Genomic DNA, 144,179 nt, shown 5'->3' on the forward strand with positions numbered 1-144,179 from the left:
TTCAAACAGTCTTCATAAAATCTGTTTAGTGAAACATATTTTACAACATTTTTTCATTTTTATCACTTTAATATTATAAATATTTTGAAAAGTTTTAGATTGCTGTAAAACTTTCAAAATATAAACTGTAAGAAACAAAAAAAAAACCCTTTAATACAAGCAATATCTTTTACTAACTGTATATATTATTTTACATTTTGGTTTTCTTATCCTTAACATTTTGCCTCTGGGATATGGGAAAAAGCTCACAAAACTGTAAGAAAGTACTGGAATTCAAATTTATGTATAGGATGAGTTATAAAGAACTAAGTGAAGGCTATATACAGCTGACAACCTGTAGATGAAATTTAGTTGACGTGTCAATTCAGGCAAAGTTTGCATTGCTGAGTTTTATTGACATATCTAACAGCGAGAGAATAGGGGAAGGCAATGAATAAATAGAAAGTTAGTTGCCTAGATGATGCACTGAAATAAATATCTAGGATTCTCAGAAAAATTACTGTTGACCTGGTCTTGACACAGAAAATACAAGCATGAGGATTATTTTCAGTAATATTAATAATAAGACAACCTCAAAAAATTCCACCAAAACTGATCTGGTTATTTACATTTTGGAAATTGTTTTTTCTATGTTTGTTTCCAACTGTGTTTTTTCTTCTCATGTATCTAAAATGATCATCCCATTTCAAATGTGGATGATACTCAAGAAACAATTGACTTCTTCATTTCCCTTGTACCTAAACTTGCATTCTCTTTGAGAATTTACAGTCACAAAGCCTTCCAATCTGCATTACAAAGTTTCAGTAGAAAGGCTGTTAGAAACTTGAAGGTAAACAAACTTTCTAGAATAAAAGAAAGCTGCTTATTTATCCTGTTTTTTTTTAAAGTAGTTTAAATTCTAGCCAAGAAACCGCTGACAAACAGATTATTTTGTAACATAAGAAATGATATTTGCAGTATCTTGGTTTCCAGTCTAAAATTACACTCTCTAATCAGTAAGTGAAATCCATTCTTTTTATATTTTTTGTGATCTGGTAGTGTAATTATATCTGAAGTGTGGAAGAGTCTTTGTTTTCAGCCCAAGAATTAACTTTACCATATCTCAAGCTTTCAAATCAAACTGTGCATATAGAGCTTTACAAGAAGATTGTAAAAAACAACTAGCATATGTCTATGGAGCTATCTTCTTTTCTAAGAGGTTAGATATGTATATCACAGAAACAGAGAACTTGATTCTATGTAAGTCTAGCTGAAACAGCTTGTAAAGTTTATTTTCAGTGTTTACCTCCTACTCCCTTAAAATAAGAAGATTGCTTTCTAAAAGAAGATTTTCATCAGGGTCCCATATGATTATGTTTCATGTCATCTCTACTGCTGCATGTTTAATAGAGCAATGAGTTGTCAGGCAAAACTGAAATCATGTAAGTCCAGAAACAGAAAAGACATTCCAAATAGTTCCTGGTTCACTTTTATGATTTTTATATGTATAACACCTTTAACAGTATTACTGTCACTGTCCAATGACTATACTAACTATAAAGTAAAAAGATAAAATGACACGACATTAATAAGATGAGAAAAAAAAAAATAAAAACTGATGGGGAAAATTTGTCTGCAATATAACATCAAGGGCAGATATACCACAAGTCAACCTTGACATGAAACCAAAAAACTCTGTTACTGTTACATTCCTTTATGGAAGTTCACTCCTGTAGTGATGATTTGTAGTAAAGTTGCAGTGATCTTCTAAAATGAAAAGTGCACTGATGGTCATTCAAAGTCTGGTTGCAACTTCAGCTAACAGCAAGAAAACACTTTAGCATGATTTTCTGTTTCTCTGAGGACAAACTGTTTTCATCATAGTAAAAGATTTCTATTTTTATTTCTTTTTCACTCTTAGAGCAAAGGTGTTCTGCTGGAGTGTTTCCATTACACTTCTTTCTACTAATTCCCAATGTAACAATTTTAACTACCTACCTTCATGTCAGATATGTGAGTTGCGGATTCTACATAACAACCTGAGTGTGACAGAAAGGGTTTCATACTCATTTCCAGACAGCAATGAGGCAGACTTCTAGGATGAGGGTGTTAGGAAGACTATTCACTTGGCTCCAAACAAGAAAAATGCATCAGATTGCTTCTTCTCAGTTTTTTTTCAAGTTGCATCAGACCTTATCCATATAGAGTTCATGTTCATGAAGCAGCTTCAAAAGCTGTGAAGTGTGCCCTGATGCAGAGCATGACCTTGGTTTATTTATAAGCTCGGAGAGAGTAATGTTATTAAAGTTTGAGCCCATGACTGAAACATTCTCCTGGATGTTGCAGTCAGTAAAAACTAACAGAGTTTTGGATAGTAACTGTGCAAATAAAAGATTTAAAAAAAAAAAAAAAAAATCATATCACCACCACAATTCTGTTCTGCAGCAGAATCAGTCTCAGTCATTTCAGATGCAAATTTCCAACTTGAGTGCTTGGGAACAACTTGGTCTCCAGAAGGAGTTACTATCTCCTGTTGTAACTGAATGTATTTACCACCTAAGGGTTCAATTACAGCTATCATCTTGAAACTGGAGTGATCCCTGAAGAAACTTAAAATGATAGATACTGTAGAACATTAGATCATAAAGGGACTTTGTTGGTCATTGAGACCATTCCCTTGCTAGTGCTAAAGCAGACAATCACATCATACAATGCATTGATCAAGCTCTATTTTGAAAGAAGTTACTTTTATGGGTTTAGTTGTTTCCTCTTTCCTCTCCCCCTCCTGCTATGATTCATCCTTCTCCTTCCCTATGCTGCAAAACCAAAATTGTCCACAGGGAAATGATTTGTATTTTGATCTTGAATATTTCAAACATAGAATTTGTAACAAAATATTACTCAGTATAATCTTAGTTTCCTTAAATAATTGCTAAAAAAAAAAAAAAAAAAGAGAAAATATAAAAAGAGGAAAACATTCTGTTTTCTGTGTCTTATGTTATACTCCTCTAACATACTAGCATATATTTCATGTCACTTTCCATCTCTTTCCCAGACCTTTGTTTTTCTTTATTCATTTTCCCTAAGACTCCCATTTTTTGAGAACATTTGTCTTTCAACCATTACTAACTAGTACTGTAAAGTACACTGACATTGAATAAAATTAAAAAATGAAGGAATAAAGTGATATACAGAGCATCTGATCCACCTCATCATGTAGACCATAGAAGTATCAAATTGCTCTGTCTGTGGTATTATCCACTGTGTAAAATTATTGCTAACACCTGGATGGTTAGTAAACTTAGGTTAGGTGTTGAAGCTTTTACCTGCATGTCCAACAGTCATTCCTATTGTAAGCATATCTCATTTGACCTGTGTGCCTTTTTGGTTTCAGGCAGGTATTTTTCAGGTATGGAAAAATACCATACTACTAAAAATATTGGGCATTTTTAGCTTTTAAATTTTCTTTTAACCACATGATCATTATAAAGGATGAATAGCTTCAGTTTTCTTAATATCCAAAACAATATTATAAATCTCTGTGAAAACCTAGTTTTACTGAAACATAATTTTTCTCTAGAAATTTTTAGCCAGCTTTAAGGCCAAATTGGGAAATTCTCAAGTGCCTAGTGGATGTTTAAGTAAATTGTCTTGACATGCTATTGTTGTAGTTGGCAAATGCGCACATATTTAAATCTGCAACATCAGTCATGGGTTTAGACCTCAGTAGTTACACCTTCAATATACATTTGGCATCAATTTTCACAATTTTTCTTTGTGGCAAAAACACTCAAATTTCCTCAGGAAATTCAGCTGAAAAATTTCAGAATACATCCATTTATACTATGTGCAAACTATTTTGGAAAGTTATCCCAAGAACGTTTAATATGCAAAGCATATTGCAATATAAAGACATGCGACTTTTTCATAAGTATTTAAAACTCAAAATATTTGTATTATCTGATTAATTAGAAGCCCATGATAATTTCTTTTTGAAGAATAACAAACTATTAAAACCCAAATAATTGTCATGCCTGGCTGAATTATAAGCCTGTCTCATTATATGAAATTAAATCTGCAGAATAATCTCCCAAAAATATCAGTTGTTTTCATGGATTAATTCAGGTAACTTTAGCAGGTTCATTCCACTGTTTTAGAGATGGTTAATTTCAAGTGTGCTTCAGATTAAATTGTTGTGGCACATATGGGGAATTGCAAAGTTCAGCTGGTTTTACGAACATTAGTTTTGTAAATGCCAAACTCATTGTGTTTGTTGTTATGGTTCTCTTCATGTACTATTATCTTCTAAATGTCTAAATATAGAATGTAAAAACAGGCTATATTATACTAATCTTCTCAAGAGTGCTAACTGTGAAAAGAAAACCTTGCTCTACAGTGTAACCTATTCTATTTATAAAACATGTCTTCTGCAGCCAGCATCCATTGAATAGTTCTAGCCATGTTTTTATGTGTAGATTTTATAGAATTTTAATAAAACTAAAGAAACAAAAGTAATTTCTTATATCTTTATTTCAGTGTATGACAAATGTTATCATATATGTGTACAGCTCAGACGAATGAGTTATTTTAAATCCTGCTACACACACATTTCTGTTGATACTTCATGGATGCTCTATATGGAGACTTTAGCACCTTTCCCACTGTGGGGGATAGCACCTCCAAAAAAAAAAAAGGCAAGTAGCATAACCATGAACCTCAATATCATCTAAATATGCAAGACATGTCATCTGAAATTAGACTTCTTTCAAATAACCTATCAGTACTGCAAAATAAAAATAAAACCAAGAAAGTTTCAGCCATATGCTGTAGTGTAACAGTTTATGCAACAGTCCAAGAAATGGTGAGATATAGATTAAAAGGTATATAAATTAAAATAATGGTACGAGCTACCATAGAAATAATTTGTCAAAAAAAACAGGAGGATTCTCATCCTTTTTGTATGTCATAGTCTAGATATGAGACCAAATGTAGGTTGCGGGTACAGAAATTAGTTTAGTAGATCATAATGATGTTGTCATGCTTGTTCTTAACACTAGTGAATCTAAGCCACTCAGTTTATTACCCCGCTTAGTTATGAAGGTCATCTAAGTGATTCTTTTCCCTATGTTTTGATTTATTTATCTAAGTGCCGTAGGATAAAACATGAGTATGGTGCTGAGTTACACACTCCATCTTTTCCTCTGGGGGTCTACAGCATGTTAGGGACTTCAACCTAGCAGAGAAAAAAAAATAAATAATATATATATATAAAAATTAATTGTAACTGAAAGAAGAATCTCAGAGAGACACATTCCTTTTTGTCAGCAAAGTAAATTTGAAATGGATTGGATTATCAATGCTAATTGACCCTAGAAACAAATGGAGTAAAAAAAAAAAAAAAAAGAAAAAGTTGTGAGTGAGGTTGAACTCTGTGAGATCTGAGTATAAAGTATGTATGAAGAAAGAAATCTCAATGAAATCAAGTAAGTTGTCTAATTAAAAAGTGGAACTTTAATATGTACATGTAATTCTTGTTAAAACAATCTTTATTAAATAAAGCCATATCATGCTATTTTTAATTGGTTTACACAGAGTTTATAAATTGTGAAGAAAGTGTCAAAGGATTTCCTCTTAGATCACATTGAAGGCTAAGACTAACTGTGAGACCATCCACTCCCCAGTCCACATGGTGCATAAAGGTTGATCTCCATACTACCCAAGGTTAGACTCCACTAAACTGGGCAGGCTACCTCCATACTGTTTAAAATTTGCCAGGTTCTCTTCCAAACTCCTCATGGTGTCCCTCTGAGCTTAAAAACTATTTTTACTGTACATTTGTTTCCCATAATGTCATGAGTAATTAATAGCAAGCTACTATCTGAGGGAATGGGAGACACAATTTTTTAGAATAAACACAACACGTCCATGGACAAGCATGAAAGATTATGGAGAGTTAAAAGAGTCTCATGTTTGTGATTAAGCCATAGAGCCTACCAAGAATGAACCCTAGAGAGAACTTCCAGCAAAACAAAGACTTGTCTAGATGGGAGATAGCTGATCTCCTCTGAAAGGAAGCTTGAAAGTATTAATAATTGGATACATGTGTGTGTAGATTAGGAGCAGAGAAGAAACTGTACTGAGCTTGATTGTTGAATTATTTGATAATGAAGAAGGAGCCATAATCCCCCACACAGCTGAGAAGTAGAGTTTCATTTTTTCATGAAGGGAAGAGAATTCTCTTGACATACCACTGTCTGTGTGCATCTACACTGGTGATTTAGAGCTTTGGAATGGCTCTTGTTTAGGTGTAGATTTGCTGTGCTTCTACGCCTGGATTTGTCTGCTGTGCACTGCAGAACACTGCTGTGCAATTTTTAAGGTTTTCCTCATGGTTAAGCCAAGACTGACACTGCATGTTAGCGCACCACCTAGAGATCATCACTTGCAATGTACAAAAATGGTCTTCCAGCAGTTTGATCTCTGCTTGTGTGCAGGAGTTTAGCAATGATAGCTAAACAGTCTGTGATATCTGTACAGAAATCTACTTTGCATTTCCTATTAGGTACAGCTGCACAGTGTGTACCTGCTATCAACAGTTGGTGCAAATGTCATTACTTCTAAAGTAGTATGAGTATATGGTCTTATAACTATAATGGAGAGTAAAATTTTCATACCTTCTTCTTCGTATAGCACTAGTCAATAATATAGGTGCATCCCATGTGGGTAGATTTGAAGTTTGAACTATGTTCCAAAGCCTTTTAGAATACAATGAGGCAAAATATAGACAGTTTGTTCTCACCCTTAGATCTACTGGAATGAACCTTTTTTTGTTGTTGTAGAAAATACCTGCTAAAAAAAATCGAACTATGCATGATATCATTTGATATTTCCCCATATGTAAGGAAAATTTCACCAAAACTTACATATTTTGATGTAATTACTACTAGCAAAAGTTTTAGCAAAATGGACCACAAGGGTATTGTTCACAGAAAGATACCCATTCATAAATGCTTAATAAAACCCATGTTTTCATAATCTGGCAGACAACTCACTGTTTGCTGCACTAGTTTTCCCATGCCCTGAATCAAAGGCAGTATTGGGAAGCCAAATTCTATCAAGGACTTGACAAATTTAGGAATCTGGCTTTAGAACACACAGACTGAATTACCCAGGCTCACACTAGGGCTGTCAGGGCTTCAAGCCATATTGCCATACTCTTGTCTGACCAGTAATTTTATCCTTTTCTCTATTTTTCTTTCTTTAGCGCACAGATGGTGTTAGTGCCTGACTGTGTCCTAAAATAGTTTCTAACTTTGCAAGCAATTCTACAGTCTCATCACACTGAAATGTATTTCATTTTAGCCCTTTGCTCTCTATTTCAGCACATATTCAATGCACACCTAATGGTGAGCCTACAACTCATTCTTTTTTGCATTTCTATTCATTTTGTTGTGCTTGGGTACATATAGTCTGAAAACTACTAAATGAATACAGCCCTACAAATTGAGAGGAGAAAAAATGTCAGCTAGACATTATGTTCCTGTGCAGAATAAAAAGGAAACCTATAATAAACTTGCTATAGAAGCAGAGACACTTATGATCAGTCATGAACCCCTAAACTATATTGCACTACATAAAAACATAAGATAGCGACAAAAGAGAAGCACTTTAGCCATCTTGATATTCAATGAATGCACTAACTGCTTTTGTGGAATTGCAGTGTTCTTCAACGTGTTACCTTTATCACACTGAGACCTGCATAAAAATGAAATGTCATACTCCAATACACTTCTAGTCAGTCATAGGGTTTATTTTCTTGTCCCCAGATAGAGTTCACAAATTTAATAACTGTCCTTTATCCTTGTCACAATTCTTTTTCAGCTATCTATTTAGCTTTCTTCCTTTCCTGACTTGCAGTAAATGTTTCATCTTCCTATAGCAATCATAATAGGAAGAAAAAGGGTGATGTTAACTGCCATTTAGAAATGTATGGAGGGTGATCAGATGACTTTGATGGTCAGAGAAAGAAAATGTTCATTGTTATTCTATCACATACAGTTTAACCTATTGTGACATTTGGTGCCTAAATGATTTGATAGTTCATAGTGAAGAGTTTATTAAGACTCTTTTTAAGTGTGCTTAACATTTTGTGTAGAAAAAAAAAATATAATTTATCTTTAATCAAAAATAACAGGGTTATTTGGAAGAAACTGCTGATAACTTCAAAAATTTTTTCATCTGGTGAAAATGCATAAAGATGAATTTTTGCCTTTTTGGTTTGGTTTCTGTGACTATGATTAAGAATTACTCTGAAGGTCTCCAGATAATCTTTAAATGACAACTATAATATAATTATGCAGATATCTACTTCTTCCAGAATGTTCACAAATAAGAACGAACTGAACTCATATGTTCACTGAATCGAAAGTACTAAAAGAAAAAGAAAAATTGCTAGAACCATCTACTACTATGTCAGATATGTGCTTTTGTGGAGATACATGCAACCAATAAGAGCAAAACCCTGATACCTTGAAGTGCTGATCAAGGTTTGTATGTGAAACAGTAGCTAGCTCCTCTACAGCTGTGAAGTCCCACCTCAGATTATCACTAGGCAACATGATCTTTTACATGTAATATTAACATGGGTTCAATCCAAAGCCATTTTAAACTAATGTAGATCTTGCTACTGATTTTCATGGGCCTTGAAAAGAGAGACATCTTGTTTCTTTACGGACTTTTCCAGAAGTGTGCTTGGCAGAAACACAAAAGCATGAGAGATGTTGAAGTACTATATGGCAAAAAAAAAAAAAAAAAAAATCCACAATGTAAAGACAAAAAAAAAAGGTAGATGTGAGCAGGTGGAACTCTGAGGAGATGAGTGGAAGGGAATATGGGAATGAATCAAGGGAGATGGTACTGTCTTAAGCTCAAGGAAAACTGTTGATAACTGAACTGAACTACCAGCTAGAGGGAGGTATGAACCCATTTTCATGACCAGTTTCAGAAATTATATGGGACAATTATTTTGAGGAAAGGAAAACAGAAACCTGAAGCAGCTTGTTGCAGGAGAAAGGTGGATTTCTAGTTAAGATGTTCCATACAGTTTTCAGAAGACTTGTCTTTGATTCAGACTTCTGTTAGAAGTTTCCTATGTGACCTTAGGTAAATTGTTTAATTTCTCTATGCTTCTTTGCTCTTCATGTAAAATGTTTTCTTTCTCACAGCATCATTTTTTGTCACCAGGGAACTGGCAGAATTCATCCTAACTGTGCAGACTCCCAGCCGCACATAAATGTCAACACATCTGTTTAAAATAATAGCATTTACCTGAGGAGGAAAATAATTTCCACAGCTAGCAAAAGGCTATCAGTCTCCCTAATAATTACCTCAGGTTGTACATTGTTGACATTTACTACAAGAAACAAAACAGCAAGAAAATGCAAATATTGTGAAAGGTACAGATCTAAAATAAATAGGATATCTTGGATCACAATATTTACTGGAAAAAAAAAAAAGATTCATTTATTGAAATGTTGTTTGTGTAAAAGATAAATACAATTATCTCATTAGGTTAGCAATCTGATGTTCTTATTAATCAAAGACAAAGTAGCATGAAAATTACTGAGTACATTTATTTTCTTCTGGTTTATATTTTGATGTAAAACCTGTGAGACATCAATTGAAATGCTCCACTAGACCTCAGTGACTTCTTGATCCAGACTGTGTGGCATGATAATAAAAAGATAACTGTTATAGTCTGTAGTCAGTGTTATAAATTTGTTTTTCTACATGAGTAGAAGTTGTTTGAGATAGAAAAAACATTTACCTCTTAAAGCTTTGCAGGCAGATGTACATAAATTTTGATTTTTGCATGTGTTACATCATATTCCTCTACTATTGTCACTGGGAAACAGCCAGTGCATTGTTTGTTACACACTCAGGAGGGAGCCTTCTTGTTTGTGGTTTGTGTGTCCATAACCTCAGTGGACCCTGGAACCCACAGTGTCCTTGTACTGCCACATGCTCAATGCAGATGGCATCTTCAGAGAATACATTGGTGGGAACACACAAGCCCATATTTAGCATGTGCAAAAAACATTTTTTCAGGAGTTTATAAGATAGCCAAAGGCAGGTGTCTTTCACCCAGATAACAAAACAGCTCTCTGACCTCATGTTGATTCTCTCTTCTATTTCTCGAGCACCCCAATTCTGAGTCTTTCTTTAAAGTATGAAAACTCTAGGTTTCTTCATCTAAATGATATGACTTTTTTCATTAAGATGATTTTTTTTTTTTCATTTCCAAAGAATAGTTGGTCTGGTTTAGCTGACAATTAGAAGTTACGTTCAATGTTCAACCAAAAATATCACTTTCAATTCAATCAACAGCATAAGAATTGGGAGGATAACCACACTGTAAATCTAACTTGCAAATGTAAATTCAACTTGCAAATGTAAATTCAAATGTAAATTTTTAAGAACATTTGAAAAAGCTTCAATAGGGATTGTCCCTAATACAACCTAATTCTTTCACAATAAGTTTCCAAAAGTTTCAAAAGAGGTGAGTGAATGCTGTCCCCCATTTATGCAGATCAAGCTCAATCGCCTTTAAAGTGATGCATGATAGAATTGCAAATCAATATGTGATGTTTCAACAAAATGAATGCCTGAAGTCTCCTATTGATTCTACTTTAACATATGAACTTTCTTTGTATAACCAATATATATTTTATTCAAACAAACATTTTACAAGCAAAAGAATAAACTTAAAACTCACATATCCTGAATTATACCTGTGCCAATAACTGTTTCAAACAAATATCTTCATGAAGGCTTCTTATTTAGATAACTGTCACCGGTGAAGAGTAAACAAACATTCTAACAAACACTAAAAAATAATGTAGCTCCAAATTGATTTTTCAGTTACTCAGCTGTTGCACCCATGGATTTTGATTATCTCAGTCTAGAAAGCTTTCATCTATAGGGAATACTTTTTCTTCTGAGAAAAAAAAAAAAATCAGCATCTTCTTGAGTCCTTACTAAAATTGTCAGTTTGAAAGAATTAGTGGAGATAAAGGATTAGGAGAATAAGGGTCAGGACTTAAATGCAATATTGTGAGGAAATACGTTTTTCTTACTTTCAGCTCTTTTTCTCAAAGTGTTAGAATAAAACATTTAGGAAGTAACACCTTTTTAGTATATTGTTGAAAAAATGAGAATTCAACTTATTTACTTCAATATATGAGTTTGTACCTTACTTTGAGCATATGGCGTATTTCCTATTCACAGTAGAGATTCTTGTGATAATAGATTCTCATAATTTATTTGCCAAACACACCTAAAGTTTATTTTCACATATGGAAGTACAAAGCTAGACGTATGTTTTTAATCAGATAAAGTAACGCTAGCCACATTTATGTACATATTTGGGTGAAATACATTCAGGTGAAAATGTGGGCTGAGCAACATCTAATTGTAAAACTTTTACTAGCATGGTCAGTAATTTCAACTTTTAACACAACGGCTATTAGAAAGATTATTTCAGTTGGAAGAATGAAAAAATATGCTGTCTTGTATCAGTACAGATAAAGAAATCAGTTTTCAAACATTTTCATTTATTTTCTATGTGAGCGTGGACAAGTTAGCTAATGGATGCTTTTCTTTCAGAGATATCAAAATGGGAAACTGAAATGGACAATAAAACATCTTTTCACTGGAAGTCAAATGAAAATAATTCTTATTTGGTAAACAGCTGGTTTTGAGTAACTGACATTTATCAGTGGAATGTTATTCAATCAAAACATCCCCAAAGCATATTACAATTTAGGTCAGATGTCAAATATATATACTTAAAGCTATGTATCTGTCATTACATATAATTTTCTGCTCCCAGGATATGTGTATGTGGCAGAGTGTATAACTACATAGAGGCTCCTGAGCTAGCTTCCTAAAAGTAATGATAGTATCAGCATCAGTGCAGCTGTCCCATCAGTTGAACATATATACCCTGCTTTTCATCAGACTTTATTCAGCAGACTGTGGTATCATGCAGTCTTGCAGTCTGCTCTGCAGGGCAGCTAGACCACTACTAGCAATCAGACAAGAGGTGACCTCCAGTAATCGGGGACTTATTCATGGCTTCCTTATCTCGTCTTATGAACCAAGGCATGCCCTGAGGCCCAAATCTGACAGTTAGTTCTCTGGTTTCTCTACGAGACTATCACTTCTTGGATGAGTACAACACCCAAATTGTGTATTTTTCATCTAAAGTGAAATACAATTCTGAACACTTCAACATTTCTACAGAGCTGTGAAAATTGAAAGATACAGTTGAAACAGTCATTATTGTATCTCAGAATGATCACAGTAGCTAAAGATAGAAAAGACTTATATTAGCTGTTTCACTTTCCTGCATTATAATATCTTCTTAGACAAAAATATATCAGTCCCAACTCAGGAGCATACACTTTCCATTTGCTAGGTACCATTCAGAGACCTAAAATAAATAAAGTTAAAAAAAAAAAGCTACCAAAAGGAAAGTTCTCTAGTTGATGGTTCAGACAGGAGTGAATGCAAGGTGTACAGTCTTGCCACAGATTTGAACTTGCAAAGATTTCTCCTCAGTTGAAAGGCAAGAGCACCCTCTTTTAGTAGTCAGCCTAATTGTTACATTTCCCCATAATCACATAATTTTTTTTTTTCTCAGCCCTGAAAGCCTTTTAGAAAAGTACATGATAGTATCCAGTCACAAATTACTGGATAGTCTCTTTGAAAGAATTACATTCCTGCAGCATAAAAGAATCTCCGTAATATAGCTCAAAAAAGAATATATTCAGTCCATTTACAGATACCATTGAAGAAGAGCATAACCAGATTTAAACAGCATAACACACAGAGAGCAGAAAGAAGATGCAAACATAAAAATGTAGCAGATTATATGGAGGATGCTGCAGAGATATGCTGATGTAATGCATTATATCATGAACATAAAACAACTAGCTAATACAATAAAACTGAAAGAATAATGTTTCATTTATAATGCTTTGAGTGTGGTAGTTAAGATAGAGGCAGTCATGATAGCACATATTCAAATACACATCAGATATCATAATGGCTGAAAATCTACCTGCTACATACAAACAGAAAACTAAGCTTTCCATTCCATCTGATACAGGCAAAGCCTGTTGATGATTACACTTTAAAGTCCAGTTTTAAACTGCTGTGCCTCACACCAGGACAGAGAAACTGATTGTGAACAGTTGGGTTGACATGTTCACACTCTTTTCAAATAAATAGAAGATGTAAATACATTTGCTGTGTGTTACATGGGCAAAAGCGCAGATGTAGCATCTCTGTACCTTGTACAGTAGAGAGTGTCAGTGACAGAGTTCTTTAATCAAGGTTTAAGCTTTGTCCTCAGAAGCTATCAAATTTAAAAGGAAGACTAAGTTGACACAAAACAATAATAAAAGCAATAACTGTTGTGGATTTATTTCCTGCAACATTTCATTTTATTTTTATATTTCTAGGATTTAGCTTTAAAGCTCTTCAGTTCTCTCTTATTGAAGGATAAAGAGAAGAAAAAAACAACAGTAAAGAAATAGCCTGAAATTAAGCACACAATGTTATGAATAACTACACAAAACCACCCTGGTGGTTGCTGGCTGTCATGCAAGTTACCTCCCAGTAGGTCATTCCAGAGCTTTATATGCTGGGCCAAAGAATACTGATTGATTATTCAAATGTCTGGTATTTCTGGACAAGAAGACTATACCACTGGTCATTCTCAGTGTACATTATGTGCTCTTAATACCTTGATTAGATAATCAAGTTTTTATTATCATCTGAATCTCCAAACATACAAATTTTAAGTATCCCATCAGAGGATGTTTTTCTTGAACTTAGTGGCAATATCTACAACTGAAAATAGCTTATTTACTTGAGACCTGTCCAACAGTCCTTACTGGAAAATCAGTAGGAATATCTAATTACATTTACAGGATGTTTAAAATAAGGTCTACAGTAGTATTTATAACAATTATGCCATGCATTATGAAGTAGTTATTCACAGTTTCATAGATTTTAAAGACAGAAAACACCATTAAATCTGTCTCAGTACATTACATTTTATGCCATTTTCTGCACTGAACTGAATGACAAAAGTTTGACTAAATCAATATCTTTTTGAATAAAATGTATCCTTTAGGAAAGCAACCAGGTTTAACCAGGATCTTAGCAAAAGAGGAAGAAGCTGACTCCTCCCTTGGCAGCTTGTTCCAGTGGTTAGTTGTTCTCTCTTTTTAAAGAGTCAGGTCTGCCTAATATGCTTTTAATTTCACTGGTTTCATTTTCAGTAGTTGGTTCTTGTTTTGCATTTCTCTGCAAGTTTTAATATCTGTTTACTAAACAGTAACTCACATACTCATATGATTCTAGTTCTACACTGTAATTAAGTCACTTTGCAATCTTCTTCTTGACAAAAATAAGCAGATTGATTCTTTAAGTCACAGATACAAGATATGCCTCCACTTTTTATTTCAAAAACTTTTGCACTCCTTTCCACACTTTTTTTTTTTTTTTGTAGTATTTTTCAAGCATTGTGTACATCAAAACTTTTCAGACTATTACAGTGTATCGTATGCCAAGGTAAAAATATTGGTCTGCTTCCACTCATTCAATGCTCTCCCATTTTTCAATTTCTTTGGCATATCAAAATTCATGTCAAAATTTCAGAACAACATTGAACTTTGGTCTTCTTGAAGGAGAATATAATATCAAGGATTGATGAAGTTGTGATCTGAAACAAATGAAGTTTGAAGGTTATGAGAATTCTAAAAATCCATGTAACATACTATGTAAACAGAAATGTGTGCCATGTCAGCTGTAGCAAAATTGTCCTTAAACCGTTCAGAAAACTTTTTGCCTGTAACCACAAGACAAGTATCAGTGAAGCAGCACACTACACAGTGATATACAGAGACAAAAACTTGTGACTGAAGAGCTGACAACAAAATCCATCTTTTAAGACAACTGCCATGGGATACATAGATATCAGTAGCAAAGTCTCCCATTGGTTCCCTGCAATTTTGATCAGGCCTTTTATACACACACAGAACAAAAAGACCTCTGTTTTATGATCTTGACTACAATTCTCAGTGTCTTCAGTAGCTGGGTGAAACTCATTAGTCTATCTCAGTGGATTAAATGAGCACTGCTACAAAAAAGAGAAAGATCACTTGGGGCTGTTTCCAGCATCACAAGAAAGGATCAACTTCACATAGTCATTCTTCTGATTTAAGCTTTTTAATGAAGAGATGCTGCTTCTTTAATGATATTGTCCTGCTTGAAAAATTAATATTTTCCTCTCAAAGTGAATTCTATTAAACCAGTAGCCTCCTTGGAGGTTAAATGTGAGGCACACACAGAAAGCAGCTCCATGTGCTAATCAATACAATGTATATGGGTAATGAGATGCTCTTCTACAAAAAAAAAAAAAAGAGAAAAATACCTTTTGAATTATCTGTATGGGGAGAAGAACTGCAGTGCACCACTTTTGCTAATGTCAGCAAATACACCTGCTCAGCTCAGAAGAGGTTATGCCATTTTGCATAAACCAATATCAACAGTGCACTTTCATGTATAATTATTGGTGAACACTCATACAGCAACATGTTTTCTTGCATCTTGTCATCTACATTTTGTTCACATTTAGACTTGTCTGGAAATGATTCACATTCAATGACTTCAAAATGCTTTGTCAATGTTATTCATAAATCTCATCAACAAACCCTGTTAAATGGGCTGTTCTAGCTTCTCTGCTTTCAATATAAAAAAGACCATACATAGCATCTAATTACACTGTGGTCAACTATGGCAACTGAGCAAGTAGCTTCAGACCAGATCTGATTAAACATAAGTGTTCATTAATATTATTTGAAAACTTTCTTGCAAGATCATCACAGAGGATCAGGGTAAAACCAAGGAGAATGAATTGACTTTAAAAACTCTACCTTTCTAGGATCTAGAGCAGAGCTGACTGATGCACACATCACAAATAATGGGACTAAACTGAGAATCCAGCTAATTTCAATTTAACATAAGACCTAGTCAGAAAGGAGGGAACATTAATGCTTTTTCAATTGGGGACCTAAACTAGGCATAAAATCACTACTGAAATATGCCATAATCAGTGCATTTTTATACACTTAGCATTGCTGATTATTTACACCCATTTTCTTTCTCTGTTTTCAGCCTAAGCAGAACCACCTATTAGTATGTTCACATGCCGACTTTCATTGAACTCTTTATTTTAGCTGATGAGAGACAGCAAATGAGAAAACAGTGAAGAAACTGTTTGAGAGGCTGATGCCCACGTATCCCTGACAATTATTTGAATCTTCATAATATGTTCTGTTATAAAGTATTTGGATAAACTGATGACCTAGAGTTAGACCTTTTCTGAGTAGGAGTAATTCATTGACCTCTTTCAGCTTCTAAAGGTCAGAAACATGCTTCATCACATCCCTCCTTACCTTTTTCTTCTTTAAGCTAAACAATTCCCATTCTTTCATCTTTCTTCATATACATTTTCTTCAGTTCTAGTGCCCCATGATAGGACAATGAAACAGTATCTGATTGTTGAATAGAGTGGAAAGTTTACTTGATGTGGCTTGTAGATTAAAATCCTGCTTATGTATATTTCAATAGAATCTTTGCCTTGACAAAGTGCCTTGACACTTGCATGGTACTCTTGACTCATATTTAGGCTGTAAATTTCAATAACCCCCAGAATCTCTTCTGGAGAACTTAGAAAGTTATTAAGATTAATAGGAAATTTCTACAGAAGATACATTGTCCACAGTATGTACCTCTATGGCATTATGCTAATCTCAGTAACATCTAGGTGCTAACTTGATTTAGTTTGATTTGATTTATTTTGATATGTTTTAATTTGGCCTTCACTTTTCCTCACAAATTAATATTTGCACGTCTACTTATAATAATTTAGCAATTTCCAAGAAACATATATCTGTCTTTAATTACACAAGAACCAATTTTACTTGAGAATATTATTTCTAAATTACTACATTGCTAGTATGAAGAAAAGAAGAAAAAGGAGGAAGAAGAGAAGGAAGAGAATGAGGAGGTGTTATTGTTTCTGATATTTGCAACTTTATTTTTGCTTCTTTTCTGTGTTTACAGATTGCTAAGTAGTGACTTTTTGTTTGACCATTAGCTCAGTGTGGTAACATGTATAAATTATGCATAGCCATCCCATGAATGTAGTAGCCACAGGTGAAGACTGCTGACAATTACTGAGGTTATAACAACCTCTTTCGTGTCTGACTCAATTTTACTCAAGTTGAAAAAGCTTTTCTTTTTTTCAACAGTTCAACAGTGTTATAGCCTTCATCCTTCATTGCACATATGTTTATCCTACCTTTTGAAACTATAAACCTTGTGTAAATGGCATGGTGGTAAACTAAAAGAATACATTCCCACCTCACCCTTTTTCTTTCACAACTTTTATTGTATGTGCAGTTATCTTACTGTGTGGTTTTGGATGCTCCTCTTAAAAAAAAAAAAAAGAAGGCTCGGTCATGAAAATTTAACCAAGTAAATACTTATTCTTCCATTTAGACATGTGTCCCATATATCTAAGAATGTAATTTTAACAGATGCTTCTTTCAAAAGTTGACATTTTCCAAAAATCTAGATGTTTGTAGTTGCACTCCTTGCAGTGTTAATTTATATAGGCAATTCTTTTATGGAGAGAGTTCATGACTCAAAATCTAACCTCCCAAATTCTCACTACCATATTAAGAAAACAAAACAAAACAAATGGTTTAAGAACTCAAGTGGTTAGAGTGGTTTTTTTTGTCTCACTCAATATTTTTGAAGCAGGTGGCTCATCTCACAATCTATTCTTCATGTTTTTTTTACTACATACCTGCTGCCACAGCAACAATTTTTCATGTTGATGTTGCATGAAAATGGATAATAAATTCATATATATGTCAAATTTTGTAGGTGATATTCATCATCAATTTATTTGCTTCTGCTCACGCCAGAGCATGCTTCCTTTCCTGTTTTTGAATAATAAGTAGAAAACTACAAGTTGCATTGCATTTCCGTAAGTATTGATAGACCTGTAACTACAGAAGTCACTGATCGGTTTGAGTAACATAAGTGGTGTATGACATATATTCATAAAAATTTAGATGTAGAATAACATAACATAAAAGCAAGCAGAACTGTTGTATAGAAAGAGAATGTATTAGAGGATTGTATATTTTATAGAGAAAGAAGAAAGAAAAAAGATAAAATCAATATATAGACATTGCTCCTGTTTTCTCAATTCGATTTCCATACAAACCGTAATTCTGAGCTTTACTTACACATTTTGTCAGAAACTAATATAAACACTTTTATCTAAAAGTTACAGAAGTCAAGAAAAGAGTTCAGGTGTCTACTTCAAAAGTACATTTTACATTAAATGTACTTTAACATTATTTTCACACTCACTAGCTAGTCCAATTAATAATAATGGTGCCAGTTAAACTCAGAATGAATTTAACTACAAAGACATACTAAAACTTGAAGACTGAAATATTTATATATCAAGTGGTAAATGTGAATACTCCTAGGGTCTTGAGAACATTCTGCACGACATTCCTATGCACAGGATTATTTTTCAGTCATATTTCTTCCTGTTTCAAATGAAAAGTCTGGGACTGGTCAATTTTCAGGACAGGAAGACAACTAAGATCCTAGACTTTCTGTATTTCAAGACAAGTGCTTCTCCCAGACAATTTCAAATGCCTGTCTTACCAGCAGACTGCTCAGCCTTTTTGCATCTGAGAACAGAGGTTAATCACTTTTGCTTAACCTTAATTCACAGCTGATTTTGTGCCTAGGGTGGCACTGTGGTTTGTGCCCAATAGTGAATGTTACACTGCTTACCACTGCAGTGCATGAGTCTTTTTGTGGTTCTAACAATAAGTATCTCAATGAACTTTGAATGTGACTTGAGTAAGTTAAGAATTATCCCTTTTGGGTTTTTTATCCTTTGTTTTTTGGCATGCAGATTAAAAAAAAAAAGTTTTTTTTTCCAATAAAAATTAGTGTAGTACTGTTAACTGTGAACCATATGTCTAAAGTCAGGCAAAGAGGCGGGGGGGTTTGGTTGTCAGTTTTGTTTCCTTGTGTTTGTTTTGTTTGGGTTTTTTATGTTTTTTGTTGTTTTCTTTTGGTTTTTTATGTAAACACTTTTGGTGACATTTTGGAAAAAAGTTTGTGAGTAGCTTGGGAGAAATCGTGTTCTGAACATGTGCTTTAAAATGTGTGAGCTCTTTCCAAAATTCCACCCTCAGTCCTTAATTACTGTATCTTTTTTTCCAACATTATAATTCTTTCCTGAGGAGAACACTATGTGAGTCCTCTAATATAGAAAAGGCTAGTGGCATGACATTTCTGTCTTTGGCCTTCCTTTAATTATGTTTCATGCTCACCCTCTTGTGTGGAGTCAGTACCAGAAAGCACAGCTTTGATAGCAGTGTTTACATGAATGTTTGATAAGAATCTGTCAGCCTTTAGCACTCCACAAAACTGTATAACACAAAAGACAGCCAGGGAACCCTGGAGCTTTTGCCACCTGAAAGCATAATCTGTGTGTTTTCTGAATTTCAAATGAGCACAGAGATTGTTCTTTTTTAACTCAAAATGTAATTTATGTATTATTTAATATAAGTATATATTAATCAGAAAAGATAGTTGTTACTTTTTTATAAAATGCAGCTTTGAGGAGCAAGGTCAAGATGTCTTTTATTGCATACTTATCTTACTAAATTGTCTTTGATCCCACTAAATGAAAAAAAGCAGACAGATAAAATTGAATAGTTGACGAGACTATTGACTACATCAAGATGAGTAGTGAGCAATTACTTGCAAACATTTTGACAGTTTCTGATTAGACTTTTTCATTTCAACTGTGTTCTCAAATCTTTTGATTTGCTTTCTGGAGAAATTTCTAGAAGCAATGATTTGTTTTCACTTGTGTTAGAAAAGTTAGCAGCTAAGCTGACTTCTGGTCAGAGTTCATGAATACTCCTCCCAGGTCTATCAATAACCACCTGTGTGACGTTGAAATAGTTGAGTGTATTTTTACAGATTTTATTCATGTTGCACTGGCCCAAATCATTTAGATATAATTTAGTTTTGAATTCAGGAGGTGTGTAGCCATATCATTTTGTCATGGACCTGAACATAATATTTACTGCCATTCACAATCCACTGCTGTAGTTATAGATTCTGGTTTGGAAACGATATGCAATGATCCAGTAGAAGAAGGTCACATCTGTTAATTATGGCTTATATCAATTATGTATATGTAAAGGGCTTAGTACTGTACTTAATGCAGGTCCAAAACTGACAAGAACATCACAAAAATAATTATTGTAATGTATATAAGAAGAGGTTTAGAGATAAGGCAAAGTAAACAAGTGCTCAGGTGTCAGATTGCCAAAAATATTAGATTTCTTTTTTGATGCTGCTAGAAACTGGGACTGGCTTTTGCAACATCTTTAATAGCCCAGATAACTAATATCTCAAGCATGTAGTTCTCTTGTAGAGCAGCTGTCATGTTCCCTCACTTACCATGCATGGATCTCTGTCCACTGACAGCAAAGAATAACAAGCTCAGTTTTACAAGATCCTTATTACAGCTCTACACCTTGGTCTGGCCTCTCCTTTTCTCTCCTTGAATGCTGGAGCAAACCCTGTACATTCCCTTTGACTTCTCAGTGTATCCTATTACCTCTATACACACACAGACTGAATATTCATGAGGAATAAGATGTCTTAGGTGTCTTGATGTCAGGCACAATGCCACTTCTTAACAAATACATGATATTGTTATTTTTGAGCAAACATACAATCAATTTATTTATAGGTAATGTTCAAAAGTAGGGAAGAAAAAAGTCTGCAAATGCTTGATTTTGTGTACATTATTTATCCAGTTCTATGCTCTTTATTCATTTTTGTAAATCAACATGTATGTCGTGCTTGCTTATTCTGTAGGAAAATTGGAACTGAGTTCTATGGGACCACGCACAACAAAAGCATTTCATTTGTTGACTTATCCTTCATACATTTGTTCTACAATACAGACATAAACTCAGTATCATCTATAGTGTAACTCCATTTATTCCAACCAGGAGAACAGAAAACTCAGTAGTTGCACTGAGTGAAATCATACTGAGGAAGATTTAGCACATTTAGACACATTGAAGAACTTCGCATTGTTTCACATTAATTGAGAGAACATTCAGACTGTGATGCTATTTAAAATGAGATTCCATTTAAATTGGACTAAGTAAGGATCTGTTTTGCTCTGACAGGTTCGTATGTTTGTCCTTGTGACAATTCATGCTCGTATCCCATAGCTTTCAAGGGCCAAAACAGGGGTATAGGTTAATTTATTGGACTTTTTTTGGACTTTTACTTCAGTTTTTCTGGAAGCAACATGGACTCTGACTTTGCTTAGACTTTGTTGACTGCAAACAGAATTCCTTATGTTGACAGGTATTAAGACAAAGAGTGTGAGACAACATGTCCCTTCTCCCACATACATGGCAAGGAAAGGTCAGCTGAGATTCATACAAGCCAAAAAAGGGGATGGAAGAGACATTACTTAGCATGAAATGGCAAGAAAAGTAACATTTGCAGGAGCATATGTGTCCAGCTCCAGACTGCAGGAAAGTTCCTCCTGCTCTAGTATAACAGGTGCACCACTTCACCTATTTTTAAGCCCATACTCCTTCAGAAGTAAAAGATGACAGATGTCCTTCTGTGTTAATGAATAAAATCTAGGGAATTCTTTTGTCTTTCTTATTAAATAAGGGCAAGCTATTTAAAGTTAGTGGTTTTGCCAAGAAACTGGTGGCTCATCTGTACCATTCCATGTCTATGTGCTGTATGTGAGATTAATGTAAGCATGCAAAAATGATGGAAATCCACTTGTGCCAATTAGAGGAGAAACCTCTGAAATCCAAAAGGGAGAATGAAAAAACATGCTGGTATTAATGAACATTTTAAAACTCCATGCCGTGCTTGAGGTATCATTAATTAGCCTGCCTAGCAAGCAGTCCTTTAGTGTTCCTACTTTGAAACCAATTGGCTTTTTCTTTCAGATCAGGGCTTCGTATGCTCAATTCTGTTCTCAGTTACACTCTATACATTAGGGGTAACTCTGCTGTCTTAAATGAATTATTCTATTCACACCAGTGTAACTGAGATTAAAATTTGACTCTCAGAATTCTATTAAAAAAGGGTTGAAAGATTATGGGGATATATATATACTGTGTGAATCAATTCTGGAGAAAACATGCTTTTGAGACAGTTTTAGTTCCTTATATTATTGGAAACAGTTCTTTGTTGTCTTTAAAATCTATTTTACATTGATCACAGATTTTTAAATTGGCACATGTGCTTGTTAAAATATGCTGCTCTAAAATTAGTTTTCTTTGAGGAATATTTACCTGAATATTGCAATCAATTAAAAACATGCTAATTTACACTCCCCAAGGCTAGATATCTATATTTAATCTTTTCAGTACTTTCTAACGCTACCAGCAATTTTTCTCTGCACATTGGAGTAAATATAGGGAAAACTGGGAGCAGATTTCAAGTAGTCTGTAATGTTTTTTCTTAAACAAACAATGAGAAAATCGCTAATTAATATTTTCTATTTTTGTGCACAAGCTGTGAAATTGCACAACTAGCTGAAACTAATGAATCACAGAAACTCTCCATCTTGAGGGGAGTGAAATACACTAACATTTAGTACTTGTGCATCTCAACTACGTAATTTTCACAAACAATGAATCATCAGAGTCCCAAAATCCAGATATGTATTCATAATATAAGCTGCAGGTGCAAAAATCCAAATGTAAATTTTGCTGATAGAATTTAAAATGGAATCTTGCAGAAAAATGGTGTTTTAAATATGCAAACGTATAACTGTAGAATGCTTATTAATGGAAAACCAGTTTGAATATACATGTAGGACCTTGTTTTCAATAGCTTGTTACTTTGCCAGAATTGTTTTAATAGAAATTTCTCTCATGATCAACTTGATAAAAAATCAGTGGATTTTAGCAATGCCATTTTTACAGTCTAATCCCTACTAGACTGTAGTAAATCCGACCATGCTTATCCAGAGCTGAGAAACACTTCCCTCGCAATTCTCATTTATTTCTGGCAAAGAATGTTATAACTGCATTTATGTTAGAATCATGCGGGGAATGTTCCCAACTATTGGAGCACAATCATCTATGCTGCTAAAAACTCTCTGGTGCAGTTCTGGCTCTGGATCAACTATGACTATCCCAGACAATTAACTTTGCACAGTTGAGAGTTACAACAGGCCAAGAACTGGTCCTATTAGGCAGTTTGGATGATGTCACCCTTGTTGGAGGGGGAAAGAATGCTATAGTATGGATGTGGGATGCTCTGTTCCAGCTGGCCTCAATGCTGAGAATGGTCCTGGGAATGTTTAATTTATGAGCATAGACATAGTCTACAGTGCCAAGAGAAGGAATTGCAAACAACTGTCCTATGCTCTCAGTGCCCAAACTGCGAACCATGGGTAGTACAGAGAGGTAAAAAACCACCAAAGAACCAGTAAGAAAAACCTGAGACAGACCTGAGACAGTTCCTGGGGTTGCTTGAGGAGGAAAATAATGGGACTGTTTAGGTCTGGAATCATGTTTGGGGCAATAGTTAAGACAGTAACCTTTGATATATAGGCAATCAAGGTTTAAATTTATATTCTGCCTGATTCAAGCCAACTAATAGAGCTACTTAACTATGCCAAGAGATTCTCTGCAAGCTGCTTTCAGTTTTTGCTGTTGACAGTGTTCTACTTTGTTCCAAAGACAAAATTGTTAACTGGGACAGGAGAGAGAAGGGCCTGGAGTTAAGACCAGGTGGTGCCAATAGCAGACTGTTGAGCACTCTGCTGTCCCTGTGCTAGGTATTACTGTGACCTAGCAAAAAAATGTGCAGTTTAGTCTTAAATAAGGCTTAATTTCATACAGTTTCAATATTTTCTGTACAATCAATAGTACATCCTTCCTCTCACATAATTTAGGGGACAAAACTAAGTCTGAATGGTTTGTACACAAGATTTGACTAATGTTTTGGTATTACTATTTTTGTATGCTTGTTTGTACTCTGTCAAAGTACAAATACATCATTTGTTTTCTGTTCTCTATGCAAAGTATATTCTTCAGCTCTTTCTGACAATGCAAATATTTTCCTGTGAGTGTGTGCTTTTTTTCATGTTAAAACCATTCTTCTTGACTTCAAGTTCTGTAAAGTAAGCAGGAGATAGAACTGATGTTATAGAAGATGTAGTTCTCAGCAGTTGTGGAAAGCTGTTCCTGGATTTTGGAGGCAAACAGAAAGAGGTAGAGTCAGCAGTGAATGCTACCCTTAAGCATTAACCCACGTGTCTATTCTAACTGCAATCCACAACTTAAAATAAATTTAAAAGAAGATATGAATGTTGTATAAAACAATTCTGATGCTTTCTTCTCCTCTTCATTGTTTCCAGCTTTATTTTATGGCTGTACCAGGTGACTCCAACAAAAAATCGATTATATCCATATTCACTGAATCCTTACTGATGTGAAATTTCTCACATTGATAACAATTACAATGTTAGTCCTACTGTAATAGGAAACATCTGTCCCACAATTCATTTTTGTCTTTCTGCCTCCTGGCTTCCAAGATACAGATTTTGTCAATCTTTTCCTATGCCATGAATAATACTTGACTAATCTTCAAAAGCCAGTAAAATCATTGAGGCTGAGCCTGGCAAGGGCCGAACTCAGGACTCACACAGCAATTGATTGCTTTTGCAGCTCAAGCCATACTTACCAATGTTTTATCTTAAGCCAATGAGTTAATGTATCTTGCAGACAAACTATCCGATGCACTGACAAAATAATTCTGACCTTTCAGTGAAAAAGCCTGAGGAAACACAGACTCATTTGCAAACCTTGTTTAAAATGTAGCAACACTGTAAAATAATGATATAATATTGTTTCTACTTCCAAATACCACAGTGACTCTGATGTAAGGACAGTGATTTTTCCCAGAGACTCACAGAGAAACTGGCAGACTGAGGAATCACACCTTGCAGTAACAGTCTTCAAATTGATGGCTGGAATAAAACCCAGAAAAGTTAAAATATGTTGAGGTTAAACTGCAATGAAAATTTTGGGATAAAGAAACAGGAAATTCAACACAATAAGATACAGTGATAAATTTTATATCAACTTAATATTCATTTGACTTGAAAACTTAAATTTTTCTTTCATTTTCCCTGCTTTTAGTTAGTTGCATTCTGTTGAGGAAAAACTTGAGTGCTATTTAAAAATAAAAATTTGCACAGTTTTAAAACGGTCAAAATAAATTTTAGTAGCAAATGTTCAATGAAATGAAATCTTGCCTTTTACAAATACGTACAAATTTTTGTTTGCTTGCTTTTTGGCCAACTGTGGCTGAATTTAACTTGTCTTCATAAAGAGCTGCAACCCAACCTTAAAGTGCAATTTTCAAAAAAAATTTGTATTTTTTCACTGTAAAGAAAGTATCCTACTTTATTTCATGGTCCTAACTCTCATATTTGAGGTGCTGAATTTTAACAGCACAAAGAGTTAGGAAAGAAAAAAAAAAAAAAAAGGCAACCAAAAAACCCCACTTTGTGGTTCTTTCTACCTTTTTACATATTCAGAGAATATAGGAATCATCTACCAGTTTCAAGCAGAAACATGTGAAATGCTTAGTTGAGCTATTATTTTGTGAGACTTCAGAGATGTAGAAGTTTTAACAGTGTAGGGAGTATAGATATTAACTTAATGATGGATGGAATAGAACTGGCGTTTTCTTTAACTTGTTATTTCATTACTCTTTTTCTACCTTTCCCAGGTATTTCTTATAATTCAAACCCTTTTCTTCAAAACCCCTCATTTTTGTGCCTCTTTGTGTTATCTAAAATGCTAGTAGAAACACCTCCTGATCAGGTAAATGACTTCTAAGTTGCAAGCTAGTAATAATTGCATGTGTAACTATGACAGAATAAGAACTTTTCATGTTTTAATATGTTTAACTCAGATTCACATAAGAATCTTTATGCAAAACCTGGAATAAAACCTCTCCCAGAGCTTATATTTGAACATGGCCTTTAGCAGAGACTTACAAAACATGAATAAGAAAGAGGGCAAAGGTTAGCTTTTTTTGATATACGTGCCAGCTTTTAGAAAGCCTCTCCAAAGTCTTGAAGCCTCTGTCACATAGACTATGACACACTATCACTTCTCTAGTTTTCATATCTGCAAAGAGTGAAAGAGTGAAATTTTCACAATTTCAACATTGTTGATAAGAAACATCAAATGTTCTTGAATAAAAAAATTCATTTATTGATTTATGTTGCTATAAGGGTAGCCTTTCAAAGGAATGGTAAAGCTCAACAGTAAAAAAAGACTCAATTGTTTGTTTGTTTGTTTGTTTTTCATACAGGTTACATCTTATTTTTCACTTATCTTTAACACTGTTTCATATTATCGTGTGGTTGGCTGAAGTAGAATAGCGGTTAGGTTTTAGCCTGGAAGTAGATGTGTGACTAAGCAAGTGAATGAATTCTGTACAGTGTTGCATTCTCTAAGGATTCCTGAGGGGTCTTTTATGCTCCAGACTATTGTACTGTACAAGTATACTGCTGAACTCACTCATTTCTGGTAACACATGACTTTGTGACATTGCATCCTGAGCCCACAAAATGGCTGACGAGAAGAAGAGAGACACAACTGTGCGGGTAAAGTAGGACTGAACACGTGCACTGGGAAAGAGAGAAGGGATTTTTCTCCCTATCCCTGTCTCTTGCAATCCTTCCGTTCTACTATGTTCACAATTCCAGCCAAACTCCAAAGGAATGTGCTGTTTTAAATGACACTGTGTGGGGACCAACCCTTTTATGTGTATCCATACAGACAGGCAGTAAATGTCATTTAATTTAACATAATGTAGCAGAGATGTACTTTTCAAGAATAACTCCTGCTTTGTGTATGAATATATTCACATTCCTTGTTAAAAAAGCTGTCTTATATGTCCTTAGTGTGCCATATTTGACAAGCAGTGCAATATAGAAATAAATCTATTGATTGCTATTAAAATTGTGATTCTTGACCACATAGATTAATATTGAGGTATAGAAAAAAACCTGTAGAATAAGGTTATAAAGTGACCCTCGCTTAAACCTTGAACTGAGTTCTACTGACTTTCACTGGAGGTGAAAAAAGTGCAAATTTGGTGATCAAGTTTTTAAATGAACCTCCCATTACCATTTTTTAAATTAGACTTTTCAGGCAGAAGCAGAAATGTCCCACCAACTCTGTTCAAACTTAAGAGCCTGAGAGGTGAATTCTATTTGACTGATTTAAAATGGACTGTGTCCTTCATAACAAGACTTGTTCATTATGCTCCACTTTTAAAGTCATTTCTGTCTCTGAAGTTCTGTATGAACTATCTTCAAGTCTTCCCAGCTGTCTTACAAGTGTTCCTTTGAGAGTTTTTACTTAACTGTGATGATCTCAAGTTGGTTTTCTATTGTTGAATCCTGGTTTTAGAAAAGGGGGAATTGTTGGATTGAACTAGATGATCTCCAGAGGTCCCTTCCAACTCTAACCATTCTGTGATTCTGTGATTTGGTTAAACACTGAAACCAAACCAGTTTATATTCACTGTGCAGAGAGTAGTTAGGTCACAACAAAGCTAGGTTACTGTGATCCATTATATGTTTTTATATGTGGTTTCATTAGAATAATGTCAGCATTTGCTGAATTACTTCATTTCATTCCCCTTTTATTCAGATTTATAATATACAGTCCATAAAGATCAGTCATTTCCCAGGAGCATTGTGAAAACCTACAGGAAGACAGAATGGCTTAGATATCTGCCATCGCAGTAGCAACTGACAGTATTTATGACCTCAGACTCAGATTATTTGTGTTAGCTGTACAAAATTCTGCTTTTCAGTCACATGGAGACCATTTCAAGTTCAGCTACTGAGCATCATTCATACTCGGGAAACCAAAGGATAACTTGTACTCGCAGTGGCAGGCCACCTTACAGGGGACAACATTCAGCCCTCAGTTACATTAAGAGCTGCAGGAGTGTGTCTGTTAATTGCTTAATGGTACAACAGTCTTATATTTTCCAAGGAGCCATAGGAATCTGTAATTCGTCTGGCTCACCCTGTCTCACATCCCCCAATTGTGGGTGACAGTAGAGACAGAGATCTCCTTAGAACTACAAGACTTAAAAAAAAAAAAAAAACAAAACCACAACCCATATGTCATGTTATCAAAAAATGCAAAATATGCTGAATCTGTAATAGTAGTGCACTAGGCCATATGCTTCATACGGAACAGCTTGCATACATCTAGGCCTCTACACTGACTTTAGGAACTGAAAACAGTGCCTAGTCTACTCCACACTTTTCCACTTGTTAAATCTGTTTTGCTAAAGTCAGGGAAAAAAAAAAAAAAAAGGAGAGAGAAAGAAAATAAATTGGTCTTTATCAAAAGCCTGAAGCTGATGATTGGTTGCTTGTTTTCAGTGCTGCTTTGATCAGTCATACTGTGACTGAGTGAAGTGGAACAGCTACCAAATTTTCCAGGATTGTTGTTCAAATCCAGAAGTTCAGTCCACAATGAGAAACGGAAGCCCAGAGTTCAACACCAGGAGAGTTTGGCATACTGGTGGTGGTGTGCCCTGTGCAGAAACTGACACTCTGCCTAGTTTTACCATCGTCTCACTTTCCTGGCACTTCCTAAAAGGCTAAGCAATGTTAATTCTTTTACTCAGACCTAATTCCCACAACATTTTCTTTCACACAACAAAACCTGCATGAACACTGCATTAAAGGTCTGTTTCAGTCTGCCAAATGCCAGGAAATTCTAGAGTCATTAACCTTCCTTATTGTGCACAGTATTATAGAGGTCTTTGAACAGCAGGATACTTCACATACAGTATCCTGTGTGGTATAAGAGCTAAAATATGCACAATTAAGCAGGTTAATATTCAGCTTTAACCTCTGTGTTTCAAGGATGAAACTTCAACAGAGCAGTTGAAAACTCCTTTTTATATATAAACAATGCAAACATTTGCACATCTTGGACTTTTTGCAAAAACAAACTTTTGAAGAAAATATGTAAATTCAAAACACAACTAAACTTGCTATAGTAAATCCTTATTGAAAAGAGACAAGGAATTTAAACCATAAGTTTTTCACTTCTGTGTGTCCCAGACTCCTCATAAAACCAATTGACAATTTCCAACAGCATGCAAGCCAGATTCCCAAATGTTATGTGATTTTTGCAGAATTGTTTCCCCCAATTAATGGCTGTCAAGTCAAGATATATTTTCTACAGGACATCAGAATGGATGACATTATGGTGTTTTCTGGCTTTAAAGCCTTATGAATCTCCTGTTACTGAAGTGAAATCCTAAACTGCCAACTTATGGCTGCAAACTTGATTTTTATATAGTGTCTTGACCTTACATTGAATGAAGGTTACCTTTTTCCCAGAAACAATAAAGAAAAGCTGGTTTTGTTTGCTTTGGTGTCTTTTGTCTTGAACTCAGGGCTTGATCACACATCCTCTTCCCACTGCAGCTGTGTCAGTGAAAGGTTTCTCCATGCCAGCTGCTGGTCACTATTTCCACTGGGAGATTTTAATCCCCTCCAATCTATCTACTAAGCTGCTTTGTGAATCATCCCTTCTTTGTTGCTGTCAAAATGAATAGTGCTCGTTAGAATAACTGCAATTTTAGACTGAAAGAGCTCAAAGGATACCCATACAAACAGGTCACCTGGCAGATCTTAGGGAAAACTACTGTCTTACGAGTGGTAGAGATGTGCAGATGCAGGCCAGTTGGCTAGGGAGGGAAATCCCTCCAGCAGACATGCTCAGTCTCTTCAGCAGGACATATGATCAGCCTCTTCCCCTGTAAAATCCATATGGTGCTTTCACACTGCCATAATAGTCTGAAAGTAAGTATTCAAAGTGGAGCTAATCTAACCTGCCAGAGAGTAAGCACACAGCTCAAGAGGATCTCTGTGTCCCCAGATGATGTCTGCTGTGCACTAACAGCCAGCCCCAAATATGGTTTGCATATAGGTTTGAAACAAATACATTAAACACAGTAAAATTCTATACAGTCATGAGAATCCTGTCAGGAGATTTAACAAAATATCTCTTCTGTTTGTATAATGGTGGTCTAATAATGTCTTGCATACCTAGATGTGTATTTAGCTAGCATGTATTGTCTCTACAGCTTTTATTCTCCCTGGAAATGGGCAGACATATAGAAAAGTGGATTTTTGTAGTAGACATCAAGTATTAGATTTATTTTCACCTCTTAAATAAGATAGAGCAGGTACTTTTCTTTCAGTTCCTTGTGTTTATGCATGTAGTATGCCTTTGAAGAAATAAATTAATTACTTAAATTAATAAACAAATTAATTAAAACTACAAATAGTGAGGTAGCTAGATATTTTGATTTTCAAATAAGAAAAAAATCTCATATTTCCTTGTAACTGCAGATAGAATTTGAACAAGTTTGTCAAACTTATCTAAAAAGACACTGAATCTATCATCATTACAAATGTAAGTCTACAATTTCTTCCAATAATTATTATTATTACTAATCTACAGTTCTATATGGGTATCAAAACGTGTGTATTCTAAAAGATCTTATAGTGGTGTGACTCAGTGCCTCCTGAAAGTAGCAAATACAGTACAGATTTTACATACATGCCTAAATTTTCTAATGAGTTGTGTGTCACTCATAAGACATAGAAGTGGTTTATCCAGGTTGTTTTATTTTATATTTGACAAAATAACAAAAAGGTTTCATACCATTTTCTTAAAATGTTAATATTTACAGATACCTGTGCTGTTTTACCACTCAAAAACAGTAGTGTATTAGTTTTGGCAAGAATATTTCATGCATCATTCAATAAATTCAAGAATTCCATGTATTATACTGCTTAATATAGATATATATAATATCTATCTTATATAGATATGAACATCCATTTCCTTTTTGTTTTTTAATTATTCGAAGTTGTTCTGAGGAAGCAGATGAAGCAAATTCTGTTTTCTTTTAGTGATATTGGAAACAGCATCTCAGCTTTGTTCTTGGAAAGTGGCACCCTTCAGTATGGCACCCAGGTATTTCTGTATTTTCCCAAGTTCTCTGAGCACTGACTTGATTTATTTATATTGCTAGCTACACGTTTGTTATTCTTATTTATTTTTTGCACAAAATTTCTCTTAACATTCTATGAAGTTTTGCTTTACAAGAGTTATACCTCTGGAAGGCAGCTGAAATCAAATTCAAGTGTTAGCAAAGGAAAAAGAAAAATATGAGATGAGAAAGTCAGTGGCCCTAGCTAAATGTGCACGCGCTATGGTTCAAGGACATAAACTAAAACATGCACTGCAATAATGCTGAATACAGCTATTCCTGTTATGTCCAGGGGAAAAACTCAGCCAGACATCATCTGTGTTTTCTGAACTGAACATGTGAGTTACAATGAATTTTAGGAGGTGTTCTGTTCTTGCTGCAGATGCTGAGTCATTTATAGCACTGTTTTAAATATGCCTAGCTGCAGTGGTTACAATCCCCAGTTCTCCATTCGACTTCTCTGCCATAAATTTACACTCCCACAGCAGGGATGTCTGAGCAGGCTGTGAAAGGCATGGCTGCTGATGAACCATCACAGTTTACAGACTGTTAGACTAACATAAACCATCACTAACTTTAATATACTTTACTTTAATATGCCTGGCAGGATAAAGGAAGGCAGACTGCAGGAATGGAAACTGTTTCAGCTGTCCCAGATTAATTCATTCTATATATGAGTCAAAGTCTCTAATGTCTATAAACTGTACAGATGGAAGCTGTTGAAATACAACCTCTTCCTCTTCACCTCAGATGGAGTTATGGAAAGATACAGAGTAATAAGTTAACATTTCTGAAAATATATGTGTAAGGGAAGTCTTAACAAACTTTTACTTCATTTTGAGAGGAAAGATCATAGTGTTGTGTAAAAGTAAGTAACAGTTTTTATTTTCAATGCATCCAATTATGAAAGTATAGCAATTGTTTGGAAATGTCTCTCATGCCCAAGTTAATCATATTTGGTTTCTTAGGTTATTTTTCTCTTTGTGGTTAGCCAGAAGATTTTTTATTTTCTATCATATTTCATCCTATGACAGCCATCTGCTTTGTGACCACAAGATACAATTAGTTCTGATTAGCACTATAATTCCTTGACCACAAAGTGTGTTTAAGACCAGTCAAGGGCTGTTTCCTTGTATAATGTTCAGAAAGTGACAGTGTAATTCTGTGAGACTTTTAAAACAGGGATTCAGGCCTCCAGAACCTAGAAAGTCTAGAAGCCACTTTTCTTGTAGACTCCTTTTCTCATGTGATACTGGACAGGTTGCAGATGATTCTGTAGAAGGTGTGGAAATCTTGTTGTTTCTGGAAACAAATTTGAGCATCAGTCTACACCTGACATAGATGTGAAATTCTTAAAAGTAACCAAGGCAACCCTCTTTACTCTTGTTTATATTTCTCTCTGTATGTGCTTATATTTCTATATGTGACATGCACTGAAATAGAAAGAAAGAGCAAAAGAAGCTGTGTGAGGGAAGAAAGAGTTTACTGAGAATTGGGGTGGAGATTTTTAAAGAAATCTTCTTTGCATTGTGCCTATTTAGGACTGGCTTTCGTGCTTTTTTGCTGGTGGTGGTGCTGTTTGGGTTTTTTTTTAATTATTCATAAAAGGTTTTCAACAGAGGAGTAAGACATACTGAACATATTCTCATTGTCTTATGTCTGAGCTTTACCAGATGTGTTCCAGATATAGAGGAATTAGTAACCACTGCACTAATTCCTTCCCCATTCATGAAAAGAGAGCAACAAGCATTTTTATTTCAAATAAGATCTATATAGGGCTAAAATTGAATGCATCATGTGGTTGAAAGAGTCTAAATAAAGCAATTATTTGCTCATAATCTTTGTCAGGAAAGTGAATTGTAAAACTGTTCATTTTTATTAACAGCAGTGATGCAACTGAAGTGATGAGCTAATTGATAAAACTACACAGAGTTCAGTGTGGGAATGGCAGGTGACTGCTTTCATTTTTACCATGTGAAACCTGAAACAACCTATTACTTCTGTAGCTCACTCGGCGGGAAGTTCAAGGGCTAAAACTTCACAGAGTTCCTCCACATTCCTTACATGTTTTGTATACTAAGGGTATGAAGTAGGGAGAATGGGTGCAGCAGGAAGTAGCTTCCATTAAACACATCAAAATTGAGCCCCACTGCATTTACTAAGAGACACAAAGAGACTAGACCCTAAATCAGTTCTTTACTTTTAGCCTGGTATAGCATAATTCAGAGAAACAGCTTGCAGAGAAAAATTTCTTTAAAGAGACTATGTAAGCAGATACTGTACATCTGTGAAATGTCTTAATCTAGTACAAAACTGGCAGAGGTAGGATGCCTTGATGTTTCATTTGAATGGACATTGCATAGAAAACTGCTGCCAGGACACACACAGTTCCAAGAGCAGCGAAGGGGCAATAATACAGATTCTTTCAGAAAAAGTAGTGCATATACAGATTGCTTGCACCCAGGGGTCATATGACCTAACTCAAGATGCCTGCCACTGTAGTGAGATACAACTGTTTTCAATTTAAAAGAACACGTTTGAAATAGAAAATAGGGAAGCAAAAATGCAGGCAAAATTTGTCTTCTCTGAGACAAAAAGGTAATATTTATATTAGCTCTTTGTCAAAGAGAAATGAAAATTATGTTCATTTATTTACTCAAACTCATCATTAGTTTTTAAGTCAGTAAACTAAATTAAATACGGTATTATTTGTGAAGTGGGAAATATCTGTCCAAAAAGGGGACTGAAAGCTATTTGACTATATCAAGCAATGTAATGAAAATACAATGTTGAAGGTTAAGAAAAAAAAACAAATATTTTTTTAATTAAAACCCAGAAAAATAAATCCTCCATTGTTGTGTAAAATAGATATATACAGAAAGCTAATCCAAATCTCAATGAAGCACTTTGGAAAATTTCTCTCTCAAATTCACTCATAAAGGACTGTGAGCAAATCAATGCATTTACAAATTATGCATCATTCATTAAAATAGATGGTAAGAAGCAAAGGCGGTATACTTTTGTAACATTCATGTTTGTTCTTAATTATGATAATAAAAATATTCAGCTGGAATAGTGTGCAGAATAGTGGAGAGGTACATTTTTAGAAGACATCAAGGATTTTCTTCTCAGAAGTATGTATTTTTTAAATATCTGTCATTTTGCACAGTCCAGTTAATCCTCAAAACAAAGAATGTCCTTATGGACCTTGAAGTTATGGTATGTTTATAGGTATAATTTATCAGTACTTAACTCATCCAAGACTGGTAGCAGACTCTGTCAGACATAAAAGACTCTTCCCAACCTTTTCTTGAGATTGTTGGGACCATTTGAACAAGTAATCCCAGAAGGCTTCAAATCCTTCTCCAGTCCACTAATGCATAAAATTTTACCAAATGAAGCCACAGATAAAAAGTGGTTTCTCAACTTTTTTGTGATATACAAGAAATAGACATTGGGAACACAGACATTGCAAACCACTTTTACAGTTTGACTTAGCATAGAAAGCAATAAATAGAACTCCTCATAGGCTGATGAAGCATAGTTTAAATAAAACCCAGAAAGCCACATCATCATAGGTAAAATTTATTTGGGGGGAAAATTTTTGGTATCCTAGAGAAGGGAAAAGAAGTGGATGAAAACCAAAAGAGAAGAGACATGACTGGAGTAGTACATAGGCAATTCTACTTGAAACCACCTTTTTTATACAAGAAGAAGAAGAATTCTGATTTTTTTAGGGGAGGACATGTTGGAGAAAAGGGGTTTGAAGTTTTGAGAGGGGTGAGTGTTTAAGGTAAATATCTTATGCAGTTGATTTTGAGTAAAGTTAAAATAACTAAGCATTCCTTGATAACAGCAACATCTATGTGAATTAATACAGAGGACTGAGCTTCAGATTTATCTAAAGTAAACAAAGAAAAATCTCAATTACTGGCTGTATGCTGGGTGTTCTCTTGTAGAAAGAAGTCTGCATGAAAGATGACACTGAAACTTACAGTCTTCATGACAGGAAGGGTCACATCCTCTAAAATAAATAAGAAGGAATAACATGAAGAGGACTTTCAGTAGGTTAATGTAGATTTGTTGGTTGAATAGCCACAAAGAGTGCTAGATAGACTTTTTTGTATGAACAGAAGGAAATACGTGTGAAGTAGGGATAGATCCATGAGTCAGTAGTACAGAGATAGTTGTCAAATTTGTGTCTTCAGGGTAACTCAGAGATAAAATATTACAGGTAACAGAGATGAGGACAAAAAATTGAAGTCACACTGAAAGATCAAGAAATGAAACTGATCAAGGATAAGGTACACTGATAGAGCTTCTAGAAAGATAGAAGGGGAAATTAGAAGGAATGTAATGCCGCATTGAGATATTATTTCAAAACGCATAGATGTCTTATGATGTATGAAGTTGCTGATAGCAGGTCAAGAAATACTGGAATTGGGTACTGCTGTCTAGGAAGAGAATTTCAGAGACACTGATAAGATCAGAGAGAGAAAAAATATGGAAGAGGGAGAAAAATAAGTGGAAATATGGCAGCATCAGAAAAAAAATAAGTAGGTGGAAACTGTACATCATCAACAGGGTAGGATTCCTCTGTAGGCATTGATATTGCTTTCATTTAATGGAAATTCACTATTGATGTGTTAAGATATAAGACTGAAACATTTTGCAAGTACTATATTGCTCTCCTTTTGTTAAGAAAACATACTAGTGAGTTAATCTGATTTAGCTTTAAAACAGTTTAGAAGCAAGGATTTTAATTCTGTAAGATTCCATCTATGCTTACTTTTATGGCTCTATATTGTTAAGGTGTAGCTTACAGTATGGATATTATAGATTGGGTAGTATTCCTGAAGATCATTTCAAAAGCTTACAGTGTTCTCATTTTTCCCTGAAATAGTTACATATGTCTGTAAAGCAACTTATGAAAGCAAAAGCAGAAAGAGCATATAGGAAAATACCACTGTACACTAGCTTTGATCTGGTATATATGAGCACTTCTGAAAATCTCAAAAATAAGGCTAATCTGATGAGATTTCTCAAAATAAATACAAATTAGAAGAAAGTGAGTTAGGAAGATAGGAAATTCACATAAGTAGATATTTTTATGTCTATTGTAACTGAATTTTATTTTTAAGATGTGAAGGTAGTCCATGCTTTTTATAACATACATAACTTTAGAGAAAGTATCATCTTTTATTGTAAAGCAGTTATGATCTATTGCAGAGTAAACAGAGTAGGTTTGGGTTTTATTTTTCAGTTCTGTCACCAGCTTATTATACAACTAGTAAAAAGTGTTTGTAATCTGAATAGCCTAGTTAGCCTTCTCTGAGAATGAAAACGTTACTACGCTCCTGTGTAAAGCAATTTCATAATTACTAACAAAGAGTATTATGTAACATGTAGGTATCCTTATTTGAAGCATCAGATATGTATTTGCCAACCCTGGTTGTTGCATCAGAGATTCTCACTGAAAATTCTATTTCTTTGAGTGATGCTCTAAATTCTCATATTGAAATATGCCACAGGAGTAAAATTATTTATTATTTCAAAGGAATATTTTTACAGCATATGTTACTCTTGATTGATATCGGTGGATTCTATCATGCTTATATAACTTATTTGCATGAAATGACATGTAATTGCATCATCCAGAATACCACTTATATAGTACTACCTCCCTAGTCATGTTTTTTTAGGTGTGCTAGGTATTTTTTTTAGAAAAGCAAGAGTCCAGTTTCCGTTGATGCTGTTTGTCTGCTCATTTCTAGCCATGTGCATTTCACATGTATAAGTGGATACTATTTTCCTCCCTTTGCAACAATACCTTCATACGTAAATATCTCCTCCTTTAGCTTTTATAAGGACATTTAACCCTTTGTACTTTCTGAGTAAGCATTGCTCAGTGGCAATAAGGATGACCTAATTTAAGCTCTCAATGTTCATTTATAAAATATTTGGCACAAACACTAGGTGTTTATGGAGCTGCTGGCAGAGGTTATCATACCATGTAATGATGAAATTAAAACATATTGCTGTCTATCAGTCTAATCAGAAAAAAAAAATAAAAATAAAAATAAAAAACCAACTGATCTATTACATTCTTATATCTTTTTTCCTACAAGTAAGCTAAGAGTTAAAGATGTTGCTTTTCATCTATTTATGACCCAAGATTCCCAATTCTGACTTGAATTAATGATTCATATACAAATCCATTTACACTTTTTTCTACTACAGTAAGTAGTAGCTTAAGTTTGAATCACAAGCTTGAATGTTTCAATTGTAATTCAAAACTAATGGGTATGAAATGTGCTTGCAATGGTGAATTTCAGAAGAAGTATCTCTAGGAATACTTCAGATGCAAAACAGAGAAATTAATTTTATCATACTAACTTTGCTACCTTAGGTATTAAAATAAAATCACAGTCTGGGTCAGAGTCTCTACAATAGGAAGATTACACTTAAATGTTTGCTTAAAACTTGTATTACAATGGATATTATAATTTAAATGTTTATATTGTCATAGTGGTGTTTCTGTGTTGTATAAAAAGAAAATTGCAGGGCAAGTTTTCTTTTAGAGGGTGTTCACTCAGCTAATCCACAATTTTTATTTGGTTTGGTTTCGTTTTCAAAGAAAAAGAAAAAAAATACTTTCATTTCTTCCTGAACACTCTGAAAATGGTTCTAAGCTGAAAGAACACCAGGGAGATAGTAAAATGCTGAAACCATCAAAAGATCGATTTACCTTTTTACAAATGCTAGATTTTTCTTTTCTGTTTTTTTCTTATAGGTTGTAACATTTTAAAATTACACATGAAACCAAATCTATCTCTTCATATTCAACATCTTCATTTGATTGGATGAGTTATGAGAAACTGAACCTCAGTCAACAAATTCAAAACTAGACACCAATAAGCTCACCTTCTGAGCCATGGCTTACTTCTAAGCTCAGAATGTGGAAAAGTTAGGCATTAGTTTAGTTAGGCATCAGAGAGAGCATAAGCAGATGATCTCAACAAACGATGTGTTTCAAACCACATACTGCACAACTTAGGTAATTTTCCCCAATCTCTAGTAAGATGCCTCTCTGAAACTAGAGCTCAGAGTCTCTGAAATTCTTCCTAAGTTTACCCTTACCAGGATCCTGAAATCTTTCTCAGGCGGCTGAAATTAATTTTGATCCTGTGTCTTTGGTTGAGGCTTTTCTAGTTCTCCTTTAAAAACTTCAGAATTTGCCATTCTGCTTGACTCATAGTAATTTTAAGGGAGAGTTTTTTAAATCTCTTTGGTTTACTTGTTTCTTGTGGGTCCAAATTTTGTTGCAAATTTCATATGCCATTCACACTTCCAAGTGTCAAAACTGAAGTTAACATCTGGCTAAATAATTCCAAAAGTGGTACTCAGAATCAGTCCTGACATTCTTCTCAAGGACAATATAATGACCATAACACACCAAAACATATCTAATAGACATAGTTTAAATTGCTACATGAATGTGTTAACAAAAAAATAGAAATAAATGTCACTACATGCATTAAATCAGAAGTATTCTAGCTGTACCCATGCTGTCTTATGTTGTCCATTGCCACTAAACCTTTTGAAGCCACAATTCTTCATTGACCATGGCATCCAATCTTTCACATACAAATGAAGGTATCAAGAGAAGAACTTAAATATATAGTTTTGGTTAGATTTTGCAACATTTTCTTGTCTACAAATTCAGGTAATCTGTATGGGTTTATCATGGGGAAGTTACTACCAGAAGAATTCTCAAAACCAACAAAAAGTATTAAAAAAATCAATACAGTGTCACTTCTCCACCCAAGTATCACAGTATGTTTGGGATTGGAAGGGACCTCAAAAGATCATCTAGTCCAATGCCCCTGCTGGAGCAGGAACGCCTAGGTGAGGTCGCACAGGAATGTGTCCAGGCGGGCTTTGAATGTCTCCAGGGAAGGAGACTCCACAACCTCCCTGGGTAGCCTGTTCCAGTGCTCTGTTACCCTCACTGAGAAGTTCTTTCTCAAATTTAAGTGGAACCTCTTGTGTTCCAGCTTGATTCCATTGCCCCTTGTCCTATCATTGTTTGCCACTGAGAAGAGCCTGACTCCATCCTCGTGACACTCACCCTTTATATATTTATAAACATTAATAAGGTCACCCCTCAGTCTCCTCCAAACTAAAGAGCCCCAGCTCCCTCAGCCTTTCTTCATAAGGGAGGTGCTCCACTCCCTTAATCATCTTTGTTGCCCTACGCTGGACCCTCTCCAGCAGTTCCCTGTCCTTCTTGAACTGAGGGGCCCAGAACTGGACACAGTGTTCCAGATGGGGTCTCACCAGTGCGGAGTAGAGGGGAAGGAGGACCTCTCTCAATCTACTGACCACCCCCCTTGTAATACACCCAAGGATGCCATTAGCCTTCCTGGCCACAAGGGCACAGTGCTGGCTCATGGTCATCCTGTTGTCCACCAGGACCCCCAGGTCCCTTTCCCCTACACTGCTCTCTAATAGGTCATTCCCCAACCTATACTGGAACCTGGGGTTGTTCCTGCCCAGATGCAGGACTCTACACTTAACCTTGTTATATTTCATTAAATTTTCCCTGCCCAACTCTCCAGCCTGTCCAGGTCTTGCTAGATGGCAGTACAGCCTCTGGTGTGTCAGCCACTCCTACCAGCTTGGTGTCATCAGCAAACTTGCTGATAGTACACTCAATTCCCTTGTCTAAATCGTTAATGAATATATTGAATAATATTGGCCCCAGTACTGACCCCTGAGGCACTCCACTAGATACTGGCCTCCAACTGGACTCCGCACCATTGACCACCACTCTCTGGCTTCTCTCTTTAAGCCACTTTGCAACCCACCTCACTACTCTACTTTCTAGACCACACCTCCTCAATTTAGCTGTGGGGATGCTGTGAGAGACTGTGTCAAAGGCTTTACTGAAGTCAAGGTAGACCACATCCACCGCTCTGCCATCATCCATCCACCTTGTTACATTCTCATAAAAGGCTATGAGGTTGGTCAAGCATGACTTACCCTTGGTAAAGCCATGCTGACTGCCCCTAATGACCCTCTTATCCCTGATATGCCTTGAGATGACACCAAGGATAAGCTGTTCCATTACTTTCCCAGGGACAGAGGTGAGGCTGACCGGTCTATAATTACCCTGGTCCTCCTTCTTGCCCTTTTTGAAGAGTGGAGTGACATTTGCTTTCCTCCAGTCCTCGGGCACCTCTCCCGTTTCCCAAGACTTGGCAAAAATGATGGAGAGCAGTCTAGCAATGACTTCAGCCAGCTCCCTCAGCACCCGCGGATGCGTCCCATCTGGACCCATGGATTTATGGATGTCCAGACTATTTAATTGTTCCCTAACCCAGTCCTCATCGACTAAAGCAAACTCCTCCATTAACCTGGCTTCATCCGGGGTCTCAGGGGTACAGGGTTCCCCAGGACAGCCTCCAGCGAAGTAGACAGAGACAAAGAAGGCATTCAGCAATTCTGCCTTCTCTGTGTCTTCTGCCACCAGGGCACCCACCTCATTCATCAGTGGGCCTACATTGCCTCTGGTATTAGTTTTATCTGCTATGTATTTGAAAAAGTTCTTCTTGCTGTCCTTGACCCCTCTTGCCAGCTGTAATTCTAAGGAGGCCTTGGTTACCCTAGCTGCCCTCCTACATCCTCTAACAGCAGCCTTATATTCCTCCCAAGTGGCCAGTCCCTGCTTCCATGACCTGTAAACTCGCCTCTTCTGCTTGAGCATACCCAACAGATCCCTATTCAACCACGCAGGCCTTCCAGCTCCCTTCCTTGACTTCCTACGTGTGGGGATGCTCTGATCCTGAGCATGGAAGAAGCAATCTCTGAATGCGATCCAGCTCTCTTGGGCCCCTTTTCCTTCAAGCAGTCTTGCCCATGGGATTTCCCCCAGCAATTGCTTGAAAAGGCCGAAATTAGCCCTGCCAAAGTCCAGGGTTGCAATTCTACTTGCTATTCTGTTCCTGCCACACGAGATGCTGAACTCCACCATCTCATGGTCACTGCAACCCAGGCAGCCCTCAACCTTTACTGCTTCGACCAGACCCTCTTTGTTAGTGAGGATGAGATCCAGCAGTGCACCTCTCCTAGTCGGCTCCTCCACCATCTGCATGAGGAAGTTATCATCAATGCACTGGAGGAACCTCCTGGACTGTGGCTGGCTGGCTGAATGGTCCTTCCAGCAAACATCAGGGAAGTTAAAATCACCCACAACAACCAGGGCCTGTGACTGTGAGGCCACTCTCAGCTGCACATAGAAGGCCTCATCAACTTCCTCAGTCTGATCTGGTGGCCTGTAATAGACACCTACAGCAGTATCACCCCTGCCAGCCTGTCCCTTGATCCTGACCCATACACTCTCAACTCGTTCCTCGTCTGCTCCTGGGCAGAATTTAGTACATTGCAGTTGCTCTCTCACATAGAGAGCAACTCCACCACCACGCCTGGCTGGCCTGTCTTTCCTGAAAAGGGCGTAGCCATCCATGACCACATTCCAGTCATGTGAACTGTCCCACCACGTTTCTGTAATTGCCACCAGATCATAATCTCCCGACCAAACACAGGATTCTAACTCCTCCTGCTTATTCCCCATGCTGCGCGCATTGGTGTACAGGCATTTCAGGGAGCGAGCAGAGCACACCAATTTCTCCCTAGGGGCACAGGAGGCCACCCGGTCCTCATCTGCTTTAGAATGCTGCCCCACTGGGGCAAGCCCAACTACAACCCCATCCCCCTTCGAGCCTAGTTTAAAGCTCTCCAAATGAGCCCAGCTAATTCCTGCCCCAGCATCCTTTTGCCTCTGCGAGATAAGCCTTTCCCGCATAACACTGTCCGGACTGGAGTCTTATAAAACCAGCCATTATCAAAAAAACCAAAGCCCTGCCTGTAGCACCAGTCTTGGAGCCAACCATTTAGAGATTGAATTTTCCCATTCCACCCCACATCGTCACTTGAAGAGGGAAGGAGTGAAGAGAAGATCACTTGAGCCCCTGAATCTTTCACCATCCTTCCCAAGACCTTGAAGTCATTCTTCATTCCCCTCAGACTACGGGAAGCAGCTTCCTCCCCATCTGCCTGGAAGACCAGCAGCAGGTAGTAGTCTGTCGGGTGCACCAGCCTGGGGAGCTCTCTAGCGATATCCTTGATCCGGGCTCCAGGTAGACTACAGACTTCCCTAAGATGAGGGTCAACCCTGCATATTGGGCCCTCTGTTCCTTTCAGAACGGAATTTCCTATTACAATCACCCTTCTATCTTTCTTATCAGAGGTAGTCTTCAGTTGTGTAGTCAACCGCCTCTTCCTATGTGATCTTGTAGGCAGGCTTGGCACCACCTCCTCACCTACCTCTTCTTCAAGATCCAGGGCCTCAAACCTATTACGGAGGGGCACCTGGGGAGGCAAATCAGGCAGGGAGGGGGGCTGCCTGTGATGCCGAACTGGAATAATCTTCCAACCCTCATCTTCTTTTAGGTCATTTACCTCTGCCCGACAGTGACAAGGGTGGGGCAGTCTCAGGACAGGTGCATTTTGTTCAGTCTTTTTCACTTGCCCCAGTCCCTAAGCCAGGAAGAGTGAGTTCTTACCTTCTTTGATGAGATTGTCTGCCATATAGGTCCATACACTCTCAGAGAGGTAGTAGAAAATTCTGGGATTATCTGTGATGAACTTGAGCTTGAAATTTGTACCTTGCCAGCATTTTCAGGGTCTGGCAGTCCAGGCATTCTTCACATTAAGTTTGGGATTATCCCATGGTCATTCAGGAGGGAGATACCACCTTGCCTAAGTATAGGTTTTCTTCCCGTATACATTTCTATATTGTACTTTTGATCTTCTTTCTTTGTAATTGACTAGAAAGAACTGGTTTCAAAGGGAGAAAGATGTTCCTGTTGAAGCTCTTCATGAAAGGCTGTTCATCTAGAGATAATTATTGAAACATTAAGTATTCTATGAATGTAGTGGAGGAGATTAAATTAACCATATTCAGAGAGTTATATAAGTGAATACCAAATCATACACAGCATTTCTGAAGTAAGAGTACTCAAAATTATTCACATAAATTTATCTTTTTGTTATTAATGCTATCTAATTCAAATTATTGGATTATTTCATTATGATTCATAACACAATCCAGGGGATTTATCTTCTGAACTGAAAAAGGTGAAACACTTGCCTGGGGTAGTATCATTGCAGTCTGAATGACCGAGTCATTTTCATACTGCTACATTTGGTCTCCTAGATTCACAGATGTTAGAATCATAGGAGAAAAAAAATAAACATGTATGCAATTGTATCACAGTTTGAGACTAACACACATGATATGAGTGTTCTCTGTTTTATGGTCCAAATGAGCTCAGTGAGTATGTTCAAGTGCTATAGCATAGCTAACCCTAAACATATTGCTTAGGGACAATGCGAAAGCATTTCACTTTATTTTATCACCAGTTGTAGACAAAGACTTGTCATTTCTGTCTGTCACATATTTTCTTTGCCATTTTTGAAACTGCACTTTAGTTTTGTCTCCATCTGGGGCAGAAGGGGGTATGTTGTAATATTGCAGGAAAAATGGGGATGAAGTTTTGTAGCCTTAGTCTGAGGGATTTCAACCTGATATCTTTCATCTCATCAGATTATAGAGCAGTTTAGGGTTTAGGGCAATCCTCATTCCTTCTGAAGAAGCTCGATCATGTCCAGTTGTGTCCTCACGTCAGTTTGTCTGCAGATAGTGACAGCCTCTTGTTAAATGCATGAAAAGCCATGGTAGGAAGGAATATGTATCACTGTTCTCAAATAAATGAGGCAATTTGAAACATGATATCAACAAACAACTTTACCCTGTAGATGTTTTACAGAATTGAGGTATATGATCATTTTTAGAAATAATATGGGAACACGAAGAGGTAACTCTTGGACATTTTAGAACCCAAGTCAACTTTTTTGTTCTGTCTCTTTTTACCCACTACTATTTCTGTTCACCCTAATGTATCTCTTCTTGATAGCTGCAACTATAATAGAAGGGCTTCAGAACACTTCTCCCAATACGATGGTGTCCTTCTTCTGCTAGAGCTCTAGGACCATAGCTAGCATTTAGTGACAAATGTAGAAGTCAGGTACAATTCAATGCCAACTATGACAATAGAATAATACCAACTATGAGAGTAGAATAATATTAAATATGTTCCAACATTAAATATAAGCAATAAACAACTTCTATGTAAAATTTTCTTCCTTCAAATCACAAAAAGCTCAGTAAAAATAATTTTGTCATTAGTCATATTTTACAAATATAAGAGCTGATAAACAGAAAACCAAAAAGCTTTGTTTGAGATTATGCCCAAATTGACTGTCTTTTCTGGAAAGGAAGAAAACAGATTTCCGAGACTTGTGCTCCTTTGAAGAAGATTTTGCTTATGTGAGAGTCAAATTCTTTAACTTCTGAGTATATAGACACTTAAAAAAGAAATGTGAAAGTAAGACAGAAGAACAACAGTGATAAAGGAATTTTAATCATTCCATCAAAGTGATACAGAAAAAGTGCACATGTTTCAGTTTCACAGTTGAGTGTCTGTCTGCAGCTTTATAATTAAAGACTTTTTAATCAAAGAAAAGTTATCTTGAACAGAAAAAATCTTGATGCAATGTTTACTTTATTAGAAAAAAAATACAGCTACAGAGTTATATTCAAGTATTGTCACAGTTCCTTCTAATATAAATACTTTCCTAGCTTTTGTTGCAAGAGATAGAAGATGAAGTTTTACCAGCCCAACAATTAACTTATAAATATCAATTCCTGAGATAGTGACTAGAAAGTGCCCCTCTGGGCAGTCTGAATCTATTGATGAGATCAATGACTCATGGAGCAGAAATGTTTTGGCTCTATTTCACATTGGACAGGAATGCAATAATTTTCTTTCTTTTTTTTTTTTTGTGTAACCATCAAGATAATGTTGACACAGGTGAAAGTGAAACTTATTGTTCTACTTCACCAAATACTTATGAATAATTATATTGCTATACTGTTCATATTTTTAATTTAAGAATTTATTAACCTATTTTGAATGACACATCCCTTGATAATTAAATTATAAGAATACATACTCATTATTTTGTTTAAATATTGTTTTATTAAATGTTGTGAGAGATACAGAAAACCAAATAATTACTGAAATTTAAATTTTAATAAACCTAGAACCTACTACTGTTTAGCTTTATTTTCACATGCCATATTAAAATCTTTTCTTTATAGCTGATACAGTTTGAGTAGTACAGGAAAAAAAAAAAGAAGACTGAGTTTGAAATATATTTTTACTGATCAGTGTAGTGTACGACAACTTTCTATATAGAATTAATATAATTACTTGTAGGAGGGGTTCGTATGTGTCCTTTTTTAAGGAGATAAAGACTTTTTGACATAAAGACTTGCCTAGGAGAAGAAAAAAATCCACAATGTGAAAAAGAAGACATTTTTTAAAACTCTATGTGCTGATCCAAATATAAATGTTATCTACCAGACCATATTCTGAGACATCTCATAGGCCTAACAAATGTCTTCTCCAGGTGGTAGAAAAGTGGAAAAAGCATGTCATTTATTTTTCATAAGTTTTCCTCCTCTTTGCTAAGTTATGTTTGTCTTGCTTAGTTTCAGGGGCTGGAATACAAAATCGGATTTCTTGTAGAGTTATCTAACAGTAGCTACAGCTCTAGTTAGTAGAAAAACTCTTTCACAGCAGGAGTAAATTACACGGTTTAAAGAGATTGCCTGTCATCGAAGATGAACTTTGCTTATGTGTATTTGTACTTTGCTAAGAAAAGAAAGCGTATACGCAAAAGTGATGAAAATAAATGTTTAAGTAAAAAGAAATAATCCCCTAAACATTCACAATTGCCACTGTTTTCTAAATCAGTGAAAGATTTGCCATAATTCTAAATAATTTTATTTGCCATAAACTCAAGCTGATGACAGCGTCTTTAAATAGATGTCTCCTTGTGAGCCATATCAGTCCTGACAAAGGCTAGTAGACTTGAATATTGGCAGCTTTCTACTAAATGATGAAATAAAGATATGATTTTATCCTTTAATAAATATTAGCGTCATGTCTGTTGTTAGTATACAACAATACAGAAACACATAAATTACAATCATAATATGCTGAAGAACAGCTTATAGCTACTCTATAATTATTTATTTATTTGTTTTGGATTATATTTTTAAGATTTTTACATACAAAATCTATTTCAAGATATATTGCAATACGTCAAAGACTTTACCATTTTATAAAAACTTTTTATTTTAAACCAGTATTTGAAAATCACTGCATTGATGAGCACTAATGTATTTATCCAAAATAATCAGCAAAATAACTATTTATCACCTTGGAAACCACATAGTGGAAACTATAGGAGGGTACAAACTGCTACATCTCAACATTTTTACTTATAATTCATAAAAAATAATAGAGTTATCTAAAATCCATTCTCAAAAGCAAATGATAAATGACTATCATTTACTCTCATCTTTAGTACTTTTAAAGGACCGTAACCCTCCATTTTTCTAATTTCGTTCTCAGAAAAATATTCTTCAAGACAAATCACAGGAAGGAATTTCCCAAAATTTTCAAATAGCAAGAAGCATTTTTCTGCAGAATGACTGGGTTCAAAAGGTTGGAAGGAAAACACAGTTTCTTAGAATTTATCAGTATTTTAGAAACTATGACAAACTTCTTCATCCTTTTATGACATTTTTGGTCTACTTAGCTGTGTTTAGATCTGATTAATAGTGTCATACAACTGCCATGTTATGAAATACATAAATTCTTCTTCTTATGCACTCAAATTTAAAGTGATCAGCTTTGTCAGTCCCGGAAAAGAGGTAAACATCAAACTTTATTATTTCCAGATTTTGTCCTTATATCTCATTCTGTTTTCCAAAAACAAAAAGTAAAAATCACAAAGCTGACTCATAACATACTAGGTAATAATTGCCATGAAGTTTAACAATCATCTGGAAGGAGAACAGCTTCTCTTTCTTTCTTCTATATATATTACAGTTATGCAGCTGCTAACCCTTTTGCAGTCTCCAGTGTTGTTATCTTGTCATAATCTCTAAAAAGCAAATAAACAAAAAATGAGAGCTAAAACATATAAAAATTTAAAAAACAGATTAATGATTTTTTTTCTCAATAACATGAAATAAAGTCTAGTTAGGAAAACAGGATCTAGTTTCTGAAGAGAGAAGTAGTATATTTTTTGCATCTTTTAAATCAGAATGTGACTGAAATTTTTACTCTAACACATCTAGACAGCCAAAATAGATTTCCAGGTTCATAATAAAATATCATACCAGAAGACATACAATCACTAAAATTATAATCAAGAGTAAATGACATATACATGCTATAAATCTCATTGTGACAGATGGATGACAAACTTACTAAAAACTACTAAATTCTAGCATATCTCATATAATACTTTTAAATTACTACAGATTTTTGCATGTGCTTTTATTTTTAATCTTGCATGCTTAGCTGGTAAAAAATGCAGCACCATATTCTTTTAGCAGTGTACTATTTGGTGGCATCATAAATATGAAGAATAGAACGTGACTTCTTTATCTTCTTCCCTGTACAAGTGGGGACAAACAGTGAGCGATAAATCATGTGCACCATTATTTCAATTTTCTGAGGGCATTAATGGCCTATTACACTGGTAGAATTACAGAGAAAAGACAAAAGCATTAGCTATTTCTAATCAAGCCCTAAACAATCAGACTCTGATAGTCTGAATCACTGAATTCTAATTATTGATCTAGTTGCTGCTCTTATGTCAATAGTAGTCTCTATGGAAACGTACTATGCATAGCTTTCTTGTTTCTTTGTTAGAAAGCATGTTTGTTATGGAAATCTATCACCTTCAGCTGTTGAAAAATAAAGATAATTTCTTGAAATCTTTATGACTTTATTAAGAACTGCAGCTATTGGTTGCTTATAAAGTAGTTATTATATATTTTCTGATATTTATACATGCCATGTACAATATAATTCTCACATTTTCTAAGATGATAAATGGCTCACAGTGTAGTTAATTACCTTTTTGGATGTGACTAATTCTGAGTTTTGAGTTGGTAAACTATGAAGAATTCAGAGTAGAAACAAAATAGGCTTAGAGAAACAGCAAAATGCTATAGACTTGATAGTTCAGAAATAAGTCCAGGACAGAAGTTAAAAATTTTATTTCAAGTGAATTAGTATACAGTTCTGAGAAAGTGAGACGCTAGAATGGTCCAGATTGGTTAACTTTATAAAGAAGTTTGGGTTAGAGATTAGATTAGAGATCATAAACATATGAATTAGATTACTTCACTAAAACCATAACACAGGGCTTTCTAAAACTGCAGATTTAAGTATTTCATTCCCTTCAAGAGTTGTTGGCTTCTAGACTGAATGTTTTGACATTATATCCACTTTCCAATGAGTGATCGAGTTAAACCTAACCTGTACCATTCTTCCTAAGGTCCCACCAAAGAGCTCTAACATCTATGTTTGTTGTCGTTTTCCTTGGGTATGGCAGTAAACTACCAGAGAAGACTGGAGGGAAAATACTTAGAAGAGGAGACCAGTATATGTTTTGCCCAAGAAATTTGAGACAGTTACTAGCAGTCTTTAACATTCAGAAATCAAGCAGATACTTGCAGCCACTCAAAATCTTTTCTTCCTTCTTCTGGAAATCACTGACCAATGCAGAAAGTTTTCTTGAACTAAGCAGGAAGGTGCCTACATCCTGGAGACTATAAACTAACTATAAAGTCAAAGATTGATTATTCAGTGTATTCAAGTGGAAAACGTAATAACTTCACTTGTCAAGAGATCTCAGCTGTGACTGCAGAGGCAATGGCAGGTTTAAGCAGAGGCCTTTTTCTGTTTTTCTGCCTATTTGTCCAGATGGTCGCAGGCATTGAGAGTCTGTGTATGACCACTGTGTCCCAAAAGCATGTAGGGTTTTTTTTTGGTATACTGAGACAAGATGTAACTTCAAAATGATATTTTCCTGTAATTATTTTGTCAGGCACTCCCATCCTAGCTGAAAATAAATCATATTTTCAAACTAGCTGAGGGTCATTTAGAATTGTCTAGTGTTTCTTCTCTCGACTCTTTGCAGCCTTCGTTCTTTTATTTCTGCTGATAAAGCCTGTCAGCTCCTTAGTGGTATCTATTGCAGGTTGACTTTACAGACATGACTGGTACAGCAGGAGAAACTTCTTACTGTTCCTCCTGCTTGGAGAAAAGCTTTAATTTCGAGCTCGGTAGTGGACCCTTTCTGTGTACTGGATAGACATCCATGCTAGATGCCAACACAATCTGTCATGTTAGGGACTGTATGGGAGGGAAAGGGTACAGTAAACAAGATATCCAAGTAAAACCAGCTGTTTCTTTAGCTACTGTATCAGGCAGCTAATGTATGATATAGGCTCATAGGGTCTTAAAAGACCAAACAGTCATAGACAACATATGTAAAGGCTCATCCACTACATACATTTGTTTAGGAATTATTCTGATATTCCACTTTTCAGGTGTGAGCAAGTTAGAAATCTGTCTCAGCATATTAAAGATATAATGGTGTTGTTACTGACTTTTGCCATTCAGCTGTTTCAGAAAAAAGTTGCAGGACAACGATTGAAGAAAATAAGCTGCCGTACAAAGGCAGCTCATTTCTGTTTCATCTGTTTAATTGACTTTTGCCCTGAAGCATGTACATTTACTTCACGTCTGTAAATCTTTGACATAAGAATAAATGTTTCAATCATTAATATAGCTACCTCCTTCTTGAAATTCTATCTTGTCCTCACTGATAGCCCCTGCAGAAATAAGGACTCGATTACCAATGCAACTGCTATCAGTCAGGCTTCTACAGAATAAGCTGCAGTCAGACTCCAACAATTTCACAATGAGCACACTGTTGCTCTTCTATAACAGTGGGGGTAATCAGGTTCTATGGGTCCTGTTGGGGTTTGACAATTAACCATTGAGAAGGCTTTTGGGGAACTACAACTTCCAGTTTAATTCATTTCTGCCTGAGATAGTATTTGGGATTCTTAGTTTTTCATAAATTCTTGACTTACCTGAGAAAATAAGTCAGTGCTGAGGCACACATGTGTCTCTGTAGCTTTTCTTTTTTGGAGTACTAGCAGCAGTGCACGTTCTTCATTGATGTGGTGTAAACATTCAGTGCTAGCATAGAGAAATAGCACTGACATGGGTGCAAAGTCAGACTGGACATACAGGCAGCTTGGTAATGGCTGCCTGTTGCTAGGATCAGTGAGTCTGCCTGGGATTTGTGTCCTAATTTTTACTTAGTACTCTGGTGTCTAAGGTAAACCAATTGGGAGTTCACTGTGCAGAATTCTGATGAGAAGCCTTGGACTTTGGCTCTATCTGATCTTAGTTTGATCATTCAGTTTTCACAGAATCACAAAGTAGGTTTAGGGACCTCTGGAGATCATCACTGAGTTAAATCCTCTTGCTCAGAAAAGGGTCAGCTAGAGCAGGTTGCTCAGGATCATGTCCAGTTAGGTTTCAAATATCCCCATCAATGTAAACTCACCAACCTATATCAGCAATCTGCTCCAGAGTCTGATAAACTTCACAGTAAAAAAGCTTTTCATAAGTTTAAATGGAATTTCTTGTGTTTCAATTTGTGCCCACTGCCTTTTGTCCTTTCTCTGGGTTTGGTTCTGTCTTCTTTATTGCCTTACATTGCATGTTTGCACACATGGATAAACCCTTTCCTCCCAAGCCTCTTCTTCTTCAGCCTAAATAGTCACAGCTCTGTCAGTGTCTCCCAGATTGAGGGATGCTCCAAGCCCTTAATCACCTTAGTAGCCCTTTGCTGTGCTTGCTCAAATATGTTAATGTCTGTCCTGTACTGGGAAGCCTAGCACCAAACACAGCGCTCCAGTTTTGGTCTCACAAATGCTGAGCAGAGAAAAATGATCACTTCCTTGCAGCTCCTGGTGATGCTCTTCCTAATTTATCCCTAGATACCACTGGACTTCTTTGTCCAACAGGAACTTCAGCTCCTTTTCTGCAAAGCTGCTTTCCAGATTGTGGGTGCACAATGTGTGCTGGTGCATGGGGTTCTTCCTCCCCAGATGTAGATTTTGCATTTCCCTTTCTTGAACTTCATGAGGTTCCCATTGGTCCATTTGCTGGCATATTAAGGTCTCTCTGAACAGCAGAACACACGTCTGGTCTTTCAACCAGTCCTCTCAGTTTTGCATCACCTGCAAATGTGCTGAGGGCATGCTCTATCCCACCATCCATGTCATTAATGAAGATGTTAAATAGTATTGGGCCCACGATAAAACTTTGAGGTAAGCCACTAGTCACTGGCTTTCAGCTGCAGTTATTTGGTCCTGGCAACTCAGCCATTTTTCAGACCACTTCACTGCTCATTTATCTAAGACATTCTTCATCAGCTTGTCAATGAGGATATTATGGAGACAGTGTTGAAAACTCTGATCAAGTCAAGATAAATATTCAATGCTCTTCCCTCATCCACTGACAAGTTATCACATCACAGGATATTAGGTAGATCAGAAATGATTTCTGGGTTGTAAATCAGTGCTGCCTACTCCAAATTATCTTCTTGTCCTTCAGATGTATGTAAATGGTTTCCAGAAGGATTTGCTCCATTAGTGGCCTGTAGTTCCCTACTTCCATCTTGCTCTTCTTGAAGACCGGAGTAACTTTTGCTTTCTCACAGTCCTCAGGAACCTCTACTGACTGCCAGAACCTTTCAATGATGATCACGAATCACCTCACAATGACATCAGCCAGCTCCCTCGGCACTCATGAGTGCATCCTGTTACGTCCCACAGACTTGTTTAAGTTCAATTTGTTTAAATGTTCCTTTATCCAATCCTCATCTACAAGGAGTAAGTCTTCCTTGCTGCATACTCAGAGATTTGGGATTCCTGAAGGCAATTCTTAGCAGTAAAGACATACATGGAGAAGACTTTTTCTATATCACATCTCACCAGGTCATCTGCCCCATTCAGTAGTGGATTCATTTTTCCATATTCCTGACTCACTCTGTAATCTTTTTTTTTTTAATATGTCTTAGTTTTGTCAAGAGGTACTTGTTCATGCATTCAGATATCCTGTTACCTTTCTTGACTTTCTGCACACTGGGATGGACCATTCTTGAGTTCGGAGGAGAGAACCCTTGAAAAATCAACCAGTTATCATAGACTCCTCTTCTCTGCAAGACTGTCTGCTGTGACATTCTTCAAAGCAGGTCTTGGAACAGGCCAAAGTCTGTCTGCTCTCCTGAAATCTAGGACTGTGATCCTGCTATTTGCCTTGTTCCCTCCTCTCAGCCTCCTGAACTATAGCATCTCATAGTGTACTAGCTCTGTCTTGGATGGAGTTAATTTTCTTCACAGCAGCCCTTATTAGCATTATGTTTTGGATTTGTGACCAAAACTGCTGACAACACATCAATTTATTAGCTATTGCTAAACAATGTTTGTACAGCTTCAAGGCTTTTTGTTTCTTGCTCTGTGCTCCACAGAAAGTAGGTGTGCGTGGGCAAGAGTCTGGGAGGGGACATAACTGGGACAGCTGACCCAAATTGACCAAAGAGATATTTTATACCATATAATGTCATGCTCAGCAATAAAAACTGGAGAGCAATTTTCCAGGATTGCCATTGCTCAGGGACTGGCTGGGCATCAGCTGGCTGGAGGTGAGTGATTGTTTTGCATCATTTGATATTTTTGATTTGGTTACCCCACTCTCCCCCTCTTTTTTTTTTTTTTTTTTTTGCTTTTACTTATTAAACTGTCTCTATCTTAACCCATAAGTTTTCTCTAATTTTACCCTTATGATTATTTTCCCCATCCCACTGGGTGGGAGTGAGCAAGCAGCTGTATGGTGCTTAGCTGCCTACTGTGGTTAACCCGCAACACGTGGTTGCTGCAGTCAAGGCTGTTTCAATCAGTTCCTTCTTGCTTGCAAATATCAGGTCTAGCAGAGTATTTTCACACATTGTCAGGATATCTTTACCAGTGTTCTCTAGAAACCTCCCAGAATGCTTGTGTCGTGTTATGCCATCCCTTCAGCACATGACAGCATGGTTGAATTCCCCTATGAGAACCAGGGCTCATGATCAAGAGGCTTCTTCCAGTTACCTGAAGAATGATTCATCTGCCTCCTTGGGCGGGGGGAGGGGGGTCCCTTCAGCCTTTTTCATTGGTTTCACAGACTCTCACATCCCTTCTCCCTCTACTTTTGCTTACCAAAGCAGTCTTGACTCTAGGTCATCATCTCCCACTGACATCATTTCTAGTTTAAAGTTCTCTTCACAAGTTCAACAAAGATAATTTTGCCTCAGCCAAAGGAATTAGCTGAAGGTTTTGTAGATATGCTTTCAGTTTCATGAATTTTGAGAAATACGGCATTTGCCACAGCATGAATATCAATATACCTGCCAGTGGTGGAAGGCAATACAAAACTTGGCTGATTTTCAGAGTATTTTATACTTGTTATTTCTGGAAATTTGAGACCAAGCAGTGCTAAGAAAAATGTTCTCTTCTTTGATGAATGTGTCGCAACCTCTCATTAATACCTAGAACGTTTCCAATTACAACATGAGAAATTATGACTGCAGGTTTTCCTTGTCTATTTGGAACATTGTCTGGAACTTATGTAACTTGAAACAGTTTATCATTTAATGAGATACATCTTCGAAGTATATTACTATAAGATGAGAAATAAGCATCTATGCAACTCATAGCTGCTTGAAATATAGTGACCCATTGCACTGGAAAGTTCTTCCCAGAAATAAACTAGTTATTGTTTGCAGGAACACTTTTACAGTTATAGTTGTTAGCTTTTCCTTTCTGATGGTAATATTTCTGTAGGTAACCAAAATAAGCTTTTCCTCTTAACATAAGTAAAAGGACAAGACAGAAAATACTCCCTTTTTTCCAGTTACTTTTTAGACACAAGTTTCCATGCTCAGCTGAAATTATAACAAAATCTTAGTCAGATTGCCAGAGACATCTCTACCAAAGTTAATATTTCCCTCAGTGTATAATTTCAGAGAGCCTCAGGCAATGCTGTGTAAGCCCCTGAAGCTTCTTGTTACCAGGCTGTATATTATGCAGGCTTACATTTTCATAGTTCAGTTTACAAGTCAAAGAGACGTTGGTACCTTGCATCTAGTTTTGCACTCCATTAGAATAGGTTTAAGTGTTTCATCTCAGACTTTAAGCTTTCTGCATCCAATACTATTTGCAAGTATTTGGCCCCTAGGTTTCTCCCTGTATCCATTCTCCACTGTCTTTTTCTGCTCTTGTTCCCAGTGACATTTTCTACACCATAGCTCCCAGCTATCCCTCAACCACAAAGGTAGTTGAAGCAGCTTCCAAAAATACCAGCTCCCAGGAGCAGCCCTTTTGTGCTCAGAGTATAAAATGAGTCTCCACTCTGTGTAATAAACGAATTCATGATTCTCAGTTCCCAGCTGACATTAACAGCAGCAAGGAGAAAGAAGCGAGTTAATGTTAATTTCTGCAGGTAATGCGTGAAAGCAGATAGGGAAAGCTTGAAAGGTCAACATCTGCTGTCATGCAGGAAAGTTGCAAAATTTGATTGGCCAGTAAATGTCAACACCATGTTCTAAAATCTACATGCTATCCTTTCAATTTAATCTTAGCTTGCAGCCCAGCTAGAGAGCATGCAGCATGTTTCAAAAACCCTTGAGTTTGAAAAGGGAGTTGTATGATTGCCTTCCCATGGCAATAAGGCACTTGTAAAATACATACTTGTCATTTAATTAGCATACTAAGTAGTACAACTCCTGTGACTTTTTATATCAATTTTCAGGGAATGCTGAAGAATCCATAACGATTATATACCATAAAGAGTTGCAGTTCCAACTGTTGCCATGGTATTATGTATTCCTCTTTTTAAAAGCAGTGACTAGAATGTAAAACAGATAATGAATCTAATTGTCCCCTGCACCTCACAGAGATGCTTTAGATGCAGAACTACATTATTTAGCACACTGCTGGTATTAATTTAGTGGAAAGCAGATGCACTTTCTAAAGCAGAAATATGATTATGAGCTCTAAGAAAATTAGAATTAAAATTATATATCTTCTTTACCTAGATGGCAAATAGCAGTAGCTGTTGGAAAACATATCTTCAGCCTCTCTTTATGTAAAATTTTCTGTAAAGCATGAGGCAATACTGAACCAGAGGAAGCTAGAGACAGAGGGAAAAAAGTGTGTGTGTGTGTGTTCACATCCAGGTAGACTAGATGATATGTATAGCTTCAGCATGTGACTGCAAACTTGTGGTTCTAAATGCACCTTAAATTGGAATGCTAGATGTCATACTGTACTAACTGTCAGGATGCACAATGAGGATGATTCCAAATGTTTAGGTGCAGGAAGTTTCATGTTGTCTGAAGAAATGCTGTGCCTTGTTATATCAAACGTTTTTGGGCTTCGCTCTATATCATCTAGCCCTGATGGGTTTTTTCACTTCCATGGCTTGCCTCAAATGTATATAATATAACTTGCTCGACCTATCTGATGCAGTGGGAAGAAGGAGAGATAGAGGAAAGCTACAATCCCTTCCTAGTGAGCCAGAGACAAATTGCCGTATGAGCCAATGGTGGGGAGTGAGTAGAAAAGAGAGAGGGTTGGCAAATCTCCTGTGTACTCACATGCGAATCTGGTGGTGCTATCTCTATGGTGGTCATGTCTCCATAGGGGAACCTACACATTTTCAAATTTCCCAGCAAGTTCCAATAAGCTGGGGAAGAGAGTGTACTGAAGCAAGAGAGTCACAAAACAACTTCTAGAAATTTCTGAGAGCTCTCAGTAATTTTGTCAAAATAGCTTTTGAAAGAGGCTACTGATGTACCTCATGTGACACCACAAAGCTCCTTATATTTTTTCATATCAGTTTTATGAGGGATCACAAGTAAATAGTTGTGCAAGAATCACTCTAGGTAAGCTAAAACTGTGACAGCATATAGCACGTGTTTAAGGAATGGTGTCCTGGATTTCTATATATATTCACAATGACCTTCAGCCTATGCATGTGGCAAAAAGCAGATGTGCAGCTGAGAATGAAACCATGGAGGTGGTATTATCATTGCAAAGTCCTGTATAGAAAAAAGTGAAAATATTCTCAGAACTGGAAATAAAAATCTCAGAGGTTTAAGGTCATTTTTAAAGGAAACGTGTTAAATAATGGTATTTTTCTTACCAAAAACATATGGCATCTCTTTTCAAATAAATGCTTAAAGAGTGATGAGTCTTCCAATATTAGACAAGATTATCTATCGTGAAAGTAAATCATGAAGGCAAGGTGAGAATTATATGTACATTTTTGTGGACACATTCTTGGAAGAAAAAAAGTCTTCCACACACTCCTGGTACCCCTTTCTGAGGTCATCCTGAGAAAAAATATTTGTCCTGGTTTTGTTAAAAAACAAGTTTCTCTTTTAGTGAATTTTGCCTGTCAGCTAAAGCCTTCATATTAGCTGCATTTTCCTGGAGAACCAGACACATGTTTTGGTAAACCTAGCAATGAAATGCAAACTTATTGATAAGTAGGGATGGACATCTCGCGAGAGGGGCAACGAGAAACCGGTGACCAAGAGACTGACCAAAGGTGTATAACATTCCATTCACGTGAATACTTCATATAAAAGTGGGAGATCACGAGGATCGCGGCCCTTTTTTTTCCCTTTTCCTTCCCTTTTTCCTCATGGCTGTCATTAGGAGAGGACCTTGCTGGTCGTCCCTGCGAACTGAGGCCTAGTGAGAGACTGAATCCAGCTCCGGTTGGCTACAGAGTCTAATCCAGGACTTTGGGTGCTGGCTCTGCAGTTGCTGAGACTTTCAAGATTGGTTTTGTATATTTTGTATTATTTTCTCTATTCTTATTAGTAGCATTAGTAAAACATCTTTAATTTTTCCAACTCTCTTCTCTCTGTCCTTTTTTTCCTCCCGATCGCCTGTCCTGAGTGGGAAGGGGGAAAAGGGAGCGGCAAAAGGGGGAAGTGGGAGGGGAGAGGAGGTTAACAATACATCTGCCAGGGTTAGATTGTCACCCCACAATCCTAACCCTCGACAATATTCCCCACCAGTTATAGCTTTTTTGTATATTTTGTCATCAACACAACATCGTGCCTGAAAGAATCATTCAGTTCCCATAAGATCATTCTTTGCAGAGAGTGTCTACCTATGGCAACACCAGCAATGTTCTTGAATGAGTTACAAAAGTTGTACTGCTCCTGACACTGAACACATTAATAGGTAAACAGAATTTCCCATTGTCTTTTACTTATTCTTTTATTTTAATGGTACTGCATTTGATGTGCCTCTAGTGAAATGCACTGAAAAGAGCAGGACTGAGGCTTTGGCACAAGTTTCTATCTTATACCACCACTTATTTTGCCTCTCATTGATCCAGCGATACATGCCAAGTCAATCATGCATGGTTACTCTGATAGCTCCTCTGATCACTTGTCCTCCTTATCTCAAACACAATCACTGAAGCAAAGAACCTTAATCTGCCTTTAAATATAATTAGATGAGTAATTCATAAACGGATCTGCTCATTATTGATTCTCTTTAAAAATCCCTCTGCCCCAAAGTTATGTGTGGTAGAAATGGTACATCTGCTCACACATACATTTAGATTGTTAATGATTCTTTTGAACATTCGTTATGCTGCTACCGAACAGTTGTGGCTTCTTTAAGAAGGAACAAGGGACTGGACCTGCATCATCTCAATCTTGATTATTTTGGGGGGAAAAACACCTCTGGGAGTCATTTGTATACATAGTGCTGTATTGACACAAACTTACGGCTCACTGTTTCATCACTTCTTTGCCCATTATGTTATTGATCAATCTGTGCCATTATTCACTACTGGAACACTAACTACTTTACATTTTTGTTTCATTTCTCACCAATCATATGTGCTTAATATCAAAAAGCTACAATTACAAAGCTCCTTAGTCAAACAGGGTATGTGACTGAAAAACAACTAGGATGAGAACCTCACATCAGAAAATTCATCTGGGCTAGGAGATGCTGGTAGCAATTTGTATGATAATGTATCAGAAGCAACAAAAAATAACCAACCATATTTATGTATGGGACAAAAAAAATGATAACACAAAGTATTCACAAGCAAAAGGGTTTGCTGAAATGTCAATAAAATAAAAGGGTTTAAGTCAATCTGGCCAGCAGTTACTGTATTGTAAGAGATAAGGGGTCTGCTACTCTAAATTGGAAAGTATGATGAGACAAAACACTCCAGAATTTCTTTTCCTAATTCTCATATAAATTCTTTGTAAGATATTTTGAGCAATAGTGAATAGAAATTGTGTGTTTGTTTTCTTTCTGGTTGTACCATGTTAGTAAATATTGAGCAACAGTGAACAGAATTTGTGTATTTGTTTTCTTTCTGGTTATACCATGTAAGAAAACTGTGCAGTGATTTACATAGAAGAATCAATATAGGCAGAAATGCTGCTGATTTCTAGGATAGATTTCTTTAGCTAATAATTGTCCGTTAACATAGTTTTCGCCACATGTGTGCCACTGAAGCTACTGTTTAACATTGGTAAAAATTGAAAGAATATTGATGAGGTACAATAATCCTTGGCATAAGTTTTACCTAGCCTAGCCCCACTCTGATCTGACAAAACAGTTAAATAAAACCTAGCCAACAGAAAATCCATCTCTCAGATACTGGTATTTCAGACTTGAAAGCCTCTATTCTTGAACAAGGGAAGGAAACAGCGTTGGTAGTCTTGATAAATGACAGGCAGACATCCATTCTTATCTTCCACAGCCTTTCTGCAACATTAACTTACTCAACACTAAAATATTTTTTTTTCCATCTGACAGAAACACCAGGAATCAAGGGAATTGCTAAATATGATTTAGAGTCTTCCTAAGAAATGTACCCAAAAAGTGTGCCCAGAAAACTCCAGCTCCAAATCTTTTGTTTTACAAAGATCCATGGGCATAAGTTCTCCCTCCTACTTTTTTAAAAGAACTGTTGAGGTAAAACACTGAGAGAAGTAAATGCTGGTAAAATGCAGATAAAACACAATTCCGAATATTTTTCATTATGCATGACTGTATGATTACTGCCAGTATGACTTCATGCTCAAATAAGATGAGTTATAGTTGATTAAAGCTTATCTCTAGAAAGTCAAAAGTGATACAGGTTAAAAAGTGAGTAGTACTAAATATTGTAGCTAATTTACTGCTAGTGGACATTAAAGATGCAACCCATTCTGATAGAATATATCTTGACTCAAAACATCTGTTTCTAGTTTAGTACAGTGTTCTGTGTTTTCGTAAATGTCAACTCAGACTTAAAACAAAGTCTTCCTACAGTACCAAAGCTACTGAAGCTGTATACCCAAACTTCTCTCTGCTGTCTGTTGCAGCTTCAGATCAAAGGACATTGGTATGAGATCAGTAGCAGACAAATTATTCTGAGGAAGGAGGCAATAGGGCTTTTGGATCCATCAGCTTTGTATTTTAGTCTTGACAAGTCTGAATTTCACAGATCACATCTAATACAGACCGAAGGGGGGAGAATTTTAATGGCTCGATAAACTGTTTAAATTAAGTAAATTTTAAACAGAAAAATTAGTTGCATAGCAAATGTGTTATTTTGTTAATTCTCTTGAGTATTCTCAGCTAAAATGTGTAGCTTTTACTATTTGATTCTGTTGCCAGTTCTTGCAATAAGTATATAAACACCACTGAAATAAGTCTATAGCTGAAGTGAATTGGTTAAAGCTAGCTACAGCTAAAGCTCCATGCAACTTTAGCTCATTTCATGACCTTATGTAGATTAACACTCACAGAGGAATTAACACTGTGTTACTACTACACATAACTACAGGTAGTCCTTCAAAACTAACAATATGTAGTGAAATATCATGGAACAAAATCATAAAAGCAGTTGAACAGAAATGTCAAGCCAAAATCAGAAGAAACACAAAGAACACTGTTAAGTGACTCAATAATCTAACAAAATCTCAGTCAATATAAGGAAACAAGAACTACTGAAATAAGATGGATTTGCACCTAAGACAGGCAAGTGTCTCAATTTGCTGAAAGTCACTGAGAGCTGTTATTCTAACCCTGGGATTCTCTGACTATGTTGTTTCTTTGTTAAATATTCAATAGCCTAAAAATCCTAAGCAGATACATGGTGAGAAGGGATGATGGTAATTTAACCAAACTCTTGAAGAACACAAATCACAGAATTTCTTATAATTATTCAAGAGCACATCTATGGTTTGTAATTGACCTGAATTAAAATATTTATTTGCAGACTCCAAACCCCAGAAAATTCCCCACATTCTGAGTTGCCTTTTCTTCCCGTGAATTATGCCTCAAAAAACAAAATTTATTTCTAGTTTAAAACTACCAGGTTTCAGTTTCCCAGTAGTGGAGCTTTTAGCTTTGTCTACTAAATTACAGATATTTGCACTACATGGGCATTAATATTTTTAACTCTGACTTGTGCACTACTGGACTCGTGTACATGTACTGTTATATCTCAGTACTGTATTTCAACAGTATTTATTGGAAGGGAAAGAATCCCACATTTCAGTTATATATCTGAAGCTGTCTGCTGGTATCTTTTTAACCTAAACTCCAAGTATCAGGAATTGAGGAAGATTGCAATATCCAACTTCTGTATCTGTTATGAGACTGATTCCCATTGCGAGAGTCTTGTGGCTTCATAACACTTGTAAGGATTCCTAAAAGTGCAGGCACAACATTTTCAAGTGGAATTCGATGATGGACTTTGCTTCATGTGAGAAAAGAAAGAACATTGTAGCTATTTTCTCTTGCAAATGAATTGGAGAGAAGCCTGATCAGAGAGAAAGCTTCTGATCAGAGAGAGAAGCTTCTATGTGTTTGTTTACTGTTCTACCAGCATGTTTTCAACTTCCAGTAAACTATTGCAGTCCATGTTTAACAACAGTTTCAGTGGCCAAACCATCTTCTGAATTACATGGAAACCTGACTGAATACAGTAATGTCTTCAAGGGAAGGGAAGAATAAAGCAAGAAATTAATTAAATTTGTCAGTATGTTCCCACATAATTTTAAATTAGAATCTGTCTGAAGCACTTTCTATATAAAATTTCTTTCTGTGCATGGTAGTTTTTAGCATGTGTCCATGTGAAACATCAGTATGCTTCAAACCATTGTATTAATATAAATAACTCATATCTGCATAGCACCTTTCAGCCATGAATGCAGAATTGCAACTTCTGGTGGATGAATGAGTTATGAAACTGCCAGTTTACTATATAGGGTTATAAATGAAAGCATGCATTATGTCTCTGTAAAAATAATAAGTACATAAACAATTCTTACTTAATTTTTATGAATTGCCATAGATATCACTTGTGATGGGATAATAGAATTTGAGTTATGGTTTATTTTTTCTGTTTCCATAAGCAAATAGTTATTTCTCCATTTTGCTTAGTAGATATTGGCCAATGTTTTTATTAGGAAAGTATCCAAGTTCCTATTTTGCAATGTCCTCTATAGATGTTGATTAATGTAGTCAAAGAAAAAGCATCTTAGAAAGTCTCATCATATAAGGAGCTCTTCTGTACTTTGTTAACTAAATGAAATGACAGACATCCTCATTACTGCCTTTTTTTGCTGTACAGAATGTAACTACAGGAATTAGCATAAATAAATACTTTCCTTCCAATATGTTGCTTAATAAACACAATATTAAACTATTTGTTGAATAGGGAAATTGTGTGGATACAGGTGTGTTTTAAACTGAAAACCAAGAGCAAAAACTTACCCTCTCCATGACTTTAATTTTTTTTCTAATCATCCTCACTATGTAGAAGGGATTTTGTTTATTTGTTTGTCTTTGCTTTTATTAAGCTTAAAAATAAGACATTATTAGAATTTCAAAATAAAGCACGTTTTCTCTTCAATTGTGCTATAGCAGTTACAACCTAGATATTGTACTAGAGCAAATTTAAAAGTGAAACTGACTTTAAAAAAAATGGGACTGATTTATTCAATTTTTGTTGCCTGAGATAAGAGAGGACCTTCATAAGGAGGAACAAGGAAATTGCATTTTCAGACTTCTGTTATTTTGAATAGATGAAATAGCTATTAGTCACAAAATAAGAAAGAAATGTTCTTGTTTACAATGAAAAATTGATTTAACAGTGTCTCTTGCAGAAACACACTTGGCACTGTTCTTGAAATTAGCTATTAAGACAAAAGGATAACCCTGTTTCTAACTACATATCAGAAAATAGAGCAAAGCTTGGAGCATTAACAACTGATATAATAAAAATTATTTTTGTTAATATTTATTAAATGCTTAAAAGTTCATTGAAGCATTCAATGATGAACAAAATAAATACAACTCCTTTCTTAAAAACATGAAATGTTTCTATGTACCAGATTTCAGAAGAATTTTCTCCTAGTATAGACTTGAGTCTAGTTCTATGGTATACAGTATCATCTGTGAAGCTACACTGAATTCAGCCTGGTGTTTATAGCTGAAGTTGAACAAACCTCTCTCAACCCTGCATCTTGTAGAAAATAAAAAACCATACATTTTACATGTTGATGTTAGTCAAAGTGGTGGGGTTTTTTTGGGTAGGAGACCTACAAATATTTGAAACTGCTTTTATTTTGAGTTTCTGGGGTGGGGCAGGGGGCAGGGTGGGTGGGTGGGAGCTTTTATTGGTGAACAATCTACTTTACACAAAGAATGTTATTTAATTGAAATAATGGGAAGGAAAAATGAATAAATAAATGAATTTAAAAGTGGCAGAAAATTATAAAATGCAAAGCCTTACCCATTAATAAAGCACCTGAGGCTATCAGTGATTAGAAGCAATCAAGACTCTAGAAAGTAACAAACAAGGCAGTGTAATCATCTGCTTGATACACTTGGCAAAGCAGATTGGTGAAAGGTCCCTCACCTCCGCATAGTGTCTTTCCCTGGAGCAGAAGGAGGAATACAGCTATCTCAACAATAGCATCCTTGTTTTCTTGTTGTCTTGACTTCCAAAACCAATAAACGGAAGTCTTCAAAATGTCTTTGTAAGTCAAGAGACAAACACTGGACACCTTATACTTTGACATGCAAAAAACAGTTCATTCTTTTCCATTGGAAAAAGCAATTTCCTTCTTTTCCATTTAGTTTTTTCCATGAGAATAACCACAGTGAAATTTTGTATCTGTGCCCAGTCATTATCAGTATAAAGGTGGCAGCTCCAGATCAGCACAATAACTTTAATTTTTTTTAATACTGTTTTAAGAGAAAATATGAGAACACTCTGATTTTCTTTAACATGATTTCCATAATGGAAAAATATTTTTTCCTTTTAGTTCTTTTTTTTTCTTTTTAGCCAAAGAAAAGTTCCAATAATAATTATGCAAAGTTTTAAGTTTGTCTCATATTCTTCTGACTCTTTTTCTAAGGCAATAAGATGGTCTACCTGTAATTATTTGACTAAGTATATTTTTAAATAGATTTGTGATATTGCAGAAGGATTTTTGAAATAGAGGTTATATTTTTTATCATTTTTATAAATAGAATATATAATTATAAGACTTGCGTTATATATTCACACAATACAAAGAAACAAATGGAAATAGGTATAAATCTGTGGAGACACAATGAATTCCAAATTATGTAGCTTTTTATATACTATTGGATCCTTGAGAAGAGATCTTTTCTAAAGTATACTCTTTTTACACATTAACACTAAAATAATTGATCATATTGGTTTTAAAATGCATTTTCATTTAACATATTTGGAAACAGTACCTTGAAGAAAATTGCACTGTGTTCTGTGTTCTGAAGAGAGCTTTGAAAGCCACATTCTGGCTGCTAAACTGCTGCCTTAGACATATCTTCCTTTGTGTTACATGAAAGTGACGGGTATGAATTCCTGGCTCTACTAAATAGCTGCAATTTCATCTAATGTTGATGTATACTGACTGTGCTCACTGTCTCTTGAAATCAGACTACTTAACAAGTTATTTATCATTCTTTCATAGAACTCCAAAAACTTTTAAAGCACAACAGTGCAGAATATTTCCTGCTCACAGCAAAGTAAATACTTTTCAAGACATAATTAATAATAATTATTCTGATAGGCTATCAAGTTAGGGAAAATTCTGGAAAATCTTTTATAAGTACTGTAATAATCATGCAAGAGTAAAAACTGTTGAAGCATACTTTTACAAAACCATACAACCAAACTAAAAGAAAGAATTTACAAAGGCATCATTTGGCCTAATAATGAAAGGAACACTCATTAAGTTTTATTGTGTTGTTGATATCAACAGTACTTATAATGTTGCATTTCATTTCAAAAGTTTGGATGCATAAGAAACAAGCAAAATATCCTGGGGAATAGTACACCTTCTATTATATTCATACCTGAAATGGACAGGGATTCTCTTGTTTAACAAAATGGACCAGCTAGTTTGCACAATAAAAGTGCTGCAATACCCATCCTCATCAAAGTAAGGAAGGATATAAGCACCTGAACTAAACTTTCCACCTGTTAAAAGTGAGACTATTTAAACTGCAAATAATTGAGAAAGCACTAACTTTTTCACTTGGTCTCCATTAGAATATATCCAACAGTTTTTTATTGACACAGATGAAATCATAACACAGTGTGAATAGAGAAAGCACCCATTAAATAAAAATAATTTACTTGGACGTTCAAGATGTCTTTGATAAAATCCTTCACAGGAAATTATTAAGGAAACAGAAGCCACAGAATGAATGATAAAAATTCTGTTTTATATTAGAAAATGGCTAAGACATAGGAAAACAAATGGTAGATATAAGTGTCCATTTTCAACAAGGAAGGAGGTTAATAATGAGATGTCCCTGGATTCTTACTAACAGTGGTGGCACTTGACACATTTATTACACACTTATTAATGTCCTGAAGAAAAGGATAAATAGAAAAATGGACTAAAGTCTCTTACTGAAAACTATGTAGGTCAAGAATGAAAAGGTAGCAAAGAATTACATCCATAAACAACCCAGAGAATTAGCTAGTGTAACAGCAAAGGCAATTCCTAAGGCATAAGCAAAGGTGGATATTGTATCTGGCCAGTTTAATTCTTCTGTATTGATACCTCCCAAATCCACATTGCTTACTAAGGAAAATAACAGTTCAATGACAGACAATTTATTTCATTTGATTCAATGCACATAGGAAAGAAAACCAAAGCAAATAAAATGTTAATTTGTCTTGAAGAACAACATAGGACTGAGAATGCATTGTTACATTTTTGTGGATTGTTGGTGTGGCATTAGGAAAGATCTAGAGAATATATAAAAGAACATGGACTAATATAAGATATGGGGTAAGATTTTAATTAGAGCCATACTTCTATGATGCAAATGATACTGAAATTATCTGTAAAATCTTCATAAATAATGGAAAAGTTGAGTGATCATAGTAATCCATATTATTAGGACAAATTTCACCCAATAAAGCTAAAAGGCAACAAATTTTAAAGTCATACTAAGAAATTCTTTGTTTCTTTATACAGTATCTATATGGTCTGTTGACACATCTTACTTGTTATCAGGGCTAGGCCATAAAAGCAATTAGAAACTCATTCAGTCACAGCTAGGAAGATTTTCACAAAATGCTAGAAAAACCTTTTAACACAATAACGAACCCATAGAACGTGTTGCTGAGCAAGACTGTGAAATCTCCATCACCAGGGATCTCACAAATGGATTGTACAAATATCTGCCAACAATAACATGCCGTTCTTTTCTGCCAGTGTAAGATTAAATGACATTCTGCATTTTCCTCCAGCTGTATCATCCCATGCATTTTGTCTGCTATTCTGGCACAATAAACAAAATGAAACAAGAAAAACAAAAACTCTTAGAGTCAACAACCATGGACTATTTTAGTCTAGCAAAGCCTAGGCACACAGACAGCACTCTTGAAATAATCACAGGATCTCTTTTATGAAAACTTAACAAATAGGATTACAATCCAGGGGAAGAGGGGTGTGGGGCAGGGTGGGTGAATAACTATTTAACAGGAAAAACTGGGGAAATGAGGAAAGCTCTTTCAGGAGACATGTCACTTCATATGTTTATTGAGGAATTATTGCAAGGAAATTTAGTGAGACATTTTTCATTATCTCAGCAAGTTTCATATTATTATATCAAATAAAAAGCCAGAAATTGGTTTTATAAAGTGGAAAATTTCCAGTGAAATTAAACAAGAATTTGTTCTGCATAGAGTATGCAGTATCTGTCCCTGCAATGCAGAGGTATTTTTATTTTATATCATTGGGCAAAGTGTTCTTTTTAATGCTGCCAAACGTTGAAGACTCCACAAGTTCAGTCAATAATGTTCCATTTTTAACTCATTTTGTATTTGCTGTTCACAAGTACTCAAGAAAGTCCGTATTTTAATTAAGGTCAAAATAATACCATGCCTGTCACTGAAGACACTGTAGCAGACATTTTTTGATACATTGAGTATGGGTGCAGTAAACAGCTGAATAGATTACCACAAACCACATTACCACAAATGTTTATTTTCATTCTGGAATAGTTCATTACAGAAATATTTGATTATGAAATGAACAAAACCTTACTTGGTTTTAATATATCTGTTTTGCAGTAAACCTGTATTTTCTTGGTCAGTGCTTAATTTCTTTTTTTCCCCTGTGGTAAACACATTCCATAGGATGATCAGGAGCAAAGCCTAAAATTTTTAATCTAGAGTGCCTAAAACAAAGGTGTATAAGTCTGTACTTCAGCAACTGAATGAATGATTTAATTTGCAAAAGGAAAAAAGACCTAAGGTCTCCACTGATTTCCTTGTTGGTAGTGGGCTTCTTATTGCCATTATTTTGTGCATGGATTCTGACATCACCTCTGACTCTCCAAGCATTTCAATATTTTTTATTACTACTACTCTTACATAGTACTATTTCCCATAATGGTACCTTAACAGTTTATTCTTTTCTTAGTCATCGTTCCTGAATTCTGGCACTGTTGTGGGATAATGCTATTTTCAACTTAGTTTGGTATAAGTTACTGTCTTTACCCTGGAAACTGGGAAAACAGTATCAGCATTGGAATGGCCTGCCCAGGGAGGTGGTGGACTCACTGTCCCTGGAGGTTTTAAACTGAGATTGGACATGGCACTTAGTGCCATGATCTAGTAAATGGACTGAAGTTGGACCAAGGGTTGGACTTGATGATCTCTGAGGACTTTTCCAACCCAGTCGATTCTGTGATTCTGTGATCTGATAGAACTGCACCAAGGATGGAAATCTAGGCCTGAGTTGGGAAAGCAAAGAAAGCATACTCCACATTTAGTACTCCGTTTTACTCAATATTCCCTCATTCCTTGTTCCAAATAATACTAAACTAGAAGAATTTTATCTGGTGTAGATTTAAACTCTACATTTAAAAATTGCTAGGACTGGAGCAATCAAAAGAATTTCCAGGTTTTCAAATATTAATTATAGACAGTTTTAGCTGGGAAAATTTAGATTCTTGATTCAGTGAGTGGACCTATTCAGACCACAGTTCTGCATGACCAGATTAAATTACACCTTCATGGATTTGTTGTGAGGCCTGGACCCTAAATGCTGCAGTATATTTGTTGGACTATTACTCATCTTCCACTAAAATCAGTAGGAGAAGCAGGATGTGGCCTCCATGTACACAGAAAGTGCTCAGCTTCAGTCATCTGTCATACATGTTATTAACCAAGAATAGAACAGGAAGCATAATGCAGGAAGATGTTATCTGAATGAGGATATCAAAATTGTCTTGGAGATTTTTCAGCCACATTAGTGCATACTGAGGGCAGAATTTGGCCTTAAAGTTTATCTTCTTGCTTTCTGACTGACAAATCATATAATTGCAGGGAAAAATGCTTTATCATACAGACAGTTGTCTATTATCATTTGACTCTGCTTAAAAATAACGGATCAAATTCTTCTCCAGAGCACTTCTACTGAGTCAGTGGACTTATGCCAAGGATGAATTTGACCCAACGTTATTTTCAAACTGAGACTAGAGAGCAAGTGAACCAGTAAAAGACAATTAAGTCAGTGATGCACTTGAATATGCAAGCAATCTGAAGGCCAACATAATGCAGTTCTTATTCACTAGGCAGGCAAATAAATCAACTTTAATGTCAATAAAGTCAGTAATGACAGATTTTATCACTAAGTTATAAGTAAGCAATAATGATTGGGAAAAAGGCAAATACCTCACAGCAACTGAAGTGATTTTTTATTTTGTCCTAGTTGAAGCCAAGGGTAACTGAAAAGACTGGCCTTTACTCCCTCTATTATTAACTGCAAATCATTCTTGTCATGTTAGAAAGCAGATCATTTTTTTTCCCAAGTATTACTCACTGTTATGGTGTACCTCACATTATGACCTCCTTCAGAGGTGCTGCAGTCCATTTCCAATTAACCTCTGCATATTAGTGAGGTACAGTTTTATTTTAAGGGAATCAGGACCAAAATTAAATTTCTATTTCTTCTGTAAATGTAGTTACTGATTTAATTTTTCTATAAGTCATGATCACTGAAATCAGAGAACAAATAAAAAGCCAACCTGAGGATGATTTAACATTATACAAGGAGCAGTCCTACATTAAATACTGTTAGGCAGCTGCAGCATTCCACTTGCCGTGGTTGCCTTTCAGTGAGGAGTAAAATAAATGTTAGAGGTGATACGTGGCTTATTTAAAATACTTCTAAACTGTTTTGATTGACGGGCATAATGAAAATTCCAGCTATTATTTTTCTTGATGTGCAAAAGGAGGAATTCAGGATATAAAAATTTTTAAAGCAGTACTATATTAGGTAGATGATCTACTGATAATTTAAACTCAGCCACTTTAAAAGTAAAACAAATTTTTCAACAGTTTACAAAGTGTCATTCATATTTAGCTTGTACAATCATTTTTCTGTCTCTGCATGTTCCCCAAAAACAGTACACATTTTTTGTTCTGTATGTAGTTGTTCTCCCTATGGGATATGTTTAACAATGGTCGATTGCTATGTTTCAGTAGTTTTGGCTGACATTCAACAAATGTCTGAGCAGCTAATAGTGCACTTAGTTCTGTTAGTCCACCCATCTGTCCCTCACATCTGCCTGTCCTCATAAAGGCTGTCATTAAGCAACACAGCATTTCTCTAGCATCCTCCCTGTATTCACTCTCTTCATAAATGCCTGGAAGGTAAATAATGTGTGCTCACAATTATTTCAAATATTTTCATAAGCTAAAGATAAATAAACACTTCTTTAAAAATAAGCAACAAAAAAGCCATTTATTTCACTACTTTGTCAATGGAACTTTAATCCATCAAATGTACATGATTGTTAGTCAATACTCATTTGAAATAGTTTGAAAACACAAGGAGAGAGCTTTCTGTTGTCCATAAAAATAACACAATTAGTCACCATGAACATAACCTCCAAAAACAGTGTTTCAAGAAAAATAATGTTAATTAAGCTTGCCCTTTGGTATCTGTTTGGGACCACACATTATGGCTGTCTGTTACAGTCCTAAGGTGGGGACTGACTGCCTCTACAAATTCTTCTAGCACCTGAGTAGTTTTTTCCACATAGAGAGATTGAGGGACATGGCTCATGAAAGCAAAGATGCTACTCTACTAGTGTGTATCGTTGTTCATACTGCATTTGAAATTGATTGCAGTAACAAAAGAAACACTAAATATTTGATAGAAAATGTTTTCTGCATTACCATAACAAGGAGGAATTAAAAAAATAATGGAAGGAAGAACCACGATGTCAAATTTAGCCAGGGGATATTTATTAAGAAGTTTTAATTCCATAAAATTAACAACGAAAGAAGGTGTTGTAACACTTTTACATAACATTATAAGGCACTTTCTACTGTTCCTTGTCTGTGACCCCATCTTCTGGAGAAAATATTATATTGAGGATAAGCCCAAAATCTTTAGATGAACATATGGAATACCTATCTTACAATGATAAGTACCTAATACCTGAAAAGCTAGTTGGGAACTATTAATACAGTTGTTTTCCATTTCCTTTGAACTGGTTTGCTATAAAACCTATTCTAAGAATATTATTTCCTGTCCTAAGGAGTATTTTCAAAGCATTAAATCAATTATCAGGTGCTCAGGATTCTAAGTTTTATAGTCAACATAATTTCAAATTGTTTAGGTGCCAGAAGGGCAACCATACATTTTGGAAATAAAGCCATGCATATCAGAAGGAAGCTGGTTTTACAGCAAAGTCAACAGATGTTTGCTAATGTCAGGGAAACAATATATTAATAGCATCTAACTATGCTTTTCCTCCATGATTGTTCTAAGACAAGGTACTCTTCACAAAGTACTTGTTCAAAGACCATCCTGAGTCAGGCAATCTCTGTTCTACAACAGTAACATACCATACAGAAGCATTCTGGAAGAACCCTTTTTTCCATGTGCACAAAATTTATACCAAAGACATATAGTAAAACATATGTTGTGCTATAAAACAAGATGCCATATGGCTGTTTGCGGAACTATCACAAACATTTGCTATTGATATTATGTTTGAACAGCCATTCAATACTCTCTCACAATTTGTGCAAATGTCCCTAACTCTTACTGACTTGCCACAAGAAATTTCTTCTGCCTTACTTTGTGTGTGTGCCTACATGTGTTCCCACATGCACAGATTAATGGGAGAACTTACAGGACATAGGAGAACAGTGTTTATCTGTGACTTGGTTGAGTTTTAGCTAAGCAAAGCTCATAAAAAAAGTACTATGCTGCTTATTGCATAAGCGTATGCAGATGTGTTTGCACTTCCGCACAAACACAAGCATGCAGTCACTCACCAAAACAAAACAAAACACATGAACAAAACCAAAAAAACAAACCCACAAAATAAAAAAAAAATAAAAAAAAAAAAAAATTGGGCAACTGATGATAAAGGTAATCCTAGATGTAGGCTAGCTGTATCTACCAATAGTGACAATGGCATCAGAAAGGGCATTTTTGACTTAGGGTAAGTCCAAAACTGTTGTAGGTTAATATTACTCCAGTTGAAATTGCTTTATGTAGGTTGCCACTGTTCCAGCAGGTAACTAAAGGGAACTCTGATACCAATCAGACATAGCACAGCTGGTTCCCCAGTTAAAAGCCTCCTATTCACCACTGCTGTAATTTCCTTTCTACATCCCACTTCAGCTGATATATCTATAACTAACTTCTAAGATAAAGACAGCACTTATTATATTGTACATCATCATAAGATGTAAAATGAAGTGCTTTCCACCAAGCTAACAACACTAACCTTTACAATTATCTTTTTAATTCACCACTTGTGGAGAAAATAGACATACTAAAACAAATTAATCACTCCATTATCTAACATTAAGTGGGGAACAGTATAAGATAAACAGAATGTTTGGTGTTGCTATCAGTTGTTATTTGTCTTGGATAAAGTAATTATCTACAAAGTATTAATACTAGGTGCTAAACAAACACAAAGAGCTGCATATGTGGTCATTTCCTGATCATGTTCACCAGAGATTCTTACTTGAAGGTCTTATTTGGAAAAAAGGTATGATATCATTGTGATAAGTATGTCATGAAAACATCAACCTACCATGCTAGCCAAACTCATTACTGCCGGTCAGGAGACAAACAAGAATGTAGCATGCAGAAAACCTAAGAACACAAGTGTGTATTTTCCGAACAGGATCTAGAAATTGTGGGAAAGATTGAAGATAATGTACTTGATGGCAATTCATACTGCTATATAAAGCCTTACACTTCATTATCTTTGTGATGTATTTCAAAGTTTAAATTTTAGGCAATGAAATTCAGAAGAAACTAGCCATAGAAGTCTCTGCACCTAGGAAATATCAGGGACTTCTGTGGCACATCACATTCTGTAGGAATTCAGATGTCATAAAGCATTTGCATCCCAGTGGCATATATTACTAAGGATCTATTAATGATATTTTTTTTTCCAACAGCACTCTGTTAGAGATTTTATAGAAAGAAAAAAAAAAATTACGGGTGAAATCAGCAGATAAAGTAATATTTTATAGATATATCAATAGCTGATTCCAAAGTGAGTTTTAAGTCATATTAAGACAACATTCAACATGAAATGCAATGAGAGGCAATAAACTTTTTGGTATTGTAGAAACAGTTAGTTAGATTCCAGTTTGGTCAGTGGAAAAAACACAGGATAACCAGAATCAAATGTGAAAAAATTGCTGTCATTTTACTTAACAGCTCTAAGTTCTTATTTTTTTTGTTCATTTCTAATTATTCCACCAGTAATCTTACAAAGACTCTTGAGAAAGACACAGGCTTAACCCTTTTGTTTCCCTCCCCAAGATACTTTGTCTGAGCAGAGATAAAAGAATTATACTATAAAAGAATATTTTGCATTTTTTCTTGATAAATCCACCTTCTAGATATTTTAGATGAAGTTGATCTCATATTCTTCATAGAAAATAATAATTTATGCATTATGCCACACTAACTGTATCATGAATGTGTACAATTTGCCATGGAGAAGCCAAGAAATTGGGACAAAAAGAAAAGAGCCACATTCACTCAAGTGTCTTTCATGCAAATTTTTAGTATTGTTATTTCAGGGAAGTTATTGCCAATTTATTTGTGTGAAATTAATCTCTCAACCTTTTGAAATGAGTGTGTTATTAGGAGAAATAAACCATGGATTTAGGTCTTTAACAAGGCTAGTAGGATCAGAGGAGAGGACAACAAGCACAAACACGTTTTTAAGGAATAAACATTTAATTATTTCAGCTGTCTCAATGCTTTACAGAAAGAGAAATTGCAATAGCTTTATTTATAGGTTCATATTAATCTCCAACTACACAACACTAGGAAAATTCTGAGTAGTAATACTAATTCAACTGATTTTCAATGACTGTTTGCTTTTATAGGAGGATTGATTAGACAAGAACATTGAAATATTCCTTTATGCTTAGGGCTTTTCTTCTTTTTTTTCTTTTTTTTTCCTACTCTTGACTACCCAGCATGGTTAAAAATACATTCAAGCTCAGAGGTGTTTTCCACTTATCTTGAATATTTGAACTTATTGATTTAGATCCAGTCTTAAAGTAATTTTGAAGTGTTATCATTAAATATAAAATCTGGATTGTGGTATTCATACAATATATTAGAATAGAGAAAGCACAGAACTCTCAGTGTCTGATGAGAAGAGTGTCAAAAGAACTGAGGACATGAAGAGAATATAACCTACACTTGAGCAAACCTTGTTACATTGACTTCTACAATGTGCAAGGGTTTGCAGGAGCATAGTTAAAGTACCCTATAGGTCTGTAAAATTAGACAGGAAAAAAAATCCATGGAGGAAGGTATTTACATCCCTGAGGTCATCTATGCCTGTCTCAGGTGCAGTTAGAATGAGCAACACCGTGGAGAGAGGCAACTATCTCCAAAGAAAGGTCAACACTCCTAAGGTAGAAGCTATTACTTAAAAGTAGTAATAATTCTTTAGTAACCACCATGCTCCATTCCCTTCTTTCTGGCCGTTTAAAATTTGTTTTTATTTCCCTTTTGCTGAAATGTACAAAATGTAAAAGATGTGCAAGATATTAAAAATATAAAATATATTAGAAATAACCATCCCCAAAGAATATTCCAGAACCACAGAAGTGTCTGGGTGCCTTGGCCCTGCTTTCATCTAAAAAATATAATAGTTACTTCATTTAAAATGCTAGACTTCTGTTTCAGAACAGTGAAAGGTTTTGCATCACACAAAGGATACTTTTCTGAGTGCCAGCTCAGAGGCATGCGATCTGCTGAAGTCAAAGTGCAAAGCACATGTAAAAAACATGCTTTTGCCTCAGCTACTTTTTCTTCCTATTTTGTCCTCTTTTATTCAGGCAGAGCTGCTTGTTGAGTCTTCCAGATCTAGTCATGCTGTTTGATTTTCTTTTTGAAGGAGGAAAAGGCTCCAAGGCCAAAATCACTGCTGTTTTTTGTGTTGATGCAAATGAGGCTAGGAGTCAGCTTAAATGTCCTGCCAGGGCATTCCCCTGAAAAGGAGAAACTTGTGGTGACACAAAACTGTCAAAACTTAACAGATCCCTCCCCCTCATCTCTGACATAAAGAATAGGCCCAGTGAAGATGGCATGATGAAAGCATTCAGCCCTCATTGATTTCTCATAGAAATCTATGTTTAAAGCAAAAGGGATTTTGAGACACAGTATTTAATTTCAAGGATCAAGCTGAGGGTGAAGCAGCCCTCTCATTCATGAAATTGCTTACTTGACAAGCAGATTTTACTTATTATTTGATAAAAAGATTAATCTAGAATTGCTACTGATTAAAACCTCTGGACTACAAGACAACTGCAAAGTCATATGTTCAGTGTCCACTCTTTGCAATCATCTTTATGATTCTACAATACTTACTAATTAAAACATTCTTAAAATTTTGCAGTTGTCTGAAAAATGCATTTACTTTTGTCAGCCATAGTCACGTCAGGTTCTGCTTTTTTATCATCACTTAACTATAAGCATGAGAGTTCATATGCCTTATACAGAGTGGGACCTGGATGGCTGTTCTATTTTGAATTACAAACTTTACATTACAATTTTTCAAAAAGAAAATTGTCTGGAAAAAATACACTGAAAATACTGAGAAAATTCAGTTTCATATATTTTTTCTTTAAATGTGTCACTCCACACATATTTGAAAAGAAACTCACGCACATTACATAACTTTACTAGGCTGAGTATTGCTTTTGTAATCTTTACTAGCATGTACACTTTCCAAGCACAAATGAAAGAGCTGCCATACATTTCCCGTTATGAAGCTTTAATTCCCCAGAGGGACTATGTTTAAGCTGTTGGTTTGACCTGCAAAGCACTCAGAAATAACACTGATGAATGGCAATGTAAAAGCAAAAAAATAATGGCAGGGATGAATATCTGCTATGTGTTAAATTTTGGGTTTTATTTTGTGAAGACAAAAGCTATAATTTTGCAGGACCATAAAAAAATAAAGAGGAAGGAGGGAAGGAAGGAGGGAAAGAGAGAACGGAAGGGAGGGAGGGAGGGAGGGAGGGAGCTGAACATCCACCTGTTGATTGAACACTTATATGAAGATTTACATGGTTTACAGACAGCTATAGGAGTCCCCATTTTCTGTATACTGGTTCCACTTTCATTCTGTGGTACAAGGTGGATCATTTGAGAACTAGACATGAAAGAATATTTTATCATTATAAAGCTTTCTGTATTTTATAACAGTAACTTCTTCAGAATAAAACTGTCAGAGTTTTTCCTAGGAAACAATAGTCCACTTTCCTACCCCATGCTGTCTGGAAGATACAGTTACCTCATGGTTAGGTTTTGCATGAGACTAGCCACAAGTTCCAGATCTCTAACCTATTTATGGATTTCTAACCAGGTATGTAGTAGGTGTACACTACTAAGCAATGGTTCCCTCATCTCTGCTTTTGGGATGTGTTCCATGACTGTCAGAGCATGGACAATGAAAAAAAAAAAAAAGTGACTGGATTTTTTTCTATACCAGCTGAATATAACTCTACTTTCTCAGACACCTACTGTTGAAATTTATTACCAGTAAAAAATAATCAAAACTGTTAAATTCCTCCAAAATTTGGTTTTGGAGTATCTGCATTTTCTAGTGCAAATTTTATATTAGAAACTGCCCAAGTTTAGCTAAGTACTGGAAATTGCCTAGTTCCTTGAACCAATACAATATTTTCTTATATTTTCATCTCTTGCTCATGTATCATCTCATGTATCATCATCTTTAGTTTATAGCAGTTGCATGTTTTCAAAGAACATATTGTATAGTCAACTATCTACTCTTTTCGACCCTTTCAACACTTTTCTTGTTTTGTTTTTTTTGATTGGAGGGAAACAACCAAGCAGTTTCATTCAAGAGGCTTTGTAATTTGAGTTACGTTATAGTAACCTTAGAGAATTCTTCTTTCACAGCTGTGAAGGTGAACATTTGCCAAATCTTCAGATATATACTCCACATAATTTTTGAAATTTTGAATGAACAAGACTTTTGAAAATATTAATTTCCTTGTTAATAAGATTCTACTAGTAGTTTATATAGAACTGAACAACACACAAACAGATTTTCATTAAAAGACAGTTATTCCTTTCAATGAGAAATTAAAAACAAGCCTAAAACAGACCAGTTGGCATTTCAGACTCATTCAGACATATTTCCATAATGCTTGTTGATTATGATAATTGATCACTTCAATAATTTCAAAGATATAATTAATTGGTAAAAGTAATTTAGTTGCCTTTTATGTGAAATATTTTTAATTAACAAAGAACATTTAAATAAATTACCATAATACTGAAGGTCACACAAATATTAGCTGCAGTTGTGCTCACTGTTGCATAGATACATACTTCTACATAGAAACAGAAGGAATAAAATTTATTTTAATAAAATGAAAATAATACATTTCTTTCATTGAATTTTCACAGCAAACATTTTATTCTACTTGGCCTTTTAGCTGAGATCAATTCTAACGTCAGTTTAATATTAGATATGACAATGCAATTTAATCTACTTTCTACTTGTGGCTGAAGCCACAATTTGATTTGGTCTTTCCTTTCTTCAAATACTATAATTGCTTTTTTGCTGTAAAATCAAGCAATAGCAACGCAAAAGTAACACACCAAAGGTTAACTGAGACAATGACTCCTGAACTGTATTGTCCACAATGACACTGCCACAGATCTTTTTCCTGCCACCATTTCCTCATCAAACTTTGTGGAAATTAAGTGCTTTCTTTGGTGACTGGTAAGAAAGCTTTCTCAGAGTAAGGAGAGAACTTTGCATTTGCCACTTTCTAGGTGGTAGCTGAGTCATTACTGTTGACAGCAGAAAAGAGGTAGGGGAAATTAACTTCTTCACTGCATATTGAAATGAAGTCATAGTTGTTACAGCAGTCTGCATGAAGCCAAACCAACTGCCATGCTAAATACCTTCTCAGATTTCCTTCAAGAAATTTAGGAAGAACATTAGTTTCAGGATTCCAAAGTCAAAATGTCAAGAAGGTGTAAAGTAAAAGACTAGAAATCTTTTTGTCTAATATCTTTTCTATACAGATTAAATATTAGACTTTCAAAATAAGATTAGATTCAATTTCAACTGAAGTTGTGACCTTCTATAGCAGCAGAAAAAAGTGTTAAGTTGATGACAAGATTAATGATATTTACATGCCAAATGACAGAACTAAAGCTGGAGTACTGATTAAAGATAATTAGTCAGTGTAATGCCATTTTGAACCTGTGTAAAATTCTATAAAATCAACAAATAGCGTTTGGATATGTTCTGAATCTATAAGTAGTGAAAATGTATTTGCAAAGGTGTCATCATTTTTACTTATTTGCTTGCTTAGGAAGGCTGTTTTTTCTTCTCCTCTTTCAGTAGTTCCCAAGTGCCACTATGACTTCAGTTATAGTTGTGGAGGAAAAATATTTATGCATATCATCATTGTATAATATATCTTCTTGAAAAAGCAAGTAAAACTGTTCCATCATTCTAGAACTCATGAAGCAACATTTTATATGGATTAGTATCCTGACTTTGAATTTGGTATTTAAGGAGCTAGGTCTGATTGAAGCTTTTGTCATGGTATTTGTGCTACTTTTTCCAGTGTGCCTGATAACTTCAGATAGGGAACTGACAAGGTCTGCCTAGTCTGTTTGGTCACATATTACCAAAAATGATTAAGAATGTAATTAACTTTGACTCTGCAATCACCTTGTTAAAAATTGAAGGAAATTATTCAATCAGTTCAAAAGGAAAGGACTCATCCATGGAAAAAGTTAATTGGTCTAAGCATAGTTTCCACAAGAAGTCAGTTTACAAAATAATGAGGAATTTTCAAAAGTAGTTTATGCTCTGATTTGATTGTTTTCTTACAGAAATCAAACAGAATTAACACATACCTGAAGATACCAAAGGCTTTGTAGCAGCGGCAATCTAAGTATACAAAAGTAACAAAATACTTAGGGAGAAAGAATTTTAAGAGGCAAACTGTGTGTTGGAAACAGACACATTTTCAGTTGTGCTAGCCCTTCTGTGAAACACCTCTCCAACTATTCCTGCCAACAGATAGACAAAGTATAAAGAGAAGGTGCCAGTAGCCATTCATATTTTCTGATCTGTTTCTGTGTCAATAAAATGTGTGCAAAAATCATTAATATGAAGAGGGTTTATGGAATCCTAGCTCTGTTAGTCTTTCAGTCAATGAGTTGGTCAGTTATTTTTTATGTATAAAATATATTTCAAAAACAACAGTGGAAGTCTTGCATGTTACTAAGCAGAAATCATGAGCCCAAGGAGTGAACACTGTTTTGGTGGTGGGCTGGTTTTGGCTAGTGTAGAGTTAATTTTCTTCATAGTAGCTAGTATGTGTGGGGGACTACAGGGTGTCCGTGGATTCCCTGACAGACGGCATGGGAACAGAAATTAGCCTTGAAGATATGAAGGCCTACCCATGAGAAAGATGGGAGTAAAGGAGTATCCGGAGATGTTAAGGATGTACCCATGAGAGAGAAGGGAGTAGAAGAGTAACATTGATGATAGCAAAATTAGCCAATGAGATGTTACTGCTATAACTTCTAACCAATAGTGAAGAGACACATGAACTGGTAAAACTGTATAAAACTGGACTTGTGGCAATAAATGGTTTCTACTACTTTCATCCTGGAAGAACTTGGTCTATGTCGTTTGTCCGTCTCAACCACGACAAGTATGGGGCTACGTTTTGGATTTCCAGTGAAAATAGTGTTGATAATGCAGACATTCTTTTGCTACTGCTGATCAGTTCTTACACAGATTCAAGGTCTTTTCTGTTTCTCACACCTCCCCACCAATGAGTATGTTGGGAGTGCACAAGAACTTGGGAGGTGACACAGCTGGGACATCTGACCCCAACTGACGAAAGTCATATTTCATGCCATATTACACCATACTCAGCATAACAGAGCTGGAGGAAGAAGAAAAAAAGGGGGGGGACATTTGGAGTGATGGTGTTTTTCTTCCCAAGTAACTGTTATGTGTGATGGAGCCCTGCTGTCCTGGAGATGGCTGAACACCTGCCTGCTAATGGGAAGTAGTGAATGAATTCCTTGTATTGCTTTGCTTTACGTATTAAACTGTCTTTATCTCAACCAATGAGTTTCCTCACTTTTACTCTTCTGATTCTCTCCCTCATCTCACCGGGGGGTAAGAAGAACGAGCAAGTGGCTGTGTGGTGCTTAGTTGCTGGCTGGAGTTAAGCCACAGTGGGTGGTTAACTGAATTTTCACCTGGCTCATTGCATACATCACACTGATGTTCCAAAATTCTTTATAGTGCCTTATAGTGCCCTATAGTGCCATAAATGACATAATTAATTGTGTGTATGCAACCTAACCAACTGCAAAAACAGCCAAATGGACTAAAAGGGACCTCTGTTGCTTTTCTTTTAATAATGTGTCTAACTACTGTGTGTTTTGATCAAAAACAGAAACGTAAAAAATGTACAAAAAAGGCTTTTTCACAATGGTTCTTATCCATGGAATCATTCACAGAATTCTTAGAAAGCATCTGATAGAGGAATGTGAGCTATTTATCCTACCTCTTCAGAGGTTTATCAAACATTACTTTTAATGAAATAATTACATTTAGGATAACACTGATCGGGAAAATAATATATTCCAATCCTTTTTTGAATAAACATTCCCAGGCTATAACAATGAAAAATGAAGGCAGAGTATTAAAACTATACTACTACATTTCATTAACCTTCTACAAATCAGAAAGGGCTAATGGCAACAAAAAGGAAAAAAAAAGGCAGCCTTTAAACCAAAACAAAACCCTATATAATGTATACTTCGGAATAAGGCTTTTTGTATAGTCACCAAACAGAATTTACTTAGACTACAAGAACACCAACATAAATATTTAATGGAAAAACTTCAATGCGTTCTTAGCTTACCAGTCTCACAGGTAATTAATGGCACTGGTACCTAAATAATTAGAAATGGGAATTTGTGAACATCTTTATTAAACTTATATTAATTTACAAAATGAGAAAATAAAATTAAGATAAAATTTTGGTCTGAATATTATTGTGCATAATATACAGAATAAATTAGAGCTGTAATAAAAAAGGATCTGTTTGTCTCATTTATAAAAGACAAAGTTATAAACCATAAACCATTACAAACCATTAAGTCAAAACTATTAAATCAAAATATTGTACAAAATATTTCACTTTCAGTAAAGAGGGGTTAAACCAATAAAATTGTATCTTCATATAAATATATATATATATATAAAATATAATTTTTATTCTCTTTCTGAGAAGAAAATGTGTATACTATTTTTGATTTTTACAGTAGTAAGAGATTAGGTAGGAAAACATATCTTCATATCAGGAGATATGTCACTGCAGCTCTACCTTTCAAAGCCTCTTTAAAGCAGGTTTCCTTGATCTCTATGAAGAACAGAGACCTGAGGAGAATGTTATAGCTACAGGGGCTTGATCTTGCAAGCTGTCTAAGCCTTGCTGTAAGAAGTGCAAAAAGTCAAATAAGCACTACTGAACACTTAGGACAGATTGTGAACCATTTATTCATACTAGTAAGCAATTAGATGCCATGTTAGAGCCACTGTTGGTTCCCGCTCGAGAAAACATTCGTGTACGTGCTGAGTTTGAAATCAGTGGGGCTTAAGTATGCACAGCGGGATTTCCCTGAACTGAGACTCATAATAAAAACTGATTCTTAGCAAAAGGAGATTCACAATTTGGTCTTCATTGCTAACGAATTTTGTAGGGTGGGAAGCTTCCATGAACTGAGAGAAACTAGGACACTGTTAGTCATGCAAATAAACCCCTATACCTCTGATATATGTAAAGACTCAGGAGAAATAAAAAATCTTTATGGCAGAGGGATAGATACAACCTAGAGTACATACACTTAAAATGCTTACAGTGACCATATATATACAGGAACCATTTTTAGCATTTCTAGCCATTCCTGCTGTCAACAGAATAAGGTATACTTGATTATGCCGACGAAAATGGAAGAGCAGCTGCACAGAGCAGCCTCTGAAAGAAATGCTTTCAAAGTTTCTATTGAAAAGGCTGTTTCTCAAAAGCAGCTGCTCAATGCCTCATGATGTATTCAAGGCACAGCCTCCTTGCTTGGCCCATCACCCTCCTGCACCTGCTCCTCTCAGCTCACTTCACCTGAGTAGATCGTGACAAGAGTAACAAAGTGCTGTGTTCCAGCATTCTACAGAAAGCTTCCCCTACCCCCTCAGCTGCAGAGCCAAGCTCATGGTTATATGCTATATTTGTTCAGAGCATCAGGTACTAGCTATCTGTTTACCTTTCTTTCATTCCTCCCTGCTGCAATTTCTCTTTACAGCTAAGGGACTCCTGTATGAGAAGTGCCTTGCTACTGCTAAGAATTTTAAGAGAGTGCCTGAGATCTTTCTTCCATTACAATCTCAGAGGATGGTATTAATATCTCTCTAATTTCAGATATCTTTACATTTAGAAAAGGTGCTACCAGGCAAATTACAACTGTATTTATTGGCAAATTTAAGATCTATTGATCTGTCCGTGACAGTAATTTACCACAATTGTATGACTTAGAGCCATGTGCTACCTCCATCAGAGTTACTTGAAACTAGATCTAGCCTTCACTTATAAAATTCCTGCTTTTAATTGAGCCACACATTATTCTCTTTGTGTAGTGGGTACCAGAGGCTAGAAGATGTCATGTGAGATTTCCAAAATATAGGTATTCTTTATCCTGGTCACCTGACAAGTCTCCTTTCACTTTTCAATGGTTCCAGAATGCTACTACATTGACAAATATTTATTATATTTTTTAAACACACTAATTCCAAATTTTTCAAAATCTAAAGTATCACAGTAAATTAGAACTATAAATCTCTAACTCATTCTAAACAAATTTTGAAGTGCAAATGTTTTCCTGACCTTCAAATCTTGAAGTATTTTTCTCTAAATATTCTTTAAGATTTGAGCTGACTGAAGAAGATTATTTAATTTTGTCAATAGAATGGACTCCTTCAGCACTCATTTCCTTTGTTTGTTCATTACGCTAACAGAAGAGCTTCCTTGGTTGTGTTATTAGTACATCTCAAGCAATTAGAATGAAAAGGCGGCAAAAGTTCAAAAAATAAGACGGCCTGCTTGGATTTAGCACATTCATGATTATAATAGGGTCTGAAAGATTAGGAAGGAACTTTTGATTATATTAATTAAATTTATCCTGCAAATCTCTGACAAAAATAATTAACTGCATTTCCATAGGATTTGCTATATCGAGCATGTACAACATACAGATATTCTATAGTTTGTATCATTTATTGCACAACATTATGTATTAATTTTGCTATTCAATAAACTGAAACAAAACTTGAAGCAGTAAAATTTGACTTATGGTAAAATATCAATGCACCTTGTATTATAGGGCTCCATTAGACTTGTTTGGAGAAGGGCTGACAGTCACTGAGAATAATTTGAGCAGTAAGCAAACTACATACTCAGATCAAAACAGCAGAGCTTTAGATGTTTAACAAATCTTGCATGTATCAAATTCAGACTCTGCTAAACACAAAGTATTTTCCAGGATGCAGTTCAGAACCAGTCTGATGGAAAGGCATGTGTTGTGAGATTCAGAAAATGGTCACACTGGGCCTTTAAAATTTTCTGTTTCTTCTGAGTTTGTGCAGAGGAGATTCAGACAGCTCTGGTTTATTTTTCTCAATGAGGGACCAAGAAGATTCTCCTAGATCCTTTCTGCAACAAGAAACAACACTAGCGCTTTTTGCTGGGACTTCAAATCACTAGATTAAAGTTGCTGAACCTTCCAGAATCTGAGGCAAACAACCAATCTGCATTGCTATTTTTCTGCAGCACATTCCCATTACTATAGAATGCCATGTCAAATCTACATCTTTACTATGGTATTTTATTTCATGTCTCAAGGGAAAACTGAAACCTGGGAATTTATGAGGGGAAAAATAATTAGCAGGGAGTATTTTGTCTGGGACTACACAGGGGACACATAAAAAGAATTAGATTATTTTCTCCCACAAACCAAAAATTTTAGGGGAACCTATTATGCATTCTGTCTTCTCCATTGTCTGCAGGTTTTGATCTTTGCTCTTGCCCAGATATACTGTTGCCACTCTGCAGATACTGAACATAGATTTGCGGGGATTCTGCAGTGCCAAAAGAAAAATATACAAAAAACATGGAACTCTGCCCTCTAGGAAGAAAAACAATCAGCCTGAAGGTTATTTTTCACAGATGTTGCTGGAACAGTACTCCCCACAGTAAGGACATAATTTCTGTTGAACCTGTATGAAGCATAACTCTTGATACTTTTTCTTTTTTTTTTTCAGGAAGAGAGGATCAAAAATCACTGCAAAAAAATCACTCAGCCATAAAGATACTCCTCTCTCTACAGAGCCCTGGGTAGTCAGAATAACAGTTGTAGTGTCTCAGAATAAATAAGATTTTCAGATGTTTTATTTTTCATTATCAAGAATTTCCTCTGATTTTTTTCAGTAGTCTGAGTGTATACTTCAAAAAATTTCACAGTTTCTTTATTCAGCATCTGTTCTAGTGAAACTACAATGGATTGGCCATTGACTTCAAAACAACTTTATTGTGTAATTTGGGAGGACTCAGAATCAGACTCAACAGTCAAAGGCAGCTGGTTGGAACAGGTATTGCAGAAAATTATAATCCTACTTTGATTAATCCTGTGTTTTTTTCTTTTACAACCGTTCTCCAGTTATGCGTGATAGGTATCAAACAATCAAATTTATAGAGCCAGTAGTAATAATCTGAAGTACTGTCAGGAGGAACACCAGGAACGATTGCAAGCATGTGAGCCAAAAAATTTGCTTTTATGGGAGAAAGATGTTTATAAAGTCCTCCTCTACTCATGCATTTGCTGGAAAATGCAGATTTGCTTCTAATACCTGAGGTTTCACTTCTCATTTTCAAAACAGCTTTCACATGAAGAAAAATTGGGATACAAAATAAAAATTACGTTTATCAATACTGAACATGTAACAGTTGAGTAAGGGAGATTAACAGCTATTTTAATGCAGTCTAACACCTTAATTATTTTATCAGTGATACAAAAGCACTAGGATCAAATGTGCAGCTAAAGCTTGAATGTTCTAGTATTCAGGTATTCCCAGAGTCTTAAGGTGATTAGATGCACTGGCTACCTCACTTGGTATCAGTTGGGACAAGCTTAAGACCTCAGAAAGGAAACGGATTTTAAGAATATTCAGAGGTCCCACTCAGTGAAATCAAATACCTTTCAAATAGCTCCCTGTATTGTCACAAAGCAAAGTTTGATCTGTGTGCCGCCTGCCATTGAAGAAATAGGGACAGCAGTTTTTATGACAAATAATAAGCGTGACCTAATGCAAAGTCTTAGAAACATTTTAAAACCTTGGGTTTTTTCTCTTAGATTAGAAGGGGCAGAGAAAAGTGTGAAACACAAGAGCAGGACTCTGCTTCAGTACCCACCCTCCAGGATTAGATCCAAAAACAGGTATGAAGCTTTCACAACTGTAGACACCTACAATCGAGGTCTGCATGGAAAAACTGTACCGGCAGCACACAGTGGATACTGCAAAATGAAACTCTGGGTGCTTGTAGTGGATGACTCTCTGTTAAGGGTCACTGAGGGGCCCATCTGCTGGCCAGACAGGGAGTGACAAGAGGTAGGCTGCCTTCTGGGAGCTAAAATCCATGTTGCTGAGTGGATTATTGTCAAGTGGATTATTATCTATTGCTACTCTTTCATGTGCGCACAAATGGCACCACAAGCTGGAATGTGGGCAGAATCAAGGAAGACTACAAAGCCCTGGGGATGCAAGCAAAAAGTATCGGTGCCCAAGTTATCTTTTCTTCCATTTTACCAGTTAGAGGAACATGTGCAACCAGAAATAGATGTATAATGTAAAACTAAATCTGGATTTGTGGCTGGTGCCATCATGAGTGTTTTGGCTTTTATGACAATTGGACATATTTCAGTGACTATAGCCTGTTAGGGAGGGATGGGATCCACCAGTCTAGAATAGGCAAGGGAATCTTTGGCAGCAGGCTGGCAGACTTGGTGAGGTGGGCTTTAAACTGAAGAACTTGGGGGGTGGGGTCCAAAGCAGCAATGCTCATGCCATTGCAACCACCTGGGGAGTAAGTCATGCCAACCAGAGCAGTGATAAATGTTCCATAGCTGCCTCCCAAGATGAGAATCAGAAAACCAACCACCTCAAGGGTATGTATACAAATCCACACAACCTGGGGAACAAACAGCAAGAACGGGACCTCAGTGCCCAGTCAGAAAGTTATGTTGTCATACAAATAACTGTAACATAGTGGGACAACTCACATAACTGTAGGATTGTGATGGATGGCTATCAGCTGTTTTGTAAAGACAGGCAGGGAAGAAGAGAAGGAAGAGTCATGCTTTATGGTAAGGAGAATCTTAAATGTATAGAAGTCAACTACAGTGATTGTGGAAGCCCTATCGAATGCCTCTGGGTCAAGATCAGAGGGGTCCTCTGCAGGACGGATCTTACAGTAGGCATCTGTTATCAACCTCCAAACTTAACCTAGTTCTGATGCATGACTTCAACTACTCAGACATTTGTTGGAAGAACAATATGGCAGCTCACATGTCACTCATCAAGTTCCTGGAATGCATAGAGGACTGCTTCCTCATACAAATGTTAAATATGCCAACCAGGCATGAGGCACTGCTGGACTTCCTACTCAGAAACCAAGAAAACCTCATTTGCAGTATCTCAGTTACTGGTAGCCTCTGCTGCAGTGATCACAATATTGTGAAGTTTGGGATCCTGCTGAGTACACCGAAGATTAGTACTAAGACAAATAATTTAGGTTTTAGAAGAGCAAACTTCAGCTCGCTCAGAGAGTAATTGGGAGGGATTCTGTGGGAGGCTTCCATGAAGGATAAAGGAGCTATTGAGTGCTGGGAGTTTTTTAAGAACACTCTCCTAGAAGCACAAAAACAGATCATCCCGTTTAAATGTCAGGGAAGTAGGCAGAGTAAGGACTCCCTTGGCTTAACTGTGGGCCTCTGAGTCTGCTCAAAACCAAGAGAGAAACATACCAGAGATGGAAAAGCAGTTTAATATCCATTGAGAAGTACAAGGACATTACAGGCCACCAACCAGACTCTGCACTGTCGATCACAACCCTCTGAGCTCTGCCACCCAGCCAGTTCATGGCCCACCTCACCGTGCATTCATCCAGCCCACACTTCCTTGAGCTTGCCTATGAGGATGTTGTGAATGAAACAAGTCATCGGGAAAAGTCAGCACAGATTCACCAAGGGCAAATTGTGCTTGACAAATTTCATCACCTTCCACGACAAAGTTGCTTTGTTGATGTGGGGTGAGTGGTGGACATTGTTTACCTGAATTTCTCCAAGGGTTTTGATAGAGTTTCCCACAGCCTCCTCCTTGAAAAACCAATGCATTGTCTGTGCAGTGGGTGAGGAACTAGTTGACAGGCTGCACCCAGAGGACAGTGGTAAATAGTTCCTTTTCAAACTGGCAACCAGTCACATGCAGAGTCTCCCAGGGACTGATATTTGGCCTAATGCTGTATAATATCATAGAATCATAGAATTGTAAAATAGTTTGGATTGAAAGGGACCTTCAAAGGTCATCTAGTCCAATCCCCTGCAATGAGCAGGAACATCTTCAACTAGATCACGTTCTTCAGAGCCCCATCCAGCCTGGCCTTGAATGTCTCCAGGCATGAAGCATCTGCCACCTCTCTGGACAACCTGTTGCAGTGTTTTACCACAGTCATCGTAAAAGATTTCTTCTTTGTGTCTAGCTTGAATGTTCCCTCTTTTAGCTTAAAACCATTACCCCTTGTCCTATTGCAACAGGCCTTGCTAAAAAGTCTGTCCTCATCTTTCATATAGGCCCCTTTTAAGTATCACAGAATCACAGAATGTTAGGGATTGGAAGGGACCTCGAAAGATCATCTAGTCCAAACTCCCTGCCAAGGCAGGAACACTTAGATGAGGTTACACAGGAAGGTGTCCAGGTGGGTTTTGAATGTCTCTAGAGAAGGAGACTCTACAACCTCCCTGGGCATCCTGTTCCAGTGTTCTGTTACCCTTGCTGAGAAGAAGTTTCTTCTCAAATTTAAGTGGAACGTCTTGTGTTCCAGTTTGAACCCATTACCCCTTGTCCTACCATTGGTTGGCACCACGTACTGAAAGTACAAGTTGCTCCTGGGGAGATTCCAGTTGGACACAAGAGGGAAATTAGAGCGATGCTCCATTGGAATAATTTCCTCAGGGTAGATTCCTCAACACTGGATACTTTTAAGATTCAGCTGTATTGGGTACTGGGCCATCTTGTCTAAACCATGTTTTTGCCAAGAAAGGTTGGATCAGATGATCCTTGTGGTCCCTTCCAACCTGGTATTCTATGATTATCAGATAGTCACACTAAAATAAAGATGAGTTTGTTTCATACATCATCTATTTTTATTTTTTTAAGAGCGCTCTATTAAAAAATCAGAAAGCAACTTTGTGGTTTTGTTTTGTTTTTTTTTTTTACTGAAAAAAACTGCATTTTCCAACTCAATGCCAAAATCTGGAAGAAAAAACATGTTTGAAGATGAAAGAAAATGCTACTTCCATTCCAAGCAGAGGATGAACAGGAAGAACTGGGTGCTACAAATAAAATTACTAAAGCCAGCAAGCAGAATGCACTTCAATACATTTTACAGCTTTACGGCGCTTCACTCAGGGTGTCCTGGAGCTTTCTAAAATTACAGCTTGTCTCTGAACCTACCCCATTTATTTTATTTTACTGTATTCGTTCAGATAAGCAGACAAGGCTCAGAGGAATTATGACCTGACTTTCAATGTTTTTTGAGGTACTTACAATCTCAAATGAAATAATGAGAATTAAACTGTCTTGATGAGCATAATGAGAACAGAAGTTGAATTACTGTTTAAATGATGTGTCTATAATAGTAGCATCAACAGCAAAAGAATTCACAGACCAAACCCCTCAATGAGGTAAAAGTTAGATAAAACTGAATGTGAAGTGTTTATGTGAGTGAGGAGCATCAAGTGGTGGGGGTGTCATCCCTCCTAGTACAAGACACTTATGCAAGATACGCTTCTTGACAATCAATATTTGACCTGGATCTGTAGATTTAACTCTCAGACCTGTGATTACACAGTCTTGGCAGCTTTTCATTTTAATTACATTTATTTATTTATTTTAGTAGTTAACAGCTTTTTTGGCACCATGCACAGCAGTTATCCAGATGGTCATCAGTTGTAAGGTCAAGCAAAATAAACAAAAGGACTTTAATGCATTCCTTCCCTGAAAACTAAATGGTGCCAGTACTATTGTGTCTCTCTTGATATGTTTAAAAGAAAACAGATACAGTTTTAGAATTAGAATTGTAAAATAAGACCAGAAGACTGAGTTACTCCTGGGGAAGACCCATTTATGATGAAGTGGACAATTCTATCTCTTACTGCTACTTGAAAATCTCTTGTCTAATTATACATTATATTTGGATGTTGTATGATACTATGAAATAGCAAAACAAGGGCTTACACATTTATTCTACTGAACTAATTTGTTCATTTTATTAGCATTACAAAATAAATCAATGTTGTACTGATAACATACTAGTCAGTCACACTGATAGAAACAATAAATTTTAAAATTATATTACCTACTTTAACTGTCCAAAATGAAAATTATTAGAATTATGTTCTATCTATACATAGGTCATTTCTGTAATCACGAAGAAGCAAAAAGTACAGAAGAACTTTCCTAATTACTCTTACAATTATTATCTTCTATATTTGGCCTCATATCCAACAAACTATTGAAGTCATTCATTATGAAGAAATCATTACATAATTATTTTGCATCAGAGAAGCAATTTATGAGATGTGAAACATTCGATTCACCAGGCCTTCCAGCATTTCACTGCAGCTGAGTCTTTCCTACTCAAAATTTGCACTCTCATGAGAGGTAAAGGAAAATAAACAAATACCTTCTTCTTTTTCTCAGATAACAGATGCACTGGGCTGAAAACTGCTTCTGCTGTCATAAATATTTATCTTCTTAACATGAGGAAAAGGAACTGTATAGCAGAATAACTAATATAAAAGTCATTGTCATGTTTCATCTACACTTCGCAAACTGCAGGCTGCCTTCATATGCTGGGTGTTGACCTGGAATCAGAGATGAGTTCTATTCAGCACAAGAAATTAAGCATGTAATTCCATCTCAGCTTAATGTCATCTATACCCAACACACTATGATACCACTCTCCTTCACTACTCTCTGCCTTTTTCGTTTCTCCCTGTCCCTTCTGCCAATATCAACATTTTTGAGAATGGAGGGTGAGCTCCTTTAGGAAGCTTATCCAGCTCAAAACTGCCTGCCAAAAGTAAATGAATAGTATCAAAGGAAGTGAAACTTAATATGTTTTAATGATCAAGTACCACAATGTCAACACAATGCAGGCAAGATTTATGCTGGGCAGTTTTTGCCTCAAGATTTATAAACGATAAACCAAAATGTACATGTCCTTCATGCGACTAGCAGAAGAACAACCACAGGTAAGTTCAGCATTGGTGTAAACACACAAATATACTTTGACTGGTACACTTTGACTGTATTTAAAGATGCTGCAGATTAAGCATAGAAACTGTGAAATATGTCCACGGACGTTCTTTTAAACAACTAGTCAGACAAAATAAAGACTACTGACAATATTACAGACAAGTTTAAAGTTCTTATGAAGATTTTAAATGTTTTTAAACTATGTGTCTTAGAACTCAGACTAAATCCATTGATGAATCATGCATTGTATTGAGCATTAGTTAAATTTACTGGGACTGTCTTCATGGAACTGTTTGGCATCAAAATGCAGCAAAAAAAAAATCTGTTTCACAAACATGTGAAATAACCTGCTTATCTTAAAGATAAGTGTTTTATCAGATTTTAGGACTATAATTACTTTAGAGTATGATCTACTCTGTTTTTCCCTGTAAACACCTTCTAACTTTATTCTGGGGATCAAGGAGCAGAGCTTCTATTGCTGTTCTTCTTTGGTTTTCAGTCCTTTTTGTTCAGTATTACACCTTCAAATCTAGCTTTCTTGATTTCCAGAGGTAAGAATTTGAACAGAGATAGAAATTATCTTTTCAAAGTGTTTCCTTTCATCTATTAAAGTCTATATATTTCTAAAAAAATCTATATTTCTATAAAAAATATTTCTATAAAAAATCTATATATTTCTAAAAAAATCTGTACATCTATAGATTTCTAAAAAAACATGCATCTATCATAGTATTTAGATTACATTTCAGCTAAGGGCCCTATGCAGTTTCATGTCAGGTATGGAAGCACAAGAAAGTAACAAAAAAAGCTGAGTATTTCCGGTTGTAAATTACTTTGAAGCCTTATCAGCATAAAAAATGTTTAATTTGTTTGCCTTTAATCTATGTTTAGGACATGCTGTAAGGAGCAATAGTATTGGCATTTGCCTTCCCTGAAACAATATGTACTTTTGGGTTTATTTAACAAGTCCTTTTATGGAATTTTTTTCATCAATTTACTAACCAATATCTCTTCAGGACCAAGATAAGGAGACCTCAGGAGCTCTAGTAAAATATTTATGCATGTTAAATTTTTAAATAACATTTAGTGACAACTTCAATAAAAAAAATGCCAACTACTTTTTCAAATAAGGAACAGAGTCATATTTAAACTGACTTAGATGTTTCCTGCTAACAGTACTGGTGTACCCAGCAGATGTTATACACACATTTTTTTTTATACACTTCTCTGCTATTCATATATGGTATCTTATATAATTAAAATTATGTTAATTTCTATTGAAGAATGATTAAAAAACATGTACCAAAATGTTCTACATGCATATATATATATATATATATATATATATATATATATATATAAAATATGCAATTGGACATAAATGACTAAACTGAACAATTCTATGCTGGTAACACTTCCTCAAAGCCATTCTTCCTGTGATGTAATCTGAACTAAGACCTACTATCAACAAACTGGGATGTTGGCACCTGAAGAATCAGTTCCTCTCAAAACCCATGCAGCAAAGGTACCGCTTGTACTACAGCCTGGACTTTGAGTCTGTGGCTGGAAAGAAACAGTCACACAAGCCACAAAAGGCATCACACCAAACTCAAAAGTTTCACTCCATCCTTTGAACTGTATCTAACAGATTTCATGATGGCAAGTGTCCTTGTCAGCATTTTGTTTCAGAAGTGGAGACATTTCAAGCTCTGAATATGCATAAGCCCTCTGCAAAACAAAGTCTCCTTGCTTTCTGTGCTCTTCCAGACTTCCCGTTGGCTTTGAGTAAAATAAGAGTGTTCAGTTTACTAACAGCTAGCTACCTCTGGACTGTTTCCCTCCCATTTTATACCATAATGTAAAAATAGACAAAAGGGCTTCTTTTTTCTTGCAAAAGATCAGGAAAGTTTTGAGCAATGGCTATTCTTAATAGTGGAATCTTCCCTAGGCCTTATACACTCTCTTGCTCAGTTTCCAAAATATGGGATTGTAGATCAGGAGCAATTTTTTTCGCAAGAGATCATCTCCCCTTGTTACACAATGTCACAGTTGTAAACCATGTAGTTCCTTTTAGAAGGCCTGTGAGTTTTAAAGGATGTTGTTCTCCATTTACAAGGGGCTCGAGTCTCTTACACAACTCTAAAGGCTGCTTTTTGTCTCAGCTTTTGTGACAGATTAGGTCAGTTGTGGGATAAAGCATGTGAATGGAATCTTGTCACTCGGGGAGAAATTTAGACCTTGTTTTTCTTTTTTTATAGATAGGAGTAGGAATAGCTAAGACTTTATAGTCTTACATATAGTGATAGTGGTTCCTAATATTCACCTAAATATTTTATACTGGGATACAAGTGAGGGTGATTTGATAATAGACTAATATATAAGAATGGATCTAGATAAAACACTGTTTTATTTTATTGTAGAAGTGTACCTAAAAGATGTTAAAATAGATACACAACAGATTAGTGTAGAAATGCAACCATTATTGAGCTTTTCTGAACACCAGAGGAACTGCTAAAATTCTCTCTTCTTAAAGCCGGAAGGATCTTTTTTGATCATCTGATCTGACTTAACTTACATAGCAGAGATCCTCAAGTTTCTCCATTTAAACTTGCTTTTCACTAACACATATCTTCTACAAAGACTGACAGTCTTGAACAGAAATCCTCAAGAGACACTGAATTCAGCATTCACTTTGGTAGTTCATTCCAGGAGTTAATCAACACTCCCCATTTTTAGTTCCAATTCATCTGGCATGATCTACTGAAAATTGTTTTCTCCTGTTAGACCAGAGGGTCCTTTGGTATTCAGCTTTCTCCCTCACACATAGTGTAATCATGTCAACTCTCAAAATTCTTCTTAATAAACTGCACAGACTTACCTCTTTGTACCTCTTGCTGTCAAATATTTTCTTTAATTCTTCGTATTTCTGCTGGTATGCACTTTAAAATGCAAACATCAGTACTATAGAAAGTATTTTACTGTAAGCTTCCCTGTCTGTAAGGATAACCACTTCTATCCCTTCTCTCTCACCTCTATTTGCACCTCCAACATTATATTGCTGCTTTTTGTTACTGCCTCATTTTGGAAGCTACTGTTAAATTACCCACCTACCATGAATCAGAACACTTTCTGAGCCATTGTTTTTCAGGATGTAGTAGAAGTGGTTTATATTTCTTATGTGAAGGTATGTAACTTCAGATTTGGGTTTTAAAACATTTTTTCTAGTTGTTTCAGTTGATCAAGTTTTTCATTTTATTTTGTATGCCGTATTTTTTTTTTCATTTCCACAGTTGCTATTGTTTCAATCCTTAAGTCAGTCAAAGTTGTTATCACTATGAGTTGTGTATATAATACAAGCACATCTTTAGGCTGTATGTGGAAAGATCCCAGATGACAGATACATTTTGAGATCTATAAATTAATTCTTAATCTATTTATCTTGTTCATTTTACTGACACTGTAATAGTGCTACTCTCCATAAGAAAGGTGTTCTTTCTTCATAAGAATAATAAGATGGTAAACAAAACATAATCAAAAGCTTCACAAAAGATTTTGACATATCTAGCAGAGGTCATAAGTGCCTACAGCAAAGCATGGAATGGATTAAAATAACTGAAATGAAAAGTACCTGCTTGCTTACATGGCAACCCATGTGAGCACAGGAGTGTCTAATATTACTTGACTTTCAAGTCCTCAACTCCTTGTAGTTCTGCTTTGGCAAGTGCTAAGTATTGTGTCAGAATGAGCAGCTGAGCATTTCTTATAGCTAAGCCTCCATGAGATCTGGAAATGAGCGTGGATTAATCTCACTGGACTTCAGAAGTCTGCTGTTTAGATGTTTTTATCAGGGCTAGTCATCCTCTGCTTCATGAGCAAAATGGACAGTTTAGAAAACATTTTATCTAACCTACTTCAGAAGTATACTCTAGGATGAGATGTTCTTTTCTTCTATTCAACAATGAAGAGTCTGGATTATTCAGTCATATATAGGCATCTACATTTGCTTATGAGGAGTCATTCTATAGCTGCTACAATGCTTAAAATCCTTGAGAGCTCTGATGCAATACTCATATTCTAAGTATGTTTACCACAGGGTGATGTAAATATTTATTTAAACAAGATCATGTTCTCATATCTACATTTGAAATTAACACATAATCTAAAGGATTACTCTCACAGAAGAATTCTCCCTCAAAATATGTTAGCTGGGAAATGTGATTTCTTCCAGACTTAGTTTTCTTGGACAATATTTTGGATTTTGATAAGCTCGTGTACTTCCTTTCTGTTCCCCAGTCCTTGACAGCCAAGTACCTGGACATGTGGATATATTCTCTTGTGATATAGGATGGCAATGATACATGATGCCCACTCAATGCAAATCTCCAGATTGAAAGTAACCCAAAAAAAAGTAATTAGAACTAAACAAAAGAAATATTTCGTCAATCAAACAGATAAAAATACACACACAAATCCAATTTGCCGTAGTTCCAAGCTTAATTGTGCAAGCTGTTAAAACACTTACAAAATATTGGTAAACTATACTACATTTTACTTTTTATAGCCTCTGCTGTGCACACGCTTGTTAGTTCATTTACATAGTAATGAGCCTCAGAGATGTAAAGCTTTCATTTTCACTGAATACAACTTACAAGCATTATGCATGCTAAATTGGAAAGAGAAAGTATTCTGGGAAAAAAAAAAGAAGTTGCAGAGCTCTGTGATATATTGAAACAGAATTTCAACTACATCTGAATTTTCTTTTTTTTGCAGGAAGAAGAGGATTGTGTGTTTCTGCTATAGCTAAACAAAACCTTTTTTTAAATGGTAATGTTTCCATATTATGATTTGCAGAGTCTAGACAGTTACAACATTATTGAAAATCTAGAAATATAAGCCTAGCTTCTGTTTAGGGCATGAATCTATGGAGAAGATGGGCTCATATGCGTTGTCCTAGAGAAAAAAATCCTCGAATATTTAAATCTTCTTTAGGAAGTAGTAAGTGATCCCTCTGTCAGAAGGAAGACAGCCCATAAAGGGTTTCCTTGTGTCCTTCTCCAGCGAGGCTGTCCTGACTAATGGAATCCACCAGGAACGCAGAACAGAGTAGGGGAAGAAAGCCTTCTTTTGCCATCCTGTTGGAATTTCCAGTGTTTTTCTCTTTTACTCTAGGTCCATTGAGACAGTTTATGGCACGGTTCAACAAGTAATTTTACAGATGCCAGCAAGAAAGCAATGCAAGAGGAGAAACACATGAGCAAGCATTTCATTATCTGGTCATGCAGCTAGAAACTCAACACTGGTTTTACACCCTTATGATAGTATGGTCACAATTCTAAAATTATTACTAAATTCACATTTGATAAAACCTTACCCTAAAAAGTCACAGGGAGTGCTGCAAATGATAGCTTTCATAAGTGAATAAAACAACAAAGGTATATAAAATACTCTAAACATTCATCATAAATAATTGCTTATTCTATGCACAGCCATATGTATGTTTCTTACCACTTTTGACATTTTCTTCTAACTTGATATGCAATTTTTCATGGCAGTATTTAATGTAAAATTATACTGTTCTGTAAACTGAAATCATGGCTTCTGAGACTGTCACAGAATCACACAGAATCACAGAATGTTAGGGTTTGGAAGGGACCTCAAAAGATCATCTAGTCCAATCCCCCTGCCAGAGCAGCAACACTTAGGTGAGGTTACACAGGAAGGTTTCCAGGCGGGTTTTGAATGTCTCCAGAGTAGGAGACTCCACAACCCATGTCGTGGCTTATGTCATGGTAATAAGACATGTTTTAATATGAAGCAAACATCTTTGTATGTATAATACATATTTCACTCTGCTTTTTTAACATTATCAGCATAGAGGTAAGGATACCATCCATTTAAATACTCAGGGCAACCATGGTAAGCTTTTACAATAGGGTGTACGTGTTCCGCCATCACATAGATGACTTTTATTCTCAAAATACACCGTTGAGTCCAAGAGTCATTTCTATCACTGAACATCTTGGAAGAAATCTGCTCTTCTTAACCTTTGGGAGTCACAAGTGGGGTCCTCAGGAAGACATCAGCATTAATATTAGTCTGACCCATTCCAATAGCAGATTTTTTCCAATTTAATATTTTTCTAGAGGGAAAAAACAGTTATACAGAAAACAGTCAATTCAAACATTTGCTTATGTTGCCATTCTTTCTATCAATGCTATATTGAAATGGACATTATATTTTACTACAAGCAAAAAATATCTTGCAAATTTAATATAAGGTCTAAATTTAAGCAAAAAGTTCTACAGGGGAAGTTTGTATAGAATAAATTCTAACTGAATTAAATGTAAAAGAACTTTAATTGTTGATAGAAATGGTACTATTATCATTATCATGTAGGAAGATAACAATGGATCAACAGTAGCAAAAAATTCCATAGGACCATAAAGAAAGTTTGAGGCAGCACAGCCCAGAAACCGTGTAACTTTATAATTCAAACTAGCAAAAATAACAGGGATGCTGATTGTGCTATCAGAATGAGAAAGGATAGAGAGGTTTAAATACTTATGATTCCTATACCCAAGTGAGTTGTAATTTAGTATAGCCAAAGAAATGTATATGCATTTTTAAGAAGTTTAAGCTCACTGGTAGCTTAGGTCATGATGTTAGCTCTCATAAAACTATTTATACACTGTTCTATTAAAGTTAAAGGAATTCCTTCTTTGGGCAATTGCTTATTTCAACTGTTACACAACAAATTTAGTCAGATGGTGGCTTGTTTTGCAGATTCCAAAATACAGTAAGCATTTATTTTTTGTTTTTGTTTCCTTCTTTCCTTCTTTTTTTCCTCCCACTTTTCAGGAAAACTATTTAAGTCTCCTAATCCCTTTCAGCATCAAACACCTTGGCAGGAGTCCTCTGAAGTAAAAACAATGTTTAGTTTATTCTGTTGAATGTTAAAATATGCAAAGTATCTCCAATGGGAGTCCTTATGAGAGATGTACACCAGAATAACAATGGTTTTAACAGATTTGGGTCTTCATGTAGGTTCAAATCTCTGGCTTGAGGCTATGAGACAGCTTAAGGCTATCTCAGTTCAGTACATGTTAGTTAAGCTACTGAGTTACTTGTAATTAGTAGAGAGACAGAGGTTCACATTTTGCACCAAAATGTATTCTTATTTAAAACAATATTTATGCAGAAAACTTCCTTTTCAATGAACTGGCATATTCCTTATGAAAGGTTGAGAGGGTGAGGGGGGCATTGTGTAAGTGAAACAGAAAATCATCAAACAGATGTGATCACAATCTGGACTCCAAACAGAATGACACAGTTTGTCCACTGGATAGAATATTAATCTAGCAGGACTTACAGCAGTACTACTGGCAAAGGACCAATTTTCATATGAACTCTGTCCTAGGCTGAGTACTTTATTGATTCTAAACAAAAAACACCGTGCCCTCCCATTTACAGTTGGACTCAATGACCTTAAGGGTCTTTTCCAGCCTAAATGATTCTATGATTTGTTAAAATCCGACTTTATGTTGAATAATCAGAAACTTTGTTAAAGCAGAAAAAGTGGTATAATACCAAAAACACCATGCAGAAAGATACATGCACCACAATAACAGAGAGGGAAGAAACATTTCAAAAAATACAGAAATGGCAGAAACTTAAGTGTTTAATAAGGTAAGTAAATAACAGTATTAACCCAACACAGACACCCTACACATGGCATATCAGAACTAAGTTGGAAGTAGTACTAATATTTCATTATTAACTCCCACGCTATAGGCAAGAAACAGTCCAAAACATGTAAGCAAACAAGTTTCATAGCCACCAGTAATGTTGCCATAATTGGATAGATGTAAAGTTAATAATAAGTAGTTAGAAGGATGTTATATATGTGTATATTTTTATATATTTGTATATGGTATACACATGGATGTCTACATATACATACACATATGTGTATACCTTTTTGCTTTTACTACTGCTATGTGAATTGGGTTTGCATGGCAAGGTTTGGCTAGCATGAGGGCTACAGGGGTGGTTTCTGTGAAGAGCTTCTAGAAGTTTCCACAGTGTCCAAAAGAACCAACGCCAGCTGGCTCCAAGGCAGACCAGCAACTGACCAACAGACCTATGGTCTGTGGTGCAGACCATGGTGAGACTGGCAGTCCCCCTGCAGCCCGTGGAGGTCCACATTGGAGCAGTGAACTACCTGCACCCTTTGTAGGACCCCATGCTGGAGCACGTGGATGCTCAAAGGAGGCTGTGACCCTATGGAGAGCCCATGCTGGAGTAGGCTTCTGGCAGGACCTGTGATGACCTTGTGGAGAGAAGCCCGTGCTGGAGTAGATTTGCTGGCAGGAGTTGTGACCTTGTGGGTGATCCACGCTGGAGTAATCTGTTTCTGAAGAAATGCACCCCATGGAAGAGACCCATGTTAAAGAAGTTCATGAAAGACTGTCTCCTGTGGGAGGGCCCAATGCCAGAACAAAGGAAAAGAGTAAGGAGGAAGAAACAGCAGAGACAACATGTGATGAACTAGCCACAACCTCCATTCTCTGTCCCCCTGTGCCACTCAAAGGGAGGAAGTAGAAAAATTCAGAGTGAAGTTAAGCCTGGAAAGAAGGGAGGAGTGGGTTAAAATCTGAGTTGTTTGTTTTGGTTTTTTTTCCCCATTATCCTATTCTGATTATGATTCATAATAAATTAAATTAATTTTACGAAGTTGAGAATGTTTTGCTCACAACAGTAATTGGTCAGTGAACTCCCTGCCTTTATCTCAACCCACAAGCCTTTTGTCATATTTTTTTCTCTCTCCCTGTGCAGTTGAGGAGGGGAGTGATAGAGCAGCTTGGTGGGCACCTGGCATCCAGCCAAGGTCAACTCGTGACATTATGTGACTTCGCTTTCTAGAGATTTTGAGAAATCTAGCCACTCTAAAGTGAAAATGTATACATGATCAAGAATGTATTAATTCTGTCTTGACAAACACTTGGAAAAACACAAATAAGATAACATGTTTTAAAAACTAGTTTTTATTTGCAGGGGTTTTTTTTCTTTTCTGCATGTTAAGAAAGCATATTCTGATAGATGTTCCACAGATGACCAGGTTATCTGAGAATATATGTCTCATAAGAGGGACATGCTATTTAATAAAAAATACACTGATGGATGGACTGTCAACAACAGTTAGGGAAAAAAAAAAAGAAAAAAGTTAACTTTGTATTAACTTTGTATAAAAACCACACAATTTAACCAGGTGGAAAACCTTGAGCTTTGATCATAGGTAAAAATACAAGTGGACCCACCTGTACATTCAGACAGTAACAGGATTTATGAGACTTTGGCAAACTCCACTGAGTTGTGCAGATTCCCCTTTTCTTCACAATGAAATATGCAGAAGTGACCATTCTTATATGCTGTTAGTTAGATAAGTATTGTTTTGTTATCATTAAAATGAATTATGATGTAGTATCTGACAGATCTGTAGATTGTGTTTGGCTGGGTCCTAGGAAAATAGATTGGAGAATCAATAATGGGAGAAACAATTCTTTAACTTCATCCTCACAAGTACACAGAGATTGTTTTAACATTTTCAGTTTGGGGCCATTCTGAAGTAGCAACCAGAATACATTGAAACTCAGCATCACTTTGGGTATAAGACCTAAAAATTTCACCATAGCTCTACTGTAGAGAGGCAAACTGCATAAAAATTAGTGAGTCTGTTGGAAGGAAATTAAAGAACACTGTTAAAAGGGTAAGATGCTAGTAGAAATACAGGGACCTAGTCTTATTTTAAATCATTCTCATACTTGTGTCAACAACGTATATTATCTCAGGAAAATATTGTAAGAAGCCACACAAGCAGTTAAAAATAACATAAAGCAAGATGTTAGAAAAAAAAAAAAATCCCTAAAAATAAATAAACAGATAAATAAATAGAAATTTAAAAAAAAAAAAAAAAAAGTTGCAACTGGATGAAGAAAATAGGAAAAAGGGTATAAACTCCGGCTAGGTTCAGATGTTATTCACTTGAGAAAGCTAAAGAAATCAGTGTAATTTCCAAATTAATTTGCTGTAGAGTCTCTTGATTAAATTGTTCTCAGGATCAAGGTAACAAATGTAGCATCATTGTTTTCTAAACATGACTCTGAATGGAAAAATTGTAATACAGACTAAATTTAGCAAAAATGTGGATAGATATTGTTGTGTCAAGTATGAAATTTTTTAGAAAGAGATTTGCTGAAGTACTAAACAAGAATATATATAAAATTACTACATTTGTGTTATATACACAGCCAAAAGATTTATCAAAAGGAACTCTTACAGACACTAACCTGTCATGAAGTTACAGAAATTCAGAGGGAAGGTAATTTCATGGACTCGTAAATGATTTAAAAGTTGAATACAAAGGCAGAAGTGAGTGGTTAATTTTGACACAAATGAGTTAATGGTTTTGGAGTCAGTTCTACAGAAATCTGTGCTCAAACCTCTATGGCTCAAAATATGCATAAGAGAAAGTAAATCAAAACTTGACTATAAAGAGTTGGAGAAGGATCTAAAAATATTGACTGATCGGATAGCAAAATGACATTTACAGAACTAGAGAATATTAACAGAGTATCTTTTGTGCACTTATAGCTTCCTTTCTTCTCTGATGTTTGTTGTTGTTTTGCAGCTGTGATTTTCTTTCAGGAAAAATATGGGTTTTTTCAGGCAAAAAACTCTGAATTGATTTTTCAAGAAAAGTATTATATGGAAAAGGTTTTCCAACAAGCTTAATTCTTTTTCACTTAATCTCTTTATTTTGGGTGGGTTTGCTGTTTTTGTTTGTTGGTGGTTTTTTTTTCTTTTTCTCTCTAAAACGCTAGTTTAACCTGGTTATGATTTTTTTAAATTTCGTTTGTTATAAAAATAGAGCCTATGTAAAGCTCCACTTGCTTCATTTCTATTTGCTGGAATAAATTGTCTTTCTAGATTGAAAAGATGGCAATCCATATGGGTTTTTTTTTCTTCACACTGTAGGAGAGTGCTAGGAAACTGTTATAGTCTATATGTGGAAGCTATGTCCAGTGCCAGAAGGAAACAAGAGATATGTCTCTAGAGTCTATTGACTAGGACATGGATATAAAGAATTGGGGTCCGCATCTGTACTTCCAGGTATTAACATTTTTTATTGCTGACAGTTTAGTTACACACTTTCTCTCTCTTTGAGCTCCAAATGTATTTCTGTAAAACAGCAAATATCCAGCGAGGCTGAAAGACCCTGCCATCACCTTTGATCTGTTGATCTTCTCCAACACAGCTTCCAGGAGGAGTGAGATGTGTGTTTGAATCTCCTTGAGTTGAGGAGGGCACATAATCCTGCACACTCCCTTTTGAGTGCCTAAGGCATTGCCTGAAAGCCTATGGAGATTTCTAGCAAACTTTAGATACCTACTTCCTATGCTAGGTAATACTCAATGAAGATAATGTGTGGACAGAGGAGTGCCAAATTCCTAAACTACCTTTATATATCACTTTAGATATCTAGTGGATGTGACTTAACTGAATTGAGTTGCTATTCATATTTTCACCTTAAAGAAGAAATTTGAAAGAGTATTTGCTGTTTCCCTTCCTCTAGTATTTTGTTTTGTAAACAAAATCCTCTACTGTATCTTTATTCCTGTCTCAGGTACAACAGCTGTTATTAGCAATTCTAGAGCCAGATATTTATTTGGTGTAAATCAGTACATGGGTTTATAGAAACATGATGATCTACACAGCCTGAGGTTTTTACCTTCCTTGGTGTATTTCTCAGAGTTATACTAGGAATAAGAAATAGAAAACAGCAGAGAAACAAAAACCTTAGTGCAAGAGAAAGAATGAAAAGGATTTGGCTGAGATGACTCACCAAGCACTCATATCAGTTCATTGATTAAGTCTTTGTAAATTCTGGAGATATAATCAGTGACTATGAAGGATTTGTTTTCTTTTAATTTACACAATATATTTATTATCCTCAAGCCATTCAGATAGAGATGCCTTACATGCTCATATGAGAACTGAGAATGAAAGATACCTATGTTATTTTCACAATAATTTGTTTAATTAAGACTTTCTATAAATGGCATGTAAACCATTAATGCTTTTCAGTACACAAGACACGAACAGGGTCCTGAACCTGCTGTAACACTTGGAAAGCATTTTAGAAAAGCAGAAAATTTTAATTATTAAAAGGTTACATGGGTGGTTCTGCTCTGTTTGTCCATAACACTCTCAATATGGCGTGATTGTTTCTGCATTCTAACACCCAGCAGCAAACTGTGCCGCTAACACACTAAACCAGGGTGTTTTCCAGCAGTCAGCTAATTGCAAAATTGTGATAAAGTGTAGAGCATGTATTATGGCCCCAAATGATTCCAGTTTATGCCAGCACCTCCCTTGCTGCTTCCTGATTTGTTATATTTGTCCTTCCACAGCCATTGTTATTCATAAACCAATCTCACACATTCTGGCATTTTAGTCAGTTTGAACGTCCTTTTACATGAAATGAACACTGTATTTCACAGCTAATCATCTTTCTTTTTATATGCTTTGCTGCTAATGTATGTTCCAGTGATTGTAGAATGCCCAATCACAATGTAAAGGGTTGAACCACATAGCCTATAATTTATAGAGGCCACATTACCATGTGGAAAAAAATGCTCAGTACTCTATGCTGTATTATCTGTTACCGTGTCTGCCCTCACAATAGCTGCTTGGTTGCAACTCTTTAACTCTGGAAGGATAAAGTTAAGAATTATCTTTCCAGCATTCCCTGAAGAAGTAAATGTGTATCCAAATGAAGAATTCTCAAGTCGCAGCTAAAGAAGCAGCCATTGTTTCAGGATAAAATACAGTAACCATTTTATAGCACGCAGCAGGAATTTATGTAGGCAAAATGCATCATGAAGGAGCAGAATAATGAACCACAGACAAAATGTATCCAGAACTGAATTTAACACCATCCTTTGGCGGAGATATATGAGCCTGTATCTGACCACAATTTGCATCCATTTTATCATCTGATTTTCATTTTTTTCCTCCAGAGAAGCTGCTACTTACCATGTTACCAAATTTACTTCTAGTTGCAACCAGTTGTTACTCACATTTCTGACTTCACAGTGAAGTACTAACCCAGCCATGGCCTTCCTGACTTACAAAGAGACTACAGTATATGGTTGCACTGCAGCAATAGCTTGCCAGCTTTACTGCTCAACAACAGAGCCACTTTTTTTCTATGTCTCTCCATTTGGTTTGAACCAAACTATCTTTCTTAGATTCAATAAATGGCCTGTGTTGCATCCAGCCTTTTCCACACTAGTCCAGAGATTCACCTGTTTAAATATCAGGTGAAACATTTTTTAACTACTTACACATTACCTTCAAGAAAAGGTTTCCCACCGTTGTTCACGTTCTTATCTAATTTAACTAACCTTGAGAGCCTGGGTATGTCGATTTACTTAATCAAGAATTGGCAAATATTATAAATGACACAGAACCCAAATGTACTAAATCTATCCCATTGACATCTTACCTTCCTATACCGAAGAGCACCGGAGCTTGAAAACAGCCCTAGAGAAATTGCACAAGTGATACGGAGCTGGTGTTACTACTATTCATTTTGGCATATTGTAATATTGATTTGTGTACTGTGAATATGAAAAAAAAAATCTGCTTTCTACTCAGAATATAGTTGGAATTTGTGACAACAGAAGAAAAGGCTTTTCTTCACTCACGCTGTGGATATGGCACTGTAACCTTACAACAATTTCATTACAACATCATTAGGGCAACAAAGATGATCAAGGGAGTAGAACATCTCCCTTATGAGGAAAGGCTGAGGTAGCTGGGTCTCTTTAGTTTTGAGGAGACTGAGGGGTGACCTTATTAATGCTTACAAATATATAAAGAGTGAGTGTCACAGGATGGAAGCAGGCTCTTCTCGGTGACAGCCACTGGTAGGACAAGGGGTAATGGATTCAAACTGGAACACAAGACGTTCCACTTAAATTTGAGAAGAAACTTCTTCTTGGTGAGGGTAACAGAACACTGGAACAGGCTACCCAGTCTCCTACTGGAGTAGGAGTGGAGTCTCCTACTCTGGAGACATTCAAAATCCACCTGGACACCTTCCTGTGTAGCCTCATCTAACTGTTCCTGCTCCGGCAGGGGGATTGGACTAGATGATCTTTCGAGGTCCCTTCCAGTCCCTAACATTCTGTGATTCTGTGATTCTGTGATTCTGTGATTATCATATTGATGTATTTTGGATTTCCAAATTATGGGGAGGTTTCACAACACTTTTACTAAGACAAGCATTAACACTGTTTTGGAAGGACTTAGCATGTAAATAAGCAAGGCGCATGGAAACTGGATAAGACCAAGTCTCACTGAAATGGCCATTTCACTAGGTCGCCTTCCCAAGCCTTATAGTCCTGAAGCACTCCGGATCTACTAAGATCTAATTCAGGTTTAGTGCAGTGTATCGTATCATCGTATTGAGAAATCTATAGTATAGAGTAATAAAGAAATAGAGTGTAATGTAACTCTTGTTTGTAGTATAGGAATGTGAGTGCTATATAACTCACTATTTATGCTTTTCCATGTACACACTTTTGTTGGAAGGCAGTCTGAAGACCATGATTTTCACTTATTACTACTTCAGTGGAAGCTGAATATGTCATACCAATTTTGAATTAAGTTCTCCATCTCAATTTTCAAGCAATTAGCATGCTTTCGTGCTATTCTATTAGTTGCAAAATCAATCAAAGAAGCTTTTCATTCTTTTCCTTTTTCTTAAGCCAGAAACATTCTCCACAAGGAAAACAAAGAGGTTCAGTCTCTTTTGTTTTACCTTCTTTCTTTCATAAGCTATTCATTGTCCACTCTAACCACCTTTTGGTTTTGGTTTTGTTGGTTTTTTTTTTTTGTTTGGTTTGGTTTTTTTCTGTGAAAAAATGGACATGGTTTTGCTCTGAGGAAGCTGAACTTAATTCTATTTCTTCAGTGAAAGGCAGTAATAATTGCTTTCTACAAAAACAAAAAATAATACTTCCATCACTCTTTACAGACAAAATAGATATGTTTTTCCTTTTTTTTTTTTTTTTTGCTTATGGTGATTTGTCACATACAGCCAGAAAATCTCACTACAGATGCAGAAAGGACTTTTCAACATAGACATTTCACAGTAAGCTTTATCTGGTGAATGTCAAAAACAGTATCTTAGTGGCTAGCTTGGACTACAGTAGAAGCAAGCACCCAAAACCACAACCTTAGGTTCAAACTGATATTCCATCAGTACCTTAGATTTGATATTACTACTCTCTATATTCCTAACAGTACATGAACAAAACCAGGTCAGTTTTGGTCAATACAAATTATTACCAAACCATCTACAGTCTGGAATTCCCTGTTTCTGGTCCTATAAGGCTTAACCTGGTAGCTGGTCTCAGAGAAAACCTGATCAGTAGCGTCCCATACAGTATGAAGCTAGTGCTGCTGCTTTCTTTTTAAACTTGATGATTGGCATTTTTAAAAATTAGTGATTAGATGACACACTATAATGAAACTAAATCCCCTCCCACCTTCTGTTGCCTAACGGTACCCAAATATCTCTCCCAGCTGACCGGGATTCTACAAGAACTGTATAGTGGTGGTTGTCTCAGAATAAAAGACTGAAGAGGTCTTGAAACAAAGGCCGTAAATCAGACTTCTCCTCACAGACTTCTCATAACCATTATTCTAGAGAATCCCATGTATCTTGCCCATTGTTTCAAGAACAGATTTTGCATATCTGTTTGAACATTTTACAGATCCAAGTCCTTGTGAGGAAAAGTGGAAAGGACTTTTTGTGATCAAGAATATAAGGGTAACCTTCTCTAGAGAAAACGTTTGCCCCCAGAACGAAGTGGATTGTAAGGCACTCCCTGTCATCAAATCTACCCTTATGTGCATGGCTAGCATTGGTGAACTCACTGAATATTTTGGTTATTTTGTACACAGCCCTGAAACATCTAATACTCATCGCAGGAACTCTATAGTAATTTCTAGAAGTTATAAACCATATAGTATCGTGATAAATGCAAACTTCTGTGGCTTTCTATCTGTGGGGTTTACAAATCCAAGGGGCTATCTGTATTCTTGAGCACCACCTAGCGGTGTTTTCATGGTTTACAGATTTAGAACTCTGCTGTCACAGATCTTTGTAACATCAAGGATTTAAAACAAGATCATCCCATGCGTTGGCTAAACTCTTTATTTTTGTTGATGTTAGAGAGCCGTGGGCTAATTGTGCAAGGGAGTAAAGAACCCCTATTATGATATTTTGTTGGTCTGTTTCCAGCGTGTCTATTTAGCTAAGAGTTTTACCTGTTATTTTATTTTGGGAAAAATTACAAGGATTTAAAATTTTATCCAAGCACACAAAAAATAAAAAGAAAAAGTAAGAGGCAGTATAAATGGGAAACTTTGTACCTGGAAGTGGAAATTAAGGGAGGGAAATCCTTGCCCTGAGAAATCATCACTTGAAATCCATAGTCTGAGTTTATAACGGTGGTATAAATGCTTGAATCCATGACTAAACCCAGTATTTTAAATTGATCTATTACTTAATTTATATACATTTCCAGCTATGGTCCCATTTCCAGGTACTTTTCAAGGGAAAATTACAAGATTTTGAACAAGTTAATATGGTAACTAAAGTCATGCTTACAAAACCAATGAAGTAAGATACACTGTCTGCTTTATTTTATGCTGGTTCTACAGAGATGTTTGTCTGCACAATTCTCTTCATGGTATCTGGGGAATGGTTCTTTCCTCATAATGTAAACCCTGGTTTTCATTTCCAAAATGGCTTAGATTTCTAGGGAAAAAAAAAAAAAAAAGTGGAAAATAATTTTAACAGACATGACAAATAAGGGAAATCAGAATAAATTTCCTTTCTACAGGAGGTTTTTTGGGGTTTTTTTGCAAATTATAAGTAGGAATGTTTAAGAGTTTTTTCTGTGAGATGAAGTTTATCCTGTTTATAAATAAGATAAAGCTTGTTCCTCTATTTAAAATTAATTGTTTGTGGTGTCCAAGATAACAAATTTGACATATGTCCTAATAGTAAATCGCTTAAAATAGTCTTTCTCCCAGAACAATGTATTGAATAAAAGTAGTATTTGTACTTTTCCTTACCCTTTTTAATATGCAATATTTAAGTAACTGTAGGTTTGCATTTTTTATGATTTCAAAAACCACGCCTGGGAAAAATGGTGACTAGATAAACTATGTAACTACTTTCTTGAATTAAACTGAGCAATTGATTTACTTTTCTTCCTTTTATTTTCCATCAGTTTTATCCTACCCTTGAACAGTAAATTTTATGTACCAACATAATCAAGCTATGTTTATTCTACTTTTCTTCTTGTAAAATTTATAGGAAAATTAAAAATACTAGCAAAACATTAGGGAAGAAAAAAAAATTTAAAACTTATTCTTTATTATGTAAGTCAACAGTTTTCAAGAAGCAACACATTCTAAACTTAACTACATGGTACACCTAGTGCTTGCTGTAGGATTTTCCTAAAACAGTGTCTAAATGAAACAATAAATAAACCCTCCAAAGCCTCCTGGTTTTTTACTTTCTTTAGGTTTTATTTGGAAGGGAAGAATACAGCTGGGAGTTCATCAGAACTTGTTATCATGAAATACGTGAAATGGTGATTTATAACAACAACAATATTTAATTTTAGTGTTCTTATAGTATATCTGGATACTGTAATTTTTCAGCATAAATTAATGGGAGTCCTTTCATGATCTTAAAATATACATTTCTATGTCTATTTTCCCATGCAGAAAAAAAGGGAAACCATAATTTCTCTCTGGAATACCATATTAAGTTCCATTGCATGGGAAAACATCTATACAGAAAGGGGATACCATTTACTGCATTTGGAGCCAAGGGCATAAGTTGGAGGAAAAACATGTCTTTTTATATATATATTTGATAGATATAGATATAGATATAGATATAGATATAGATATAGATATAGATATAGATATAGATATAGATATAGATATAGATATAGATATAGATATAGATATAGATATAGATATAGATATAGATATAGATATAGATATAGATAGATACGTTTTCTGCTGTAAAGTTCTTATTTATTGGAGATTTATTTCCTTAGGAAAGCCTGTCAGTGTGAGGGGAGGATACCAGAAGAGGGAAGTTTTCTAGCAATCTATAGTACAATGATAACTGATGTGTTAAAGTTCATCATTTCCCTGCATCTCTTCTAGGGAAAAAGCACAATCTCTCTGGAGTTTTCCTGCACCAAGGCATGTAGAGGGGTAGATGTACTGTCTACAAATGTCAGAATTTAAGCTATTTTTGCACATACCTGCATCATAGCCACATGTACACAGAAACATCTGGTCTAACTGATGCACTCTCTAGTGAATCTTATTTAATACCAAGCACAAAGATATTCTTCACTTTTACTTCTTTAGCGTTTGGAGACATATTGAGGAGAAAGCAAACTAAATACGAATTTAAGAGAGATGTCAATTAGCTTTTGCACGCCTTTGAACTTCCTAAAAAATGGAGAACACATGAGTTTTATTTATTCTTATTTATTTATCCTTATTTATTTTATCCTTATTAAAAATTGGTTTCATTCAACCAATTTTGGCTCTTTTGGGGGCTAACACATATATTCTTAATACCTGAGAATATATGTGTTGTCCTTGTGTTAAGGTTTTGCTGTTCAACAGAAAATATGAAGCTTCACGTTATCTAACATGGCCTTTCATTTTGGCATACCCCAGTTTCAAGAGATCAAATACAAAACTTTTAAGCTGCCTAAGTAGTTAGCAGCTTCTCCATAGCTCACTATCCTGAGTACCTAGTCTTAGCTAGTGGTCTCACTCTACCACTCTAGCTTTATCATCACTGATCTTGTTAGGTTATCTACTATTCAACAAAAAAAAGCAAGAAGATGGAATGGTCTGTTTTTTGTCATTAAATTAGAACTAGTGGGTGCCCCATTAAATGCTCAGGCAACACACATAAAAATGAAACAAAAAAACTCGTGTTTAATCGCTGAAATTTAGAAGATAAATTTACAAGATATCACTGAAATCCAAAGCATACATAAGTTCAAAAAGTTATTTGAAAAACTCCAGGAGGTTGTCAAAGATTGGTAGTTATTAAGCCTGATAAGAAGAAGAGCCCTTGTGTTGGTTCACACTTCTTGAAAGGATTACATATTTTAAGGAAAGTATTTTCATTTGCCTCATATTGATTCTAACAACTGTTATTAGTGGAAGAAACATTTAGCCATTTGTCTGGTATACAATCCATATGGAAGCATTGTTCTTCCCTATTAATGGTTCTGATGTTTGAGTACAACAACACCAGAGCAACAGTGATCCGAGTATTTTCTGTTGTACAGCGATGGCATCTGTCACTATTTGTATCCACTTTGGAAAGGAGATTATTTTAGTTAGCCATACTTTAATCCATATAATAAATTCAAATTAAAAAGCTTATGTAGGGATTGATCGTTTATTAATATTCTCACTACTAGATCCATCCTCATTGCTAAAGAAATTAATTATTCCTTCCTGTTTTTCATGTTTCAGAATAATCTGTTTCAAGAGTTCCTGACAATACATCGTTAGGGCAATTAGTTCTAGTCAGATTCCTTGTTACCGTATTTCAACTGCAGCAAAGCAAGAGGAATGAAATTTTACATATTCAACTTCTTTGAACAGTTGTTACTGACAATTTTTCGTACCACTGATATTATCATTACTATGTGCGCCCAAATATCACATTTCTTAGAAGCCTGGGGTACACTAACTAATGGAAAGAAATGGTGCCACCTTCAGTAAATACCTGTAAACAGATTCTTTGTGCCAAAGGTGGTAGATTTCTGATTATTTCCTGCAGAAAACAGAGAAAATTAAACCCATTATATTTGTTATAAGAGAACTTGGCATTTTTTAAGACTGTATCCTTACAGTGAAATTATTTTTAACTGGAAGATTCCCAATTTTTGTTAGAATGCAGGCTGGTCAAAATTAAATTCTCACCTATACTTAAACAACTGGTTTCATCAGCATCAAATGAGCCCTACTACATAATAGGTTTCAGGTGCTTCAAGCTCCCTGGTATAGATGTAGGACCCTAAACTCTGTGCTCTGCATCATGAATGAGAACACCCAGCAGTTCCAATATAATAACATGAAAGCTAGAAAGCCCTCTGGCCTCTTTAGGAAAACATGAACAGCAGTCTCAGGCAAGCACAACCCCAAGAAATATCATTTCAGCACAGAAATACTTGTTCCAATCATAGCAAAACAATGTTTCTTAGCATGTGTTGCTTGTGAGCTGTTTTGGTCTTTTGGTTTTGATTTAGAATGAAATCAGATCTTATCGATGTTTTGGAAAACCAGAATTCTCAAGTTCAGGAAAACTCCATTAGCAATTCTATAATTACTAATCTCAGCATGCTCAGAAAGTCAAAGAGTAGAAGCAAGAAAAATCACTTCAGGAAAACATAGTAAAAGCTGAAAAAAATAGCAGAAAAAAAAAGGCATTTTTTGCTTCAGTATTTATTTCCAGAAAATGAAATCTCATAAAAGTTAAATTATAATCTATACTCCTCAACAGATACAAACAAGTAAGGGGGAAATCAGTATTTTCCAAATTCAGGGCTAATCCAATAGCTGTTACTGAAAGTTAGACTAGTTCTATACAAAATGGAGTACTCCTGTATGTAAGACCATCAGTATTATCTTGAATATGTCACAATCTAGATTGTGAATACAAAATATTTTAGTCCTTCTGATCACTGATTCTTTCCTGAAGATGGAAAATCTTGTAGCACTGGTGAATGATACCTCAAGAACTATCCAATTTGGCACCAGAAACATGAATTTCTGATTCCTGCAGTATGAATATAGATACAGACCTACATGTTCAGCCATATCCATTGACATGAACATTACTTTCTTACCAGAAGCAGCTCCACTGGCTTTAGTAAGACTCATGTGAGTAGCCTAGCTCAATGCATTAAAACTTACCACTTCAAAATAGTTATAGACATGAAAAAATCACCAATAAAACACGTGTGTCACTTCTTTTATAACATCTACAAATTATGAGCGTATTAAACTTAAATTAACCTAAAGGTTTTGGTTGCACTGTTCATTGTGTTTTTTTTTCTCTGTGTGCCTTCGTGCCGCAGCAGGAGAGTTGCATGTCTTTGCAATATTAATATTTCTAAACATCTGGCATCTCCTGTATGAGTTCACAGGAAATTTGCAGTGAAAGCCTACAGGAAAAAAAAAAAAAAAAAAAAAAGGAACTCCAGTTTAAAACAAGTTTCTAGAAATAAATCTCAACTAGAAGCATTCTCTGCAATGTAACTGTTTCAATAATGTATCTTTTTCTATTGGATGTGTTTTTCAAAGGTGAATTGAATTAAATTAAATTGAACAGATATACTCCAGCAGTGTGGAATGGTCCAGCAGGGAACATATGTCCCTGTATAATCTTTGCTTTTACTCTCACAACAAGATTACCACGTTGACAAATTTTAAAGGAGACTCTAAAGAGAGATTTGGAAATGACACACTGAAAGACACATACGTATGCAGCCCTTCATCTCTGCCTTTGGGGATTTACACAGAAAAATATAAATACATGTCATCTAATAGCACAGTGTAACCATGCCAGTTCTCACTTATTGGAAGTAACAAATCAATAAAACCAAAGTTCAAATGATTCTTATCACTGACAAAAAGAAAAAAAAAAAAAACTTATTTCAAATTAAAAAAAAGGAAAGGAAGCAACTCCTTTCTTATTAAAAGTCTGTGGAAAGGGAGAAGAGAGAAAGAGCTATTTCAGAATCAATTTTGTGTTTAATATTTAAAATGACATATTTATTATAGGATTCAAAATAGACTTTCTTATTGTTCTCTGAATATTTGATTCCAGCATAGGAAAACTGTGCACCCTGAAAGTAATTATAGATGTACCAAGCAAATGTTTTTCCCCATTCTGTATTTTAATTAGTTTAGTGCTTTGTTTTTACTGCTTTTCATGAAAACTGGTCAATGACACATTGACTGAAAACATTATTCAATTCCCAGTGTCCATTACTTTCAGGACTACTTAGAAACTGCCTTATTTCACCCTGTTGGATTATGCCTCCTGAACTCATTTAATTTCCTAAGAAATTATGTAATTTTAACAATATTATGGAAATTAAGAACCTCGGGTACTAACAGATATAAACTTAGGCATTTTAATGTTCACTTTAATTGAGATAAAACTTGTAAGATATAAGCATATCTTATCTGTGTTTTGCAAACATATCAATTATTCTTGGTGCTGTATGTTTACTGGTTTGAATTTCAGTGGTTTCTTTTGTTTTGCTGTACGTAGTTTTATCCTGTTTATCTACCTGTAGTATATTATTTTACAGTAAAACCTTAGGCTCCTTTATAGAAAGTGAAGTCCTAACCGTGCATGTTAGCAGAGTTTAAATTTTATGACAGATCTTTAAATTTCTATTTTCAATTAAAATTAAGGTGAAGACCATTTGTTTACCAAGGAAGTTGGTCAACTAATATTTCTCGCAGGGAGTTTTAAAAAATAACCCCTCAAATTTAGTGGTTTTAAGCGGCTCAATCTCATCTAATTAATCAGGAAAAAAAAAAAAAACCTCTCATATTCTAAAACAAGAATTCTGGATTGTAGAGTTAAATGGGCTCTGCATCTGTCATACAGTTTCTTCAAATAAATAATACAGTCTGAAGTTTCATTATCCCCTCACTGTCTCCCATCCACAGTCCTTTTGATGGGTCATGCTCACCAGAGAGCATTAAAACACAGAACACTTCAGGTTTCATTTACTTGATTGTGAAGTGAAGGAGAAGACTAGTAGATAAATAGGAAAAGTGGTAGTTCATAGTTCTCAAACTTCAGGTTTATGGAACCAAAATCTCACATCAGAAAAGCCATGTTATTCTTCCCACCAGAACATTTACTTACTGCAGAAAGTATGCAGTGCTTTACGGAAAAAAAACATGGTGGTTGTTTTCTAAGACCTCACAAACACACGCTTTGTCAACCACAGACACCAAAAAACACATCACAATAATTTTTTCACATCTCTACCAAGCAATCAAATTATTTCTTCCATACACATTTTAAATGCAAATCATCAGCTACCATCATTCCTTTTCTCTTTGAATGCTCTGATTAGCAGAAAAATGGCTATTTGGTCATTTGAATAACAGGCTTTAAAGTCACTACCCTAATTGAACTGAGCGGGGGAAACTTAGTCTTTGCAAAGCTATTGTTGTAAGCCATCTTTTCACTTGGCCTGCTCTGCTTCAGGTAAAACACGTAAACCTCAGTTGCACCTCTGCTGCCTCCATTGATCACCTCTTTATGTAGCTGCAGCTGGCTGGAAAATTTATCCTTCCTTTCACCAGCAACTTCCAAAAAATACATGGGCTGGATGCAGATCAGTCTTAAATGACAGGCCAGATGTGGAACAATACTCCAGAACTCCATGACCAGACAGATTGATCACAGTTGAGATATCCTAAAGGTACCTCCCCATGCCAGAATATTTCTTCTATGGGCAATCTAGGAAGTGTTTAAAAAGACACCAACTAGTAGAACCTGCTTTTTCAAGGAGACAAGAAAAGCAATATAATCTAATTAATCCAGTAGAGCTGCATTTTATCTCTGTCTCACATGTGCACAAGGGAAGTGAGGTGTAGGGCAGACGCATTGATTGAATAATTTAAATTCCATATTTCTCATGAATATATTGAATTTTATGTTATTTAGCCAAAGAAGAGACATTATAAATTTATTACTTTATCAATCAAGTAGAATTACGGACATATCGCTTGCAGTTAACTATCAGTTTTGCAGTTAAAGCACTCACTCAATAGATTCAGCCTCACACAGATGTGAGAAAAACAGAATCTTTCCCAAATTATAGCATCTATTTTCCATAGATAAAACTGAATTTGATGAGGTTTTACAAGTAAATTGCTAGCTAATTTAACATCACAGTAATTATAAAATTGGCCTCCTTGCAGAAATTCAGTAGAGGGTTGTTTTGGGGGTTGTTGGTTGGGGTTTTTTTAAACCATATAACATTATTGAAGTTGGTTTGGATATACATACATATACACTTTAATACATATTTGTCTCAAATATATGTATCAAATGAAGAAGATGACCAGGAATTCATTGTTTCTTAGAACATAAAAGACATGAGATTCAATTCAAAGGCAGCAGAATTAAAACAGAAAGTGATACTTTGTTGTATAAGTTGCAACTAGAATATGGAACTCATTGCCACTGTACATTTTAGCAGTCCTAAGTATTGTAAGTCCTCATAAAATATATGAACAAATTCATGGAAAAAATTTCCACCAAATATCCACCGAAGACTACCTATCAAGTGGATCTGTCAAGACCTATGCAAACATTATATCTACCATAAGAAGTCCTGGGTTGCCAAAAGCTGCAGGGAAAGTTTCAGTCTGTTCTCATCCTACATTCACAAACTCACTAGTGACTTTTTCCAAAGATGCAAAACTGGAGTAAGATGAACATTTTGATGTGGTGCAAGTTAGCCATTACTGTTTTCTTAACTTACATATAATTATTGAAATGGAGCTGAAATGTCAAGCTTCTTTTGAAGAGGTGATCGGGGAAAGACTTGATTAAACAAATAATCAGATTAAAAAGTGTACCAGAACGTTTACCTTTGATGTTCTTTATAATAAAAATTTCCTTTTAAATAAGGCTGAAAAGTAGTGCTTTCCTCAGGCAATCCTGTCTTCTGTCTGATATTCCTTTCTTCAGACTGATTTTTTCCTTCTATTACACTTATTAGGAGTAAAATGCAGATGAACTTTCTCTAACGTAATCATTGCCAGTTCCTCTCAATTGTCTTCATCTGTTGAAGAAAGGAATATCTTGTCCCTTTTACACCTGTCAAGGAAATAGGGAAGCAGGCTACCTTTTAAGAGGCAGTTCTTTGCCAGTAATTTAACTCTTAAATCCTTTCAGATGGGAGTCACTTTAGAGAGAAAAAAAAAGATGTTCTTAAGGTATTAATATTTATATTAAAAAAGAAAAAATGTTGAAGAGACTATCCAAAAAGAAAATTCCTTAAGCATCAAAAACACAACTTACTCAGAACAGTAGGTTTTCAAATAATGAGTTACAAAAGAGACATGAAGCAGGGAGTAGGGCTCTCCTCTGAGCCCTGCCTACATCCCACCAATCAAACAGCTGTAAATTTGACAGTTCACATCCTTTACCACATTTGATGGATATTGTTGGGATACTCTAATATTACATGGTCTTTAATTTTGAAAATTATTTGCTAGGTGTTATTTGCTAGGTTATTTAAAGAAAAGCGTAAGAGAGCTACTTATTCAAAACAGTTTTATTTAAACAAAATAATACATGTTAAAAACTGGCTATTAGAAACTGAACTTCTAAGGACCACATACTGTTTGGAGTAAAAAGGAGGTGGGAGGAGTGGCTGTCAGACACAGTATTCACCAGGATGTGAAATGCAGCTGGAGCCAGAAGTGAGAAGTTGCCTGTCAATTAGAAAATATCACTGGGGGAATAGCAAGGTTGCATCCAGTTTCCTATTCATCTAACATCATGGAAGTGCAAATAACCAGGAGCACTACCAGCAGGGTGCACAGGCAGAAATCAGGCACAGGAGGGGCATTTGGTGTCCTGCATCTTACTGCTAGAGCTGGCACATCAAAGGTGACACCACACGTCCCCTGCTCTGTCTGCAGCGACCCCAAGGTTGGAGGCTGCAGCCCACAGCCAGTGGCAGGATGTGGCTATTCAGCACTCAGGTCATAGGGCCCTCTGTACACCATGCTCTTCCTGAGGCTAGGGCAGAGAGGTGATTCTGGAGTGCAGGGCCCATGACACATATAGCAAAGGAAGAGGAACGAACACTTATGCTTAAGCAGGCATAGGGACTCTTGCAATGGTGGAGCCTGGGGGCTTGTGATTTCTGGGAGAGTAAGGTGTCTCTTTCTCCTCCCACATATATTCATCTGAATAACAGGTGTAAGCCAAGAAGTTCTGCCATGGGAGCACTTGGGATGGCTGTGTCAGATCTGCAGGTCAGATCAACACAACGAAGAGCACTGGCTGATAGTGGTCACAGACTTGCTGATCCAGGGGACACGTCGCCAAGACCTGTTGTCTCAGAGGCTTGCTGTTTGCCAGGGCCCAGACATGTAAGTACAAACTTCACAGAAAATATAAAAACTCAATTACAAATAAAACCAGACTCACCAAGAGTACACAATAACATCGTGAATTGCTCCTCTAGTCAAAACATTTTAAAGTTAGATTCAGAAATGGAATTTAAAAGGTTACACTTTGAGCTTTGAGCAAGAATCTTAAAATTTTCTGAAATAATATCTTTTACCATCTGATCAAAAATCAGAAACTGAACAGTAAGTGTCTGTGCTGATTTCAAGCACTTGCATCTAAAGTGCTCATAGAGATTGTCAGATAATTTGAAAATAAACACACAAGAAACTTAAATAGCTAAACTTGTTAATAATTATTTTAATATAAGTTATTGGCTTTGATTCACAAGCATTATTTCTAAACATACAAAATATGTTTGAAGTAATATAAAAGTATAGATTCATTTTCCTTTGACCAGAAACAACAAACTTGTTCTCTTCTTACCAATCCTTATAGATGAGTTGGTGATAGAAGGTGGTCCTTTCAACTCTGCAGGTGCAGATTCTCATTATACAACCTAGTAACTGAGAAATTATCAAAATAAGAGGTAAGAGGAAACATATGGCTGTAGAAAGCTTAGAATATTGACAAACTACAGTTTGCAGGTGGATAACCTCTCTGAAGATTTTAGTACCCAAACACTCACTACTTAACTAAATTGTTGAAGGCTTGCTCCCAGCTACTCAGAGAATTTTCCTTAATAAGCTACATGTTCAACAGCGAAGGGAGACTATTCACAAATAGCCAGTGTTTGTTACATAAAATGTGTTGTGAATGTGAATCTAAATTCAAAATAACAGGATTTAGACCAACCCACTTGATGAAGAGTCCTCAGAGGTCACTAAAGCTTTGATTTTTCAGTTAGCTTATTTTATAGCTAGTGCTTTAGAAGCCGTCAAAACCATAACGAGATAGATCAATCAGATTGCTTTTATTGGTCTACTGCGTACAATTCAATATAGGCAATAAGAGTATCCACTGAATCAGACTTTGGAGGAATTTGCATTATGCCGTAGAATAGCTTTAACCTTGAGACTGCTAGAAAAATCAACAGTTTGATAATTAATAATGTGAATATGTGCTTTAATCTGAATAGTATATCTAATCAGAATTTACATTATTTTAGAACTTAAAAGAATATAATGCTGATAATAGATTTCTCTGTAGGTCTTCAAATGTGCTGCAGTATTTTTACCAAGAGAGTTATGAAAGGCTCTCATTTGCAGTCATGACAAAATAAAACCATGCATTTTTTTCTGGTATAATTCATTTTGTATTTTAATGTTTTGAAAATAAATAAAAATATATTTGAAAAATGTTAATAACAATATATCCCTGTGATTGATGGCTTGTTTTCATGAACTATTAAAAAGATGTCATGTTCTTAGAAGGTCTGTATGTGTAAAGTTTCCAAGTGACAAACATGTCAGTTACTGTGATGAAAAACTACAGTATTTCAGAAACTCATAGCCAGAGAATTATTTAAGGTTCTCTGTGGATCTGACACTTATTGCATACCATAAAGGTCATCTTAGTTTTTGTAGAATATTTTTACTAAATTACTCACCCTAGTAATGTAAGAACAGACCTATGACTAGTGACAGGCTATGAGTAAATTCAGCAAAATATTTTCTTCTGGAAGTGGGTTAACAGGGAAATCTTATGACCAGGTGGGGGAGGATAATATACTGTGTAAACCTATAGGACACAGTGATCACAGCTACATGTGTAAAAGCAGAAATGAGAGTTGCCTTAAAGGTATTAGCCTTAAAGGTTAATTTACAATCTCAAGGTTATTCATTTACATTAAATGAAATACTTCAATAAACTGAACCTGGTAAAGCAGCTTAAATAAATAAATAGAACTCCACCTGTCCATGGTGCAAACAAGCTGCCAGAGTTACATGGGCAAGATGAGCTGCCTCTTGTGCAGACCTCATGCCAGATGACATTCACAAACCAAACTGAGGAAAGGTCACTAGAAGAAGAGTTACCCAAGCACAGCATCAAAGATAAATTAGGAGTGAATAATATGGTGTGGCCACCACTAGTGAGGACATAAATGACATATGAGGAGCTACTGAGAGGTTTGTAATTAACTCACACAGACAGCTAGAAAACCACTGGGGACTTGAAAGTAGCCTTTCATACTACCAAAATAAGTACTGAAAAAGAGAGTAAGAATTTGTAGTGCAGGATGTAAAAAAGATGACTTGCATATATATCTTTGAAAACATTAAAAATCCAACTATCACAGTATGTGGTCTTTCTGTGTATGAAATTAACTTTTGTTACAGCAACCATTACATCTAGGAATGCATTAATTTGGGAGCATCACAAAAGTACTAATATTGCACAGAAAGAAGCTTATTCTGCTAGGATTTTCTGCTTAATATATAACTCCAGGGAAACTTTAGAAGACCACAATCCCTGCGTATGAGTTATTTCTTATAGTATTAGAGCTTCAAATGTTATAATAGCATAGATCATCACACAATCACTATTCTAAGGGTAAAGGGATGTCTGATAGCATAAATATCCCAGGAACAACCTATGTTTATCATAATCCTGTTTCAGCCAGGACCAAAGACTGAGGAGTAGGCAAGACTAATTAAAGCCATGTAGTAGGAAAGAAGCTGGTGGAAAAGTCAGATTAGCTATGCTGGAAACTGCCTCCATGTTGTCTCAGAGCCTCTGAGGAGGACAGAGGTTAAAAGCTATGAATCACATACTCACTTGACTTAACAGGAACAGTCCTAGAGGCAAAAAGAAAAAGTAATATCTGCACTTATACTATGCTAACATGCTCTCCAAGGATGAGGAGTATTTTTACAGATATGATCAAGTGAGATACTAGATCGTTCTGAAACCAGGTAGTATTTCTGTGAGACAGCCCTACACCAGATTTCCCCCAGTGAGTCAGGTAGCTATGCACGTCTTCGTGAATTTTAATGTGCCAGAGAACAGGCTTATTAAGTAATCAGCTTGGTCATCTTCAGTCACAGTTGTAAAAAATGCCCAGTGGAGAGCTGTGACTGTGCGAGCTTTAATTCGTAGAGAGCTCAGAAAAGCTCCCCACTTCCACATACTAGAAGTCAGGTGCAAATATTTCCATAGTTTGAATGTGATCCCTGGCTATCATTTGATTATAGCATCGTTTAAGGATCAAAGTAAGTCTTCTTTTCTGAAACACTATCCATTGTTCAAGAGTTTTAGAATGATCTCTCCATTCATGAATATAACAGCGTCATCTGCTAAGATAATAAAGTAATTTGTCTTTTTGTTGAAGAAAGAGAAAAGAGAAAAAGATAAAAGAAAAAAAAGGAAAAAAAAAATTATTGCCTATTTTTTTTAAGAGTTACAATTAAGCTTGCAGAAGGCTTCATCACCTTTCCAGTAAATACAATAGGTGCGAGTAGATGATGTTTCAAGTCTAGAAGCTGACTATTACAAACTGTTGGAAAATAACCGTCCAGCTGGAGAAAACACAACTCTTTGTAGACATGGTGATTTGAAGTACCTCTAACAGCTTACAGTTTCTGATTGATTTGAAAGACATCAAGAGAGATAAATGGTTAAATCAGATCTTGGAGAAACCAGCTTAACCAAGTTGTTTTTTTTTAAAACGCTGTTTGGAATTTAAATAGGGGAAAGCTGACAGCAATACTACAATGTGAGAAGGAGGCTGAAAAGAGGTTTGAGGAGAGCCTGAAAGAAGTTACAACAAGGTTCCCCTGAGGAAAGTTTGAATAGACATCAAAATAGTTTGTGATAGGATATGTTTGAGCTTCCTTTTGCAGAAGAAAGCATGAAGTAGATATAAGGCCAACAGAGGTGAGCAAAGACAAGCAACACCTTGTCTATTGTCTTCAAAATGAGTGAATATCCATGACCTTCTAAAAAATGTGAGCTGGATAAAAATGTATTGCTCTTAAAAATGTGGCTTTCCAATGACTGTAATGTTTTCTGTTTATCCTTGTAAGTACAAGGAATGGTATGTTGCAAAACTTTGTGCAAAGGTTATCTGTATAAGCACATTTACTTACAGATACTAGCTACCGTTGGAATAGTTTAAGCTGTAAATCACAAGACCCATGACTTCAGTCTGAGAAAAAATGCACACGCTACAGTGTGAATCTGGAAAGCAAGTAGCAGGGACAAGCACTTGAACAATTGCATTCAGTTCTCAGGAAAAAGCACCAGACAGAGGACCAGCATCACAGAGCAGATTTATCCTTAAGTGTATGCTGAATAGAAATGTCCTCTCTATGTCTAACTATTTTATTTTGTTATAAAACTATGCCAAGACTTTTAATAAAAAGCTAGAGATATCCCAAGATCTCTCTTCGAAAAGTGTACTGTTTCTTGAAATGTTATTTTGTGTACCTTCTCTGCATGATTTTTATTTTTCTTTTTACTCATCAGAGACAAAGACTACAAAGATATTTGTTAGAATCATAGAATGTTCTGAGTTGGAAGGGACCCACAAGGATCATCAAGTCCAACTCCTGTCCCTGCATATGACAACCCCACAGTTCAACACCATGTGTTTGAGGGTGTTGTCCAGTCTCTTCTTGAACACTATCAGGCTTGGGGTCATGACAGCTCCCTGAGGAGCCTGTTCCAGTGCTCCACCACCCGCTGAGTGAAGAACCTTTTCCTAATGTCCAACTTAAACCTCCCCTGGCACATCTTCCTGCCATTCCCTTGGGTTCTGTTGTTGGCTGCTAAAGAGCAGAGTTCAGTGCCTACGCCTCTTCCTCCCCTTGTGAGGAAATTAAAAGTCACTAAATCACCTTCTGACATCTCTAGAATCATTATATGATTGGTTTTTGTTTCTTCATTTGTTTGCTTCATTTTTTTTCCTTTTGTTTATATTGAAGTTATAAACTAACATGCCTTAGTAATAAAGAGAAAAAGGAAAAGAGGACACACAGAAGCAGCTGTTAACAAAGAATTCAGAATGCTGACTCTATGTACAAGAGAGAGAATTATAGACTACATCTGTCACATGTTTTGCAAAGTAAATGCAGATATTGATTGCCCAATGAAAGATTTCCATTACAAATGGAATTTCGCCAGTAGTATAGCTCAAATCTTACTAAACTTACACAAATATAGAGTTGAGTAGGCATCATAAGTACAGCTGATGACTTTCTTATTGCCATTGCTAGCAAGAACATCTGAGACAGGTCTTAAAATATTGAAAAAAATCAGAAATTTAGTGACTTAAACAAGCATAAACTACAAGCTGTCCAGAAGTATAGCAGAAAGTAATAATCACTTACCATGACTCAGGAAAAAAAAAAAAAGAAAAAAAAAGTAAAAAACGGTAGCTGTTTTTTCAGTCCATTAGAGAGTGGTATGAACAAAGGAAGAACAGTGAAGTAAAAACAACTATTGCTGAAGTTGCTCAAGCCAGATAAGACAAAGGTCGAATGTGAAGAACTGCAGATGACCCTAAGCTTTGGATAACCAGATGTTAAAGAGCAGACAAAATTCAATACAGACAAATTGAAAATTATAAGCATGATAAAGTAATCCTAATTCTATATATAAAATACAGAACTATCAACACTTAGAAATGAGATTTCAGAGTAGTAATTGGTAGTACTACCAAAGTGTCAGTTCAGTGCTCAACAGTGATCAAAAAATGAATCATATATATATAAAAAATAGGTAAGATTGCAACAAAATGAAACTCAGGTGAATGAATCAACCCATAGCTCACCTCCATTTTAAGCATGATGTGTCAGTCTTGTCACATCTAGTCCCAAGCAGATGTAGTCAGAATGGAAGCTTCTGTAGAAAGAACAATTGCACAGACTAGGTCTCCTCAGGTACAAATACCATTAACTAAAGTGTGTATGACTGAGATATACAAAATCCTGAACAGCAACCAGCATCACTATCTCTTCCATCAAGAGAAATGGGGATTATCAAATGAAGTGAGAGCAATTCTAGAGAAAGAAAAAAAAAAAAAAAACCAGGTACATTAGTACATTATACAATATGTAATTAAGCTAACTCTTGGTGATTTAGGGAAGCGAATCAAAGGTTCGGCATTTTCTCCAAACGTTATTGAAGGAAACTTCCAACTTTTACTGTAGCAAATTGTGCCATGAAAATATCTAAAAAGACATTTAGTTTTATGTTTGGGCTTTTCAAAGTCTGAAAGGCAGATTAAAGTGGCATGCACATTTATAGTCCGGGTAACATGTATAATTTTTCTTCAACAATAAATTGCATTTCCATAATAATTGTTAAGATCTGAGGAAACAGATATAACCATCAAACTTTACATGCTCACCTGACAACGGAGAAGGAAATCAACTTATATTTCTATTCAGTAATAAAAAGGTTGCAAATTAAGAACTATAAGGTCACCTAAGATCTTACCTATTGGACATCCAGAAAATTACTTTGGAAGGTGATTCATCTCACTGAGCTTGAACATTTACCTTAAGATGGGAAGAACAACTTATTCTTCAGTGGAGTTGACTATGGAAGAGAGCTTAAATGCCTGACTTGTGGACTGGTTGTGGTAGGTATGATGAATGCTAGCCTAGATGAAAAGTCTGAAGAAATTAAAGCATAAGACAGAACTGTACATGAGTGGCTCATGATTTAGTATCTTGAAAATCATTTATCTCCTGTGTAAATATTTCCTGTGTGATAAATAAATTATTATGCTAACATACATGGTAGTCATTACCTGATACAGCAACACCACTAGTCCTTCACAAGCTGAGGTTTTCACACAACAATTCACCTGACATTTGGGCCAACAAAACCACTTACATGGATGAAAAATGCACTCTACAGCAATGTTGTAAACTCAGTTGATACTTAATTTATTGTGACACTCATGCACAACTCTAGAAAAAAGAACCAGAAAGACAGCCATAAGACAGTGCTGTTGAGATTTGTGTCCTTCTGCCAATAAGGTTAACATCTCAAAAGGTATGAAGAGCAACATCAAGTGACAAACAGAAACAGACCATAGGTTAACTGTATCATTATCAGCACAAGCATATGAGCAAATAAAACAGAATGTAAAGAACTGTTTATGAGAAAGATCATATCATTTGAAGAATTTTGGTTATTCTATTAAAATTGGTCCCATTCTTTAAAAAATATATGATGAACCATCTGCAATTTGGATGTTACAAACAGAGCCACATGAAGATCTACAGTTCATTAAGGTAAGCAGGTACTATTGTTTACCCATTAACTCACTATTTTAAGGTCTATTAGCTACTAGATGCTGTTGTTAAGAAAAGAAAGAAAGGGAAAGGGAAAGGGAAAGGGAAAGGGAAAGGGAAAGGGAAAGGGAAAGGGAAAGGGAAAGGGAAAGCAGAAAGAAGAAAAAGGAAAGGCGAAGGCGAAGGCGAAGGCGAAGGGGAAGGGAAAGGAAAGGAAAGGAAAGGAAAGGAAAGGAAAGGAAAGGAAAGGAAAGGAAAGGAAAGGAAAGGAAAGGAAAGGAAAGGAAAGGAAAGGAAAGGAAAGGAAAGGAAAGGAAAGGAAAGGAAAGGAAAGGAAAGGAAAGGAAAGGAAAGGAAAGGAAAGGAAAGGAAAGGAAAGGAAAGGAAAGGAAAGGAAGAGAGAGAAAAGAAGAGAGGGAGGGAGAGAGGGAGGAAGGAAGGGAGAGAGGGAGGGAGGAAGGAAGGGAAAGAGGGAGGAAGGAAGGGAGAGAGGGAGGAAGGGAGAGAGGGAGGAAGGGAGAGAGGGAGGAAGGGAGAGAGGGAGGAAGGGAGAGAGGAAGGGAGAGAGGAAGGAAGGAAGGAAGGAAGGAAGGAAGGAAGGAAGGAAGGAAGGAAGGAAGGAAGGAAGGAAGGAGGGAAGGAAGGAAGGAAGGAGGGAAGGAGGGAAGGAAGGAAGGGAGGAAGGGAGGGAGGGAGGGAGGAAGGAAGGAAGGAAGGAAGGAAGGAAGGAAGGAAGGAAGGAAGGAAGGAAGGAAGGAGGGAAGGAAGGAGGGAAGGAAGGAGGGAAGGAAGGAAGGAAGGAGGGAAGGAAGGAAGGAGGGAAGGAAGGAGGGAGGGAAGGAGGGAAGGAGGGAAGGAGGGAAGGAGGGAAGGAGGGAAGGAAGGAAGGAAGGAAGGAAGGAAGGAAGGAAGGAAGGAAGGAAGGAAGGAAGGAAGGAAGGAAGGAAGGAAGGAAGGAAGGAGGGAAGGAAGGAGGGAAGGAGGGAAGGAAGGAGGGAAGGAAGGAGGGAAGGAAGGAGGGAAGGAAGGAGGGAAGGAAGGAGGGAAGGAAGGAAGGAGGGAAGGAAGGAGGGAAGGAAGGAGGGAAGGAAGGAGGGAAGGAAGGAAGGAAGGAAGGAAGGAAGGAAGGAAGGAAGGAAGGAAGGAAGGAAGGAAGGAAGGAAGGAAGGAAGGAAGGAAGGAAGGAAGGAAGGAAGGAAAAGACACAAGAACAACAGAAAACAAGTATATAGATGTGCTGGTGATGTATTTAATGTATGATAAATATTCCTTTTGAACTTTCTTCAAATAGTGATGAAGAACTATTAGTTCCATCTTTACTAGTATTAAAGTTCACATCTGTGGGGGAAAAACTCAAGTGAATAGAAGAATTCACATTCAGTAAGTGCAAGAAAGATAAAAAAATTAATTTAGAAGTGTTGTGTCTGGCACAGGTCTCTCTGACAGGCCTAGGCACACAGCGCATAAAATCTAAAAGCTGCTGGAGTATAGCTGAACGCTGTTATCCAAGCTGTCATAACTGTATTGCAGTTTAAAGATATTTCCTGACAAGAAAATTGAGAATGCTGTCTGGCTAGTAAATCAAAACCTTCCTCCTCTTTTAGTGGCCAACAAACAGATGCAGTTTAGGTCACAGATGGTGTTTTTTCCATTTTGGTTTCCATGCACATCTTTAGCACAAGTACTTGTTTCTTTATGACTAGGTGTGAGAAGACCCTTTAAAAATCTTTGCCAATACACGAAGCTACCCACAAACCACTGTTAATTTCATAGAAAGCTGCTGAGCAGGTAAGGTTCAGAAGTGCAGTCTGTTTTTTAATGATCTCATAATTTAAGATGGTAGTGAATTTTACTGTGGGATATGTTGTTATATGATTACATTCCCTTAGGGAGACTTAAGAGAAGCAGAAATGCTATTTAAAAATTTAAAAAAAAAAAAAAAAGGTAGCTAAGGAGCTGAAGGTCAAAAAAGAACACAGAATATTTAAGTTTTTAATAGGTTTAAGACTATAAGTTAAATTTTCCAAGTGGGTTCAGTGTTTCACTTATTTCTCTCATTTCCCTTGCAACCTGCAAGATTGTTTCTCTTGTCTTCTGTGCTCCCTGCAAGGGGGCTCTGCTCAGCACAGATGGCTGTCAGGAGTGTCAGCTGCTCAGTCCAGCATGCTCCCCCAGATGTGCGCCTTGCTGTGCCTTCCAGGGGTCCCTTCAATCAGGGCAGCACAGTACTAGCACCAAACTCTAAAGGTAGTCTCAGATCTCCTGAATATGCATTTTCAAAAATTTCAAATTCTAGACTTAGTATCAAGAAGTGCTCATCACTGTGACACTAATTTCAGAAAACAATGACTCCACGATTCTTAACTTAAAGGGAATTGCCACTTTTTTTTGTTTGTTTTTTCTCTTCCAAATCAATGTGTAGTGGTGATATTGAACAAATTAATTTTCATTCTTATTGCAAAGAGTAAGTGGTTGTCAACATTATATTTTAACCAAATGATGTTTTGGGTGTACTCTGCATAAGCTGTCCATGGGAAAAAATATATAAAGCAACCTTGAGAAAATCAGGAGCCAATAGCTATGCAAGTGGGGTTCTGCAACAATCTGTGGAAGCAAATGTTTTTATCTTCCAAGTGTGAGCTCAATATCAGAGCAGCTCAACAAGTATATTAATAGATTCTTTGTTAACAGATGACTAAATTCAGTGATGTGAGAAGTAATTTCCAATCCTTGCTAGGGAAAATATTAATTTAAATTTTCACAAACCTGGAACAAATGTCATGAATTAAACATCTGGTTCCATATAGCCATTTTCACTTCTAGTAATTTCAGTAAGGCAACAGATCTTATGAAGGAAGAGGAAGATGAATATCATTGACAAGATATCAAGCTCAGATTGCTCCCAATTCAGGAAGATAAACGTATGAAATAAGAAGAGAAACTTCAAGTTTACTAGCCTGAAAAATATGCACTGGTGGAAACACTACTGATTCTGATCCTTCTGTGTATGGTAGCTTATGCATATTTGGTTTTTAACTACCCTTGTAATTCTTAGTCTTTAAGTCGTCTGCAAATTTTCATGAAAAATTGGAGTGTTCTTCTGAAGATACAGAAAATTTCTACTTCGTATGTTTCATTGATAACAGTTCAGATAGTCAGTACTTGGACTGTAAGTAGTTTAAATACAAAGAGAAAATATCTGTGACAGAAGCAGGAGACTTTCTGATGACACTGGAAGATGAAAGGATGAACTGCATCAAGAACTCATTTATTAGTTTTACCATTAACTTCCAGCATGAATTCTTGACCAAACCCTCCAGATTTACAGTCAAATCTTTAATTTCTGTGGACCAGATCCCCAGAAACATTTAATTACCTAATTCATATATGCAGACAGATGACTTCATTCTATTCTTTGCAGAATTATCAATTAATCATTTACTTCCAAATCTTCGAAGACCTTATGACACTTAATTTCTATTGAAATCACTTAATACTTCCAAGACTGAAAAAAATAGTTTTTTACTGGTGACTTTGAGATAAGTCCTTAAACACATAATAAATAGGAATTATTTCAGCATTAATGAATAAATAAAACAAAATTTATGTTATGGAGGATCCATAAATTATTTTTCATTGGTCTTTTCTGGATGACGTGTTCATTGACTTTATAAACAAATGTTTCAATAAATTTAAAGGTTCATATTCAAAACACTATAGAATTATGAGTTATCATCCTGTGGAATCAAGTTTTCTCTAAATAACTACTTCAAAAGAAAGTGGATGGAGGTGCTTAAGTTGGCATCAGCATATCACCTAAAGGATGCTTAATTTATGACACTCATTTATAGCTCCAGTTAAGAAAGTGTGGGTCCATAAATAAAGTTCCCTGTTAAAATAATGTCCTTCAAAAGTCTTTTGTTCCCAAAAATTGTTATAACAATTCTGGGGAGTTTATAGGGTCATTATTTTAAAGTAAAGAGGATATCATTAACAAAGTCACAAAAAAAAAAAAATTACCTGCCTTAGCTTTCATGAAAGGTGGGGAAGTTGCAGAGGATTGTGTTGCAGACTCTATTCAATAAGCATTCAGTGTCTATTTCACTCTGCCACTGCTCAGAAGTCCATTCAAAGAAAAAAGCAAAGCAAATGTAACATGAAAAGGCCTATAGGTATGTGGAACAGCTTTCTTTTGGAGGGAGTAAGAAGGGTGTAACTAGCACTCTTTTTTATAAAATCATAATGTTAGCACATAGTAAGTGCAGCATGAGGATGATAAGGAGGGTACCTGATGCATATGGCAGACTTGGAAGCATAGGGCAAAGAAAGAAACTTCCATTTTGCTCAGCTGTGGTCTTGGAACTTCTCTCCGTCCTGTAATTTAGCCAAAAACAAGTAATTAAAAAGATAAATGACAGCCTTCACAGTGGAGAGTTCATTTTGTTTAATGGCTGGTCCTTTTCAGATATTCCTTCATGAGGCAACTCATGAAGGAGAAGACATCAGAGTAACACCGCTGAAAATGGAAAGCTATCTAGAAATTGGCACTCTCAGTCACATATGCAAATAATGGTTGTAAAGATGAACAAAGAAAAGTAATTGACAGTGGTTTGGAAGCTCTCAACTTTTCTGAAGCAAAGGGTCGTGGCAAAGCCTGGACACACACATATGGACACACTCAAAGACACACATACTTCCTTCACTCCACAACTCTCTTAAACAACAAATTCAATGAAATAATTCAGTTCTACAAGGGGCATAGTGCAGAAAGAATTTTGACCTTAAAGTGTCTTGGACAAGTGTTATGAGAAAGAAAATAAATCTAGCACACAGTTTTTAGGCTGCCAGGTACAAATATTTTTTTTCTCTGGCAATTTAGATATATCTCAGCTGTCAGGCCACTAAAAAATACTACCTCAGTCACTGTCAAGCTCCATTATTTTAATTGATTGCTGACTTTAGTTGGTTGAAGTTTCAGCTAATTTCCCTACAGAAAGGTACAGAAGCCTCTTGTTAGTAATGATCTAATCACTCTCTGACATACACAAGTGCATTATTTACCAATGATAGTCACTAATACACAAAAGAGAGATTTCCCTTCCTCTCAAAATAAAATGCATAGTTGTTGCTAGTTTGAATCTTCCACAGCATCTCTGAGTATGCATAATCTATTGCTAGGCAAAATACAATCTTTTGTGTTCTGCTAATGTATCTACCATCTAAGGAAATGTTTAAATACTTTACTTCCAGGTGGTTCCAGTGGGAATTCCTTTGCACTGTAACACATTCTAATGCAGTACATTATGTTTCTAATACACTCTAAAAATTCACAAAACTGTAAGGATTTCTTTCAAGCATGGGTTATAATATGAAGTGTCCTAATTGCTTTGTCTTGAACAAATGTTTGGCTTTTCTATGGGGGACTTAAATAAGGGTTAAGGACAAACTACATATAGTGAGTTTTGCAGAGTCTTGCATGAGAAACTACACACCAAAAAAACAGATAATAATTGGATCCCAGATCGCCAAACTCCAGAGTTCCTCTTTGGAATTCAAACATCTTAAACCACAGACAACTATGTCAGATTTTACAGGCTTCTTTTATACTGTGCTTTTACTCAGTTTGCATTTCTTAGGCCTTGGAAACCTTCATATGTTTTACAAGACTAATTGTACAAGTTAAAATGGAAACTATTTCTAAATCTATTCATTTCAACACATGCTATTTTTGGAGTACTTTAGCTGACCTTAAGAATCTTTCACTCTGCTTTAAGTATGTACAGCAGAATAACAAATCATACAACCGCATAAAAATCTAGCATTTGCTGTAAGTTAGAACTATTATTTCCTTCATAGTTCGTAGTAGGATGAAATTTTACAATTGATTTCATGATAATCAAGTTTAAAAAAGCAGAATGTAATTTAACTGGAATTTAAAATGCTGCACTTACTGGAATACTTTATTTGTCACAAGGTCTAGGGGTTTAGAATTGACTAATAGACAGTGATGATGATAAATTAGTGTAGCAGAGTTAATTTCTCAGAGTTGTGCTGGATTTAGTCACTCAGTCCTCAGAATAATGGAATTGCATAGCCAAATTCCTCTGTTACTGGGAGAATTTAGGGATAACGGACTTCAGCTACTTTTTTTTGAGACAGAGAGAGAGATACCCTCTAATGATACTCAAAAAAGCCTGTGTAAGTCACAGCAGCCTAATTCATCATCTTCTTTTTGTTTTGAAGATGTAATTAGGATCACAATTTATAGATGCTCCAGGCACACTCAGAGTTCATTGCATTTATTGGACAACCTAAAATAGTACCTGCCTGGTTAGTACACAAACTTTAGCATATAGCTACAGAGAAGTTGCAACAATAAACTGACTGCTTCCTTAACACAAAAAAAAAAAAAAAAAAAAATTACCAAATGCCACAGCATTCCCAATGCAAAAATAGTTCAAGCACTTCAAAAACAAATAAAAATATTTGTTTACCAATAGTAATAAAATTTCCATTTTGGTCTTGTGTGCAGTTTGCATTAGTGAATCAAAAAAAGATGTAATTTTGTATCTTGCCTCACTAACAGTAGCAACTAAATTAAAATGAGCCATAAGATTTCATTATGATATTTCTTAAATTCCCTGTTTGCACAAATGTATGTACCTATTCCTGTGTCATTCTGAGTTTATATTTTTCAGTCTAATTATAACAAGGAATAGTCAGTAGTCAGTTGCAGTATCAGAGCTACTTGCTTTATGCTTTACCTATTTCTATTTGTGGAGGATTTTCATACTAGAGCTCTGACCAACCCAGACTAGTTCCTTCCTTCATGCCCCTTCAGCAGTAACTCAAATCTACACTGACCTTTGTCTAGCCAGAACAGCAGGTTTTTGTCCAGACTATGATTTAGCAGTGTTTTTCGAGGGGGTGGAAGGGTGTTTCTTTATTTATCTTAAAAGTGATACCTAAGTGTGTATAATGTCCTCCTCTGGTCGACAGCTACAAGAGCCATGGTAGACCACATAGGAATAGCTGCTGCTTTAACTGAGGAAGAAAAACTTACGTGTGTTCTTATACATTTCAGTTCCCTACACAAACCCCCACTGCATGAAATGCATCTTATGCCGTCACACATATCCAGTGGGAACAATTTTTGCATTACAAGAACTGCACTGTCTCAGCACTTCAACTCACATATATATTTAGTTACATTGGAGGTTTGTATTATATTCTTGTTTAATAAAAACAAACTTAACTACAATGGATTTGTTAATGATAGTCTAATTGTACTCTTTTGTAAGCATGCGTACAAACTTCATATGAAAACACCTCAGCAGCGTACTTCTTAATGTACCTTATAAATTAAATGAACCAGAAACATTTCTAAATTATAATGGGAAATGCATCTGTGCCATAATCCAAGAGTGAATTTCAATGGTCAGTGTTTCCTTCTGTTGCCTTAATTTAAATAATAAAATAAATAAATGAAAATATCAAACACACGTACCAAACACCCTTTAATTTTGATTGCTACAAGGTAAAATTCTGTGTCATTTGCATCACTCTTACTTAGTCCCCAGGCTTTAGACTAGAAACTGTATTCCTTCACTTTTGACAAGTAGATTATAGAGATGACTGTCTTTCTCCAGCACTTCTTAAATGCCTCCAGTCATGATTTAATTACCTTTATTCCTCCTCTTCTCTTTTGGTTCATAACCTAAAACAGCAGCCTTGGCAATCAATGATCAGTGCTTCAGAGTAAACCATCAGGCTCCATTATGAGAAAATCTTATAACTCCATCAGGGTTAACATACTCTCAAGCACTAATTTACAAGAAAATACCCCAACAGATACAAGAAATGAATATGCCTTCAGTATCTCATTAAGAAGCATGAAGCTCAGATATCATATTTCACCTGTTTGTATTCAAGAAATGAGAAGCATAAGTGTGGCACACTTGTATTTGTGATAGCATCCATTATAATTCCCCCCACAGACAAACCTTAATGAAACATACACTATCATCCAAGAGTTGCCATGTCACCTGTTCACCATGTTTCTAGGAATCAGCTATAGGTTATATTCCCACTACCAAGGATAATTTATTCCAGCTCAAGTTTCCAAATAATCCTCTACTGAAACAATCTGATTGAAGTTTTTTTTCTTCTATCCAGCATAGAAAAACATTTATTCAAAAAATATACTAAATTACATAATAAAGTTTTTGCAGTCTGTTAGTGCCCATCAGCCAAAGAAGGACTGCAGTTTGTAAAAGTATGCTGGTAAATGTCCTGCTATCATTAAAAGAAACACAACAGTGTGATTGTACATGTGGAACAGGCACCTTTGCTATCATTTTCAAAGTAGACACTCTGTAACTGCTAGATTCCATCATTATCGCAGCCACTAACACTGAAAATTTATTTAAGTTGCGTATAAAGGTGAATTCATCCAATATCAAGTTTAAATAATTCATGCTGCAGTACCTGCTGCTAATACTGAACCACTTCAATTGCCCAAAAGAACCATTCAGATTCTAGGAAAGATCTGAAGCATTTTCTAAGTTTTATTCCTTGGCAAGAGTAAATGTTCATCTCAATCAGGACTGACAACTGTCATTCTTTTTCCTCAAAGGCACAGGCAGTGCTATAGTCTTCCTGAAGCAAGGATGAAGTGAAATGGAAGACATTAGCACACGCAGGCACTTTATAAGAGACTTTGTATGGGAAACTATGTCTTTGTCTTTTTGCGAGAGAGGATCAAATCCTGGACAGGATGGTCATGTTTGGTCCTCTCAGCAGCAAAGGCAATGTCAAGCAGTAGCTTAGATAGTCTGAAAACTCAAGATAATAATCAGCTGTGGCAAAGTTTGTCAGATCTGACACTTCTTTCATCAAGCGTGAAAGATACACATGTATTTGACCTGCAATACACAGGTGAATTTATTCATACTGATGAGCTCATAAAAGGTATCAACTGTATGCATCAGCAATCATAAACAGTCCAGCGTAGTAAAATACTTAGCACTGCCAGGGCAACTTAACTACGATGCACTATCTAAATATGTTGCAATTGTACTCAAATAGCATAACTCACATTTTTATTACTGTTCACAGGAAATGTTGAAAAGAAAGAAAATTCACAATGGTTTATATTTTTCATTTAAAACTATGCAGCAACTTCAACATTTATTTTCATTAATGTATAATCCTGTTGTAAAGAGAAAGACCAAGCATCGTGGAATAATACTATGACACTAACATGTTCAATAAGCTTTATTGGTTTCCTATATTTAAACCCATTTTAATTCTGATAATTGTACATACTTCCTCTCATTCTTCTCTACTGTGGTTTCACAGTAGAACTTAGAGTCACTAATATATTCAATGTCAAAAAATTAACAATATCTGTCTTTGACTTATTTTGCTTGATTTGAGAGTTTTTAGGTGTTTATCTAATCTATTGAATATATTATACTATCATAGTCCTTAAAATCTTGCCACTCTTCCTTAAGAAAAATAGGTGTGATTAATTGTTAATTTATTTTTCTACATTTACTGAAGAAAAGTCCTAATTCTGCATTATGTTTATTCAAAGACAAATTAATATAATTCCCAACTGAAGAACTATTAAACAGCAGATATTTTAGCACAAATATATTACCAAAACTAATTTTGGCAGCAGCCACTATGTGGGGGACTACGGTGGGTTCATGGATTCCCTGACGGAGGGCATGGGAACAGAAATTAGCCTTGAAGATATGAAGGCCTACCCGTGAGAAAGATGGGAGTAAAGGAGTATCCGGAGATATTAAGGATGTACCCGTGAGAGAGAAGGAAGTAGAAGAGTAACACTGATGATAGCAAAATTAGCCAATGAGATGTTACTGCTGTAACTTGTAACCAATAGTGAAGAGACACATGAATTGGTAAAACTGTATAAAAATGCACTTGTGGCAATAAATGGCATCTACTACTTTCATCCTGGAAGAACTTGGTCCATGTCGTTTGTCCGTCTCAACCATGACACCACTAAAAATACATTTTTTTTCAATAATATTTTTTGAGAAGAGTAGCAAAGAAATTCAAATGTAGATTTGAGTTCTAAGCAAAACCTTTTTCAGACTGTGAAGAAAGACTGACTAAAGCCAGAGAAAAAAAAAGCATGGATTGAATCATACGCAAGAAGAACAACTGCATTATAGTGAAGGCACAAAAAACTGCATTAAAAGTCCCAGTTCAGCCACCACCCCTGCCAATGCCGAGTTGTCTACATCAATTTTTCATCTCAGCCTTCCTTTAAGGATTAGAAACACTTTCCAGAGGGACTTTATTGCTTTATATTGAAAAAGATCCTGTTATTTTGGTTTCTTATGTGCCTATAATCTTCATGGACCATAGCCTCATTATACCTTACATTGCACAGATATTAAAGACCAAACAAATTCTCTGGGAGACCCTAGAGGCACAGCTATAACACAAATAGTGCACCTTAGCTTCTTCTAACTTTTTGACATTTTTTCCTAACAGTGAACACTGTGATTGTTTACAATTATCACATATAAATCCAACAACATATTTTCACCACAGGAGAAAAGGAGAAGAGAAAATGCATCCACCTTTTTTGCTTGTCTTTCCTCACTTTTTTAATAGTTTATTTCTTAAATTGACAGGTACTAGTAGACAACCTCTCCACTTCAAGCTGACAGCTTCTTGTTCACTGTCTCTAGGTGACTGCTCTGAAGCTTTGGGTGCCAGGATGCCATTTCATAAGTCAGCCCACACATTTACTCAGCAATCCAGATGAGTGACTCAAATACCAAGTACACAAATGAATTCATTTATCAGCAGCCCATTTTCAGAACTAGAGCTGTTAGTGAGCATATCTTACACAAAATTTTAAGGAGTCAAGTATATTGTCAATTGTCTTCCCTTTCACCCATGTGCTGGTTTGACTGAAAATGACTTTATTTTCTTCATGCAGTTAGAAACCTTTATTTTTCACAGCTAGCAAGGTCATTATTTGAACTGAGTTTGAGAATAAGAGATAACAGCCCAGGACAGAGCTAATGTTTTTAATTGCTCTGATCTGAGAGCCACAGACATCATGAGTGCTCTGCCCACAGGTGTGAGGCATCAAGGAAGGGGGGCATAGATGGGGCAGAGCTTGACGGACATCCATACTGATCAATAAGAGGATAACAGGATTAGCTGTTTGGACCAGGCGCTGTTGCCTGGGACTGGCTCCTCGGTGTGGACGGAGTTCGTGAGGAATTGCATTGAGTATTTCTTGTTTTATTTCTATTTTATATATAAATACTAGTAGTGTATTACTATTTCGTTATTTTATTAAACTGTGTTTATCTCATTCCAAGTTTCTCCCTTCCCTTTCAATTCTCTCCCTGATTTGGGAGGGGTGGGGAGAGGGTGAGTGAGTAGCTACCATGGTTGTATTGCTAGCTCGGGTTAAACCACAACACTCAGAAATATAAATTCAATCCTCCTTTTAAAACTAAGGTCAGAAAAATTGTCACTGGTGGTTTGGTTTGGTTTTGCTTCAGGCAACTGAAGCTGTTTCTAGTTATGGCAAATATGCCATAATCCTTTAGAGAAAATGGGATTTAATGTTGCATAGTTCAATGATTTCACTCCAAAAGGCCTATTTCATAGTTTTAAAACTGTACACAACTCACTACTAAATATAACTGCCATTAAAAATGTCAACAATAGTATAATCTGACTCATAACATTCTTCACTGCATAGAAGACAACTATAAGTATGCTGTCAGAAAATGCTTTTCTCTGGTTTCTGAAAAAAAGCCTTTTGAGATCATAATGTCTGCCTTCCTGTCTTCAGCTCAAAATTTCATCCTACTCAATTCTTCATCGCGTTTCACCAATTCTAAGGCAGAGTATATTCTCAAAAAGAATTATGTTCCCACAAGTTTTCATGAAAATTCTATGAAAAGGAAGGGAGAGATCAAATTAATGCTTTCACAAAGAAAAAGATAGTCAGAACTGTTTGATATTACATACACTGTTTGGAATAAGCTGGCTGGCCAAATAGTGTGAAGCCAGTTGCCAGTCAATTAGCATGTACATAGCTCAAGATTAGCTATCGTATGTGCTACCTCTTGCCCACAAATCTTAACATTACTGCAGTGAGGATGTAGTCAGATCTATAAAAAGAGGCCATCATCAGTTGTGTTGCTCTTGGAACCACCAGTGTTCTTGGAACAAGCTTGCTCAGTGGTTACTCCTATACTTTAAAAAGGAAAAAAAAAAAAAAAGGCAACGAATATTTAACTTCCTCTGTCAGAATGGTAGATTTGATATAATATCAAAAAATTAAAAGCCATTTACTGATGCCTTGATATTTTCATGCTGTAGCCAACTGAGCTGATACAGCTAAAAGTGTCAATTACTCTGTTGCTGCAGCAGCATGAGGTAATAAATGCAATACATTACACTGGATGCAGAAGGTGGTTGATAATTACTTGTCATCATGTTGTGTAAGTTTCTGTATCAGTGAGTCTGAGCTGGATGCATAGGTGATTCAGCATTCATATTCAGGTACCATAAAATCCCTGTATTCCTCAAAGTTCAAAGAGTCTCAGGTTTTCAAAAAGACTGCAATTTATTTTGCTTGGAAGTTATTCTGTGTTAGCTATTTAAGCTCTACCCTTTTTAAGAGTACTAGAACACACCTTTTTCCTGAGCACCTTTAAATTTCCCAGTTCATCACACTGACTGTTGCAATTCTCAAAGTTAAACTCTCCCCACTAATTCAATAGTAATAAATGTCAGTTGATTCAGTTAAGAGATATACAAAATAGGATCTGATTTTAGGTATATTATCCTAGTAAAAGAATCTGAGAGAAAGGGATAGAAGCAGGAAAACAACTATATAAGCATCATTGCATACAATAATTCCATCTGTCTGTCAACATTAATGTTATCTTCTTTGGTACACAAGTTAGTTTCCTATAGCAGTGAAGTCAGTTTTTGAAGCTATCCATGTATCTGGAGAGTGCTTGTCTTCAATTTTCTCTCAGACAGTCTGCACTGACATAACCTGTGCAATGTGTGAAAAGAAAGACAAATGATGAAAAACCTGAGTTCTTTGTAATACCTCACAGCATTGTTGTGGTTGAGACGGACTAAATGACATAGACCGGGTTCTTAAGTACAAACAACAGTCTCCATTTATTGCCACAAGTGCATTTTCATACAGTTTTATCAATTCATGTGTTTCTTCATTATTGGTTAGAAGTTACAGCAGTAACATCTCATTGGCTAATTTTGCTATCATCAATGTTACTCTTCTACTCCCTTCTCTCTCATGGGTACACCTTAATATCTCCAGATACTCCTTTACTCCCATCTTTCTCAAGGGTAGGCCTTGATATCTTCAAGGTTAGCTTCTGTTCTCATGCCCTCCATCAGGGAATCCACAGACCCACTGTAGTCCCCCACACAGCATTAATAGAGACAAGCAAAATTCAGTTCAACTGAACAGGAAACGACGGTGAATTTTGACTTTCCCTTGGTATCCAATCAAAAGAAGCTACACAGGACAAGTTGAATGATGTTCCTTACATCAGATTCTTTTTATGATCAGTGAATAGATTGTGGTCTTAATTCTTTCCACAGAATCAGAGGCTGGAAGAGACCTCTGGATATCATCTAGTCTTACTTCCCTGCTCATAGCAGAGTGGTTGCTCAGGACCATGTCCAGCCAGCTTTCAACTGTCTCCAGAGATGGAGACTCCACCATCTCTCTCGCCAATCTGTTCCAATGTTTGCCCACACTCAGAGATAAAAAGTTGTTTCTTGGATTTAAAAGGAATTTTCCATATTTCAGTGTGTTTCTATTGCTTCTTGCCCTGTTCATCAGCAGCACTAAGAGTCTGGGTCTATCTTCTTTACTCCTTCCTATTAGGTATTTATACACATCAATAAGACCCACCTTGATCCTCCTCTTCTCTCTCCAGGCTGTAGAGCCTCATCTCTCTCAGCTTCTCTTGTTTCACGGATGCTACAGGCCCCTAATCATCTCAGTGACTCTTCACTGAACTTTCTTCAGTATGTCCATGTCTCTTGTACTGCAGTCTGGAACTGAACACAGCTTCTCGTGTGTGACCTCACGAGTCCTGAGTAGAGGGAAAAAAAATCACCTCTCTTGACCTTCTGGTAATGATCTTCTTAATGCAACCTAGGATGCTGTTGACCTTTTTTGCTGCAAGGGTACATTTCTGGCTCATGGTCAACTGTTTGTTCCAGAGGACACCCAGATCCTTTTCTGCAAAACTGCTTTCCAGACTGTCAGCCACCATCTTGTATTATTGCGTGGGATTGTTCCTCCCCAGGTGCAGGACTTTGAGGTTTTTTCTTTGTTGAACTTCATAAAGTTCCTGTCAGTCCACTCTGAATGGCAGCACAATCAAGTGGTGTATCAGCTACTCCTCCCCTGGGGTGGGAGTATATTCCCCTAGGGTACACAACTGGAGTCCAAATTGTGCCACTGGTCTCCCAGCAGCTCAGGCAGTTTTCAGTCTGCTTCATTGTCCACTTATCTAGGTCCTACTTCATCAGTTTGTTAATGAGAGTGCGATGGGAGAAAGTATTGAAAGCCTTGCTGAAGACACACAACATCCACTGCTTCCTCAAGACAGTGACCTCATTGTAGGAGGCTATCAAGTTGGTCAAGTCTCATATCCCCTTTCTAAATCTAAGCTGACTGCTCCAAATCACCTTCTTGCCTTTGTGTCTGGAAATCTTTTCTAGCATTCTTTGTTCTATCACCTTCCTAGGGATCCAGGTGAGGCTTCCCAGCATGTAGTCCTCCTGATCTTCAGAAGAGTACCTTGACATTTTCCATTTCTTTTTTCACTAGGAACCCTTGCCTCCTCTGGAAGCATATTCACATTTTTCTAGTCTTCCTTTACCTTCTAGCTGCCTTTCATATTCCTTCCCAGTCTCAACTCCAGTTAGGCTTCAGCTTTCCTAACCTCATCTTCATACATTCAGACACACATTTGTCCTGGGCCACCTAAGTCTGCTTCCACTGCTTACAGGGTCCATTTTTATGTTTGAGTTTTGTCAGGAGCTCCTTGGTCAACCACGCAGGCTTCCTGACACCTTTGCTTGCCTTCCTCCACATAGGCAAGGATTATTCTTGAGCTCAGAAAAAGTAAACCTTGAAAATCATCAGCTCTCCTGGACCATCTTCTCTCATGACCATTTCCTATGGCTTCCAAGCAAGTCCTTTAACAGGCCAAAGTCTGTTCCCTTAAAATCCAGGGCTGTGATCCTGTCATTTGCCTTGTTTCTTCCACTCAGGATTCTGAATTCCACCATCTCATGGCCACCATAGCCAAAGCTGCTCCAAGACTTCTTCCCAGCCCTCTTGTTTTAGCTTACAGAAGATCTACATTCAACTGTCACTTAGTGAATGTGACTTTCTATCCACTACTGTATCCATCTCAGAACCAGCTCATCATTTAAATGGCATTTCTCCTAAAGTGATTTGTGTGTGTATGTTTTGTGATATTAAGGAAAGAAAAACATAAAGACAATAAAGGCTCCTTATCTCATTTTGAAGTTGAGACTACATAGCTTCCAAGAGTGAAACTGCAGGAGAAGATACAGTCACTAATTTTGCAATGTATGCTTTTAATCAAGAATTTCACCACGACCCTTCAATTTAGTAACCTAGGACATTTGGCTAAGATTATATTTCAGTTAAAAGAAAACTCAGTTTACACATATTCAAGAAGATAAACTTCCGGATATTGCTTTGCAGACTAATGACATTATTACTCAAATAGCTCAACAAGTGCAGATCTGTTTTATCAAACCTAGCAAAAGAACATGTTAGATCTGCAGCGGGAGGCACATTCACATACAAGCAGTCTGATATTTAGTAACTGCAGTCATTCTGAGACAACCTACAACATAACATAATCGATCTCCTGCCTGACTCCAATACTGTGTGCACTCAACAAATAGTATAGTGCATATTTGTGGGCTTTTTCAGTCACACCTTACAAACCAATCACCTCAGTGAATATGTGGATCCAACATATAAATTTCTCTTTAAAAATACTTCATTGGAGTATAAAATAAAACTAAAACTAGCTTGTAATTAATACACAAACAGTTTTTTTCACCTACAAAGAGTTTTCATTACATGTAGTTGAAGCATGGCATAAAAAACCCTGAGCATTAGAAATTAATAAAATGTTACCACTAGTCATTTGCATACTCCTATGACATTTCATGAAAGGCTGACCACAAGAAGCACAAACAAAAGATAGATGCCTTAAAAAAAAAAAGGCAGAAGTAGTAGTTATGTTGTAATATGAATTTTAAAAGGTAGATAACACATTTCCTTGACTTAATAAATCTGAATATTACTACAGTCACTTAATACTCAGCCTTGAAACTTCACAAACTTACCTGTTCTGCAGAGATGAGCTGGTATGTAAAATTTACAGTATTGAAACTGTTTAAAGTCCCCAAACGGTTTAAAACTAGCTTGCTGGTTAAACCTTTATTCTGGCTTGTCCTGTATTCTGTAACAGTAGGTATACGAAATCACTGTACTTCATTTCAGCTGTCACTCAGACCTCTATGTGACTTCAGGCAGAAGGAAAACAGGCAGTTGCCTCGAGCACAAACTGATGAATATTTAAAATTCAAAACCTTGAGTAAAATAGTGTCTCAGAAATGCAGTTGCAGTTTAGAAATGTGGAGTCCAGCTTGCACTGACACAATGACAAGTTAGTTCCCTTCTTACTGCAGTGTTTCAATGCACTGAATACGCACATTGCAATGTACTAGGGGTGAGCAGCCACAGCACCATTCCTGCACTCCCTGCCCTGGTTTGTGCCTGTCTCCAAACAGAAGACACATTCAAAAGGCTACCTCAGCAAAGGAAGAGGGCTGAGGCCCACACTTCCCTTTTCTTCCTTTTGTGTCAGCAGCAATGCCGCATTATGTTGCTGCACTTGGAAACTATAGTGCTGTTTTGAAGAGATATGAACAGAGGCAGATACACAGTTAAGAGGAGTCAGGATCACCTATTATTGGTGCTGCAATGTTTGTCTTACACAGATTATGGGTGTGGTAATGCACGTCTAAACCCCATGACCACTTAGAGAAGATATTTTTCAACTGCTTCCACAACATGGAGTTCTACCACCACAAAGAAGTAATAAATAAAACAAGTTTTGCAGTCTTCATCTGTATGATAGAAAAATTTATTTCTGTTTATAACATTAGGAATTATAGACCATTCTGATACATCACATAGATATTTCTTCTCGTGTTACTTTTCATTCTGAAAGCTTTCTTATCTATATACATTAGAAAACAATTACATATAGCCACTTTGTATTCTATGTTACATTTACATACAGCAAACAGCATACATGTACTGCATAAACTATATACAGAGCACACAGGCTGGTCTCAGACTGGTGGTTCACACTTAAGTTGGATAATTCTTGCCAAACAGATGTCACAAAGTTCACAATTTCTGAATTATAAATGTGACTTAAGCATTAATATTGCAGACACGTATCTTTAAATACCTGGGTTTCTTAGAGGTACTTCTGCTGGTATGTAAAACACCATAGTTGGCTGGATTATTGAATAAGCAAAAAACAAGCCTCCATCTCTCTTGCTCCTTTTTGTCTCTCTAATACATCAAGATATCTAAAAATGGAAGCAAGAATCAAAATGATAGCACTAGAACAATGTTCCAAATTTTAGCCTAAATTTTTATCCTTTGCAAGTAAAATTCACTTTTCAGGAAGAGCCTGTTTTGTCTCAGGCATCGAAAAAGGTAGGCAGTTGCTGGATACTTTTGATGGTATTTCACTTTAGTCTTTTACATTAATATCGAAGACTACAAACAGCAAAGATGACAGAAGTATTATGTTTAAAGAATAACTTTGTAAAGTATGATTGGTATGAAAACTCTGATCTCTTAACAGTTCTCTAAGTATTTTGAAGTAAAAGCAGACTATAGAAGCCATTTTAAAACAGGCTCTCCTCTGCACAAACAAGAAAAACAAGCCTGGAACAACGTGTATCAGGTGCTTTGCCAGAATCAAAAATCACATTTGAACTTCAGATTATGATTTCTGTTTCAAGTCTGCAATCCCTCATATACCTGAATGAGCCCTAAGTGGGCAAAATGAAATCTTCTGCTTCCGCATGTATCAGTTGAGGTCATCTCTTATCCGTGCCAACTACAACTCACTCTTTGTAGTTCATTAAGCATCCATTAACTAGCATTCCATAAAATGCCTGGGGTTTTCAAAGTACTCCCAGGTCAGATCACATTACACTAACCTGTCATGGTGAAATGAAGTAGCTTTTAATGTGTCCATATAGCGCATCACTATACTTCATTTTGGTTGACACTGATAAACATAGAGATAACCAAACAAAAATCCAAGCTCCTGCTGCCAGTTTTCCTGTTAATTAACTGTTTAGACTAAGAGTGAAACATATTTGATATTTTAATGCCTTGCTATCAAATTTCCTTCTCTCCCTTCTCACATTATTTAAAAAAAAAAAAAAAAAAAGACAGCACTACAATGTTTTGTAATTCCACTTTATAGCCTGCTGACTCCAGTTGGCTGATTGCTGGTTTTCGATTGGGCAGCTGATGGTACCCTAGCAACAGGTTAATTGATTGCAACTGTAAATCCACTTAGTCCAACTCTCTTCTCGTTTCTTCACTTATGAGGGCATACACACATATCTGCCAGGTAAAAGACAGCAGACAGAAATTTAAGCAAAGAAAAAAATAGGGAGAGGGATGTGATAGTGGTTTAATCAAGAATGGTTTCAAATTTCAGAAAAAAAAATAAAACAATGTCGGGATTAAAAATTAACTAAAAATTTATTTCAGCATACTTTTAGTCATGTTCTTTTAACACTGTTTCTTTTAATGCAGAAATCAATAAAACTTTTCATCCACTATCATAGTAATTAAGATGGATTCAAATTTTTTATATTTTTTTATGAAAATATAAAATTGAATGCTGAATGTTGTTCATAAAATAGGTCCAAGTGCTACCATCCATTCATACATCAGTAATTTCTGCACCATTAACCAATTATCAAGTAAGAATTGGGAATTTTTGTTCCGTTTGTTTTAAAACTAGGTATATTATATATGTAATGTCAAAGGGACATACCTGGAGTACCAGAAAATTAAATAGATGTGAAAAAAGGGTTCAGGTAGTTTTCCAGGCCCTAAATCCAATGATGCAGGACTGAAAAGCCCTGCTGAACTCCATAAACTCCCTAAGCACTGCAGTTTCTGACTTAAGCACCACTTGAAAGGCCTAGCAGAAACAAGCATCAGGTGGATGTTTAAAGTAAATTGTGAGATCCTATGATCTTATTAAAGGGCAGTGAGTATAAATTTGAGAGCGAGGAGGAGTGACTTGAGTTGCCAGGGAAGAAAGCAGCTCTAAGAAAGATGAGCTTTGCAAATTGCTCCTCTTATTCTGGAAGCACTGAGTCTCTGCAGCAATAGGACTGGGAAACTTGTGATTTTTCCTGTCTAGTGAAAAAGAAATGAATTGGCATTTTGCTAGTCTTGAATACATGAGATCAATGCATGGGATTATCTTACATGGTCATTTTTAGTCTGAATAAAGGACAATCCACTTCCCCTTTCTCCTTCAAGTAGCAGAGATATCTTCTTTTCTCATGTTGTTACTGGAAATATGCAAACCCACGTCTTCCACAAGAATGCCAGAGTCATCATGGTATCCTGATTTGTCTAGAATCAGGAAGTCTTTATCTTTTCTAATGAAGCTGTTCAAGCTTTTCTAGTCTGCAGAAAAGCTCATAGATTCCCCGAACCCACAAGAACAGTTGTGACTCCACTTAAAGGGTTTTATAGACATGAACAGAAACAGGAGAGGTGGGTTCTGTTTTCTTCCAGTTACTTCAACGTTTTATTGAACAGCTTCTTCACGTAAAATGTATAAACAGGCCTGGGAACATGGAAATCAGCTCCCCTCACTTATATTCATAGCTATTAGGCTCTAAGTTGGGCAGTACATACTAAATGTCTGCTTACCTGATCGGGCATCACCAGTTGTTACATTTCTTTCTGAAGCATTTAGATATCTGTAGAAAACTTTAGAAACTTAACTATGTAATGAAGAATCCATTTTGAAAATTTTGGATTAGTTTTATCGAAGCATTTAAGTGTCTGTTAGATCTGTCCTTAAAAATATTGATTTCTGAAATATTCAGGGCTTGAAGAAATCTGCAGCTTTTTAAAGTTAATTTGTAAAATCCATTCTAATGTTTTTAATTAACTGAAGAACTACCAGTTCAGGACATTTGTTCTAAAAGCCAGTTTAGCCAC

Source organism: Patagioenas fasciata, chromosome 5 (assembly GCF_037038585.1).
Source record: "Patagioenas fasciata isolate bPatFas1 chromosome 5, bPatFas1.hap1, whole genome shotgun sequence".
In the NCBI taxonomy this organism is placed as follows: Eukaryota; Metazoa; Chordata; class Aves; order Columbiformes; family Columbidae; genus Patagioenas; species Patagioenas fasciata.